This window comes from Euwallacea fornicatus, chromosome 8 (genome assembly GCF_040115645.1).
Source record: "Euwallacea fornicatus isolate EFF26 chromosome 8, ASM4011564v1, whole genome shotgun sequence".
Lineage (NCBI taxonomy): Eukaryota > Metazoa > Arthropoda > Insecta > Coleoptera > Curculionidae > Euwallacea > Euwallacea fornicatus.
The window spans coordinates 4,225,003-4,362,627 of NC_089548.1; the positions used below are offsets into that span (position 1 = coordinate 4,225,003).

At 35.8% G+C, this 137,625-nt stretch overlaps 11 protein-coding genes and 2 long non-coding RNA genes across 19 annotated transcripts; 5 read left to right on the forward strand and 8 right to left on the reverse strand.

The window, feature by feature from the left end:
* Positions 1-5,951: 5,951 nt before the first annotated feature.
* Positions 5,952-8,396, reverse strand: LOC136340926 (uncharacterized). Its single transcript, XR_010732402.1, has 4 exons — positions 7,325-8,396; positions 6,401-6,648; positions 6,129-6,340; positions 5,952-6,076 (listed from the first exon to the last, which is right to left on the reverse strand). It is a non-coding gene; the product is annotated as an uncharacterized lncRNA (long non-coding RNA).
* A 151-nt stretch (positions 8,397-8,547) lies between these two features.
* Positions 8,548-9,797, forward strand: dbe (KRR1 small subunit processome component homolog dbe). The gene is made up of 2 exons (XM_066285380.1): positions 8,548-9,439; positions 9,502-9,797. Exons 1-2 carry the CDS (start codon positions 8,669-8,671, stop codon positions 9,766-9,768), a joined length of 1,038 nt encoding a protein of 345 aa, XP_066141477.1. The 5' UTR covers positions 8,548-8,668; the 3' UTR covers positions 9,769-9,797.
* Positions 9,798-9,857: 60 nt separating this feature from the next.
* fy (fuzzy planar cell polarity protein-like protein) lies at positions 9,858-13,340 on the forward strand. Its single transcript, XM_066285379.1, has 7 exons — positions 9,858-10,065; positions 10,129-10,250; positions 10,869-11,016; positions 11,080-11,205; positions 11,259-11,456; positions 11,509-11,708; positions 11,769-13,340. Exons 1-7 carry the CDS (start codon positions 9,988-9,990, stop codon positions 12,160-12,162), a joined length of 1,266 nt encoding a protein of 421 aa, XP_066141476.1. The 5' UTR covers positions 9,858-9,987; the 3' UTR covers positions 12,163-13,340.
* LOC136340924 (uncharacterized) lies at positions 11,318-14,489 on the reverse strand. Its single transcript, XR_010732401.1, has 3 exons — positions 14,176-14,489; positions 13,819-13,843; positions 11,318-11,397 (listed from the first exon to the last, which is right to left on the reverse strand). It is a non-coding gene; the product is annotated as an uncharacterized lncRNA (long non-coding RNA).
* A 2,860-nt stretch (positions 14,490-17,349) lies between these two features.
* Positions 17,350-35,143, forward strand: Pgant2 (polypeptide N-acetylgalactosaminyltransferase 2). The gene is made up of 11 exons (XM_066285378.1): positions 17,350-17,649; positions 27,762-27,913; positions 28,158-28,307; positions 28,562-28,660; positions 29,104-29,171; positions 29,448-29,635; positions 29,988-30,155; positions 30,275-30,445; positions 30,500-30,660; positions 30,718-30,917; positions 31,661-35,143. Exons 1-11 carry the CDS (start codon positions 17,554-17,556, stop codon positions 31,936-31,938), a joined length of 1,731 nt encoding a protein of 576 aa, XP_066141475.1. The 5' UTR covers positions 17,350-17,553; the 3' UTR covers positions 31,939-35,143.
* Positions 35,144-35,490: 347 nt separating this feature from the next.
* On the reverse strand, positions 35,491-37,055 carry LOC136340647 (male-enhanced antigen 1). Of its 2 annotated transcripts, none has more exons than XM_066284871.1 (3): positions 36,775-37,055; positions 36,029-36,159; positions 35,491-35,891 (listed from the first exon to the last, which is right to left on the reverse strand). In XM_066284871.1, the coding sequence occupies exons 1-3, from the start codon at positions 36,962-36,964 to the stop codon at positions 35,694-35,696; spliced, it is 519 nt and encodes a 172-aa protein (XP_066140968.1). In that variant the 5' UTR covers positions 36,965-37,055; the 3' UTR covers positions 35,491-35,693. The 2 variants fall into 2 exon arrangements, with proteins under 2 accessions (XP_066140968.1, XP_066140967.1); XM_066284870.1 differs by having other exon boundaries at positions 36,029-36,162.
* Positions 37,056-38,954: 1,899 nt separating this feature from the next.
* Positions 38,955-44,162, reverse strand: LOC136340901 (fatty acid hydroxylase domain-containing protein 2). 3 transcript variants are annotated; one of them, XM_066285349.1, is made up of 5 exons: positions 44,000-44,162; positions 42,270-42,497; positions 40,281-40,712; positions 39,957-40,229; positions 38,955-39,557 (listed from the first exon to the last, which is right to left on the reverse strand). In XM_066285349.1, exons 2-5 carry the CDS (start codon positions 42,488-42,490, stop codon positions 39,365-39,367), a joined length of 1,119 nt encoding a protein of 372 aa, XP_066141446.1. In that variant the 5' UTR covers positions 42,491-42,497; positions 44,000-44,162; the 3' UTR covers positions 38,955-39,364. The 3 variants fall into 3 exon arrangements, with proteins under 3 accessions (XP_066141446.1, XP_066141447.1, XP_066141448.1); XM_066285350.1 differs by lacking the exons at positions 42,270-42,497; positions 44,000-44,162 and adding an exon at positions 41,691-42,224; XM_066285351.1 differs by lacking the exons at positions 42,270-42,497; positions 44,000-44,162 and adding an exon at positions 41,599-41,619.
* Positions 44,163-44,337: 175 nt separating this feature from the next.
* mRpL21 (mitochondrial ribosomal protein L21) lies at positions 44,338-45,794 on the forward strand. Its single transcript, XM_066285354.1, has 4 exons — positions 44,338-44,572; positions 45,135-45,298; positions 45,438-45,594; positions 45,648-45,794. The coding sequence occupies exons 1-4, from the start codon at positions 44,377-44,379 to the stop codon at positions 45,749-45,751; spliced, it is 621 nt and encodes a 206-aa protein (XP_066141451.1). The 5' UTR covers positions 44,338-44,376; the 3' UTR covers positions 45,752-45,794.
* Positions 45,784-48,721, reverse strand: LOC136340903 (uncharacterized). Its single transcript, XM_066285353.1, has 3 exons — positions 48,492-48,721; positions 48,201-48,420; positions 45,784-46,869 (listed from the first exon to the last, which is right to left on the reverse strand). Exons 1-3 carry the CDS (start codon positions 48,492-48,494, stop codon positions 46,163-46,165), a joined length of 930 nt encoding a protein of 309 aa, XP_066141450.1. The 5' UTR covers positions 48,495-48,721; the 3' UTR covers positions 45,784-46,162.
* Positions 48,722-49,313: 592 nt separating this feature from the next.
* Btk29A (tyrosine-protein kinase Btk29A) lies at positions 49,314-62,414 on the forward strand. Of its 3 annotated transcripts, XM_066285338.1 has the most exons (10): positions 49,314-49,748; positions 53,687-53,891; positions 54,651-54,839; positions 58,310-58,529; positions 58,985-59,050; positions 59,109-59,237; positions 59,289-59,654; positions 59,886-60,173; positions 60,445-60,697; positions 60,757-62,414. In XM_066285338.1, exons 1-10 carry the CDS (start codon positions 49,596-49,598, stop codon positions 60,856-60,858), a joined length of 1,971 nt encoding a protein of 656 aa, XP_066141435.1. In that variant the 5' UTR covers positions 49,314-49,595; the 3' UTR covers positions 60,859-62,414. The 3 variants fall into 3 exon arrangements, with proteins under 3 accessions (XP_066141435.1, XP_066141437.1, XP_066141436.1); XM_066285340.1 differs by lacking the exons at positions 49,314-49,748; positions 53,687-53,891; positions 54,651-54,839 and adding an exon at positions 55,064-55,428; XM_066285339.1 differs by lacking the exons at positions 49,314-49,748; positions 53,687-53,891; positions 54,651-54,839 and adding an exon at positions 57,733-58,094.
* A 522-nt stretch (positions 62,415-62,936) lies between these two features.
* Positions 62,937-70,228, reverse strand: LOC136340899 (gastric triacylglycerol lipase-like). 2 transcript variants are annotated; one of them, XM_066285347.1, is made up of 8 exons: positions 69,682-70,228; positions 65,299-65,503; positions 65,097-65,214; positions 63,997-64,243; positions 63,775-63,933; positions 63,633-63,717; positions 63,432-63,577; positions 62,937-63,099 (listed from the first exon to the last, which is right to left on the reverse strand). In XM_066285347.1, the coding sequence occupies exons 1-8, from the start codon at positions 69,850-69,852 to the stop codon at positions 62,947-62,949; spliced, it is 1,284 nt and encodes a 427-aa protein (XP_066141444.1). In that variant the 5' UTR covers positions 69,853-70,228; the 3' UTR covers positions 62,937-62,946. The 2 variants fall into 2 exon arrangements, with proteins under 2 accessions (XP_066141444.1, XP_066141443.1); XM_066285346.1 differs by having other exon boundaries at positions 63,426-63,577.
* Positions 70,229-70,784: 556 nt separating this feature from the next.
* Positions 70,785-78,158, reverse strand: fs(1)N (female sterile (1) Nasrat). Its single transcript, XM_066284784.1, has 22 exons — positions 77,944-78,158; positions 77,567-77,755; positions 77,368-77,489; positions 76,641-77,316; positions 76,434-76,591; positions 76,041-76,372; positions 75,730-75,983; positions 75,436-75,677; positions 75,113-75,376; positions 74,870-75,061; positions 74,213-74,816; positions 74,042-74,160; positions 73,637-73,988; positions 73,438-73,586; positions 72,927-73,382; positions 72,680-72,866; positions 72,399-72,625; positions 71,969-72,346; positions 71,761-71,914; positions 71,409-71,695; positions 71,214-71,361; positions 70,785-71,129 (listed from the first exon to the last, which is right to left on the reverse strand). Exons 1-22 carry the CDS (start codon positions 78,062-78,064, stop codon positions 70,939-70,941), a joined length of 5,802 nt encoding a protein of 1,933 aa, XP_066140881.1. The 5' UTR covers positions 78,065-78,158; the 3' UTR covers positions 70,785-70,938.
* Positions 78,159-80,013: 1,855 nt separating this feature from the next.
* DAAM (disheveled-associated activator of morphogenesis-like protein) lies at positions 80,014-113,490 on the reverse strand. Its single transcript, XM_066285326.1, has 15 exons — positions 113,281-113,490; positions 102,248-102,370; positions 93,931-94,050; positions 85,212-85,370; positions 84,921-85,154; positions 83,752-84,433; positions 83,490-83,700; positions 83,088-83,218; positions 82,816-83,030; positions 82,578-82,766; positions 82,229-82,527; positions 81,869-82,172; positions 81,568-81,816; positions 81,130-81,343; positions 80,014-81,068 (listed from the first exon to the last, which is right to left on the reverse strand). The coding sequence occupies exons 1-15, from the start codon at positions 113,326-113,328 to the stop codon at positions 80,818-80,820; spliced, it is 3,429 nt and encodes a 1,142-aa protein (XP_066141423.1). The 5' UTR covers positions 113,329-113,490; the 3' UTR covers positions 80,014-80,817.
* Positions 113,491-137,625: the final 24,135 nt, after the last annotated feature.

Consider the following 137,625-nt stretch of genomic DNA (forward strand, 5'->3'; position numbering starts at 1 on the left):
TTTCCGTGTGAATGGGAAGGAGGTTTATTTTTAATGTTGCAGAGTCGGTCTACTTTTGCTTTGCAATGTTCGTCATTCCGTTTGGCTTTAATTTGTCGAAAAAAGTTTAAGAGAAATGATAAAAGCTACGTAAATGGTGTCCAGAGAGTAAAAACTTTAAATGAACATTAGCGGAAAATTTTTCTCCTATCGATAAAAAATCATTTCTGATATTTTGAGTACCCAACATGGTCCTGCATGAGACGACCGTGCTCCTTTAGTGTTCGACAAATTGAAGTTCGGCAGAATCACTCCTTTCAATATATACCAAAGTTTTACGACCTTTTTCACTCGTTCCTTCGTGCATTTCAAATGAAATCTTGGAATTTTGCTCGGCCAGAAATAATGCCTTTACTGACTATGAACTTGCTCTCCAGACTTCGCCATTACTGATTCAGTAAGTAACCCACTTCCCACTCTTCAAAAAGGCCCATTAGGCTCAAAGCTCCCGACATACCTTCAGACACATTCACCTTCCGACATTTTCGGGGGTGAACATCAACAATTTTCCGAAGCCCAGGGCTCTTTCCTGTCTTCAACTTTCGCTAGAAAGATGAGCTCAATAACTGATAGTTCTTTGGTTTCCTCGGACTGAAGCTCCTGTGTAGTCGAGCGGAGCACTAAAATGATACAGGAATCTTCAAAAATATTTTCTATGTCTTCGAGGCGAATTGTTAACTTTTTCTATTTTGTCTGCACTCGACGTGTGTCACACAAATAGGGATTGCTGGAGCTGAGGAATTGGAAGCTATCACCCCTTATCGAGACCTCGGAAGAAATCTCTTGATGCCGTCTTGGTGGCGTATCCGTACCCTTCAAAATCTAGAAAACAGTTATAGCAAAAACGTGAAGTGACAGTTAATTGGAATGTATGGAAGGGAATACGTAAAAGACTTGGGAAATTTGTGAAAAAAATTCTCAGAAAAAATTGGTAATTCATTTTTGAAATTTTCGAGGATAAATTCTGTACAGAGCACATCTCGACTGCGAACCTGAATTAGCGTTCTTGCGGTGATATTTGCAATAAATATCCATGAAATATCAATTAATTTGAAAAAGCTTGTGATACAATTGAGAGTTTCTATAGGAAAGTTAGTCAGTTTTCCTTGATTAACTTCAATTTTGCTCTCTCTTATTCTTAATTAATTTCTTTTCCATCACCCTTTCACTTTGATGAATTCAGCCTTATCTTGTCCTAAATTAATGACAATTAAAACGATGACCAAAGTATTGGAATGAAAATGAAGAGCCCCAAGTTATGGCGGTGAAATTAACATAAGAAATTTTAGGGGGTAAATTTCAAGGACAAAACCACAGACGTGGGATGCCCGAAAGGATTAATTATTGAACTCTAAAGTGTTGATAAGTAGTCTGTCTGTGTGATATCTCGGGGAATATCGCATTAAGCAATCGGACTACCATTTAGATAGTGTCGGATAAAGCGCGAATTATTAATAAATCAGCGCTTTTCTTGAGGTGAGAAAATAATTTGTTTCGCGGTAGACATATTAAGTGGCAGCTTTATACTTAAAAGTAATAAGAAAACGAAAAATGTCGGTTGAAGTTCAACCTGATGGCACTGAAATTTCACAGAATAATGCACATTTTATTCCGAGATTAGGCATATTATACGTAAAGACTGAAATTAATTTAGGTATATTGTATCAATGAAGTGTTACGTGGGTGGTCAACGCAAATTAATCGTGTGAACCGGCCATTACACGTATGGGAGCAGTAAGTGCAACCGTGTTTTATCGGCAAAAATATCTTTTACAAGACCACCGGTAATGGCGTATGAGATAGTAAATGGCCTTAGTCATTTCTTCGGATTAAAGTAGGAGTTTCCTTTTATATTTTGGCAACTCACATTCTTGAGAGATAAATTAAGAAAGAAAGCTTTCAGATATGGCTGCACATAAATCTACAGAGAATATACAAAAACTCAATTTTCGATTCATTAGAACGAAACGGATTTAAAGTCGTTAAAACGGCCACGTGCCATAATTAGTCCAGACCAATGGCCATTGCCTCGGGTCCGTCGTACGTTGGAGATCAAGATTTAAGGGTGGCCATCGTAAAAGGGGGCCACTTGCACCTTTGATATATGTAAGATTATGTCGGTTCGGGGTACAGGTGCATCTTGCCCGTACAGGTGCATTTCAAGGACGCACCCCTCGAATACGTAATCAAGTTTTAGTGTGTAGAAGAAATCACCGGTCTTAGAACCAAGCAGTCAGTATCTGAATGTATTCACTTAAGTCCAAATTTTTTATGGGTTGGTAAGTTTAATCACAGAATCATTTCCTTGAAAGTTAAGAAATTGACGCTGCCTGCCCTTCTTTAACTCAAGCTCACAGACATTTTATAATTTATTTAAACCACTTCTTTCTGGCTGTTTTGGCATACAAAGGCGGTTTATTTATTAATATTTACGTAAGAGTCACACTTAATGAACATTTTGCTTCGGCTTTTGACATCTGGCGTAGGACTGAACTTAAAATGTTGTTAAAACAAGAAGCGACAAGATAATTAACTGGTCAACAACGTTGTGCAATACGACGGCACTGTTATCGTTGTTTTTATCTGCATTGACGACTCATATGTGGTAATAAATTATGTGATCGAAAATTGAAGAAAATCTACCGGTTTTCAGTAGATCTTCGCCATTGTGAAATTTGAAAAAATACCTGTCATACACCAAGTAATAAAAGGCGCTGTGAAATGTTGCAGAGGAAGTTATCTTTATTCGTCATACCGAGAGTTCTTCCTTAGTGGGCTTTAGCGCTGTCCCAACTAAAACACCCAAAACCATGTTGTTTCTATTTTTGATTGTTTCTAACAAAAAGTCCTATAACTTGACAACGTTACGCAGAACTACGAAATAGTCGCAGAAGTGCCCGACCTCACATACAGATGGCGTTTTGTTGTTAAAAAGTTGTCTATATTACATAAACCTAACCTTAAAAAGCTCATCTCCAAATGAGCTTCATTAACAACTGCAAAATATTGGGTGGCAGTTCAAACGCGGTCGTACGAAGTACTAAAACGGACACAGCTGTGGTCGAGCCAATGACAGTCCAGCTTTGACCACTCCAGATATTGTGATGCAAACCCAGAAAACTGTACTAGAATGTTGTCGACTAACATGGAGCATGTTAGCAGGCACGATAGCTATTTTTTAAAAATACTGGACATTGCATTTTGACCGAACAATTGGACATGAGAAAGCTGTGCAAAAGATGAACAAACACAGCTCCGTGAGGATGTTTCGAGGGAGTGTTTGGCAAAGTTTCGCGGCAGTAAAGCTAAGTTTCTGCATCGACTCGTGCCCATAGATGAAACATAGATCCGTCATTTCACACTCGATGCGAAAAAGCAGTCAAAACAATGGACTCAAGGGAGAGAATCGACTCCAACGAAGACCAAAACCGTTTCATCTGCAGATAAGACGATGGCAACGGTTTTTTGGGACGCACGTGTGTGATAATTTTTATTGACTATCTTGCTAAATGAAAAACAATAAACGGAGAATATTATACAAATTTATTGCAGCGTTTTGAGTGAAGAAATTAAGATAAAGCGACCGCATTTGGCTAAAAAGAAAGTCTGGTTTCATCAAGCCAGTGCACCAGTCCACACTTCCGTCATCGCGACGGCCAAAATCAATCAACTTGACTTCGAATTTTTTCTCGACCGCCCTATTCGCCAGATTTAACCCCCTCGGATTATTTTCTATTGCCAACCTTGGACAAATAACCCGGTAGAAAGAGATTTCGCAAGTTCGAGGCTCATGCCGATTTTGACGCATTCGACGCTTCTTACTATAAATGAAGCGTAGAAGTCTTAGAACATCGCTGAGAAAAATGTTATGTTTTTCAAGTTTTTTTTTCTTTATAAGTGTTAAATCGAGTAATTCTGGGATTATCCCCGTAAAATGCATTCACGGCCGAAGCAATGTTGTTACTGGGGCCGAAAAATGAACTAATCAGAGAAATAGATCATCTGAGGTAGTTCTTTTTCCTTTAATACATGGGCTGCTACAACCCTTAATGTTGGAATTTTCCGATTTTTATTATCTTGAAATTTGCAAACTGCGGTAGCTAAACGTTCCTTTGTGTAGATTTGCTAGACTGGTTTTGTCGCGGTTACGTGCGCTTTGATATGGATTCGAATTCGTATGACCGTCTGGGACGCGACCAAAGAGATTCAATAGGGGGAATCCTTTCGTCCTCTGCCAATTATACAGCGATGTTATGGGCAACGTTAAGAAATATTGGTGGAAAAAATATGTTCTACACGTTCAAAGCGGACTGTTCACTCTTTCTTTTGCATTTTTTGCGAATAATATGCCTAACACATAAATAGTTTTCATTCTCAGTTAAAAACAATTCAGAATGAGAGTTAACCCTTCACTAAGGGCTCAAATAAAAACTCTTAACAAAAATCAATTAAAATAAAAATTCAGTTTTCCTGCAATGAACTCCTGGTACACAAACTCAGAATCGAAGAAAATGATCGATTGAATAACGATTTCTTAAAAACCTTGCACCTCCCTAAAAATGAAAATCGGCAAGATAAACAGCAAATGCGGGATTAAAAGTGAAAAAAAAACTAAACAATTGGTAAAATTTAATTTCATTTGATAACTTGTGATGCCTCACAACAGTTTAAGAAATGTACTCATATCTTAGATACTGTTCTCACATATATCACCAAACCCACCAAAACCTCCGGTCAAATAGAGTTAGAGGTTCTAATCATTGTTGATATATTAATAGTAGGTAGATGCTTTCTAGGTGGTATCGTTGGAAAGTAGCATATTATAGTCAAGGAGAACTTCAAAATCTCCGGTCAAATACCCACAGCCCCATATATCACTCGGTATTTAAAACCCGCCAAAGGCGAAATTTAATCATAAGTTTTGAAATTTAAGAAAAAGAAAAGGACCGCACATACAATTAATCAAAGGCACTGTATCTTTAAGCTATGGAATCGAAAAGAGCGTTAAATAGCTATTTTGTAGGGCATAAAGGGGTTATAAATTAGGATCTAATTATTAGTCTGCCTGAAGGTGACACCACGATAGAAAGATGGTTTAATCATAGGATGGTACCTCTTGACGGTACCCTTGCTTCATAATGGCTCCATGCACTTTCCAAAACTAATCAGAACGTGATGACAAGAACCTGATCGATATTATTATTAATGGAAATTATAAGTCACGTTAAAGTTGGTGCGACCTCCTCAAGGATTAATGATGTCGGACATCAGAACAAACATTACATTGCAGTTTATCAGCTATTAACTAGCGACGGTACTGATTGAATATTCTTATAAGGTGCCAACTCGATTAAGCCAAGAACAAATTAAGTTATGGCATTAATGTCGAAAACGATTACTTAAGCAGTAAAAGAAATTAATTTTAATATTGGTTAGTGCAGGTTAGCTGGGGTTAGGGTGGGAAGCGATGCACATATCTATTTTTGATTGACTGCATTGTCGAAGCATTACAAGGTATCAAAACTGGGACTGACGGATGATGGTCCAAACCTGTCAATTAAGATTTTTAAATAAAAACGCAGCGGTATTCTTTGGTTTTCGCTTTTCTCCAATAAGATAACGAGCGCTGGAAGTAATGTCAATACTGCCTATAATGGGATATAGATTGAAGGCGAACGCTCGAATTAAGTGAAATTTACCGAGTTTTATAAACGAACTAATTAGCAAATAAAGTTTTTTACTCATTTTCACATTCCACCCAGAACGATTTTTGACTGACTTTTCTACCTAATTAAGAAATTTATAAGTAAGTGTTTTAATTGGTCATTTAACTTGGAGAGTCGTTTAGCTGAAGGATGTTGTAATTCATAACGTGTCTTCAAGGACCGAACACATATTTATTATAAAAAATTCGCTTGTCTAAACGCACGAATACATCGTTGATAACTCGGCTGCCCATATTTCTTGCTCCACGCATCCATTAGAATTGTTAATACGCCTCTCTGCGAATACCATCGATTCAACGTTCTACCTCCAACTAAATTTTTTATGATCAATATATGTTCGTTACTTCTAGTGCATATACTCACACCCACGATTATTAGCTGCTTATCAAACGATTCTATAAGAAAATGCTGAAGGTGCAGTAGTTCAAGTCCGGTGCACATACAGACCACTTCAGGCGATTTCATCTTCCATTCTACTGTCAGGAAGGTGTTTTTTCCATTGACGCATCTTTGCCTCTATAATTAACTAAACAGCGTTTCGTCACACTCTGTTTGTTCTTGCAGTTTTCTTCTCACTTTAATAAACACGTTTAAAACTGCACAAATTAACTAATAATAAAAAAATATTAACCTACGGTGAATCATGATTTTCAAGTGATTCTCTCACACACAGTGAAACATTGTTAACTAGTCAAACCGGCATCTTCGCACATCCCGAAGAAAATAGAGATCCGATTGGTCACCAATGATTCGGGAGTATCAAACTCCGCAATCTGCCCTTGCTGCAGCCCGAATACGAGGTAGAAATTCATAATAGTGTCTAATTTATGCCCTTTGGTGATTATAGTGCAATCGGCAAACACACCCTGCTTAGATCGTCACCCTGCGAAGTTGAATGATAGCAGAAATTTAATTTAAACAAAAAAATTCAATAAATAAATGAAAATCATTAAACTTAGTAAACTTCAGAATATGTGCGTGTGTTCAGGAAAAAATAGTCACAATTCGTTCACTTTTGACTTTTGAGCACAGTTTTTTGAAATTTCCCTTCAAATTTCGACACCAAATGCCTGGCTTCACGGTTGTACTCCAATTTCACAAATCTTTTGAAGTGAATTGCCTCTTAAATCCTCTATCCCGCACCGTGTCGTAATAAGTATAAAATATAATTCCAGAATAAGAAGTATCAGGAATGGGACTTGGTTCCTGCTTTAGTGATTACAGTTCGGAATTAGAAAACCGCGAAAAGGATGCAAAGGAACCAAAGCAGATACTGATGTCACGATGCTCACAATCTATATTTCTCATTGTAATACAATTACTTCTGTACATAACTGTAGAAAATAATTTTTAATTCATATAAAATAATATATTTATATAAACTTTTTGGGAGCGTGTGTATCCTTATTTTTATTTGTCGAAATGAAACGTGACAAACAGTTTTTTACTAAATCGAGAAAATATTTAATCTTCTATGAGATTTAAATCAAAAACTAGACAGGGATGGAGTTGTTTCAATCTTGCGCCTACTATTGAATCCTAGTACATACAGTACTTACAAATGAGCCAAGTTTAACCAGAGGCATGAAAATATCCTCTTTAACTACAGAAATATCTTCTGGAAGGTTCGGCAAAAAATCACAAGCGCATAATACGTAGATCGATAAGATTATTAAAAACCTTAACAGATTCTTCCATGCCCCTGGCACATCCTTGCTGATGCTCTTTCTGGGCCAATGGTATTTTAGTTGCAAGAACAGCCGAAAGTACACCACTGGAACTAATATAAATATATATGATACATAATACGTTTTTTCAAAGCGTATCATAAAATTTGGATTATCAATGTACCAAGTCAATGATAAATCTTATAGAAAAATTTTTAGATACAATGGTAAATGCAATTGGAAACATATCTTATCCAAAATTCCATTCAATCCATTTTTAATCCTGCCTAATTCCTACAAAACAATTCTGTTGTAAATTCCACTATTCAGGAATGCCGAATTCCAATTGCAACTCCAAACGAAGACAAGGTTGCTTTTAATCAACGAATTATCTGTCTGTTAAATTTTATAATATATAGAAATGAATAAAAATGTTGGTTATTGAATGCAATTGTGGCCTCAGGTCAATGGAGATACAAAATTATTCAAAGTTTTCTTATAACGTCTGCTTATTCTTATATTTTTCATTATGTTGTCGTAACCGATAGAACTGTACTCTTTGGTATAGGAATTGTAAATTCAATAAGTTCTACAGTGCCAATTACGATCCCAAATTAAATTTTGGAAAAAAAGACACTGATTGCGTGCCCGAAACAGAAACTCGAGGTGCTTCATCTTTGGCGCAGGACCCGCGGTCTTAGAAAAAAATGAGTCGAGGCGTAAAATGTGTTTTACGCTCGGATGCACAAAAACTACTTCCTTTCATGTTGCAACTTATTTATCATAATACAACAATAAATCCCTTAAAAGTTAAAATAAATTGAAAAAAATCCCCAACACAAAAAGTCCCCAAACACCAAGCCAGGTGTTGTTTGATTTTACTCTCGACAAAAAAACGACTTGCGGTCTTATAAATTTTTTGTTAGACATGTTTTTTTTTATCTGCATTTAAAATATTGCGACTACCACGTAAACACTCTATATATACAAATATAAGAACATTTTAATGTAAGTTAGATGTATCACGTGACAAAAAGAAAAAACACTAAAATTGTTAAAGTTAATGTTCAATACATGAACTGGCAACATGGTGCACCACGAACTGAGACTAGTGTTATATCACTAACACGACACGGTGATTTAGTGAGGTTAAAAACTACCGACTAATCTAGAAAACGAATATTATAAACAAAATAAGAGAAAATTTCAGTCAATTTACAAATTATTTCAAAGACAATGGCCGAATCTGGAGATGAAGACCAACCAAAAGGACCCATAGAAAATGCATGGGCAATGAAAATTCCGAGCTTCAAAGCAGAAGACAATCCACATGGGCTCTTGGAAGAAAGCTCCTTTGCCACGCTATTTCCTCAGTACAGAGAACAATATCTCAAACAGATATGGCCCCTTGTACAAAAGGTTTTAAAGGACTATGACATCAGAGCTGAGCTTGACTTAATTGAGGGTAGCATGACTGTACGAACAACTAGGAAAACATGGGATCCCTATATAATCATTAAGGCTCGTGACATGATTAAACTTATGTCAAGAAGTGTCCCATTTGAACAAGCAAAACGAGTGTTGGAAGATGATGTTGGCTGTGATATAATCAAGATTGGTAAAATCACCCGCAATAAGGAGAAATTTGTTAAAAGAAGACAAAGGTTAATTGGGCCTAACGGATGCACTCTCAAATCTATAGAGCTACTTACAAGTTGTTATATATTAGTACAAGGAAATACAGTGTCTGCCTTGGGGCCATATAAAGGCCTTCAACAAGTTCGGAAGATTGTTGAGGATACTATGAAAAATATTCACCCCATTTACAATATCAAGGCGCTGATGATTAAGAGGGAGTTGATGAAGGATTCCAAGTTAAAAAATGAAAATTGGGAAAGGTTTTTGCCAAAATTCGTGAACAAAAATGTTAGTAAAAGGAAGCAGCCTAAAAAGAAAAAAGAGAAAAAACCTTACACACCCTTCCCACCACCACAACAAGAAAGCAAGGTGAGTATTGTTATCGATTCTTTTTGAGAAACTAAAACTGATTTCTCTGACTACTATTTTAGATTGATAAACAACTTGAAACTGGTGAGTATTTCTTGAAGAAAGAACAGAGAAAAGCAAAAAAGAATAAGGAGCAAGAAGAGAAGCATCTTGAAGCAGCTAAAAGACGAGAAGCTAGAAGAAACCAAGCATTTGTTCCTCCCGAAGAACCACAACCATCAAGTTCAAAACAGGGAAGTTCAAGTAACACTAAAGTGGATATTGCGGCTTTGAAACAGAAGATTCTGAATGCCAAGAAAAAGCCTAATAAAAATACTTTTAAGTTGTGAATTTATGGAAATTAAATTGAATTATTTTATTTAGTTTTAATTTACTTATGAAAGTATTTTGTACGAATCTAACGTGGCAACATTGTAGAATCGCCATAATCTAACCAAAGATTTTTAGTTTGTGTACGTAAACAAAGCTAATATTTTCTTTTCTGCACTATTCAAAAAAGTGAATTAGTATCGAATACATATACAAAATATTTCCCAACAAACGCAGAAATGTCTGCTTATATCATAGGAATAACTTCAGCTGGAGGACTCCCAGTGTTTTCAAGAAAAAAGGGAAATTGTGAAGCTGTATGTGCACATTGCTTGTGTTTCTTAAAATTACAGAATAATTAATAAACAAAAACCTTCTAGCTATCATTCTCTAAGTTGGGTTCTCTTAATGGTGTACACATGTTTGGAAAACCTCTAAACATCGAACTACTGAATACATTTACTGATGATTACACGGTTGCTTGGAGGGAATTTAATGAGAGGTAAGTGTAGCTATAATTTGTAATCTTCTATAGCTTGATGAATAAACATTAAACGTTCTATGTTATAATAAATAATTAGATTGTTCTCACTATTCAAAGTACTGGTATAGTTTGCTAATAGCTACAATTTTAGTAAACATGTTTGTTTTAAAACTAAAATTTAATTCACCAACATTGAAATATTTTATAGAATCAATTTTTTTCTAAGATTCAACAAATTAAAAAAACTAACGAAAATTTGTAAATAAAATTTGACATTTTGAATAGTTAGAAATGGGAGGTAGCCTGCGGGCAGTCTGTCAAAATATTGCGAGATTGCCAATTCTACGTAATGCGATGGCGTGTAAGAAATAATCAAATTGGGTAGATAACGTAAACAATACGTTACAATTCATTCTCGATAGTATGGTCTTTAGTTTTGAATGAAATCCTAATACAGACTTCTCATACATAAACGACAAAAAATTCATAGAAAAAGAAATATAACCATCAAATACTGAGATACACACAGACTTGCACATGTGATTTTCAACGCGGCATATTCACTTGCAGCTCGCAAACACTACATCCCGCTCTGATTATTGAAATTAAATTTAATAAAAAGATTTTTTTTTCCAGCCTAGTCATCATTGGAATATCCAGTGGATGTTCAGTAGATGTTCTAAACCGCCTTCTTAAAGTAGTTTATGATGCAGTAGTGCTTATTGTGGGAATTGATGAGGCTAAGGCTGCACGAAACGTTGAAAGACTTAAAAGGGAACTCAGAGTAAGTTAAAATACAAAGAGTATTCTTAGTGGTATTAAGATAATAAATTTTTCTACTTAAAAGGTGTGCTATCCAGTGCTGGATAGACTATTAGATTCCCTAGATTGTGGTGACTCCAGCAACAAACATTCATCTGATATTGTTGGATATGTAGAAACTATCTTGTCTCCAGAGAATCATCTTATTCAAGTAATGCTAGTATTTATTACTGTCTTCACGTAATAACTGTTATCAAACTCCAGATCGTCCTGGATTCTTTCAGTGAATGTGTGGATTCCATGTTCAGCTGTATTCTAGTTAACGGCAAAGTAGCCGCTGCAACTGAAAGCTGGTGGTCTCTGCACCCACACGAAATCCGGTTACTGCTTTTCTTGGCTGTTTCTGAAAACAAAAACATTTCAAAAGATATTCCAGTGTTTCTGCCTTACAAAAGCCCTACTGTAAGCTCAACAAATTCACATATATTCTCTATTTCATAGTGCGTTTCATCAGGTGGCCTTCCGTTTCATAGCTTGCAGCCTTAGTCCTGATGTGCAGGTGTGCTGTTTATGTGGCTCAAGTCCCTCGCTTATGGAAATTGAACAAGCAGCCACCCAGTGCTTTAAAAACTCCACTGATATTTTGAAGGCTGCCTCTCAGTGCATTCCGAGGAATTTTCCTCAAAGTGTTACAGTAGATGGCGGAATTTTAGGGTAAAATACTGTTGTTCCGAGTTGTATTTATTTTAATGAGTATTTTTAACTTGTTTTCAGTCTACTCCTAATTAACATCAAATTGAAGAAATACATGATGTCAAAGAGCCCTCAACAAACTACTTCCAGAAAAACATTGAGCAGTTCTCACAGGCTAGATATTTTGAGGACATTTTTCTACCAAGCCGTGATGAACACTTTGATACCCAATACGCGGATGTGGCAAGAAAATAACATTTATGAAGATCAAAAGACTGACAAACTAGCTTTGGATGAACAGAATGACGGAATTGAAACTTACTGGTGTTCTGAGTACCATAAATGCCATGCAGTCAAGATTAACAATAATATTTTGTGCGTTTTATACAACTCTGCTACTCCCACTCAAGCCATGAGACTGATTACTAAGAATACCTTAAATTTGCTTATAGGGGATAAGCAGGTCTGTTGGTAATTTTGTTAGTTGGTAGAGTTTTAATTAGCGTCGAAATCTAATTTATTTGGTTACGCTTAGACCAATTGCTGGATCTCATTTGCCTACTGTTTTTATAGAAACTCATAACTGAACACAAATTTAGTGAAGAAACGAATAGATAATACTGCTTGGACAACAAAATCTCAAACTTAAAATCACCATATGTAAAAAACTGCTCTAGCTGATTTGAGTTTAGAGAATAAAAATCAAAGTCATATGCCCAAATTAATAAAAAAGATTCTTATATGCACCCAAAACTTTCTATCTTAAGTAAATAATCAAACATCTGAAAAACTTTTTAGCAGCTACAAGGAATAAAGTAAAAAGATTAAGTTTTAAAACCCTGCATCTTAATAACGAAGCGTTATTGAAGGTGTATCGAGATTTTATTCATATAAACATTTTGTTAATCATATTTTGTACAAAAGAATTGGAACTGGTATTAAAATATTGTCACCATTTTTTGGACTCCCTGTATGAGGAAATGTTAATGCAAATTCAAATCTACAGAAATTTCAGTAGCTAATGTTAAAAAGACCTTTCAGCCACTAGCTTGCCGTGAAAAGATCCCTTAATATTAATTAATTATGTTCGGAAAGCCTTTACACATTAAACTTCTAAATAAGTACATATATGTATACCGCTAAACACGGTTGCTTGGAACAAATTTCATGAGAAATAAGATAAACTAAAATCTGTGATCTATATGTTGAAAAATAAATATTAATCGTTCTATATGAATACTAAATAATAATTAGATTGTACTCACTTTTCATAATTTGCCTTGTTTACTCACACATAATTACAGTTTCAGTCAATAATTATGGGTTTTCAAACTTATTGTATGAAGATTAAAATATTCTACGGCACTAAATTTGCTGTTATTAAGTCACAACAGATAAGAAAAGAAACAGAAATTATTGAAATTTTTGAAGAAAACATAACATTCAGAGTTCTTAAAGTAGAAGCTAAAGTGGCGACTATCAAAATATTTTGGATTCGCCAGATTTACGACGACTCTTAAGACATAATAAAATCTCGTAGACAATGGAAACAACAACGTATATTCAGCGTAAAACATTTATTCTCAGAGTTTTGGTAAGTATAAATAAAAAGGAAATTGATAGAAAATAAAGAACTAACCATGGGATACTAGATGTTACGAGTTTTTTTCTGCTTTCCTTTCCTACAAATTTTTCTGAACTATATTTAATGCAAATTTGTAAGGTAATTAGTCATGATATTAATTAATGGTATACAAAATATATACAGTGTTTCCTGAAAGCGGACCTCAACTTCAGGACGCAATTTCTTATGGTATTTAAAGAAAAAAATGTTCCTATAAAGATGTGGTCGGACTCCGCGATACAATTTGTTAAAATAAACAAATATATATCATTTACAATCAATAAGGTTTTTAAAATTTTGCAGTCATTGTAAGTTGATAAAGAGTTGGATTTTTGGTATCAAGTCAATTTTTATCTGCCGCCAGTTACGCAGTTAGGCGTGAGTCAGTCGATGTTTTCGTCGAGAAATGTAGACCGCCAATGGGTGTGTTAACATTTTTAATATTTTCAGACTCTCTTAACATTTTACAACAAGAAAAGCCTCTCAATTTTTTTGCCTGATACTCACCTATTCTTTAAACAATGGCCGACATCTGCAAATAATTATCAAAGAAATAACCAGTTTCCACAAAACATCAAAGTATATCAAAACTCACAATAAAATTATTCAATCGGTTCGTAACTGGTTTAAATTTAAAAATTCGTACTTTCGAAAATTTTATATGATTTTTCAATATTAAGCTGATAAGAAGGATTTTTTAAGACAAGATTACCGATAATTCGATATATTGATGGGCAGTTTCGAAGCGTTTTTCTCATCAATAATATCATTAATTCAAGACTAATTTAATACATAAAAAATAACTTAATTAACTTAAAGTTTATGCTGATTTCTGTATATCTGGCTTACTTATTTGTTTCTTACCTGGGTTGCGATGGATCAATTGTATGCACTCATTTTGAGAAAGAGAATAGAATTTTTGCTCATAGTACACATGAGATCGAAATGGTGAAAAAAGTCGATCTTTTGAAGAAAAAAGTATTGAATCAGGTAAAATATCAAAAACCGGCCAAAAGGGTCCCGAGTTATGATACTCTCTTGTATAGTATAGTTAAATGTGAAAATGTTTTTGAGAGAGTTGATATCGGAGAAATTTCAACAAAGAAGCATGTTTTTTTACACACCCTGTAGTTGTCTTCTTGTGTAATATTACGTAATATTGTTTTACGTCATGCTTCTCCATGAATGATATTAGTATCACTAATTCCATTTTGGTTAAGCCTCAATCTCAATGGTGAGGATGTATCCATCATAATATGAAATCAATTGAAATGTTATGAAATATTTGTGGAAGCCAATATCAATGTGCTATAGTCCGAGCGGAAGTGATCAACTAAATCTGCTTCCAGAACTTAAGCTCATGGAGAACTCGTCCTTATAACACATAGAGATTCTTTTTTTCTATAAATTATGTTTTGTGAGTTAAAACCGATTGAAGAATGTAAACTTTTAAAATTCCATTACACTGAAAATGAAAAAATCATTTGAGCACTTACTAATTTTGATCGACCTGATCAGTATCAGTCATGAATAAAACTCGTTGAAAACTCAACTTTATACTCAGTTGCGCGTTATTTCTTAAACCAATTAGATCTATTCGAAGCTTCAAGGTTGTTTTAAAAATGCATTCTCACCATCGCGGTTTTACCGGACATCATTGTCATCCAGGCCATTTTTCGTCAATATTTCCTGGACATTTCCCTCCCATGTTTCGTGAACACAGATTCCCAGGGCATCACCATCACCATAGAGGATGGTACGGACATGGGGGATGTGAAGGAAAGTTCGATACCCATCAGCACCCATTCAGTTCTTTTGGACAATCCATGTCGATGCGCAGGGATTGGGGAAGACGTCGTTGCAGCGAAAACGAAGTCCCTCAAACCTCAGAGGAGGAGATGCTTCAAACCGTGAGGGAATTTTTCAAAGAAGGACGGTGTCGTCATGGAAGAAGAGTTCGATCCGATATCATCGAGTTGAGCGAAGACGATGAAGGTAAGATCAGCAAGGGGACGACAACTGGAAGTGATGAGCAGAGACATCGAGGGAAACGTCACGGAAGAAGAGGAAGATTCGGCTGCACCGGCTGGACTTATGGAAAGTGCAATGCACAACAAGGTAGGATCGACGAAAGCGGTGAAGTCCAATATGGATGGCACTACAATCCTGCAGCATGTCAATATGCGAAAAATCAACAAGAAGGTAGGTCCGACGATGAAGAACCACATGTCAGTAAGGATGTGGGCAAGAGGAGACGTCGTCGAGGGATGTCGATGTCTTGCCGAAAGTTAGGCAATTGCAGAAAATTCCAATGTTCTGGCAATGAGGAGGTAAGTTGCAAAACTACAGAAGCCATGGAAATCGACGAGAGAACGATACCGACACTGCAGGGGCAACAAGAAAACAACACTGCGTCCGAAATTGAATTAGAAGACATCACTGATGATTTAAAGAAGTCTAATTTGGACTAAATGCTTGGGTAAATCTACAGTAACATTTGTAAAATGCCAAGGTAGTACATGCATTGTAATGCATTACACCTTTATACATTTAAAGCTTAATATTTACACACTTATTATTTTTCCTTCGAGCGTATACGTGTTGAAATTATTGTCTTCTATAAGTTCAATTAAATATTAAAAACGGTTTACCTACCGACACTCGTGTGGTAAAAAGTACCTAAAAATAGTTTTGACAATAGCACCTGCCGCTTTCATTTCCACGCGATAAACTTTTTAAGACACACGCATGATAAAACGCTACATTTAGCTCGCAAATGCGTGCATTAAAGTTATCTTGCCATATTGTAAAAAGCAATTACTGCACATGTGCGGTTAGGTGCTACTTTCAGTTTTATGGTCGTGGAAGAACACAATATAACGTTTTATTTATATTCTAAATAAATGGGATTCTGTAGATTTAATTGGACGAACCTTCACATTTCTCCACCATTTATAATCATCATTTACAATAATTAAATAAATAAAAATTAAAATGTTTGATGAGTTAATCAAATAAATATGCAAACAATAGTATATGCTACAGTTGTGCTTTTTTATGGTAAATCACTAGATTATTACTTCGTTTTGGTTACCTTCAAAATTACGTATTTAACGATATAATGTTTGCATGTAATTAACAATAAATTTATAATAAACAAAATAAACGTGGCTTTATTTAGGTGATTTGAGTAGAATAGTTGCACCTCTTGCGAGACTCATATAGATTAAACGTTATATGAGGTGGGATAGACAGGTCCTTGCTAAGCTTTGGCTAACTGCCACTTCGACATTAACTTCTGAGCGTGCTCTATTCAGAATTCCACCTGTTTCTGAGATATTGAGATTTCTGACATGATACCCCTTGCACGTTCGAATACTGTAGCTTACAAAAGATTGGTCAGAGATTTTAAATATGTATTCAACATTTGATAATACAATTTTTACAGTATGAGTCATATGGAAAAATTTGACATGTGTCCAACATACATTGAGCAACGTACCTCACACAAAAATGTCAAAATATGCATTGTAGTATATTTAAATAAATAAAGTTGTCCTCTACTTCCAGTCTCGCAGTCGTCTTAATAATATTTTAGTTTTATGGCTTCCTGCATCTCTAACGTGCCATTAAACTTCTATATGTCCCTCTGTTACAGTTTTCTCCTAACGGATTGTTGTTTTCCCTGGATTTTCATTAACTTGCAATTTCGTGTTACTTATTAATAACTTAACGACGGTTCCAGCTGACCCACCTTCGTAATCAGCAACTGCCTGAAGATGAACGCGAATAATCTGAAACAGTTCGTTTCAGTTTATTCGTTAGTTGAGAATTTATTCCAAGTGCTCGGCACGGGAGTTGTTCCGTGAAGCAGGCGCACGGCGTTAACAATAACCGCGACGTCACTCGACGTCGGTCAATAATACGACGCCCATATAGTTTGAAGCGTCTCTCTGTGCTCTCTCTCTGTCGCTCTCACGTTCGACTGCGGTAAAACAAAGAGGACACCAGACCATAACAATCGACGGTGTCCCACCAACACCCCGTCATCAAACGACGGCTGAAAACTACTACGATCGTCATGGTGGCTACTTAGTTGCGCGAATTGGACTATCACGGTACAGTCGCAATGAGAGTTCTGAGATAAATCTTGATCCGAGTACGAAATCGCATCAAAATCCGTGATGTTAAAATAGTTTCGGTTTTTTTCTTTTATACGGAGACGGTGAGGAAATTGCGACGATGAGACGGAACGTGAAGATCATGCTCGCCTTCACGGTGGTGTGGATATTTGTAATCATTTATTATCTTCCAAGAGTATCCGACGATGGAGACAAGGTATTGATTGAGTCATAAATTGAAGCAGGTTGAAACATTTTTATTACTTTAATATAACATTTTTGGGACATGTTTAGGTTTTGCGTCTCGACAATAAAGCGAAAGTTAGTAATTCGCAGGTGATCGGTCTGGACAGTACCCCATTAAAGCTACCTTTTCCAAAATGCAGGAAGAGCTTCAGTAGTTGTTCCACGAAGTTTGTTGTTCTCGTCACTACATATTATTTTTCGTCTCTCAATAACCTCAATAGTCGAAAATTAAGCAACAGGGGCATTCTAATAGCTAGCTCACCAATACTATCACCTCCTACAGTCGGTTAGATCCGAAGGGAATCTTAAACTGCATAGTCCAATTAAAGAATTGAAGGACTCAAAAATTCATAAAGATCTTTTGATTTATAAATGTTTATTTTCATTAATTTATGAAATTTCTCAAATGATTCGGCATAGGCGAAAACTCCCACATAGGACAAAATCTGTTCATTTTGCAAAAATATTCGATCATCGTCAGATCTCTAGAAAACTTACGCAGGGAAGGCACATTTTCCCTTAATTTTTCACCCTTACAACGCTACTTAGGCCTGTATCTATATTGAACAATCAGAGTAATGAAGCTGTCTCTAAGTTACATCAATCTACTTGTAAGGATAGAATCATCTAGTTGATAACTTAAATCGCTTCTTTCAGGGTCCAGCATCATCATTTCTGTTTTTGCTAATATTTCCGAAACTCAAAGAGATAGAAGAAGATAATTATAGATTTGTTAAAATTTTTATGAAAAAAAACCTCTGCATGCTAATCTAAAAATATCATCTCGGCAATGCTTAAAATCTCGTTTCCGCGATAACCCAAAGTGACTTAAGTCAAAAAACTTTGTGAATATTAAAAGAGGAAAACATGTTTCTTGAAAATTAGTTTTTAGCTAAAATATCTCGACGCATCTTTTAGGCAAAATTCATGTAGAGGTGAAATTCTGCAACGCGTTAACATGAAGCACCCTGTACTTACGCCTACAACTTTTTTTTGAAGAAACACCTAAACCCAATTGCATCTTTTAAGTCTGAATAAAAAGTAACGTGGCTAAACATACAAAATTCTATTGAAGAAATAAAATAGTTAAAAAAAAAAAAATATATATATATATATATATATATATATCTATTTTCTGGTTCTAATATTCAGTGCTAAGCTGAAGTGCCTTATGAACTACCTGAATCCTGTACTATCTCAGCAAATAATGAATCCTGTTATACCTTTATCTCTTGATACATCAAACTGCGCTAAGGACGTCCATTTTTTCACTGAAGTAGAACAAAAATAAAGAACCGATAACCATCTTCAGCATCGCAAGAGGCTCTTCATTTGAAATAATAAATTTAATTAAGAGAACTAACGGTTTGCCATGTTCTTTGTGTGTACAAGTAATATAGCAATTGCAAAAGAGATGAGAACTAAAATTAGCCTAGATTTTAGTCAGTTGTGAAGCACTAAAATTCACACCGCTTTGTCACTTGGATTCCCACTGAGGTTGTTATGACCGAAGATTACAAGTAAATATTGTTAATTAAGCCTAACGGACGCATTTTTTGGAAATCGAAAATCAAATTTCTCAAAAATCATTTCGATTGAAATCTTCCGGAAAATGAGGAGGAGGTTGGTAAATGTAATTGAACGTAAAGATGAATATAAAAAAATTCATCAAAATGTTTATTTTCTCACAAAAACTCCTACGTAATTTTTCCTGCGTAGGTATGTTGCATTTCCTATGTTCATATGAAGTATTATATGCGTTCACTCTCGTTTCCTTTCTATTGTTAGTAAGGTAATCAACTTACAACACTTGACGGTTTGTGCTTATCTTCATAATTATTTAAATTATGCAACGTGTGTAGTTACAAGTATTTTGTTGCTATATTTGACTTATCTGAGCATCACAAACATTTTCCCATAATGATCAGGTGATGTCCATTTATTTGAAGAATTTTACATTGAACCTTAATAATCACTTGACCTATAAGATAAGTATTTTAGAAATGACATCTCTAATATCTGCAGTTTTTTTTAAATTCATAATTATACTTACATTCCAAATGGCCATTGGCTACTTATGATTGCCCAGTAAGTGACATTGTTACTTTCATTTTTACCGTTTGTCCATCCTAGCGATACAAATAATATAATGTGAAGGTCGACCGTGTTGTGACATTAATAAACTCTATACTATGGGGGTTTTGATGAACAATCTAAAAATTGTCTAAAATGATTAAGTGGACAATTCTTCTTTTCGGCAAAGAGAAAAATTCGTAGAGAAATATTTAGTGAGAGCAGAGTTATCGACAAGGGAATTTGTCTTTCTCGACAGAGATCAAACCGAGAGAACGAATGGTCAATTCAAGAAGATGGTTCAATCATCGGTCAAATCCAGAAGGAAATCTCAGAGACAAAAATTAAGGGAGAATCGAAGAATTTAGGGAGACAAAATTTCGCAGAGAGATACGAGGACCGTGCTAAAAGTACCTGCCCCGATATATAGATTTTTTTTGTTAAAAATTTACCAACATTACAAAGACCTAATCGTAAAAAGCTTGGTTTTTTATTTTTGTTTATTTTGGACTCGTTTTTAGTGAACCCTTTTAGAGGTGTGATTCAATATTTTCATTTGAAAGGTCTTAGTCCATCTAACATTAAAGCGTTGTTAGATTCTACTGTGGAAAATCTGATCCTTCGTTAATAACTGTAAATTATTGTGTGGCAGAGTTTAATCGCGGTCCTATCAACTACCAAGCCGAACTCTGCCGTGGTCGACCCAATGACACTCCGGATCCGACCACCCGAGAAATTTTGGTGAAAATTCTCAAAATTGTACTGGAAAATGGGCATACCAAAAGTGCTGGACATTTTACCCAAACACTGGATATGAAAAAGCTCTGCACTGACGGACAAAAACAGCGCTGTAAGGATATCTTAAGAGAGTGTTTGGCAAAGTTTCGCAGCAATAATGGCGAGTTTTTGTGTCGATTCACAACCACGGATGAGACATAGGTCCAATTATTTTACACTTGAGGCGAAAGGACCGTCAAAACAATGGACGCAAAAGGGGAGAATCCGGACCAAAGGAGTCAAAAACCGTTCCATCTGCAGGAAAGATGATGACGTCAGTTTCTTTTTTTTTTTAATAAACGTTGGATTATTTTTATTGGCCATCTCTCTAAAGGAAAAACAATGAATGTAAAGTATTATACGAATTTATTGCAGCGTTTGAGCGAAGAAATGCGGAAAATCGACCGCATTTGGCGAAAAAGAAAGTCTTCTTCCATGAACACAACGCACCAGTCCGCAGTTCCGTCATCGCGATGGTCAAAATCAATCATTCGGTTTCGAACTTTTCCCTCGCCAATCGTCCTCGCCAGATTTAGCCCCCTCAGATTATTTTCTATTTCCAAACTTGAAAAAATGGCTCGATGGAAAGAGACTTGCGAATAATGAAGAGGCGAAGTCCGAGGTTGATGTCTATTTTGAAACATTCGAAGTTTCTTACTATAAATAAGGTATAGAAGCTATAGAATATCTCTAGGAAAAGTGTGTCAATCTCAAAGGAAATTATGTTGACAAATAATGTAATAGTTTCCATATATTTTTTTCTCTAAGTGTTAAGGTCTTGTACTTCTAGGATTGTTTTTATATTCAGTAAGAGAGAAAATTGCGGTAACAAAGATTCAGCTAAACAAGGAGATCGACTTAGAGAAAGCAAAACAAAACCGTGTGAGATACCAGGTGGTTGTTATTAAAATATATAGAGTGACAGTTTTACAGATATAAATTCTGTTGCGATGAAAAACCATCGTGAAAAATTTAAAGAGGTGGGTTGACTCCGGAAGATAGAAATTGAGAAAGAGAAGAATTTGTATTATTTTCGACAGTTGAATATTGATAGCGAAAGTTTCAAAGTGAAACATATCAGAAGAGAAAAGATTTCACTGAAGGAAAAAAAAAACAGCTCAGGTTTAATAATTGGTCCATGGTGGCATTATTCCTTTTCAAGTAGACTTTTGGAGTTCACGATTTATCATCGACTGCAAACGTTTTCAATTTGAAGTCCATCTAACTAAATTCGCTCACAGCTTCATACTCTCTCGAAGTTAGAAGACATAAGAAGCAAATTTAAATTTAGTGCACCGTACAACTTATACAATAAAACTACCACCACACCTTAAAACTACAGAAAAATACTATAATAGTTCGGTAATCAATTTTGCAACAGCTTCACCTATACAGAGTAAATTGCATCTTTCACCATCCACTCGCGACCTATAGATTGCCAGTCTACACGATATTCTTTTAATGAAGAACTAAAGTAAGACCGATCGACACTCAAACAGTCACTATTTAGATTGTTCGGCCTATCGGTCTTTGGATATCGCGTAAACGGCAAGAGACAAAATTCTCAATGATTAAGCCTTTAAAGAGCTGTTTGATTTAGGTAAAAAGGAAACGGTCGTTTTGGGCAATGCGTCGCTATTGCATATCTCAAAAATGGTTTGTTTCGGTTAGGAAATTTCAAATGCCATAACTATAGTTCAAGGAATTAAATAAAGAACAGCGCAATCAAATCAATCAGTTTATTGTTACCGCTACAATAGGTTTACAATGGGTTTTTTTGTTAAGCAAATCACATTTTCATAAAATCTTCACGAATTCATACGGATTAGGAAAGTTGGGGATGATTTTCTTTTCTAAAATTCAATCACTAACAGGAAAATAAATTGTTGCATTTGCGCAAATGAGGTTCCCTATTAGTTTCTGCAGCCTCTGCAGATTCTTTCTCAAATTTGGAAGAAGTAAATCACGCCTTCTTTCTGCCGAGGAAGCTAATGGAGTATAGAAAGGCGCTTAAAAAACGAACAACAAACTAATTGGAAACAAATAAAACTCAGAGGAACTCGTCACAAGACTACACTACTGTTGGAGGTTAGTTCAGTAGGTATCTACGAGGAGAAACATAGCAATAAAACCAATCATCCTGAAAATTACAGTTTTTCTGCCTTGTAGGTCTGAATTAGGTTACCGAGGTCTTTTGAAGCGTTTTTTAAGGTTTCGTTTAAAAAAAATTGGAAACTTTTTAGAGGAAACTGGGCACTGTGTCACGCGAACAAATGTCATGAAGGAGCGAAGAGTTCATCTTTAACGGTGCAGTTGGTCTTGGAACTCTGCATCCTCAACAAGGTTGCCGAATCTTCCTGAAGAATACCTTTAAACACGTTGCAGTAAAAAGACAAGAGAAACCCTCCGAATCCTTACAGTATTTCATCGGATAATCCAGGGGGCAGTTTTCTTCAAATCTGGATTAACATGCACCCCATTGCTATGGACTTTTTTCAGGAGACGAAAATTGGCTTCAATTCCTTGTTATGCGGTCTCCTCTCTCTGTTTCACAATACCAAGTCGTACAGCGACTTGTTTTAATGGGGAACTACAAAAACGATCGAAAACAATTCGCCATGACCAAACTCGTCAAATTCTCAAGGACTTTTTACTGAAGACATCCTGAAATTATATTAAATGCTTGAACACACCTTTCATATGCTTGAATGCTTTTAGAACACGTACCTTTAAATTTTGCAAAGAAATGTAGGCATGTACCATTTTTCTGCCTTGTTGAGTTTCAATTATAGACGATTGATAATTTTATATCAAGTCTGACCATAAAAATGTATCAACGCAGTTACCGAAATTTCGATTTTGGTTTATAGATACTGAACTCGTCATTAAGAACCAGGAAGTAGGTACTTAAGACCATTTTCTCATCGTAAGAAAATTGTTTCTTATTACCCACTCTCAAACACTTCCAAGGGAAATTACAGATAATTATAGTTTAGGTACTGATTATGTAAAGGCGCAGGTCTTTTTTTTTTAATTCGTATTCATCAGTTACAAATTTCGCAGCTCTAAAAGAGAGTGCTGCCATGAAGCGGGACAATTCTGCTTTGGTGCTAATGGTTCAAGTTAATGCAAACTAGGAAATAGGTGGACAAATGAGTCGATGTAGTGGTCAAAGCGGTCTCTTACTTATAAGTGTTTATTCGTGTGATTACCAACCGTAGACCCGTAAACTTTCTAGTGCACAGAAGGCGAAAGCTGATCTGATAAACATTTTACTTGATAATAATAATTAACTTAAGTTTAGCGCTTTTTGCCAGTGAAATTATTAAGCTTTAAAATTATAAGGAACTGCTCGTTTTTTCGACGATTGGTGTCTCGTTTCCTACACCGGATTTCGACTAAATCTAATTTGCCCGATTAACATTATCATAGACGACTTAACACGTTCCTGTATTAGAAAAACAATGATGTTTCATGGTAAAACAATCAGAGCGCGTCTAATAAATATTTATGCAAAGCCGTTCTGCTGTATAAAAAAAAACAGTACGCATTTTTCAAGTTCGGCTATTAACAGTAACTACGACAAATGATGGTTATTGAACCGCATTATCGTAAATCACCTTATCACATACCCCAATTTCAATTCCGATTTCTCTTGAACCTGACTTGTATGCAGATCACTTAAAAATGGTAACCAGATACGCCACTGAATCGTTTATTGAGCCAATAAATTCGGAATTACCATCTGAATACAAGCGCCATCAAACCAGACATTCTTTTTATTAATCTTTACAAATGCGAAGCCCAATTTGGTAAAAGTGTCACCATTAATCAGAGTGTTATTTGCGGTGTCTTTAGCAGGTGGCAATAAGAGTCCTTTCGGTTGATACCATTTTAAGCATTATTTAATAGTATTTAATTTTGAAGGCGTCAAATCATTATTAAGTAATGTTAAATATTACTTAAGTCATTTTTTGGTGCATTAAGTAGCTTGCGACTAAATTTACGGTTCGCAACAATTAAAAAAAAATCATCCTGTATGTAGGCACGTATACGATGATATTCAGTGGGATGTTCTTCCAGAGAATCTGCCGATGTGCATTCTCGACCTTCCCCTACTTTAGGAGAAAGCGGCAGTATGAGTGGAAAGCTCTAGAGCTTAAGGAGGAGAATTTTGGATAAAGAAAAGGGACTTTTTGAGCGGATAAATGAGTTACTGAGAGCTGAGTTGAGTAAAATGGCTGACTTTGAAATACTCTCTTATCATTATTTTATAAAACTGCGATAACGATGTCTAAAATTTTTAAGGAATACGCACACCAATTTGGAAATTTTACAGCATAAAATTATTCATATATTCACCTTGCGGTAATTTGATCATCTCATTAACTGTCTTCCTTGCAAGAATGAATCATTAGTTAGGTATATCCCGAGCTTGAAACTAAATCGTTCACAAAACCTTGACCATGACAGACCTGTTAGTGAAACAATTTTATCGCCTCATTATTAGACCATAATTAAACTTTCTTCTGGTACCGACTACTTAAAGCGGTAGTACAGAGCGGACCACTTTCATACGTAAAATCCGTCAAAGTTTAATATAGAAATTAATGAAGTAAGTAAAAGGAGATCATCCTTTTACTTACATTCCATCCTCCACGTCTGCCATTAACATTTTAAGCATTTATGATGCAACCTGAATAATAAAGAAATGCCTGTGTTGGTTGGCCTGGTAGCTTGAAGGTCGCGAAGTAGGTTTTTAATGCTGAAATGATATTGAGGAGAATGTCGGTCACCCAGAACGGCACTTCGGAGATTGCGATATTTGCGCTCAATGGGGGAAGGTACATGCGAAGTGTCCGGAAAGGACATTAATGTATTTTGGACGAGGATTCCAGAGATTAAAATAATAAAAAAATTCTTATAAACGTATCCCAAAAATTGTTTATTAAAAGAGCTAGAATTCCTTGAAGGGGGAACTTTGGAGATGTTTTTTTAGCAGTATTTTCGAAATTTGCCCTAAAGTTATGAAGGGCAGCATATACTGTAGTGAGTTGCAATGGGGAAAACTTTGTTGTATTTTTAAATTTGCAGAATTTAGTCAGTAGCGTCACGCATGGGAGTTCTGTTACAGAAATGTTGCCGTAACTATTTTGTTTGTAACATCTTAATTTTTAAAATCAAATTACTGAATCGCAAATAGTTTAAAGTAAAAAAGGTGGTTTTAATTGGTCTCCTCGGGACAGTCCGTCTTCCAGAAAAATGAGTCTTTGTGAACCGATGTATGGATATGGAAATCTATGAAAAAAAAATTATGAGGTCATTGAGATGAACGCAGACCAGTTTCAAAATTTTTTTGTATATAACTGATAAAGCCTTAATAATACTAGTATCGCTATTGCCGACTAATAAAAAATATCTCTATTACAAGGATGTCTACTGTGTTTATTAAGATGCATTTAGATGTCGATGTGATCGTGCATCGGTTTATAAACAACTCCTTTTTGTCAAAAACAATTTATCTCAACGTCACGAAATAATAGGATCTTTTTTAGTTAATACGAAATTGATTTCAAAAAATTAAAAATGTCACGAATAGAGAAGTTAAGGCAACATTTGCTTAGGAGACCTCCTATACGTGACGCTCCTGACTAAAGTATGGAAATTTATTTAGAAAAACAAAATTTTCCTATTTCAACGTATTACAGTATACCGAATTTCATGAATTTTGACGTAAACCGTTTCGAAAATATACAAAAGAAAAATCTCCACAGTTCTCCCTTCAAAGGATTGTCGCTTCATTAAGAAGCAATTTTTTGAATATGTTTATAAGAATTTTTTTTATTATTCTAATATCTGGAATCGCCACCCAAAATATTTCAATGATATTTCTGCCCACCCTGTAGGCTGGGTGACATGCTGAAAGGCGATTACCAAAAACGCTTCGAAAGTTTTCTTCATAAAAAATATCTCCGAATTGCGCCCTTGAAGATTTTCCACAAAACGCTAATGAAATATGCGCAAAATTAGTAATTAACTGTATACTATGGAGATACAAAAAGTTTTTCTTTAAAAAAAATTATCTGACGCAATTATTCTCATTATTTATCATTTCGCCATTAATATTTTTAGAAAAAAATTATATAACTGTATGCAAGTGATAATGTCGAATTGAGCAATTGCCCACATTACCGTTTTAAAATTACACATCCTTAATATCATCTTACTGCAGTCGGCGCATATCCTGAAATATGCGAATCGTTATCGTGAAAGTACAAAATTATTTCGCCGTTTTATCGTTATTTAATATTGCACACAATTAAAACGGCCATGTTTTACTTTTGGCCTTAATTTACTGTAACTTCCCGATTTTAATTAAATTTTCTATGAATTAGTAATTACACCATTAATGCAAATGCATATTACCAAGAAAGTATCCGCTTAGAACAATCATCTTAAGACAGATTTGCCGATATGAAAGGTTACTAAAAATTATGCAACAAGGCCTATTATTGCGAATTACCCCTTCGGTATCAAAGCATCTAATGGATACTCGCGTCACGATTCTTTCTCAACGCATTATACTATCCAGGACGTCGATAAATAACTTTCGCCATTCCGAAATGTAATGGTACCACTCAGATGGTGCATTCCTTTCACTATATATATGCGCAACCACCCTGATGCTCTTCGGACGTATAGTCTTTGTATTGGTTTTTTATAACAATAAACTGTCATAAGTTACGTAAAAACCTTCCATCATTAGGAGTAAGTACGAGTAAGCGAAAATGGATTTGCGGAAATGAAAGTAAAAACCATTTCAATCAGATCATCATAAATAGAGCTTATGTAGGGTGATATTACGTGATTGAATCAATGTAATGCTCGAAAAGCGAAATCATTCTTATGAGGTAATTTCAAGCCAAAATGTGGCGATCATAACACAGTCACAGCATGGCATTGTCGACAAAAATGAAATCGGTCCTTAACAGTAGATCGAAAAATATTTCGTTTTGGCCTTTTTGAAATCTCTTTCGATTTTGAGATGTCAGCTTTGGCTTCGAAATTATGAGGGTGAGATTGGACTTCAGACGCGTAGAATACGTTCGCTACTGCGCATCGAGGAACATAACTGCACTTACCTTGGTAAACTTACTTTCGTTTTCAGACGAGATTTCGAAAATGATAAGATTTTTTTTGCATATTCCATTCTTAAAAACGCTCAATTTTCAGACTGAAAATCGAGCTCTGAGACTGAAAGATGAATTCCTTCCCATAGAAAACTTAAGCCCCTCTTTTCCGGCATTCAATAACAATCATGATGAACTTCCACCTGACTCAGGGTTCCCTCTGGCTCTACAGAATATTGAAACTACCGATGGAAGGTACGTACCTCAGTTTTTCGCTTTTACATGATGTAAAATAATGTGGGGAAATTTTCTTGCTCGTAAATTATGCGGTGCCAATAGAGACAATAATTTGCTTTTCTATTATTAGTGGGATAGTACTAATTAGCGAGTAAATACCTATTGAAAAAATTAATTTTTTTAACAGTTTATGTGCAGAGAGGATAGAATGGCGCCATCTTAGCAATATTATTAGTTTTGGCAATTTCCTTTTTCTCTCCAGGATATCGTGGAAATACTTCGACGAAACTAATTACATTTCACGAGGAGGGCTACGAGAAGGAGAAGATCCCTATACTAGAAACAGATTTAATCAACAGGCTAGTGATACTTTACCGAGCAATAGAGATATTCCTGACACTAGAGATCCTGCGTAAGTATCAACATTGGAAAATAACCCTCCCTTTTACATTTGATCATAAAAATCTGATAATATCTCAACGGATCCCATCACAAGACTCTCATCAACAACTTTAGCTTTCGTTAACCAGTTCTTGTTCTTTGCATTGACCATAGACAAACATTACAATGTTAAGAATGCCTCTTGATCCGGGTTAAGTAGAGCTTTCTTTCGATTTTCGTCTGTACGAAACATGAATATTCATTAAAAGATTCTTCTCTTAACAGTTGCAAAAAAAGAGAGTGGAAGACACAAGTGCCGGCCACCAGCGTGATTATCACATTCCACAATGAAGCCCGATCTACATTACTCCGAACTGTTGTAAGGTACCATCAGCTCTTTTTTGTTTGTCCAAGATATGGGCGATACCAACATAACATCGCAGGTGACAATAAAAATTTCTTTTCCTCGAGGTGTCTGAAGCAACTCCTGCAAGGCCAGCTATGAAAATTTGACCTTATTATAAGTGCTTTTGCATAATTGTTAGAAATTGAACACAAAAATAATAATTACAGTCTGCTGAAATTTAAAATATACGATTTTGTAACGTCGGGTTCCCACGGTATGTGTAAGCAGAGACGCGGTAGATATTTAGCCCGTTTTAGCAAAGGCCGTCGGAACCCGTCTTTGTGACATCGGTCTGAGCTAATTACTGATTCATTACGCATCTGTTCTCCTATAAAGAAGAATTAGTCAAGAAGTTACATAATTAATCTAAGATAAAAGACATGTAAATATATGTCTGTTAATATGAGTTAACTGCTTTCAGTGTCCTCAACAGAAGCCCAGAACACCTGATTCACGAAATTATATTGGTAGACGATTTTAGCGACAACCGTAAGTATATGTTCAGAGCCGTGTTAGTACGATTTCTATACTTTTTACCGTTTCAGTCTTAAATCTCTATATAGAATATATGTAATGTACAGAACGTTCCAACTACATCCGGCTGAACACCCCTTTACTTGAGTCAACTTTAAAAATGTTGCCAAAAACATTATTCGATATAAAACAGAAGAGCTAAGGCATAAAATTTATATTTTTTGATGGAACACTCTGTATATTATTATTTTATTAGATACATTTCTTAACCCAATTAATGATAAATGACAGCGGCGGACGGTGAAGAACTCGCCAAAATCCAAAAAGTAAAAGTTATCCGAAACGACAAAAGAGAAGGTCTTATGCGGTCTAGAGTCAAAGGGGCAGACGCAGCTAGAGCTACCGTGCTCACCTTTTTGGACAGCCATTGCGAATGTAACGAGAAATGGCTCGAACCTTTACTGGAACGAGTTGCAGAGGTGAGACAATTAAGAAATAATGTTAATAAATAATTTATATATCTGCCGGTTGTTAAACAATCCTTGCAAATTCCCACTTTCAATGACAAAACACCAATGCTGAAACTTGTTGCCAACAATTGCGTTGTGCGGAATAATAAGTCCATAAAATATCAAATTAATGGAACTACATAAGCGTCACTTATAAGTTATTTACAGAATAATATACCTCAGATCCAATTAATTAGCAGGCAAGTGCCAGTAGGTCTCTAATGAATAATTTTCTAATTGAAGCCTCGGAGTATTATATATAACTTGAAAATATTAGTTATAGGGGAAAATAAAGATATTACCTAAGTGCTTCATTTGCTAGGATCCAACGAGGGTGGTCAGTCCAGTTATCGATGTAATTAGCATGGATAATTTCCAATATATCGGAGCGTCAGCTGATTTGAGGGGCGGTTTTGATTGGACGATGGTATTTAAGTGGGAATTTCTGAGCTTTTCCCAAAGAGAAGCTAGACGACATGATCCCACAAAAGTAGGTTTTAGAACAATGTAATAAGGTAGAATATCAGATAAATAAGGCAAAATTACATTTTACATAAAGTTATTAAACTCCCGAAAACCCTTCTTATACTTAAGAGACAACGTTTTAAGGAAATCAAAACCCCAATGATCGCGGGAGGACTCTTCGTAATAGACAAGGCTTATTTCGATAAACTAGGCAAGTACGACATGCAAATGGATATTTGGGGTGCTGAAAACTTCGAGATCTCCTTCAGAGTGTGGCAATGTGGGGGTAGTTTGGAGATTATCCCTTGCAGCCGGGTACAACTTGCTGTTATAAAAGGAAAACTAAGTTTTAATCTCATTTTTGAATAGGTGGGACACGTGTTCAGGAAAAAGCACCCCTACACTTTCCCTGGTGGGAGTGGAATTGTATTCGCAAAGAACACTAGAAGAACTGCTGAAGTGTGGATGGATGAATACAAGAATTTCTATTATTCTGCTGTGCCACTGGCCAGAAATGTGCCATTCGGAGAGTAAGTTTGATGTAGCTTTAGATTGATTAAATCTCAAATATATAATTTCTTATACAGCATAAGCGAGCGCGCAAATCTGCGGAAAAAACTGGAATGCAAATCATTTAAATGGTATCTGGATAACATTTATCCAGAACTGACCATACCGCCCACCATCCCGAGACCTGGAGAAATAAGACAGGGGACATTTTGCCTGGACACTTTAGGTCATGTCCTCGATGGTACAGTGGGTATTTATCAGTGCCATCATACTGCAGGTAACTTAACATAAATCATAAAGTAATCATTGCATATCAGAACGTCCTATTATTGATAGAACCATAGATTCCTTATGTAAACATTTTAAGGTTTAACCTAATGAAGCTATACCCAAAAGTTGAGCTTTAACTTAAAAATTTTTACTTGACAACCCTAATTTATAGAGACTTTCACTCGTAAGTACTTTTATCACATGACACAATCATTTAAAATTCGGTTTAAAATTCTCCAATATAATTAACATAAAAAATCTATGTAGAAACTTCGGAATTTACTAAGAATGTACTATATTAATTGAAAAAAGAAGGGTGAAGATTCGTTCATTAACTCGTCTATTCAATTAATGAAGTATTTAAACTTAAGGAATCTTATTCCTTTAAAGGTAAGCTAATCTTTTTGATAAATTAATTAAAATTGATTACACAATATATCTTCAGCGAAAAAGAAAATATTTGTAATGTAAATGTTATATATGTTATTATTGACCCAAAAACCAATCACATGATATGAAAAGCTCTTCGGCAAAATATTAGCAAAACTCTGAAACTTTCTTGACAATGGTGAATAAAAATTTTTTGCTAAGCAAAAGCGACAATCGGTACTAGAGCACCATCCGCCGGAAAACGCTCAGAACTAAATTCATTTGGATATTAGGAAATTAGGTTTAATCTGAATTTTAAAGGAATCTGTGGTGCTGTTATCGACTATTAACGATGGAACACTCCGTATATATTCCAACCAGGTAATCAAGACTGGACCCTCACCAACGACGGCCTTCTGAAGCACCAAGACCTCTGCCTCACTTTAGGGAGTACTACTAAAGGTTCTCAGCCGCTGATGCGGATTTGCGAAGGACTGCAAGCTCAAACTTGGCAAATAATTAACCCTGGTGGCTTGATCAGGCATATTAGATATCCACTTTGTTTAGACACTCGGTATAATGATGTGCGCGGCGTTACGGTGGAGAAATGTAATAGTGCATTTGAGAGTCAGAAATGGAGGTTGGGTACGATTTCTTAGGCTGAAGAAAAAATACACAAACAGGGTGTAGATATTTTTCAATGAATGAGTAAAGGAATAAATACGACGATTTCAATGAGCCACTTACCACAAATGCGAATAACAATGTAAGCAACTACGTATACAGGGTATTAATGTTATTGAAGAAGAATAGTCAATAAATCTACTAGGAGCAATAATTGAAAATTGTCTGAGAAAAATAATAAAGTATACAACTTTTGCTTAAGAAATAAAATTAAAGTAATGACGAATCAATTGAGTGGCTCATGGAAATAAAACAGTAAGTACAGATTAATTTATTTATGGAAACGTTACCATAGTAAGTTAAGTGAGATTTTGAATTTTAAATTAAGGCTGCTATTATTGCTGTCTGTGATTATTTATATTTCCTATTTTCTTCCTTTTCCCATGTCTTCGCAGTTTGTGAAGCCCTATTGCTAGTAGTTAAAAAAAAACCTTGGTAGGCAATACTATCGTAGCTTGACGTTTAGGCCTAATTCATAAATTACTCATTCCTTCATATTTTAATTTCTGTCGAATTCTTCCTGCGCCTTGAATATAGATATAATTTCTACGTCGCCAAAGAGGCAACGCATTTCTTTAAGGTTTTGAAAGCCTTCGGATAAGTTCTCAGTTTCTTTCTTTTTAAGACGGCATAAAAATTTTCGTTGTGTCATCATTTTGCCCTATATAAAGAATGTAGGTATTTTACAGGTTGTTCCAATTAAATACCATGTGACTCTAGTAAAGTAAATTGGAAAACAGTTACAATGTTTTAGCGCTTTGGTGTCACATTTACAGGTTGGTCAATATTTTTGGGATATTAACGAACACGTCTTATGCCAAATAAGAAAGAATTCTAAAATACCTTTATTTAATGTTTCTTAGCTTTTAAACCAAAAATGTAGACGTTCTATACGAATTTGAATCTTTAGATTTTGTTCCTCGAAATATAAAAAAAAGCAATGATATAGTGCTTCTAAGTCTCAGTACCTATTCCAAGACTGTATTTAAAAACAGCAAGTTGATGGCGGCGCCCCTGTTGTTATGCAGGAACGCCTTTCCATACAAAGATCATAAATTCGACTCAATGCACAGCCCTTATTGTTTCGGAAATAGTAATATAGCGCCACATGGAATTTGGGACACTCTGCGTGTATAACCATAGAGATATATAATAATTGTTGAATAATGCTTTAATGATACTCTCAATTTGTATACATGCATTATCCAAAACTATTAGCATTCAGGTTAATCTAATAGATTAGATTTTATTTCAGTAGAGCCAGGGTAGAAGCAATTACTCATGTATGATGGGGTTTTGTTGAAGTGTTCCAAAAAAATAGGTCAATTCGCTTCTCACTGCATCACTGTTGATTTACATATATTCGATGATCCCCACGACAGCCAGAAGTTACTGGCTACGTATCGAAATTTGTCATTTCCGGGCTTAATTTTTGTCCATCTTGTGGTACAGGGACAGAAAAATATTTTTTGAAAACACACCGAACTTAAAGCTAAAAAAGATAATCTTGGTCGATGATGAACGAATGAAGCACTTGTTCTCGAGAAAATCGCATTTTTTCTCATGGTTTTATGTAATAGATATTAATAATTACGTATAAAGACTGGATGAAGCATAATTTTTTAACAGTTTTAAGCCCCTTTTCTTGGAAGTGGAGCATTAATTCATGGCAGCTAAAATCGAAAAAGTGAAGTATAAGGCATATCTGACAACAAAATGCCGTTGCAGAGATGCTAATATATGGCAGCCTTCTGATACAAAAAATTGCCTCACTTTCCGTAGAATGCGACTAATATATTCTATATCCAAATCTTATAAACAACCATTCAGTTTCTTAATAGTATTTTATATCATTTTGTTGGTTTAAACTAATAGAACTAAATATTTAATAACTATATATTCCCCGTTTGTGGTCTGCCAATGTTGGATATTATAAATATGACATAAAAACCACGTTGTCATTGATCAAGAATGACTATCTTTTTTAACATAAAGTATAGTGTGTCATACACAAAAATATGTTTGTGCATTTATCGCGTTTTAAGAAAGTTTGTAAGATGAAAAAGTATAGAAACTTATCAAGTTATTTTAGTGTATTCTATATAAGCCAGTGAGATTGCCCTCATATTCTGGGACACCCTGTATAGTCCTATGTAAAAAATTTGTATACATAACAGGTATCTCCAAAAGGGGTTCAGTCCTATTAACTTTTTCATTTTTGGATGGAGTGAAATGATTTTTTGAAACTATACATGTGTCATACGACTGCATTAAGTAAATTACTCAACGGTATTGTAGAATTTCTGCTTTCAAGAGGAAATGCTATCAATACTTCAATCAGATAAAAATTACAAAATATAATAGGGGTGAATCGCTTCTCAGAGGCACCTAATATATCAAAATATAACACATCTCAATTTTATCATTTATAGTTCGCATTAAATTTGTACAAGAAAGCAATGGAGAATATGCGGGTAGGTAATAATATATGACGAAATAGGACGTTTCATGAAAATAGGTACTTGCATTTTATAGTTTTCCTTACAGGAATATTACCTACAGATCATAAATACTTACCCTAAAATACTCAAAATCTCTTCACCTTGTATATACAAATACCCAAAAACTGCTAAACCCATGTTTATATCAAAGCCTATAATGGGACATAGGCTAATTTGCCTAATTGAAGCTGAAGAAAATTATATAGGAGCAGATAGAGGCCAGTCTAGTTATTAAATTATTTCTAAATAGGTACAACTATAATCATCTTTGAGTTAAAAACTTTCAAACGTGCAAAAAATAATGTATAAAACAGTAATAAATTGTTCAATATTAGCTGTAGTTACTACTTGCTACAGATATGTATTGACTCTCTTATTGGGGTTCCACATATTGTGATAGCTCCATCCTTATTTTGTATTGTACATAATCTTGTAGATATTAAATGACAGAGAGGTTATATATATATAGAAATTACACAGGGTAGGGATACTACCTAAAATACCCAAGTATGTATAACTCTAGAGCACAAAAAATACACGTGTTCACACGATATTTGACAAATATTGCGCAATATGTGTTACTTGTTGAATACTTTAAGTTGTGAGTTTGTAATAAAATTTTTATTTAAAAAACTCATTTCTATTCCCACCTTTATCTGTAAGCATTGTTTCAATTACACAGGGTAATCCGATAAAAAAAAGGCAAATCCACTAATCAAAGATTCTTTCGGCATAAAAAAAAATCTAGGGGTCACAAATTTGATTACTACTTCTCAAACCTTTAAGAGATATAGGTTCTTACAGTGCAGGTTCAAATCTGAAGAATTTGCATCTGATTGGAATCTATATATATATATATACATATGTACTTAGATAGATCAGTTATTTTCCTTAATCCGCACGGCAATACTTTTTCTGGGATGAGTCAATATATCATTGACCGTACGGTTACCGAAGTTTGGTTTCTTATATTTTTTTTAGGGTTTAACCATTTTCAAGCTATTTGTGAAATAACAAACAAAACACTCCAGTAAATCTGTTTATTCATTTGAAAAACATAGGCCACTCGCTGACGCTCGCGGCGCTAATTGTTCTTTTCGCGAATACAATGGTTTAATTCACATGATGTGTAAATAACAATTATAACTTACATACATCAGATAAAATATGGAATAAAGGCATTCTAATTACTAATAATAATTGCTTAATTACTTATAATTATCTTAAATTTATTTATTTGATGCATGTTTCACATTCAGTAGTTTCTGCAATAGATAATTTTTCCATTCTTCCTCTGGAATATTTCTTGCCCAGTCTGGAAATGTGTCAGAGGGCAACTGAATAGTTGACATAACTTGTTTCACCAAGTCAACTTTCTTGTCACCCATTTCAATATCTACTTCCTTTGGTCCTGGTTTTGACCACACCTAAAATTTTCATCCTGTAGAAGGTAGATGCAAAGAACAATATTAATTTATGATCATATCAATATGTCCTTACAAAAAAAAATACATTTAAGATATTTAACAATGTATGTTACAAGACAATGTAAGTATATTATTACCTCATCTACTAAAGTTGACATAATAAATGGTTGAACAGTAGAAATTGGTAAACTCTCATCATGTGAGCCATTGGTATCAGATGGTGTCACCATTTGAAATTCTTCAAAATTGAAATTTTCCTCTTCAGAGTCTTCTAAAAGTAACTAATAGGTTTTTTGCATTTTAACTAGAACTTAAGTTTTTCAATTTAAGCAGACTTAAAGCTTAGGTCTACAAACCATAAGTCTTTTGTACTCTCCTGAAGTGTCTCCATTATGTAATATGCTAAATATTGTAATATAGAAATATGAAAAGATTTTTTCAGAAAATTGATATTTAATGTTGTTTAAAATATTGTACATATGTGCAGTGTTATCTATAATGCAGCTGTTAATTATTTATGATTAAGGAGTGCATTACACATGGGAAGTGTCATAACAGTAATGAACAATTTTGGTTAGGAAGTGAATTAAATGTTGGTATTTACTTTAAGAACTTTAAAGAGAACAAGAGTTGGTTGATTAATTGCATAGTTTTATACTGTATGCTATGAGAAGCTTTCAATTCTTTTCATGGCCCAATTATTGTCAGTTCTAAGGAACTGCACAGATTAATTCAACTACTAAAGACAGTTGGTTCGCTTTGAATTCTTGGGAATTCTCAAATGTTTAAAGATGTTTAAGGAAACATTCAAACATTAAAATTTTACAATTTTATTGAAACAATATAGAAAATAAGAAATTATCTGTGTTTAATCTATACTTACCATTGTTTTGTTCATACAATGGTTCACCATCATTGGTATTTTGAGAAAGGGGCATATAATTAGCCCCTGAATCCCATTCTTCCATGTCGGAATCGGAATCATCTGCTCTCGGATCCTCTAAATCTCTATTAGGGGAAATTTCAGGTTCATTGGGTTGATTTTCTGATCGTCCAGTATCATGCCAACCCATTTTAAGTGAATTTTCTCTATCTTTTTAAACGAATACGAATAGAATATTATTTTGTCAATGTTTATTTACATTTTGCATTTCAATATAAGATTTTTTGTTCTCCAGCGTTGCCATCATCATTATATGTTACGGGAAAACCATTACTTTAATTTCAAAAAGTACCGAATTTAAATTTTAGCTATCTACGGAAAGTAGATTTCTAATGTGTGAAAACTTGTAACGATATAACTTTATTATTTTTATTTATATTGTATTTGGTAAGCTAATCACAGAACTACATTAATTAAAATGTTTAATCGTAATTCAATTAAAACTCTACGCTGTACTGCTCTGGCAACACCACTTAATCGCATTTTGATTATCAGCTGATATTGGAAAGGTATTGGATTAGGTAGAATTCAGGCGAGTAGCTAACTATCTTTCTTATATTCAGTGAGAAAAACAAGAACAGCAACAACGAGAGCAGAGAAATTCATTAACAACCGTCCTATTCCCATTCCTACGTCAATTATTTTAAACTCAGAAAGGGATGTGAAGGTTATGTAAACAAATTTGGATCATTTTTCAAGAAATTGGCCAGATGGCTCTTTATATTTATAATCTATTTTTAAAGTAATGCCAACGTTCCTTTAGTATGCATTTAACTGTAAAAACATAAACTGTTTCAATATGTGCAATATTCTGGGTAGACGACGCTTCTTGTTTTTTTTGGCGTATTCTCTACTCTACTCTATTTGTTACTTCTCCCAAGCACAAGCCAATTCAGTGACTTCATCATTACCCACAAATAAGAAGATTTTAGTAAGTTTCATACCAATTAAAAAGGATGCCTCGTCCACCGCAAAAGCGCAGGTGCTTTCATCTGTACAAAGGCATATTAGTCGAAAACGAGTAGCTGACTCTAAGCCAAACAAAACTACTTTAGAAGTCATTACTAAGCCAGTTCAAGAAGAGCTTCCACAAGTTGACAAAGAAAAACCTATTGTGCCAAAAAAAGGAGTGAGTCCTCCTCCTGAGGCCATCTCTCATGTTAATATCAGTCCAGTTAACAAAACTGTTCATTTGAAACCTTTTATAACAGAATCAGACAGAGACTATTTTGAACATAATAGTAGTAAAGATACAAACACTTTGACAGTAGATCAAATTGATCCAAGGGTCATTGGATTAAAAGATAGTACTAGATCCAGATATATCATTCCAATTGTTGCCGTGATTTTCTCTGTTCCTCTTGTTTCCATTTTGCTTTCACTATTGTATAAACAAGGCAAAGATTGGTGGCAGCATCGTAAGTACAAGAAAATGGACTTTTTAGTTGATGGAATGTATGACAATTGAATTTTTGAGAGTGCATTTTTGTGCACAATAATTGTTACAATTTATTATACAGATGTTATTGCTTTTTTTTTATTAGGAACTGTTTCTTCCTATAAATAGGTTATATTGTTTACACTATTGTTTATGAAAAATGTTAAATTTCAACATTCAAACAATTTTAAAACTTTATTTAACAATATTTTACATAAAATAATAGTGGTTGTTAATCCATTCAACAGCCTTCATAAGCCATGAAGTGCCTTAACGCAATCAACTGTTGTGATACATTTTATTCATATTTTTATATATTGCTTGATATTGATTAATGTAGTCAATATAGACACTTTATAATAAAACATTGTGCTTCCATGACTTATTTATTTCACTTAGTTTATCATAAATGATAGAGGTTAAGAGGAAAAAACTTTTTGTGATACCTGTACTTTAATGGTCATTTTTAAATAAATTAGTATTTTCAACTCGTTTGTGGCTGCCACAAAAACAAATTTTTTAATTAAAATAACCTTTTCTTTAATTAATTAGGTCAGAAAAATAAAAACCACACTAGAAAAAACTAAACCCAAAATTTGCGTTGACAGATTTAACTAATAAATATAAGTATGCTGAGTAGCATTTTTCATGCAAATGTTTTTACTTAAAGAAAAAGAAAAACTATGGCATCAAGACAGAATTTATTCATAAACAAATCATACATTCAATAATAATCTTCTTAATGCAAAGTGTACAGTTTTGAGTGCATATCCCTATGAGTATTTTAAAATCAACCTTCATGCTCACTTATGATATTACAACACCCCATATATCAGAAATGCAGAAGAAATTGATAGAAAACAAGACACTCCAAACTGACCCTTGAACTCGTCTCAATAACCAACAATTAAGGCACAAATGAACCTTATAAATTATTGTTCTCAGGTTTCATGCCTCTATATTATTTATCACCCACACAAATCACAGCCCTCCATTATTCTTTGCTTCGATTCCCGCAATTTCCTAACTAATTTAGTTTGGAATGTCTTGGATAAGAAACGATTTAGTCCTTCAATCGTCCAGTTATTAAACCTACTGTTGCTTTAAATCATGTTGCATTTTCCAATACTGCATCTTGGTTAACTGAGTATCTGGTATTGCCACTCGAGGCGGAATGAAGCTCAACATCATTATGTGCCTCAAGTAGGCACGAGTCTGCCTAAAAGCTGCATCTGTACCATGAATTCGATCCAGTACTCCTAATACTCCAAAACAGTTGTTAAATCTAGGAAATTGAGAATCGTTGAAAATGTATAAATTTGCACCTTATAGAGCGTTCATCTAAGAGTTATGGTGCTATTAAATGGATTAGTCAGATTTTAAAGTATATACGTATATGCATTGTATACATATTCAGTGACAAAAATGTTCTTTTTAAGTTAATAACGAATTTCACTGTTTGCTAATATTGCTTCTATGCTTCTAGGTCAAATAAAAAAATATTTATTATTGCTATATTAAAACCTAAATATTATTTTAGTTAGAATTGCATATTTTCTGAAATTGAGATTATCTGTGCTTTGTTTATACATATCTAAACTTAGTTTTATTCCGAATTATTTTGGACCACCATGCATGAAATTTCTGGTGTAATTTATACATAAACTCTAAGTCAACAACTTACTTCAAGTGATGAAAGTCATGAGCTTCTGGGCTAGGGAAGAAGGGCATATGATAGCCAGAATGGGCATTTAAAGTGCTAAGTATGGCTATGGTAAACCACAACCAAGCAGTGGCTACGTGTGAGCCCATAATTAGCACCCCCAAAAATGGAGGTACCAAATTTGAGAATATATGCTCAACTGGGTGACAATAAATGGCGGTTACTGCAATCGGTGCTGTCCATTCGTGGTGCTGCTTGTGAATATATTTATAAATGTGCTTGCTGTGAAGAAATCTGTAAAATAATTCATGTCTTTCTTTTATCAGTTAAAAGTAATTTAAGGACCTGTGTGAATAATAGAAAGCGGCCTCTTCGACTAGAATATGAATAGCTAACTCGTATAAAACCCAATGAAAGGTAGGTAGTTCCCGAATTCCTGGAAAGCCCCGCAATGTCATCACATAATACATAACATAGGATGAAGGAATGCCCACGGCAATTTGATTCATTAGCACGCTCCATATAACCTTTATAAGTTTCTTGTTATCCACTGGCTCATTGGTTCCCGGTTGTATTTTATAACGTCGAAGTACTTTAGGTTTATTGGTTAAATCCATAACAGTATAAATCCCACCAATCAGCCAATAAACCCCACAGGTAATGGCAGTGGATCCAAAGACCCATAGAAATAGAGGATCCTCTCCTGCTACGTTTAGGAATTTGTCCCATTGTGCTTGCCAGAAGTCTCCCGAAGCACCCCAAAATTTTTGAGCGTGCCTAGAAAAGCATTGTTAATTTTCGTTCAGTTTCCCTAAAAATTGAGGAAAACGCAAATCGACGACAAAAAATTTTCCAAATGAATCGGAAACTAACGGTTCTTCAAATCACAAAGTTTAAAACAGAACTTCGTACATATTAAGTTGAATTTAATTGTTCTAAATTGTGTTGTATTGAAACTTAATATAGCTTCAATTATTGTGGGTTCTCTGTATCTCGTAAACGAAGCGTTTGCGCATCTATGTTAATGATTTTATTTATTTTAAAAGTTGCATCAAAAGTTAAAGCTACGTTAATAAACAGAAACACACTATATACTGTAGTTTATTAATAAATATCTTAGAATATGCTTAATATAATCCAAATATTATGAACAAAGTTTTAAAACAATGATCTGAACGAGCTGACCTTCCGTAACGTCCATATTAAATTCTCAGAGTTATTTTATAGTTAATTAAATAACTTTCTATCTAATGAACTTTGCTTTGGCTACACCTAAATTGAAATATAATAGTGTAAGTACGCAACTGTTCCGCAAGCTTGTTTTTACGTTTCAGAAATGATTAAACCAATTGGGAAACAATAAAACAAAGAGAATATTACGTTTTCTCGTCAACATCGCATAATGAGTGTTATATCGTCCACAGGTACTAAAGACACAAAATAGTTAATGACGCTGATACCTTATTTTACGTCTGTTACTGCTTAAGATAATACTTAAAGTTTGACCCTTTCGTGGGTATTACCTTATATGGCAGCAGGAACTTTGCAATTTTATTATAAAATACGCCGTTTTCAAAATTGTTTAAGTTAGAACAGTTGTCTCCACCTAGACCAAATAGAAATACCTACTCGTAAACCTTTTATGTTCAACATAAATACTTACCTCATGAAAATAAATTACTATAAATTAACGGCATAAGCGTATTTACGTATGGTATTTTACTAGGTGTTTGATTTGAACAATTGTTCTCCTACCTAATTATTGGATGATAAACAATAATTTCCTCCATTTAAATTGTGAACAACGTAGAGATATTGCACGTCGCGAACAGCGAACACAACTAACAGGTTAAACCAATTTTTCAATAATAATACTAATGACACCAATCGCCATAATCACTACATGTATTTGTGGTTACGAAAGTTTGAATCCGAATAAGGACCAAATGAAATGATTCGCTGTAAAAATATACTTATTTGTTGAACGTATTTACTTATTAGTTATAACAACAAATTTATCATCTGCGTATAGTATAAAAAAAAAACCTTTTACTTGACGCAATTGTTGGGTAATTGCAGGCATTTACATTTGATATGCCGATATATACTTAATTAAAATTCATTTTGTTAATGAAATGACCCACAAAATTTTAAAAATAACCTCCTGTATTAAAAATACTATCGACTCTCCAATCATGATGCAGATACTAAAAGGTAATTAACACCCTATGTTTACGATTCATCGACTACTACAAGGTGTTTTTTTAATAACCCCCTGTTGTTTACCTTATTATTTAATTATATTATTACCAAATGATAATAGTAAAGCTTTACCAAGTTATAGTATTCCTTGCAGCAGCAAAGATAACCAAGGCTGTGCCAATAACGACCAAAACACTTCCAAGAGATGATAAAATCGAACTGGGTTGGTCTTTATAGAAAGGATTTTCATAATTTTCATGTCCTAAGACCGACGGTTCTACTAGTAGATTAGGTTTAGGCCTCTTCAAGTCATTGTTGTGGGTTGTAGATGAGGAATTTGGCTCTTTTGACATTTTCAACCTATAAATTGGAGTGATACTCCTGAGTGAAAATTTCCTTCTTATAAATTTTTTTAGGTTGCAAATTTATTTACCATTTAATTGGTTATGAAAATAAAATCAAAATAATTCATTGAAAACCATGAAAGATTAAATAGGAATTTAACAACCATTAGAGTTTTCTTACACTAATATAACATTCAACTGATCATTCAACTTATTATAGTGTTATATATCTATATAATATATAAAATTTAAAACAACATTAAATACACATTGGTACCTGTGACTTAAGTCATATTGATCCGATTTAAAAAACATCTTTTTGTGCGATTCATAACCGCCCCAGAGTAATTAATGAGAAATCATTTATAGAATTTCTTATGAATTCCCACTAATTTTATATACATTTAACCATTAAATAATGAGTAGTATACAAAATAGGGGGTCATCAGATGTTTCAAATTATTATTAAACTAAAATGTGAGGGTATAGTATTCACAGTGAGCATCTCAAAAACTTAAGAAATTACAAAATAAAATATCTAAAATCCTGAACCTTTCTGAAACATTGTTTTTTGACAAAGAATGATTGGCAACTTCAAGTTTAAATGAACAATAATATTCTCTGATTCTATTTTTCTGAATATTTTATATTTTTGTGATCTGCTGTCAATTATGGGTCTGCCTACTCCTAAATAACTGTTTCCTTTGCTTTAACTTTGTTTTGTAAGGACAAAATAAAGACAGTGGTGTTGATTTCTAGACTATTATTATTTTTATAGTATCTAATAAATTTAATATAAGCAGATACATTATTTTTGATTATTAAATACAATGTTATCTGAATGTTGGATCAACAAAAGTGTTTTTTTTTTACCTAATAAATATCCATTTACTTATACTTACTAGGTTAAAATAAACAAAAAAAAAATGCAATTTTCAAATATCTTTTAATAGATTAAATATTTAAACACAACCTATTTACATGTATTATTTTATTAAAAAGAAAATTGGGATTATGTTAATGTGAGTACAGTTCATATTAACTTTTTCAATAATTGGGAGTACTAGACTAATTTCAACCAAGGTACCAAGGGTACTCAGATGAGTAACCCATTGATTACAACAAAGCAAAAATTAAATTGTCTGATGTTTTGCTGGGGTTTATCAAATTGTGATAATTACCTAAATCTTAACTTCTGGATTACAGGCAATAACTATAACCCAATTGACGTATTTTAAAATTTTATAATAAACTCCTAATCCAGTAAAATATATTATCAATCAATTTAATCTAGTTTTAAGTACCCTGTATTTTTACACAAAAATTAAGAACAGATGTGTTTGCAATTTATTGATTAATAATTTAGCTAGAATTCACCATAACCGGCTCGCACTTAAATTGTGTTTACATTCAACAAAAATAGCCGAGAAAGAAGTAAATCAATACCAAAATAAACACGTAGGTACTAGCTTTATGTCCTGTTCCTTTAAATTGATTTAAATACAGTGTTTTTGTTACCTGTTTGTCTCCTGTGGGAGTTTATTATGTTTACGACATGAGAATTACATGATATTCAGTAATACTTATTTCTTTTTTCCTATTAATTTAGAAAACAAATCTGGAACCTAAGCACCATTCAACGTACAACGTATTTCTGTTTCTGAATTCACTGAAAAGAACACTCAAAACAAAGTGAGAGAAGTGTCAAATGTCAAAAAGAAACTCTTGGAAGTATCACTTGGAGAAACTGGGAAAGGAAATAGAAATGCAAGATCCGACACTGTACAGCATAGAAAAAGATAAATTCTGATCGACATTTGTCGTGAATGATTGGGAAGTTTATGTATCTCGATTTGTCACACCATATAAAAATCTTAACCTCACAAAAGTCGAAAATGGCGAATGTTTTACCCGGAATTTTAAGAAATTTCAGGAAGCTGTCTTTGAAAAGCTTACAAAATGTTTTTCATCAACCTACTCAACCATTTTATGTTAACTCAACAGTAAGTTCAATAGTGCGGAATAATTTTTCAAATCAACCAACACCCTATGAAGTTGTTGATACTGAAGATGATTACTCAATTGTGAAGGGTAGGTTCCTTGATTAAAGCAGTTAGGGTTTAATCATGCTACTACTTTACATTCATACATGTACAGGTATATTCATAGTACAACTTTTGCCCCCACATTTCGGAGTAAAAAACATAATAAAAAAAGCATAGAAATAATCAGAGTTGTTTGTCTCTTAACACCTTAGTACCCACTTCTCGAGGCCACACTGGCCCCAAGTGCAATGGAGTAAAGTTGGACCAATTGATTGAAGAATTTGCCATGGAAAATGAGGGTGTTCAAGTTTAATAATTCGTAATATCCTCTATAAATAATGAAGTTTTTGCTTATCAAGTCTATTATTTGTCTTTAGAAATGATTAAAATTAATTCCTCTGTGTTCAGAAAATAGACTATAAAATTTCGCAACAATCTCAAGATGTTCATATGTGTGAGCTAAACATGATAGATTTTTTTTATGTGTGATGTTTACAAACAATTTAGAAGTTAAGTGTTCCACAAATATATTTTTAGACAAATTATTATTATTACCACAGTAGGTGTAACATTTTCAATAAAAGTTCAACTTTAAAAATAATTTATAGCCACCTTGACTAAAATCAATACCCAAGTTGCACAATCTAAAGAAGGAAGACTTTTTGCAATTGTTCACGTAAGTGGTAAGCAACAGAAAATCACTGAAGGGGATGTGCTAATTGTTGAGGGATATTGGCCCCCAGAGTGTGGAGACAAAATATCATTAAATAAGGTGAGTGCGTTTGCACGGCACGGGAATTGAATAAAAGCAACCATTAATTTCTATACTTACCGACCTCCTTAACAGCTGATTGTAAATGTCCTTCCTTTTCACAAATTTTTTATGAATCTGTGAAAATATTTTCATCAAGGTGTTGGTTGCTGGAGCCGCTGATTTCACTCTAATAGGACGGCCGTTGGTTCAAAAAGGTTTGGTTGATGTTCAAGCCACGGTAATAGAGAAAACCTTATCGCATACCAAGACGCATTTTAGGAAAAAAAGAAGGAAGCAATACGTAAGGACTAAATGTATGTTTTCTTTTAGTAGAATTATTTCCTTGGATAATTTGTTTGTGTTTTAGTTTATAGAATCCCACAAACTTACCTCCGAATTAATTCCATAAGGATATGCGGGGAAGTAGGAAATCCACCCGAAGTTCAAGGATTGGAAAAAGTCATTTTTTAAAATAAATTTAAGTTTGTAAATAAAGATGCAGCTTTCTTATGAATTACGCATTTCTTTAATACCTTTTATAATGTGTCATCATCATTCTTTACAAACTGCGATTGAAATCTTTCAGCGAAAAGGACAGAATGTCCTGTAAACGCCTCAATAATTAGTAGTAATATTGGAAATCAATCGGTCAAAGAGATATAGGCAGAACTGCTTAGACACGTGAAATTCATTTGCAGAAATAACTTCAGAACTGCTTATATTTCTTTATTAAAATGAGAAAGCAAAAACAATATGTAATAAAAGTTGGGAACCACTTGGAATTACAACATAGGTTAAAATTCTATAATAAATTTCTAATAGATGGTTGTTATTTTTTACATTCGAATGTTTTTTTTTTTAATTCTATTCGGACAGTATCCCCTAATTTTTATAGCACACCATCGGGTTTTTAGCACTAATAGTGTGGATAATGTTCAACAAAATTTCAATATCTTCGACACAAATCACCTCATTAGGAGCCCCCAACAGGATAGCCGGCCGATTCTCGATCATAACCTCATAATACTCACTTTTAGCATTGAAACTCACAGTTCGTTCCAAGACGCACTTGTTTGTGAAGATAATTGAAGCGATTTTATTGCTCTTCACTACCACTTTAATTTTCCACGTTGGCGAAGGCAATTTCATATTCTTGATATCTTTTACCAAGGTATCAAAAGGATATTTCAGCTTTCCATCATCAGTATGGCGTTGAGGAGTCATTTTCAAAAAGAATGTGGGTTCATTGGGCACATACTTAAATATGAATTTGCATTGCGGTTTCTTGGAAAGAGCTCCTGGATATTGTCTAACAGGAGATATGGATGATGCCATTTTCTTCTGGGGCGCCAAAGTGTTACCTTTAGTCTTTTTAAGAGGAACAATAGACTTTTGGAAAATACCAATTGGTTTCTTTACTTTGGGTTTTAAGGAATTTTTACTAGCAGCTTGTGATGTGAGACTCAAAATGTTTAACTCCTTTTTCTTCAATTTGCGTCCAAACCGGGACACTATAACATTGTTTCTCTTCCTCTTTTTCTCAGCTTTCTGGGTTCTGAATTTTAACGCAACTTGTTTTGGAGTTAAAACTGAAACAAGATTTAAAAATTGACTCTTTCTTAGAATAGTGTATTAAAATAGCTGTGGTACGAGTTTTTCTTTTTTACTTCATAATCAAAAGGAGAGCTTAACCTTTTTTGACTTCAAAATGGTATTGATTTGAAGCTTCTTTCATGTTGGCAGTACAAACTGCTAGAAAAACAGTATATGTTTCCACCTTAAAAGCCACAGAAATGAACAATATTGAAGTACTTTAACATCGTAATTTTATAACATTCTTTTAATTGCGTCTGCTAGCGTTTGTTAGGTTTGGATTAATTTTTCAAACTTCTAGAGGTAAATTCTGTGAAATTCTAACTAAATATTTTAATCCGTTATTTACTGGCCAAATCAATCCATCATACAGTAAGTTTTTGTTTATATTAGGCCACCCACAAACATTTCTGCAAACCCAATGATAGTGTGGCTTCATAGTAAAATTAATATTTAGCAAAAAAGTGTATGAGTGAAGATGATTTAAGTTGACTTTATTAATTGCCTATTAATTCACAAGTTGGTTATAAGTCTCTATCACCATCCTCCTTATAAGACACAACCAACATTTCAATTTATTGAAAAGTTCATTTTGTGTAACTGGGTCATAAGTAAGCCGTACATACATATATAAGTTGTAACGTAAATGAGATACAAACATAAAATAATAAAAAAATTAATAATAAAATAATATATCAAAATATTGAGTAAATTAAGTAATTAAGAAATTTGAAATAATTTTACAGCTAGTTTTTTAAAGTTTTGCCACAACCTCAGCAGAGTTAGTTGAACCTGAAGCTCGTCAAAGGAGTTTAAATTGCTCACTTTTAATTCCCTAAATACATTTATGAAAAGTACTTAATTTATTCTGTTGTTTGCACTCTTTTTAGGAAGTTAGTCAGAAAATATATCATTATGAGGAAGCATAAATCATTCATAAACAATAGAAAATTTGCACCTCATAAAGAAATTGCTCGAGAAAATCATTGGTGGATTTAAATCTATAATTTTGCATTTTGTAAAATTTGCGTATTTTTTCTTTGTGGACATAATTAATAAGGATCTTGTTTTAATAATTAGATTTAATATAAAATGTTAAGTTCAAGGAATAGATCGAAATATCAGCCCACAAAAAATTACTGCATTAATTTAGTTAGTTAGCAAATGATTTACCTTATATAAGCTCTGTTCCAATTGAAGAGTAAACCGATTTTGTAGTTTAAAAAAATGGACAAGATCTACCTCTAAACCAGTTAGCCGAACATATTTCTATTGGTCCAGAATTGGTTTACTGCTGTTTCCTTAGAGAACATGTCAATAGACTTACCTCCTATATCAACCTTTGGTAAAGGTATACGAAGAATCTGCTTATTCAAGCTCCACTCTTCTAATTTAATATTACAAGCAGAGTGACTTCCAAATTGCTTAACGACCTTGGTGGTGGTGTTTCTAGGGCCTTCAACAGTGAGAACTTCTTGCTTAATGCTATGATGAGAACAGTTCAAAAACTTTAAAAACTCCTCTTTAGTTAAGCTGGTTACATCCTCCTGGAAGTGTTCATTAAAAAGGTGGCGTGGTTGAAGAAATTTTAATACTGTCAACATTCACTTGGGCCTACCATAGCAGTCACGGAAATTTATCCATAGCAACAACCTCTCACATCCATACAAAACTTGATGCAATTATTTTAAGTTTATGCTAAGAAAATAATTATAACACCGCAAGTGTAAGTAGAATATAATAAATAAAATAAACAGGAAAAGCCTAGCTAAGTTTTAAAAGTAGGAGACGTTACTGTGTGTGATAAACATACGCGTTACAATATCAAGGCAACGTCGCAGTTAGGTACCGATCTGCTCAATGAGGGTGTCCCGACGTCATCGTTTTTAATGACAATCGGCTAATTTCGATTGGCTCTATCATTCATACGATTAATTTGAGACCAAGAGCCTTTTCATTTCGCATGTAAATTACCACGTTGCGAATTCAAGCTCAGCACCAGATCGGTAATATGGCCGGGGAAAACTATCTGAGTCTGTTTAATACGTTATTCAGCGTCATAATTGTACAAAAACAGGCTAAAACCATACGAAAATCAACGTTTTTGGTCAGAAAAATTTTTTTAGCAATCAACGTCGCCAAGAATTTCACTTTTTAGTTTCGCGCTGTGGGTAATAGGTATCAAAGCACGCGCCTTATTAAACTGCTTTTCTAAAACTGATTTATTCGGATTCCAAACATAAAAAATCATTACCAAATTCAGTAGTACTTATCCACAAGTGATTATTTATCAACATGTTCCTAATCGGGCGACAATAAATACGTTTTCTAGTTGGATTTTGTTAATGCGCATGCTTGACAGTTCCATTTGTAAAAATTACTGTTACGGGGAAATACGTAATAAAATAACTGTTTCTGTTACCAGTATTCATTTACCAATGTCGTTATATGTTCCTGGTTCTGAACCCTAACCTCACATATTCAAAAAGATGTTACAGAAGATGTTTTCAAAACAAAACATAAACAGTGGAAAAAAAACAGTATCGTATACGCATCGTATCGTATTTATGTTTTACGTAGTGTGTGGTGTGTGGTCTCGTGTGCGCGTACCGCCTCTTATCTATGTGCAATTGTTTCAATGTTAATTTCATTAAAACTGTTATTAACACCTTCTAGAAACGAGGTGCCTTGCTTTAACAATGTGAACTAAAAAGAAAAAAAAATGTCTTTGCTCCGTTCGGACGTTATAATAAAGCAGGGATACATGGTAAAGCGTTCCCAGAACAAAAAGGTTTATACTATTGTGAATTTTAAACGACGGTGGTTTGTTTTGACCAAGAGACACCTAATTTACTATGATGAAGAAAATGAAGCTGTAAGTTTATCTAATTTCTGTAACTCTAAAGATTAATGAGACCAATAACAATGAGGTTCCCTAACGTCTTAAAGATGCCGTTCTCCATTCATGAGTCATACTGAATAATAAGTATAGAATCTTTAAAAGGAAACGGAATCGTCCTTTAAGTAAACAAGTGATGTCCTTTGTCTTCCTTTGTTTAGTGATGATGAAGGTGGGGATTTTGGTTTGGCATTTGTTTATCCAGAACATTTACCTTTATTCAATTATTCAGCTCCCGAAGATGGTCCTTCCCTTAAAAATAACAGAATAGCTGTCAATTAATCGCAAATAGGTAGTTTTATTGGTCTTTTCAAATTACTAAAATAGCTTTCTTGCCTTAACTGTCAGAGTTTGACAGTCAAATGGGCGTTTTCTGCCTTATGTCTGTCCAAGCACCTGTCATTATTACACTTGTGATTCAACATGTGTTTTCATGACTTGTGAGTTTTATATGTATAACATAACTCCATTGCTGGAAAATATCAGTTAGATGGATGGTATTCCTTTAATGAATGGGATGCTTTGCTTTCACATGAAACAATTTTTTGTTTCATATTAGTCTGATAGCTGGCAGTGGTTATGAAATAACTGTGTGCTAGACTCCTATGAGTGTTAAATTGATAGGCAGAATATAATTCCATTTGTTGAATAATGTCTGTTTGACAGTTATAACATTTTCTAAATCAATGGAATGGCTCCCTTTCAATTACCATGATATTTATACTGTTTGTTTTATGCTTCACATGCTTTCATTCATCTTTAACCTCTATACTCACTGTAAGGCTGCTATCCCATACAGCAGAAAATACCTAAAAGTGGAATGGAATGTAACCTGAAACTCCATTTTAAAACATGAAACTAGCATTACATAGTTTGATTACTACAATTCTTTAGCAATCAACTCTTATTTTGTATCTAGTTCTCAACCTAAGTCTGACATCTAATAGATGTTACGACTCCGTTTTTGTAGTTTTATTATCAATCTCACAGAAAACCACTAACTGAATATGTATAACTTATTTTTATGAATATTTAATAATAAATTAGCATGCTAATCGATTTTTACCAGTAAATTCCTTTGCCTTGTAATTTTAACTGTGACTGTTATTGGGTTGATTAGTTTGAGGGGAGCAAATATTTCAGCTATAATTGGAGTACCTTATCTTTTGTGCAGGAATCTTGCTCGCTATTAATCTGTGGGACTGATACTGAAAAATTCTGTGATTCACCGTTTCATTGTAATTCCGAAATTTTATTGATTATTCTTAGCTTCATGTCAATAACGTATGTATGTATGTAAGACGATTTCAATGACTGGAATTTGCGCAAAATAGGGATTTTAAGATTGAACCTCAATTATGTACGGGCAAATCAGAATGTTTCAGATTAGTCATTTTGGTTCAGCTTGTAGAATCCTATTGAGATCGTGAACACCATACGATACGTCATTAACAGCTTCTCCCTTGACTAGTGTCCTGGTCAAGGTAAGCTTGACCAGGGGTTTTATGTAACATCTTCTATAATGGTATGCCACAAGTAGGTCTGTCAGTATTCAGATTTAGAAGATTTTTGCAAACAAGAAAGAAAACGGTGCAAGTTTTAAATTTTTTTAATTTAATTCCTTGCATAATTTAATAAATACTGATATTTATATAAAATTAATTAAGTTATAGTAAAATATTAACGTTAAATATACTGTTTAACATGAGTCTCATGTTCTTTTACATATGAATGTACCCTCCGCCGGAAGTTAATGTCTTCTTTATTCAATAATTCAGTGTCATTTTTTATAATGGTACATTTGATATTGACGTGGTTCCATAAATCGTTCTCTGTTCTAACGAGCGTCGAGTATACAAATTGCTTTAAAGTCGCCCAGAGAAAAATTCCTTTTCGAAAGGATGTCAGGTAGATGAATTTTTTAAGATTATCGAAAGCCTGATCTTTTGCGATCAAAGTGTTAAATAATGGCGCAATAGAATGCTTCACTGAGAAGTTACCTAAAACTGTTTTATACAGTTTTGATTATTAGACGCGCGAGACAAGTTCGTGCTGATAACAATAGTAAAAAAATATATTAATTTAATTTACTCACAAATGGATCGAAACTATTAGTTTTCATGGCGAAAACAATCAGTTTACGATCAGTGGATATTTTTTCATTTTTATGGTCGGCTCTCGAGGCAACATGCCCGAAAATAAAAATAACGTTGTTAATTTATTAATCGCTTTTAATTAAATAATTGGGTATAGTATCATTGTACTTGCATGTAGGAGATTAAAAAAATATTATTTCTACGTAAACTTTGTACGTACCACAGGTTGAAAGGACCCCGTCATTAATCGACTTCTTTTATCCTTCTACACGTAAATAACTATTACCCGGTTTTAGTAAATTTGATGAGTGAGAGAAGCAAATTACATATACATTGCCAAAATAATAAAATAAAAAATAGTAATTTTTTCTAATTTTTGTACTCACCACGGGAACGACGAATCAACAGGTTAAATGGCATTAACACAATTTTCGGCAATTATTCCACATGCATGGTAAGTACAGTTAACACTTTATTAGTCACTTGGGATCAGAACTATCAAAGTGCACTTTTACGTAGCACGCAGATTAGTTTTAACTTGCGGTTATTTCACGTCGCAGTTTATTATATAGAAAAAATAAAAATTTTATTATTTATTCTTTGTCGATGTTTTATTTTCAGCCAAGCGCAAAAACTGTCCTCTCCAAATTTGGAGTAAATAAAGATTTTTTAAGTCACTTATTTCAACACCCTTTAATTTAATTTTGACATTTATTTTAATGATTTAACACTTCTCTAATATCCTAAAACCTAGAAAATCTCCCATAAAGATAATCAAAATAAAAACGATTCCATCAAAGGCAAAATTTTACATTGGATTGTAGTACGAACTAGGGAGTTTAGGAGGTTAAGAAACCAAAAAGGCCACGCTTGTAGCTTTCTCAAAAATACATTTATAAAAAATAGTGTTATCCATATATTTTTAAATAAAAAATTAAGAAATGGTTACAGTTATTGCAAAAAAATATAAATGATCAAAAGTTTTGAAGTTTAACAAGGAATTTAATTTTTATAAAACAAACGAATCAGTGGCATATTACAGGTAAGTTGGTGATGATTCAACGATGCGTGATCCTAGAAATATCATAGCACTACAGGGGGTCCCTATAATTTGAAAGGATTAACGATGTAAATTGTAAAGCTACTTATTCCCTGTAAACGACGTTCCAAATTGCAAACTAAAGCAAGAAAATACCTAAAAAATTGATAATTTATCACAAACGACAGTTAGAAAGAAGTTAATATAACTATTTTTTTAATTTTTATGTGTTCTATCGTTTATTATTAAGTGTTAAGGTTGGTTCGGATTACATCAAGAATTTAACACAGATTTTAACACGATATTGAATAAGTAGCCAAATAATAAAACTGTTAGGCGTTCCTCAAATTGCAAAGTACCCAAAACATATATAGGACAAAACAACTCAGTAAAACATATTTTATTACTTGAAGTGACTAACAACTGGACATCCCACTCCCTACACTTGTCATTCCCTATTTATAAGTTTCTGTCGCAAAGGGGGAGCTGTGACGTCGCGCACGCCCTTCGGTTTAAGATTTCACCCCACATGTCAATATAAACACCTCAGCGCGCATGAACTGGGTGGGACTCTCTTCTAATCAGTCGATTTTTCTCTTCAATATACATTTTCCAAAGGGCACATTAAGTCTTTTCTACGGCTTGAATTTAAATAATTTTTGGGATCTTTTTGATTGTTCTATGCAGAGTGCTAACATGTAAGTTTTTATTGCGTCTGGGGGCTAATTGGTTTCAGGGTTTGTTCAATTTATATGAGTTTGTTTTTGGCATATTCTCAGAAAAGGAAAGAAAAGGGTCGAATCGAACTCGAGCGGGTGCACACGGTTGAAGCTGCCCAGACCTTCTTTTCCAAGGAGGAAGTGGGCTTTGAGGGCGAATTTTATCCCTTTTTAGTCGGATACCACCAGGACGAGGACTATACTTTGTTTCTATTGGCTTTACGAGACGTTGATAGAGTTTACTGGATTTTGGCGATCAAGAAAGGTAAGTACATAGTATTTACATACATATATGGATTCGTTTTTGTCAAGTTTGTTTTTTAACAGTTTCAATCGAGGTTTCTATTTTAATATTATTATTTATAAAGGGCGACTTCTAATGACTGCTAAAATTTTAATCACGAAAAATAATTAGTTTGCCATATATGCATAGCAATAGTAGGCACACCTTGATAAACTATATTTGAACAATCCTTTGACGAAATACGGAGCGTTCAAGTTTTATTGAAACAACACTGGGTTTTTTCTAATTAAAAAATGACTATTTTAGAACTATTTGTTTAGTTTGGTAGAAAAAAACTCAAGAGTTTTTTTCGTAGTGTCTCATCATTTTCTAGTATATTCGAAGTATTATTACTTGGATTGTGTCATAGATTAATGGTTTTTTCAAATGAAATTTGCCATTTTTGCGAATTTTCTAACCACACGCATTTGTCAGCTTTGACCCTTGCCATTGTCCCTTATTTATACAAAAAAAATCTCCATTTCCCGACGACTCAAGATATTTAATAAGTGGGAATAGCATATATTTTACGGTATTTTAGAGATACTGAGATTCCTTTTTATGTCAACGGGGCGTTTCGTTAAGAAATATTATGTTACTTTACCACTATTTAACCTCCGCAGTATCTCTCTTAGGGTACCTTTGATCTCGGAGGAACTAGAATTTAGATCGCTCTGTACAGGATGCCTTGATTATAATCTTATATTGCCGGCTACTGTAACGTCACATTTTTTTTTCTAGTATGTGCCTATAATAATAACATTCGAAGTTATTTTCATCCGGCCCCCTGGAACGGGCGCAGGTGGTACTGCTGTAAGAAAACTGCAAAATTAAGTGAGGGTTGTCGTGAGTGCGATAATTGGATCTCGGGCCGTTCCAGTAGTCCCTCGTCGGATAGCGAGAATTTGAGCAACAAGGAGAATTTCAACAGTGAGTAAATCAATTGATACATATGCTTACGTTTATGTGAAAAATATATACAGGAAGTGGTATAATAATAGAGCCAATAGCCACGGGTGTGCCGGTTATAATCGACCAACAGGATGTTATCAGTTTCGTTTGTATTATACTCAACTAATCCCATTGTTGTCTGCGCTGGCACAAAAAGGGACGAACACTCGGTCGAAGTTTAACGCGAAGACGCGACGTTTTTTGAATTTAAAAAATCATATTTTTTAATGGACACCTGGAGGTTGTTATGGTCAATAAAAAGAAGGTGAATGAACCATTGTTTTTGTTCGCACGTAATGAAATAAGTTCATCTATTCGCCACATTGCGATTATTCATTAGTTCGGTTTTAATCGATATAGTTGACGTCATTCATTTTTCTGATTGTTTTTCTCAAAACAATACCAACAGTAACTTTAAAATGACGTTGTTTTGACTCATAAAATTGTGCTGCTATTTGATAAACCACGGTGCAAATGCAGTCGCGCTATCGCTAGCAGCAAATGAGGTTTATGTGTGGCTCATTGTTTTGGAGATTGAAAAGAGTTTCGGGAACATCGACAGGGAAATGTAAGTTGTGCCTTTGATGTTCGCTTTATCAGGCATTTTGTTATCAGTAATATTGTTTAACCGACTTTTTTATTTAATTTATCACAAGCGACTTTATGTGGGCTATAAATTAAAGCGAAGAGCGATAGCCTTTGGTCTGTCTCTTTCTAGGGACCAAATGCTGCAGCTAGGAAGTTCAAGTTTGTTTTTTCAGCATTTGCTTTTATTAGTTGAAATTCGTTTTAAAAAATTAAATTAATACATCAAAAAAAACTCCACGGCCCCCAACGACGAAGTGGGGCACTGGAGAGTCTACTCGAAAGTCGTCGTTTGTGAACTATGAAAGTGTGGATGTTTTGCCAAGTTCTGTCATCTCAGGAAGTGCGCGAGTTGCCCATTTAAGAAACTCAAATCCAATGGCAGTGACAGAACCATGACATTAAGTAGAATCGCGGATGACAAAAACTTAATGTTTTAGAGGCGTCCCTGTGCGTGTTGAGCCAACGTCAAGTAAAACCGTGTTGGTTTTATTAACACTTGTGTAGCTGCGAATAATAAAATCGAGCATTAAAGCCGAACAATTGAAGAATCGATGATCGATTTTGTATACATTAAATAAGCATTAATTAATCAGTCGAAAGGAAAAATCATTAAATTTTCGTTATAATATTTTTTTGCACGGTGACTTTCCCCTGAATTAACGTAACTAAGCCGAACTATCTTTCACAATTCACGTCCTGTCTAAGTGGAGTTACCGTTCATTTGGCCTCCAGAGTTGAGACTTGCCAAGTTCGTTTTATTACTTACTTTTTTTTTAAATTTGTATAAAAAAAGAAAATTAAAATTAAATTAACAGTTTAATGTACACCTGTCATTGCCGAAAAGTTAAAATTCCGAACAAAGTTTTCTTCGTGACGAGTACAGAAAAAATAATCATCCGCCGTCAATCAGTAACAAACTATTCAAGTGGTTACATTGAAGATAAACACATTAATTAATAAATGCTACGACTATAATTTTTAAACTTAAATCAAATATAAACCACAATTTATAGTTGTTTACTTGAATAGGAACAACAATTGTATTGAGTTTCACTTATTTACCATTTTTTATATCTAAGTATTGCTTTTGAGTTTTATACAGATCCAAGCATTGAGATTTAGTTGTATGAAGGCTGGGTCAGCTGAATCAAAATTAATATTAGAACGAACCCATAAAACTAATCAAAATTAGATTCCTTATCGGGTGATTTTGATTCGTCCGTAATGATATCGGAAATCAGGTTCCACCTATTCCTCCTTGAATTTTTATTTTTATATTTTGGATAATTCCAGTCGTAAATTGTGCCAAACATCTGATTTGAACCCTTTCGACAAAATAGAACATATGCTCAGGTTATTGGGTTTTTAAGTTTAGGAGCCTAAGTCAAAAGATTAAAAATGAAATTATTAGTACTGTTAAATCTAATTAATCCAAATTTTTAAAAGTAAAGCAAGTTAATGACGTAAAAAGGTTGGGATTGTAAAGAAAATGCTTATCCCTAGATAGGCTACATTCTAGGTACACATATTAGCCCTCCGAATAGTTGTTTTTAAGTTTTTATTCTACGACGGCGACGCCTTACATGATTCCTAGAGCTTCGGTCCTAGGTTGTCTGATGAGTGCCAAACAAATACAAAACCTGTAACTGCCTAGCCTGACATTCCATATTCACTGATGCTTTGTGGAACATTTCTTCACACGGAAGTGTAATCTTCTGTGCTAATTTCTGGGATCATTAGAATTTCTTAGATTTCGACTTTCTTAGAACACCCTGTCAGTTTTTACCGTGTATTTTTTAACCGAGTATACCGTGTGTCCAGTTGAACATAACGTATGTAGGATGCGGGTGTTCTAACTATTGATGGTTTGGATGTGGGTCAAATTAGATAAAAGTTGCGTTTTTGACATGCTCAGTAAAAATCAAAGATCATGCTATTTTATATATTTTCGTTACATAAAGATCGGGTGTAATAATAAATATATCCAGATTTTCTTACATTGAGCACTTTTCGTTTTCACCCTGTATTTACGTTTGTAAAGTTCAACAAGAGCCCTAGATACGTCATAGACTGGACCCAACAATATGTACAAAATTTTAACTACCATCTAAACAACTGAACGAGCCTTACAAAAGAAATTGTGATAATTTAAACATCCTGTAGTTCTCTAAGGAAGCGTTTGCCGCATTATTGTTGTAAATTATTATGTTTTATTCAAAGTATTCGCTGTTAAAACGGGCTGGTCTCTTTTTTTTAACACCCCAATCCCTTTTTTTGCTTTCAATTAGGGACCTAACGAGTTCCTTCAAATGTTGCTTTTGTAGTAGTTTTCACGGAATATCATCATTAGAAAATAGACTTCTTTTGTGCTCACCTTGTATATCAGCGGCCACCTACCTGCCGATCACCTTCCATCTCTAGAACCTGTCGTAACGGTGAAACGAGTCGGTTCTCCTTGAGTTTTCAGTCTTCGGCCATGTTTGATGGCGGCCGCCGGTGGTCGACGAGATTCGGACACCAGCAGCACTATTGCTGACGTATACGACGGCGATTTTCAGCTGCTTTCGGTGGTGAGCAGGTTGGGAAAATCGGTGAAAATGCAGTTCGAGACCCTAATGAACGTTTTCAGGAGCGCCACTGGCACTGGTAGGTGTGGAAAATTTGCGACCCCAAAGTAAATGGCGTTTGCGTTGTAAAAGAAGGTCATCCTAGATTCGAAAGAGATGTATTTATTGACGTCAATGACGAAAGAAGTGTGGTTGTGTGGTTCTTCTCCAACTTGCTTTGTCTTAATTATTTGTTACCAGTTAAATTTTTGATAAAAATGACGTTCACATCAATAAAAGAGCAATTTACGTTAGGTGCCCAATCGAGCCCCATCATGCCGGGTGGCGGTGTAGCTCCAGGTACCCCCTCAGTAAAGCAAAAAGAGGATCAATCAACCCCAAGGACAAAAACCGTGGTAGCCCTGTACAATTACAAAGCAATTGAATCGGGGGACTTAAGTTTAGAGAAGAATCTGGAGTACGAGATTATTGACGACAGCCAAAAGCATTGGTGGAAAGTTCGAGATTCTAAAGGGTAAGTTGCTGGATTTTCATAATAGAATTCTGCAATATGTAAAAAAGTGGTGTCTCGTTAATAATGTATGCGCTGACCTTTTAAATGGAATGTGCCAGCCTTTTTACTACTGTCACATTATTAGATTAGCAATTAATATTTCCATTGTGGACTGTTGTGTGAGTGTGTGTGGTGGACGGCACCGTTAGGTTGCAACAATGTGTGATACCTAGTAATTGGATATTATTGCTGTTATTATTTGGTCCTATCATGGGTTAAACAATGACCTCTCCAATAAATATGATGAAGAATAGCGAAACTATTTTTATAACTTGCCGTAAAAAAACACGCAATTGATGAGGCAATATTGGTATCAGAAAGCAAAATAAAAAAAAATGGTCGAAATAGATTTTCTAAATAAGCAAAATCATTAATTTTGTCATCATGATGTTCATTAGTTATGTTATTTATTGCAGAAATGTTGGCTTTATACCTAGTAATTATGTCAAAGAGAAAGAGCTTTTGGGTCTTCAGCAATTCGAGTAAGAATTCGAAAATGAACGCCTTGGGTTTAAAAGAAATAACCAATGTGTTTTGCAGTTGGTACGTTAATGACATGTCCAGACAACGGTCTGAATCGCTACTCAAACACGAGGATAAGGAGGGATGTTTTGTCGTGCGAAATTCGTCAACTAAAGGCCTTTATACCTTGTCGCTTTACACTAAAATGTAAGTCGATTCTATGAAAACTTGAAGTCCCCACCTCAACTTTAATTTTAGTCCTCACCCTCACGTAAAACACTACCACATTAAAAAGAACGCAAAAGGGGAGTTTTTCCTATCGGAAAAACATTGCTGTAACTCCATCCCTGAACTGATAAATTACCACAAACACAATAGCGGCGGGTTGGCCTCTAGGCTGAAAACCAGCCCGTGTGACAGGCCTGCGCCAGCCACTGCCGGTCTCAGTCATGATAAATGGGAAATTGACCATAGCGAACTCATGCTTCTGGATGAACTGGGTTCTGGTCAGTTCGGAGTTGTACGTCGAGGCAAGTGGCGAGGCACCACCGACGTAGCCGTGAAAATGATGAAGGAGGGCACAATGTCTGAAGACGATTTCATTGAGGAAGCCAAAGTTATGACGTAAGTTTTACTGCAAAGGTTGTCCAAACCTGACCTGCTTTAATACATAATAATTTAAAACTTTAAACACTTTAATAGTTTCGTTATGATTTCACACTTTTCGTTTGCATACATTTAATGAAGTCAGAACATTTAAGTGTTCTGTTTGCTTTTTATTTTAATTAAAATAGAAGTTAAAATTTATACTCTCTTACTTCCACATTTAGTATTACTAGTTTCTCTTCATTTTAGCAAATTGCAACACCCCAATCTAGTCCAGCTCTATGGGGTGTGCAGTAAGAACAGACCAATCTTCATTGTAACTGAATACATGAGGCACGGATCATTATTGAACTATCTTAGAAGGCACGAACAGTCACTATCAACAAATCAGGGCCTATTGCTTGATATGTGCATACAAGTATGTAAAGGAATGGCATATTTGGAGAGGCACAACTACATTCATCGGGACTTGGCAGCAAGAAATTGCCTCGTTGGTCATGAGAATATAGTTAAAGTAGCGGATTTTGGACTAGCAAGGTAAGTTTTGGGTTTAAAAGAAAAATTAGATTGACCCAAAATCCATTCCCGATGTATTCAGGTTGAGCTATGCAAAGAAATTTTCTAGTAATATGTTTGGTAAAAAATAGTAGTTTTTAATTTTTCCTTGAAAAACGTTTTGTCACTAACCTGTACACCGCCATGGTTAAAATCAAAACTTATTTATTGCAGAATGAGTTTCTTTCAAGGAGATCAATACTTATCAAATTTCATCTCCTACCCTAATTTAAAACTATTTTTATCATTCCAGGTATGTCTTGGATGATCAATACACGTCGTCCGGCGGCTCTAAATTTCCCATCAAGTGGGCCCCGCCCGAGGTGCTCAATTATACGAGGTTTTCTTCAAAATCTGATGTTTGGGCTTATGGGGTTCTCATGTGGGAAGTTTTTACCTGTGGAAAAATGCCGTATGGCAGAATGAAGAACTCGGAAGTAGTGGAACGAGTGCAGAAGGGGATCATCCTTGACAAACCAAAAGCGTGTTTTAAGGAAGTTTATGATGTAATTGGCGCCGAAATCCGACTTGCTAATTTACCTTACACCTTATTTTTTATTTTTAGGTGATGAAAAAATGTTGGTCCCCCCAACCAGAAAACAGGCCGTCATTTAGAGCATTAAAAGATACTCTAATGAACGTGTCCCAGGGGATTTTGGTCGATTGACTGGCCCGACTCGTTTGCGACACAGTCACTCGGGGAGTTTCGCCTTCTTCAGGCGAAGCATCTTGCAGTTGGCGTCATGACGGCTACGAAGAAGCGTGGCTGGGAGTCTGCAGAACTCTGTGTCGGGAAGTGCGCAAGACCAAGAAAAAGACCACTGCCAACTACGAGGTTCCGTAGAAAAGGAATCTCCCTGCCCCTTCTAAGAATTCTGGAAGCTCTCCTAGCGTGGTATAATTTCGGTTATATTTTTGCGGCAGAAATCCGACAATAATCGTTTAGTTACTCGAGCTTAGCGCGGACATTGAAATTTTAGGATTTACAACAAAAGATTTAATAATCCGCGAGCATACTGAGTGTGTTCCAAGCGCATCCTTTGAGTAATGTATCGAACGTTCTGACGGCAGTCACAATGGCAAATCTTGTGATATCTTATTTTCTGATTTGTCCCTTTTTATACATCCAACTACGCACGTTTGTTAGTGCCAAAAGTGTCGTAACATCATCAATAATTTAGTATTCACTTCACGGTGTAAATATAAGGACAGGACGTATTTAATTTCGACAAATTGGTGTGATATAATTAGTATCTCGTACAAAATGGGCGTTTTAGCGGGGATTGACAAATTTTCTGACCGAAGTAAATGCGGTTTTATATTACGAATCTTTATTTTTTGATTTTGACAAGAATATGAGTCAGAGAGTAAGACACAAGGCGGAACTATTTTTATCCAATGTTATGTAAAATCTAATGTCTTTTAGGACCTGGATATATCAATGAACAACCTTATTAAAGGCTGCCGACGTTTTGCAAATTTATTATTGCATCCTCACGGCAGTTCCTTTATTAGTCTCCGTATAATTTGAACATTATGGCGTAAATTTGAATCCAGGGTTCTGATTCTTTCAGTTCCTATAAGGAGAAAAATAATTTTTTTTCCTATTGGTGGGAAAACGGCCTATAAGTGATTCGAACCGATTGCTGCTGACCTGTAGGTTAAATAAGTACATACAGCTAAACAAATTGAATGGATTCAAGTGTAGTTTGTTCGTTCTTCGCTTAAGTACGACCTTTAATGCTTAAAGTGGGGAACGAACTAGGTAAATAATCCTGGTATTCTAATTGGGTTTCGTAATTATTCTTAGCTTTACTTTCTTTTTTTTAGATTTTATGTATGTGTTATTATAACGGCAGTAAAAATCTTGTTTAATTAATATTTTAATGTTACTTCAGAATAAATTGGGCCATCGCATTGGTTTTAAAATAATTAAGGGGATATGAATATGATTTCCAAGAAATTCATAAAATTTGAGCTTTGTTATTCGGCTCACTACAAAGATGATTAATTGTAGCAAGTGATGACTTCATCAATGAGTTTAATCGCTTTTGCCAGACAGAAAATTTAAATCTAACCCATTTGCGACATATTCGAAATGACTACGGCTAAGCAGATGTACCGGAGAACGCGTGTTCAGACATCCAGGGTATATGGAAGACTGAAATTATTCTTATTTAATAAAATGTGCCAAAATCTAGCACATTTAAAACTCCCTTCAAACCCTCTGCTAAGATACAAAATCAAAAAATAAAAATTATTAAGCAATCTTAATGGAACAAAATCGGACTAACATCCATTTCATTTAATTTGTTTTCTGTTTCTTAAAAGAGGTTCCTTAAAACGCCCTCCCTGTACGCAATGTGTATAGTGTGATATATGATATTCATAGTTTCGACCGATATCATTAGAGGCTCAGGCTCTGCATTTATTTGAATGGCATTTACCCAATGAAACATGTTACCAATCTTAAATTATATAGGTGCGTAACTATGATATGACATTCGCGGCCAAAGTAGCGAATCCTTTTTTACCGTTTTTATAAAATGACTCAGTTTTTTACATAGTAGTGTATATGATTTTTATAGTGTTTAAATAAATCCTATAGTATTTCACCTTGTGCCATTCCTTCCAGGTTCCTTCCAAAAGCCCCATAGTCACTGATTTTTTGGGGGTCTTTGAAATTCTAGTTCAGAAGGTGTATTACCGTATATTACCTATCTTGTTGGGGTAAATAAAAAGCCGTTTTACACTGTTACCTATATTTGTTCATTAATAATATAAGTTCCTTATAGACTAAATCTTTGGCGTCGGATCCAACCATGAAATCCATGTGGTTAAAATGTTTATAGGGCACCCGGAATTTTCCGATGACATTGGGAAGTTTACTTTCAGTAAATACCAAGTCCTAAAAACAAATGGTCTAACTAAAAATATAGTTCCGAATACGGAAGTTCATGATTTAGATTGGAACATGAGGTTTCGATTTCTTCAGATAATACCTGGTGAGATGATCAACTGATGTTATAAAGGCGTGGTGAAAACAAGACATGATTTAAACATGGAAATAATGAGAAATCGATGTCGTTGATAACCATCAATCTCTAATTTGATAGGTCAAGTATAAACTTAAAATTAAACATATTTGCTATTCCATATTAAACTCAGGTATACATCTTTATACTTTTGATATTATACCTTCGTCAAAATAATGCATGCAACATTTTGAAATACCTCTACCTCTTCTGTAACTAAAGTGTCCCCATCTCCAAAATGCAGTGCTACAGGATGATCCACCAAACTTAAATTGTAAGTAGGCAAAGTCAAACTTCTATATTTCTGCAGATTTAAAAACGGATTATGATAGTCTAGTGGCCTGAAATCTCCTGAAATTGACTATTCCAATCAACCTTCAGTTGGTTCTGGTATAAAATTCATTACCTTCAGCATATATTTGTGTAGTGTGTGAGGTTAAATAGACTGAACTTCCTGCAGGAAAGTACGATAGGAATTCTGGAATGTAGCTCTGCAATGAAAACTATTAAAATGTGTTACAGCGATGTATTTGAGAACAGAAGCGTACGCTGTTGAATTGTTGTCCATCGATTCCAACTAAAGAGTACATAAAAATTAGACATAGAAATTGGGAGGGCGCTCCATTGGCACAAAACGCGCCCAGAAACTTAGAGAAATAGTCTCTCCTAGGGAAAACATTTAGAATGTTTTTGGACATCACTGATCTCTAAAGCGAAAAGGAAACAGTAAATTTTGAAAGCACGTTGTAATTCTTTCATAAATATCCTACCGTAAGTGATAATGAGGAACCTAAAAATATCTTATGGGGAAATGACATCTCGTGTAGTACATATACTAAGGGAGCTAAAGCCAAGTGTAGGCGTATTTTGGCGTTATACTGCGGTCTCAAGGTTCCCAAAATGAAGGCGGCTGTAGATCCTACAGAGTGTCCCAGAAAGTACAGTGAATGCTGTTTGGTTATATTCAAGATGTAGTCGATCATTGCCGGTAGATCATAGAGCGCTACCTCATGTAATCTGTGGAGAATAAAATTGAGACATTTAATTTTGTAATTTGTAGAATTACGTATTAGTTTTAAAGGACACGACATTGAAATTATGACTTTAGAATGACGATTCTAAGTCACAAACCAATGATGTCACTTTGTGGTTTAATTCTCATGTTTCAGTTAATTTGATGGATCAGTAGACCTGAAAGAAAAAATTCTTGAACCTTTTGATGGTTGGAAAATAAGATGCATTGCAATGGAAAGTTGTGCAGTGAAGAGAGACAGTAAGAGGCTTCTGAAGGTTTGTAAGTACATAGAAAGGAAAGGCGACACTTTCCTCTTTAGTCCGCTGAGACTCTCCCCACTGGGGTAGGTTGTAAGGAGGGCGATTGTGAAAGCAGATTATTTATTTTTTCAATTTAATTTAGCATTGTTTTGACCGCTCTGAGATATATGTTAGGGTAAAGTGTAGTAACGTTTAATAAAGGCTGTTTTCTGCAATATGAAAAATCATGATCCTCAAAATGTTAAGTGAAGAAGGGGTGAGTTATAATGGGGATTATTTTTTTAAATCAAGTGTTTAAAGTGATTTTCCGGATCTTTTAAATCGCCGATTTGGATGTCGAGTTACGAAGCGACAAGGGTTAGTTAATAACTAATTGAGGCGTTTCTCCAACTGCAGTTAAGCTTCACCAAAAGTTAAAGTAAGAACAGCTATATGAAACATCTTCGTTATTGACAGAGATACATTATTAGTTATGTTTGACTGCGAGTTACTTCACGTGTAGTTTATCAGGACATTCAATACCTGACAGTTAGTCGTTTTTCTCCTCTTTAATTTGCAGAAGGTATATCTGACTTACTGAAAAATCACCACTTACGAAAATTTCCAATATTCAGGGTCTTTCTCGGAATTGAATACTTGATGCCTATTGGAGTAGATGTTTCCCCTCATGTTTGCCAGCCATACATCGTAACCGGCATCTGCTAACAGATATGCTAAAATATTAGAAAATCATTTATAGCTAAGATATAATCTAGGAAGTGCGAACTGGATATTTAGTTTCTCTAGATACAACTTACGCAAATCATGTTCAGGTCCTCGAAACAAAAACACATCCGAAGAGGCCAGTAGTCCATGCTGAAACAACGCTACCGGACGTTGATTCTTATATGATTTGGTTTCCAGCTTACTTCTGGGTATTCTATGCAAAGTGACGATGTACCCATCTTCTGACAATACTTCATGTTCTTCAAAGGGATAACCATACGAGCTTACCAATTGTTGCTGTAAAAAGATAAAGAAAACCCTATTAGCTGTGATCTCTTCATTAATATGAGCGTGCACCTACTATTCACACTGGGTAAAGATGTGACCTGAATTTCTACCTCGCTTGGTAACTGTTTATTATTGCCTACTCAAAATAGCACAAAATCTCAAAAACTGTATATGACAGTACGACGGTTAATTGCATAATGAGTAATAATTAGTATCAATTTATAATGAAAGTAAAAGCCGCTTTTTACGTGCTCGGCGAAATCCGGATGATTGCTTAGTAAATGAGGAAAATCTCATTAGATTAGATTTCTACTTATACTATTTAATGAGCCATTATTAATAGTTTTATTTCATATCAATTTTCAGTTCACGTTTTCAATAACAACAAGAATAGTTTTGAAATTTTTGGCATAAATAGGACTTGGTGTTTGGTCACAGGAAATCCGATATTAAATTGGCCATATATATGAAAATTGCGTGTGTGCATAGAAATCTGTGTTACCAAGTATTTGAAGCACAAAATCCTATATTTGCCAACTCCGGAAATACTGACTCAATATGCAAATTTACTTGAATTATTGTAACCTCTAACAAAATATTAATGTTATACAGCCCGTTCTAAGAAGTGCTTGTATGAGAAACATCTATCGTTGGCACCCAACATCTGCACACATTTTTACATTTATAAGTAATAAATTGATTTCTAATTGCTATAGCAATTTTCAGCATTAGCTGAAACAGGCAGGTTTTGATTTTTCAGATTTAATGTTGGTAATCCGCTTTAAGTAAACCTTATGGCTAATGGTACCCGCAGTATAATTAGTACATGTTTTCAGGTCATCAGTGAATTATTTTTACGATTTTATTTCCTAGTTTTACATACCATAACTGACAAATAGATCTTAACTCTATAGAGGAGAGCAAATAATCGTTTTGGAGTTGTGTGTAGGTAGAGAAGTTAGTACCGACATCTCAGAGTTTCGATGCCAAAGTTCTAGGCACAATAGCTAGAAATCTTTAGCCATATTTCCATATGTACTATTATTGCACACATTTTTTCCATATGTTTTAAATATGACAATTTACTCGTTAAGTAATGTGTGATAGATTACACTCTTGAACATTAAGGATCAGCGTTTTGCTAGGCAAATAGAGTTTGCAAGTGCAGGTAACGGGTGGTGAAAAAATTCTTTCGATTGTAATTTCGACTTGGGCACTTAAGATTTTCGGAAATAAAAATCTAGATCGGACTGATTTTCATCAGCTGACTTTAGCCAATCGGATTAGGAGGTATTTTCACAGATCAATCTGATGATTGGAAGCCAGCAACCCTTTGCCCAGTTTGGCGAAAAATAACGGGCGTTATTTTTACTTTATGACTATGAGAGACGAAAAAATATAATAAAAATATAACAACTCCCTCTGACTGCAAACTCATTGAATCCGCCAGGGAAGCTAAAATGTAAACAACGAGTTTCGATCCACTCGCGCAGACATAATTTTACCAACGACTAGCCTGAACTTAAACTGCTATTTTTTAACTCTTTTTTAGAATTTCGCGGTTTAATAGTGCCGGTATGACCTGAAAATGTTTTCGGGTATAAGTTACATTCAAATATACGTGGGCCGAATATTTGAATACGAGATATTATGGTGTCGTTAACATGTTGTCACCTTCAGTGTTTTTTAGGGTCACGGACATGAATCCTTGATCCTAGGTTTGAGGTTTACCAAAGTGGTCATTAGTTAAGAAAAAAAAACCTTCAAAAATATCAATAATTCATGAGGATTTGGAACTTTCAAATGCGTGAAACTCGATTGTGATTCTTAACCAATTAAAACCCCAATAACTACATCTGAGTTGAAAATATAAGTTTTTTTAAGACAAGCCAGTATATAGAACGTAGTGTTTTAGGGTCCATAAGGTCTTGCACAGGTCCTGTGTTATTCCTACGCTAGTCCTCTGCCCTTATTGCACGGTTTTCCAGGTTAGTTTGCCGCCAATGACTCCCGAGAACACTTAGTCTCTGGCTCAAGTAGCAGAAGCTTCCGGTGCAGTGTGCATTGCCTTCCCCGGTATCGTTACTACCTCGTCGTTAGTCACAATAGCTCCAGACACCGCCAATTAGGAACCACTAATGTAAGTAATTTATACAAATAAGTCTAACTACGCAATTTCTACCAGCAAAAATTAATTACTTAACTCCCCTTAAATTTTGCTTAATTATGGTGTTTGCGAGACATTAAAATTATAAATATCTGAAAAACGAGTTATGTGTTACTTGTCATTTCTTTTATGTAGCAGGAACGGGGTTCAACCTGAACTAATACTTCCATCAAATTAATTATATAAATTGGGGTACAAAAGAGCTGTGAGCTTTTAAATAGGTTTAGGAAAAGGGTCGCCGATAGCGTTTCGCACTCCTAACACGAAATTCAGATCAATTTTAAGTTTTCTACGCAAAGAATATACTGAACTCTAAGTTTGATCCCACGCTAAACCTCCCCCCCCCCTTTTTTTCACTGTAATATTTCGCTTATCCTTAACGTTTGAATATTGGTGGGTAAATTAAATTGAATTTTAACATTCAATTATCTACTGTGGGTTGCTTCCTTTCTCCTCCAATTCGGCAATCAAAAGAATTTTATATTTTGGGATAAATATGTTCGGATGCGACTTGTCAAAATTAAGGAGAAGAGTCTAGAGTCTATCTAGTTTCCCATACATTTAGTTCAGACTTGGAGTGGAGGAATCAATGTAAAAGCTTCAACTACCAAGCACGGAGTGATTTCCCAGAACTATCACTTCGATCTTCCTCGAATCAACCACCTGTTGTTATGTTTATCTAAGCATTTTGCTCATTTTACACGCACATCTAACTTATACAGTTAACTTTGTACATGGCTATATACGAGTTTGTACCCTGTAGACTTAAATTTGTATGAAAAATTGAAAAATGTTTGTAAATCGACGTTGCCAATTTTTGCTGCCGACATTTTCCAGGAAATTTCGGGATTTTCTGAGGATCTCGCAATTTTATTGTAGAGACAGCCTCGGAGCAAAATTAACCCTAATAAATCTGTGACTAAGAGTGGCAGCGTCTCACAGTTCTAAAGGCTACTATGCAAAGCTACGGTTTTCTCATTGCTTTTGTTTAGCGTAACTTCGAAAAAACTGAGAAAATTTCTCTAAATTACGCTCCCACTAACCTGAATCAACGCGGATTCTCTAGAGGCACATTTTCTCGGGAAACTTAACAGCTCAGTGAAGACGTACGTGCTTTGATCATTGGGTCACTGACAAACTGGCACCGGCAAAAAATAATTCGATACGATAATCAAAATTTCTTTTTTATTTCTTCTTCTACAAAATAGCATCTGCTGTCTCTGCTGGGAGCGATAAACTCCTCTACAATGCAGTAATTGAAAAGTGTAATGGCGACGGGATTCCAAGGATTTCTCGTGCTGATGACAAAAAGCAAAAGTGGGCAGCTCGAAAATATTTCACACCAACAATAAAAAACGTACTAATAACCACTTTCAATGGTCATTATCTCTATAGAGATGTGTACCTACTCACATGTAGAAGACAAGGAACAAGATAAAAATCACGGTACCTCTTCGGCACTTTCTTTCGCATGACACGAGTCATGGATGGAATAATATAAAGCTAATTAAAATTCCAAGACCACATCCGTAGGTCAAGGCGATTCTTGTTTTGTTACCTAATTTAGATTAGAATGTGAATGAATTCCGCGTGTATAATAATTGTCACGGCAGAAGGTCAATGCTGTTTTACTGCACGTTTTGAGGACTTCGAAACTACTTGCAAAACCCTCACGCACGAACATGTTCATTGCGGCCAGTTTGATTGACCCTACGTGGCATAAAATAGAAGATGAGGAGAAGTTTTAGCCTGAAACGAGCATAGACGTGATCTATGGAGGTCGTTAATTTCATGTAAGTCGGTGAAGATGTGTCTACGCGCACAACGGTACATGATAACCCACAATCAAAACTGACGAATCAGATTCTGGTATGCTGCATGGGCTCACTGATGGCTTTTCGCGATCACTAAAAGACATCTTCGTAAGTCATTTGTGAACGAAAATGTGACTTATTTAATGTTACAAAAACGTGATTTCCTGACAATAAAATGGGGCGAAGAAAATCTTAAAAGTACTTACAGCAACAGAAACACGAATGCTCTTCGGTGCCACTGTAATGCTACGGCCGATACGAGGGCCCACGATGAACTCGGTAACGCTAAATCCATGACAGCAAATCGGAACCACCGCGAGGAACCACGACACTCCGTATGAACGCAGAACCATGTCGCGATTATAGAAAAATCCCATCAAGTAGCGGTTGCGTTCCTTATATTCGGGTCATTATTTTAAATAAGTATGCAGATATGTGCGTGTGTCGTTGAGAACTTTACTGATGCTACATCTCCGAAGAAACGTGGTACCAGTTTTGGTACTGTTGATTTGTTTCGGCGATATGGTGGTAGTGGTCCCGCCATGGTCTTGATCAGTTCGCGAAATATTTTTTAAGCGTCATTGGAACCGGATGTCGAAAGTTTGCTTTGATTCATGGTGGCGCCTGGTCCTTGTTAACGCTGAGTTGATTAGTTAGTCGGGACCAGTTGGTTTAAACGAAATCAGAACGCGGTTTTTGAAAAGCTTAAGATGTAACGTTCTTGAAACCCTGCTCTGGTTTCGTCCACCGACAAGGACCGAAACGCAAACGTGTTTGGTACCCTCAGTACCCGTGCATGACGGCTTGATTCACCACACCGGTAGAAATCAGGTTTACGGCACTTTTGCGAATTAAATTTGCATTTTTAATCTTGATTTTGACTGTCCTCCGAACTGGCAAATTTATTTTATAATTTTTGTTTGTTGAAGCTCGAAATCTGTTTTTAAGGCTTTATCGTTGATTTTAAAATGTAGTAACCGTATTATTTAGAAGCTTCCACAGTAAACTTTCCTACAAAAATACGATTAGTTATGAACAAATTTCGAAAATTTCCACAAAAATTCATCAAAATCGTACATTCACATCGCAGCGTTAACACGTTTCTTCGGCTCATTCTGTGGGTACAATAACTCGAATCTGAAGATATCTCATTCTAGAATATGAAATCCTTTTTTTGAGGACTTGAAAAAGATAAAATCTGAAAGTGGACCAAATTGTTAATCTTTCCTGAAGACATTAACCTTCATTTATATAGACGGTTGTGGGAAAATGCTACTTTTCTTGGTCTCTTGTAATCGTGATGCGAGAATAACTACTTAAAACTCATAATATATTTTTACACTGACAGTTTAAAAGCACAAAACTCAATGAAAAATTAACAAGAAAATCAAAAATCGCACAATACAATTACCTTAAAAATACTTAAACTTGACGATAAAAACCTCTACAGTATTCAGAGACATTTACGGCGAGCACCTGAGCCCTTCTGGTACCTTATTCCCAAACATTATTGCCTGTAATAGTGTTAGCTCGTTATTGTGAATCAGGCCTATGACTTTACGTTTGTCTGTTGGGCCTCCAATGGGCAAATCCATGGTAAACATTGAGGTTGCTGGGATTTTTATGGAGAAGCGATATCTGAAGCCTTCAATTCCTATGAAGAACATAAACGAATAAAGACATGGTCGATCTAGATAGGATGAGGGATCCAAAAAAGTTTAAACACAATGGCTCTCACCTTTATATTCGTATATGTGAAGAACTTTTTGATCTTCCATGAAAGCCAATATAGTCTCTCCATTTCCGAATGTAATTGGCGTTAGTGATGATGGTCTATATACCATAATCCTTTTGAAAATTTCTCCATTGAGAGGATTGGAGTAAATCTGTAAGCGAATTTTGGTAATGCAACTCTACCATGAACAATTTTTACCTCGATGAATTTGTTCTCATCTCCCCAAGATTCCTTCTGAGACACAACTGCAAGTAGGTTCGTGTTGCCACCTTGCACTCCAACGTTGACCACAGCTAGATCTCCTCCATTTTTGCCTGGAATAAAGTAGTTTGGTGTTCTGGTAACATTGCCTATGATCAGAGAGTCAGTGTGTAAATTCTTATTATCTCGATCAGCGGGAACTTCGTATTTGTTGAGAGTAATTAGTTCGAGCCCAGTTCGCATGGCTAGGCCTGTTTTGAGACCGGGAGGTACGAACAAAGCATCTGCAAAGTAAAGAGGGAACGTTTTTAATGAACATTTGTTTTGTTAAATTTGAAATCAAGCACACCTTCGTCAACGTTCCACTTCATATATTCCTGTACACGCACTTCTTGCAATGGGTTGAGCCGAAATTCCGTCACCACATCTTTCTCCAAACCATAGAAAACAAATGGTTCTTCTGAGTTTTGGAGAAGATCTTGGGGTGTAATAGTTGCTATAATCTAGCAACATGCTTGTAATATAAATTATCAGCATTCTGTTAAAATTCAACTTACCTCAATATCAACTCCTAGAAATTTCCAAATAGCCGTTCCCTCATCTTTACACTTACCGTTACTCATTTCCCTTATTGCAACCAGAAATATTTCATCAGTTCTGCTTTCCACTTTAGCAATTTGTGAGATGATTCCGGTACTCACTTGACTAACATTGACAAATTTGCCTGCATCGAACTTCATCAAGTCCGAGAAGCAGCTGCCTTCTTCGTTGATTAGAAGGTAGTGTCGGTTTTGATGCTCAAAATAATAGCTAAAATTTATATGGTTTTTAAAGGAAAGCTTTTGAAGTTCTACTAAGTAGTTGAATTTCAGGTCTTGTTCCGAAGTGCGGTTATAGATGAAGGTGAGGTCTTGGCAGATATTGTCGAAGTCATCCTTAGAAAAAATGTTTGACCTGTTAATTATTTCATACCAAACGAAAACTTACCATAATTTTCCTTTGAGTGTCAGAAAAATCGCTCTCTTTAGTCTGAATTTGCTGGATAAGATGATTCACTTGCAGACCATTAACAGTAATTTCCTCATACATTGGACCTGTTAAGTTTAGTGAATTCAGCTTCAAGGAATTGAGCATTGCTTGAGGATGCTCCGATTGAAGTTTCAAGGAGTCTGTATTCCAGGTGGTGAAGTTCACTCCACTGATTAGTCCAGAGACTATAGAAAAACTCAGCTTATTGACAAATATTTGAGACTTTTTGAAAAACTCACCACTGAAGTTTCCGTTTACAAAGGTTTTCGATGCGAATGTGTATGAAGCAGTTAAGTTTTGGTCAGTATCCGTGGTTACTATTTTGTCCATTGGAATGTTATTGATGGAGTTGGTTGTAAGTAGATCATGGACCACCACATTGTTTTTGAATATGATTTCGCTTGGAATGTATTGATCTACATTTCCCTGGGAAATTACTTTATCGTAACGAAAAATGTTGCTCTAAATCTCTGAGAAAGCACTCACCAACACAGTTCTACCCCTTTCTACAGTTAAATTCACACCATTCACTTCATTTCCAACGGACATATTACGGGTCACAGTCATCTCAGCAATGTCGATTTCACCCAAATCCTGAGAAGTCGTTAACGGTATCACACTGCTCATATTTAAATCATTAACAAGCTTGGAATCCAAATTTCCTTTAACGATCATCTTTTCAAAGCTGTATCTACCAGGGAGCAACCCCCGGTCGATGAATATTCCTTGATTGATGTAGTTAGTAAAATTTTGGCCATAAAGCAGACCTGTTGATACTGCATCTTCAACTTCAATTGATTTTAGGCATTCAGAAGAATGAGTGAACTCTACATTCCCATTAATGTGGGTGTCTTGTGTTACCAAGACAATTCTAGACCCTAAATTTGAAAAATTCATCCCGTTGATGCCTTCGAAGGTCGCTAAGTTCCTGTCAATTTTGACCTAAATATTTATTATTAGGTTTTCTATTGAAGGTTTGATCTATGGTAAAATGTACCTCATGCCTGAATTCAACGTTATTATCCAATTCAACATCGTCATCAACAAACACAAATTCCTTTTGCAACTGTTCGAAATGTCTATCGTTTATTCGCCCGTGGATGGTCAGATTTCGGATATATGGCAGGCGTTGAAACGTAATTTCACCTACAAATTTTTCAGTTCAATACCATATATCACGCAGCCACAACCACTACCTTTAACCCTTAGAGCCTCTTCTCCAATATCAAAATTGTTTAGCATATAGGTCACTTCGACATTGTTGATCATTTCCTTGACAGTAACATCATCTTCAATGCTAACATCCCCTAGAACACGAATCGGACCCTTTATAACTTGTTTTCCACCTGTCCTTAAAATATCCTTCAGGAGCACATGATTCAGGGTCGAGGTTTCTATCAAATTCTCTACATCAATTCCATTCTCGAATGTCAGAGAATTGGAGAATATTACGTTTGTTTCGTTTTTGAATATTATGGTGTTGATGTAATCTTCAAAGGAGACATTGGCCAGATTTCGGACATGGACATTTTCAAAGTGGACGTCTCCCTTTTGACGGGGTTGTTAGTATCCTAATCAGCTACGATAACTAACGTACTTACATCAATAACTAAGCGACTTGAGTTGCGATATAATTTAATCCAGGGGTGATCATTGAGTAGTCTCTGTATATCAACTCCATTAACTTCCCCAAGAACTAAGAAGTCTTCTATACTGATAACTGGAATTATATATTTTCCTAAAGGAGAATTTGCCTTAAATTTCTAAATTACCTTCCACATTGGCATTTCGGTACATCAAAATATCAGTGATGTTCTCTCTAAATTTTCCGTAAGAAAACACGTTTGTTACATTCATGTCATTGATACTTTGGCTACTTATGTCCTCGCATTTGAGCTCTTTAATGTAGAAGGGTTGCCGAATAGACTGTTTGTCAGTATACGTGAGGTAACCATCCATATCAATCCCTTTTACTTTCCCTTCAACATCTCCTTCAACTTCAACTCTTTCTGCGGTAACATTTTCCAACTTTCCTTCATTAATTACATGACGATGTTCTTTAGTAACATTCAAGAAATCCACCGCAATTTCTTCCTCAAAAATCAGCTCACTGGTGATGGGTTGATCTCCAGAGAAGTTTACAAAAGAGCCCAAAAGTTGTGTGATATTTTGACCATCGTATAATCCATTGACCGTTAATGAGCCGAAGGTTATATTTGCAGGGATACTGGACAAATTCAAATTTTGTGGGGTGTTTTTGGTAATAAATGAGTTGAGTGAAATGTTGTTGATCATTTGCGACCTGATGTTCATGTTGTGTACGGTAATGCCTTGAGATAAGTGCTTTTGGCCGCTGATTGTGATGGGAGTTTCGTCCTAACGCAAAAATTATTCATGAATTATTATGATGTTATGAGACGTGAACATACCTTCAAAACAACGTTTTCCAGATATTCACCAAAATCAATGGCATTGACTGTGTTCTTAATGACTACCTCTCCCGTAACTTCCAACTGAAGGAACTCTGCATTAGCATCAATTTGTGTCATTCTGGCTGAATCCTTTAGGCCAATGTTTGGCAAAAATTTCTCTGCTTGGCCTTTAATTTTACCGGGATCAATCTATAATGACCAATATCTTCAACTTAAATTTTTTTTCTTTAATAAACTTACCTCGATGTTTTCAACAACTTCTAACTTTTCGAAAGTTAAATTTCCAGTAATACTTTGCTCACTCTGTAGATTGAAAATTTTTCTGAGATCTACGTTATTTAGTAACGTATCTCGAGTGTCCACATAGGAAGCATTGAGGTTTTTGAAACGTTTCTTTGCAGTTATATTAAGAGTTTCATCTAATGTCAAATCCACATACTCTTCAGGAAATATCATCTGATTTAGTTGCCCGTTGAGGTCAGCATTACGGTCAACATTCATGGCCTGCAATGAAGAATCTCACAATTATTTATCCCTGTTATCGACCCCATATGAAGATTTACTCCTGATATTGTTAAATCAGGAATGAGGCAAGGAACATTGGTTAAACAAAGGTTATTGAGAAATTGGTGAAAGTTTTTCGTATTAATTGAGTGAACAGTGACGTTCCCAGGAAGTCTTAAATTGGCATCTTCATCTGTGATGGAATCGTTGAAAATCATAGCTGAACCGTTGATGGGTTGGTTGTTTAAGATCTGAGTTTCGAAACTTCCTCTTGAGACGATATTTTCAAATTGGAGAGTGTCTGAAACAGTTTGAGAGATAGAACTAACTCCATAACGTTTCTTAAAATTTACCGCCCATGGAGCTATCAATGGTAATCCAGTCATCGATGATAGAGTCGTTCAGTAAATTGTCAGTTATCATGATGTTTTGCGTGGTAACCAAATTATCAAAACCGACATTGCCATCAATTACCACATTTTTTTCATTATCAATAAACACTAGATCTTCTTTGGCCACTCCGTTGACCTCCTGGAAGAACAGCTGTCGAACCGTCAAATCTTCAAACACCTTACGGCCAGAAATAGATTTATTTAAATTATCCTTCCTGAAAACTTACTACAGTGATTCATTGTTGAAATTTATTGAATTTATGTGATTTTACCTGACAATATCATTGATAATAGAATTTAATTCTTCATCTTCACTATGGACTTCATCAGCTAGCGCAGACCCCAAAACCTCAGTTGGACCATTGAAAATTATGGTATTAATACTATCTCCCGCAATCGCAGCCTTCAGTTCTTTGTATTTAGCATTCAATCTCGCAACTTCACTCTCAATTTCTTGCAGTTTATCATGTGTAGTATCGGACATAGTTCTCATCTCTGGAGAACTAAGAAGATTTGCATGCTTAAGCGATGGAGATTCGTTTGATCCATACTCTTTTGGATTTTTCAATTCAGCGAGCTGCCTATTTTGCTGGTCAATCATAGTCTAAAATGTGTAGAATTATTAGATTAGAATTATTTATTATTAAGATAGTAAAAATTGCAACCTGTAAAGCTTGCTTTAGGTCCATGTAGAAGTCTAAGTTTTTCTTGACGGGATGCTCCACTTTCCGAAAACCAACTTTCATATTGAATATGACAGAGCCGGTCTGATGATTCGGTACCACTAGCGCTATTTGGTCTTTAATGGCAATATAGGAACTGCCTACAGGAAAATTATATTTATTTTAAGATAATTGAAATTGTACTATCACCTAATATTCCTATGGTTGGATTGAATTCCGTGAAACATTCCAGGCTGCTATGCATTTCTCCGAAAAATTGACAAGATATATCCATATGTTCTTCAAATTTCTTTCCATTATACGTCACAATTTCCACGTCATTAGATTTATGCGAGTCATGATCTAACTTCCTCTGGAACATTAGCACAGTTTCATCTCTATAGGTGCTCACAGACATCGGCAACCACATCTGCAAACTCTCCAAGTTGGAATCGACAATCTCTCTCTTCACTAAACCATCCTCAGTGAACTCAAATATTCCGGCACCAAGACCACTCACAGCAACAAATGACTTTAGAACATCCTCGAAACATATCACCTGATCGATTTGAGGGCTCTTAAGCGTTGTGAATTGCACGAAATGATTGTTGGTGAGTTTGTAGATTTCCAAGATGTTTGAAGGAGAGTGAACGAAAGATAAAAAGAAATCTGAGCCTGCGGTGGAGAAACAAGAAGAACACGACGGTTGGGGCAAGTAGAGAGATTGGTAGAGCCATTGCTCTCGGGAGGCGATTTCGAACCCGTATATGACTGCAGAGTATGTTTGGTTTTTTTGCAGGTTCGCCAGCAGGAATTGATCCTGCTTCATTTTGAATGTGTGGAAGTGTGTTATAGTGTGTTCAAAGGGCCAAACCCATCCTTTATCCTGAAAATGGACGATGTGAAGCGGCAAAAGCACACTTGAGAGGTAGATTACCAGCGAGTTCTCAGATAGAGAGTACCAAACTAGACCCCGGTTTTGCGCCAGCGCAATCACCCAGACTTGATTATTGTCGTATTCGTGGAAAAACTCGATGCTGCGTATTGTTTCATTTAGGTCTGAAACATGGAATTTTAATTTTGTGCTTGGATAAATTCAGCTATGTCTGTTTAAAAAAGGCTTAAACCGCTCTTACCAAAAAACCTAAGCTCGTGACTTATTTGGTCGCTTCTAGGCTTGATAGTTGAGAATAAAACTGCTAACCTAGTGCCATTTAAGATACCACCAGTATACGAGGTATAACCAGTGTTCAGAGTCTTCCATTCTTTGACTGTAAGGTTCGATGGTAACACTGAGCTGGTGGTTACATTGGAAATGAAAATTTCTGAAATAAATGTGTTTACATTCTGTGGAACTATAGGTTTAAACTTATTTTTAGTTTTTCTTCATTCATCCTTTCTACACATCTATATTTTCTACGAGAAAAACGAAAGATTTTGATTATAGGGTTGTAGGTAAGGTAGATACGCACCTCCTCTTGAATTATGAGGTATTAAAAATTTTATAACGTACCTTCTCTGTTATAATTAACAAATTTGCTTTCGTAGAAATTCCACTCATCTTCGGATGAATTAATTATAAGGAATAACCGCCAGCAAATTAAAACGGACAACACGTTCTTTGTAGCAGACATCTTTCCCTTGAACTCTTAGCTGTTAAAGTACCCACTCATCAAAAACCGAGTATAATCAGATTTGTAGGTACACTAGTGAAAGCAAAAAAAGAGTGTTTAAAATGGTCTTTTTGTTGAGTTTTGTTCATTTTCTACATTTGTGTGGAAATGAGGAGCAAAGCGAAGGTTTAGATTCGATCAACCATACAAAATGCTGAATAGGCATGACAAATTACTTCAAAATGTATTTATTAAATCTAAACAATAACTTCAATTTCGAAGATTCTCTCTAGATTTGTATATTTTTATTCGATAGTTTAGAGATAGAAAAGGTTCCATTGTGATTCCGTATCATGTAACGGTTTCAGAACACGTCGGCTGCGAGTCCTCCACCACTTCAGGACATTTCAGATTATTAAGAAGTCACAAAACTCATTTAGTAGAATTCGCTTTACTCACAAGTCGGAAAAATATTCAATCGAGCAGGTAACTTCGGAAAGAATTCAAGATATTTTTGGGCCATTTGACCTTTTTACAAAATTTAAATCTCTTGGGGTGCTCCAAGTGAGCGAAGATCCAAAAATTCACCCTTACGTGAGTTGAATGGTTGTTGTCAATATTTGACAGCAAAATTTACGTTTATCGGTTCGTTCGAAAAAGGCATTGGAAGTAGATGGTCACTTTAATGGCTGTCCGACACAACAAATTGCTCATTAAGTTGCTTTAAGATGAAAAAAGTTGTTTTCTGCAAACACAAGTTTTCTATATCTTTACACTGTCTCATTTTCTTGAGCGATGCTGCGGAGACAAAATAAATTGTGTAATTGAGACCTAAGTTTGCCTCGGCATGGGTTGAAGTTCAGTGGGGTTCCCCAGTTCAGCATATTGCCGTTGCAGAAGTATCTCGTAATTTTTGTTTACAGATATATAAGGAAAAGGTGCATCACAGAAAGAAAATGAATTTTGTACGCTGCAGTTATTTCAACAATTTGCATCTTGTTTATTCTTATATTTGTGTTTAAATCAACTCTGACGAATCTCCAAAAGTCTGAGAGGTGGTCTCGCTTATCGTCAAATCTCCAAGTGTAACACCATAAAAAATTACTAATAACAAATTTCTACAAACTATTTAAGGAGCTCGATATTAGTAATAACGTGATAAGGGGCTGCAAGAAGTAGGAGATGTTTCAAGTCTTGCCATGCTTAGAGAATTCATATTAGTTTGGTTTCTGTGTAGAAATAGACCAAACAAGTGGTTTAATGAAAAAGGTCCAACATGATATGTTGTTAGTTTATGAAGAACACGTTAAATTTGACACATTTTCTTGCGGACTAGTTTCAAACATATTGGCTCGGTCATAAATTTTTAAATACGGATCTGGATTTTCTGTTTTGTTATTAAAGTACCGTTCATTTCCAATTCAATGCTCTATCACACGATTGCACGCTTCGATGTATCCTTGGAAAAGAGCCATCAAGCTTGTTCGTACGTTATGCTATCAAAAAACGTAATACCCCAAGCATAAATTTTGTTTAAGTTAGCCATAAATTATCCACAAGAATGCCTGATGATGCCCTTGTTTACAAAAAAAAACGTCAAAACTTACAGTTATATAAGAGATGTTTGAAATGGACATAAAGAGTACTTTTAAAATTCGACAAAAATCCAGGACCGTATTTAAAAATTAAATTTAATGCTACTATCCCAGAAACGTGAGTGTATGTTTACGTCACAACAAGTTAATGACTTTCGACATATGTAATTTTTCCCCAATAATTTGTAAATCAAATGAAATCGGGCAACGCCATTTCCCAATCTTAGTTCCCATTAAATGTTATAACTTTCTTCTTAGTCGAGAGACTTTCTAACTCCAACGGTTTAGAAGGATCGCAATGGAAAGCAATGGGAATTGGTTTATCCTATATGTATATAGACCAGGATAAGATGCGTTGATAATAAAGCAACAACATACTATTAAAAAATTCGTATAATTCCTTCTAGCACAAATGCTACCATCATAGCCTATGGTCCTCATTATTATTACGCAATGTAAAAAATTGTAAACATCCAAATCTAAGACACCATGTTACTTACTGAGACTCATTTGCCTTCATTATTTGTAATTGTATATGTTGAAGGTACAGAGTGAAGCAATTAAGGATGATAACCCTATTTGTGACATTCCGTTATTAGGCTGTTAATCACCTAGTAATTGAGCTTTAATTAGCCTCACCCTGTATATATTTATTGCGGTGCTATATTATAAATTACTACCAATTAACAAAATAGTTATATTTATGAAGCAATTGAATATAAATAAAAATATACTGTTGGTGGTCAAAAGTTGTATAAATAATAATTCTAAAAACGAAACCTGTACACAGAAGTTGAACTAAAAATCCTAAAAATCACACGTAAAAATACAGAAATTTTACAAAATTATACAAAAATACAAATATAAACATACGCTAACATAAGATTTGGGAAGGTCTATGTGGGGAACTCGAATCATTTCGTAGAGAACTGAACAATTTCATAGATTCCATCCAATCACAAGTGGCTTACGAATAATACTTGGATTTTCAGTACTAGTTCTCCGCAATTTACCGATAGTTTATCTCATTTCCAAACGGGAGCTTATAACTTAAAGTTATGGATAAAAATTTTTGCCAAACGACAAACAATTTTTTTATTTCGTCTCATTGAAAATGTAACAAAACCTAAAACAAGCCCCCATCATCTAGTTCCCAACAATATCTATTCAGTCACACCCTTATTGAATTCTTCCAGTGCTCACGTTAATAACAACTCTTTCTCTACTGTCTTCCCGATTAACACTATTCCTCCTAGGAGGAGAGTTTCCGGGATGAATTCGACTCTTCTTACTCCTCTTAAATTTGGCGACGTCTTCTCCGAACACGTCTCCCGTACGAAGAGCTGAAATCAGATCGTCGAACTCTCCTGCTTTCGAGGAATCTCCGTTCTTAAGGGTGATGTTCTTGTTTATGGCTGATAGAATTCCTTCTGCAAGGAAATTTTGTATGTATATTTAAACATTCGACTTACAATTTTAGAAATATTTTACCTCGACTATGTTTTCGTTCTAAAGTAAGCTTTTTCAGTTGCTCTTCTTGTTTAGCCCTTTTCTCCTCTTCCTCTTGTCTCTTTTTCATGTTTTCATTGTCCTGCTTTGCCTCCATGAAGGCGGTCAAGAAAGTATCAAACACTCCGAAAAATTCATCGGGCTGCGCGTTTGAGGCTTCTTCACCGAATAGACGAACCGCCCTTTCAAACCGTGTCTGTAAGGAATGGATTCAAGTTAGTGTCTTGAGTTAATCTCATTGTTCAAGCAACTGCAGTAGAGAAAAAATAGAGATTGGGATGTATGTAAAAGATGGTTAAATTACTCGCACAGAAGATGTCTATTTCTAGATTAAATTGACGAAGTGTGCATATAAATAGATATTTGGGCTCAAATTTTATATTGACATAAACAGAAAGTTGCAGAAACGGTCAACCTCACCTTCATGTCTTGGTACTGATCTTCGACCTCTGCAAGTCTACAAGTGGCCGTAGCCTGGAACTCCCTCATTACAGGAACGAATTTATCATTGGCTAACGGGCTTTGACTTCTATGGAACTCTATTTCCCTGGTAACATCCTTGAGTCCTGCCCTGAGTTGAGCCATATCCTTGCTCAGTTCTCCCAACGACACTTTGGCCGCAATCCTCACGTGAGGAACATCCTCATCTAGCCGCAAAATGTCCTTAAACTATGTACCAAGCTTAGTTATTGCCTCATACATTGTAAGTTCGCTAGTTTACCTTCTTTTGTAAGATTTGCACCAAGTAATGGAGCAAAGTAGTCCCTTTGGCAGAACTGCTCTTAGTGTCAGCTAGCCGGTTCAGGGAAGCCAGTCTAAATCCGGAAGCATTGCCTCTAGCCCCCCGATTCATGTAATTTCCCAAAGCCAAGACGATTTCCAAAAGCCGTCTAAGTCTTCTAGATCTGGATACTTCTCTTGAAGCTTCCATAACACTAGTTATCCTTGGAAGAATCTCATTTAGAGTGACTTGGAAGCGCTTTTTGTAGTGCAAACTACGCAGCCTTTGCTCATAGTGAGGAACTCTACAAATACAGTTTATGAGTTCTCTGGAAGGAATTGATTTTTGATTAAGTATTACTTGGAAATTTCGTACAAAAATCTATCAGCTCGAGCTAGAGAGTCAATTTCGTCGCTATGCTCTTCCAGTAAACCGCACTCCTCAGGGGTTGGAGTAAATTTCAACAGCTGCTCTACCATATCGATGGGTAGGTTCTCCTTACTGTCCATACTGAGAATGGTCTTGATGATGTCTTCGTCCGACATCTTCAGCTTGGAAAGTAGGATTGTGCAGTTTTGTGCTCGTCGACTATCGATCACCGAAAGGATTTTAGTCTTGTTTTTGCCAAGTTGACGGAGATCTTCTATTGAACCGTCATTCTGGAATTTGTTCACATTTACGTGGATTCATATTCATCATTGGTACCTACCGCTACTCCATTTTTCTGGTAAGCGCAGAATAGTCTGTCAATACAGTCCAACTCCATGGTGTTGTACAATTTGGTGTCGTCTAGTTCACTCCAAATCGTCCCGGTGAGTTTGATGTCGGGGATTTTCGACCAATTGAAGGATTTCAAGGGGTTTGAGGGTTGTGGAACGTTCTTCTTTACCACCTCCACCTACAATACAACAAATCTATTAAAAGAAACGAGTTAGGATTGAAATTACCTTTAAGGGTTCAGCAGGAGCCAAGCCCGTAAGTGGGAGAGGAGGTGCCAACTGGCCTGGAGGTGGAGGAGGCGGTGCCAGAGGCGGTGGAGGTGGCGGTACCACTACTGGTGATTCTTTTTTGAGGTCGCCTGAAGGATTAATGTCTACGATGGTCTTGTTTAAACCTATGGCTTTGGTATCGTCTGGAATGCTTCCGGAATTAACTAAGCGTTCTGAAATACATTTCGAAATTTTTAAAATTTGGAAAGGGTTGCAGATATCGTACTTGCCTAATCTGAACCTTTCTCCTCGTTCGCAGTTCACTTGCCGATCTAATTCTGCAGCCTTATATTCCATTTCGTTGAGCTTTTGCCTTGTTTCTATGTGAAGTGCTGTTTCTTTCTCTAATCTCTCTTTTACCCTGAAAAATGTTTATAAGTTGCATTCGTTTCCAAACAGCAAAATTTCAAATCAAATTCTTAATTAAATATCTTCCATGGCCCTATATCAATTTCGATTGAGCAGCATTTCCGCTTTTAATCGGTTTTTTCTCTCAAAAGAAAAGCCTGTTTAATTAACATTTTCTAGAATCGCAGCATTGGTTCGTAAGATATTTGATTTTGAATTTGACCTATATTTTTCGTCATTTTTAAATCGATCAACTATGGTGAACTGCAAGAGTAAAAACTTACCTAGACAAACTCGACTCAATGTCCTCTTTCTCCTGAGTTCTTTGGTCTAACTCTTGCTCCTTCTTAGCAAGCCTGACAGACATATCAGAATTCTCCTTCTCCAATTCTTCCGCCTTTTTTCGGGCAGCCACCAGCTCCTCTTCTTTCGCTAACAAGTGTACCAAGTCCTTGACGTTGATATTCAAAGGTGACACGTCTGGGTCTTTCTGGCCTAAAATTTCGCAAATAATTACACTGAACCGTCGAAGTTACCGTAACCAACCGTTCTCATCGCTATGCTGCAAAATGATCTGCTGCACTATACGATCAAATAGCAGCCAATGCTGCGGATGCGATCCATAGTCCAGAGGTAAAAGCAAGCAATGCTCAAGCATTGACAGTAAATGAGGGTAAGCAGCAGTATGGCTCAACTTCCTCCTGATCAAATCGAACATGGCAGTGGCACTTTTGGTGTCGACGTGCTCCTGCTCAAACTTCCTCGAAAGTTCCTTCTCGTCCTCATTTCGAACCATCTCGAAAAAATCCAGATGTCGATCCAAGGTCTCGTTTTCGTGCAATCGTAACTTATCAATGACCGGCTGAATTCCCAGCAACAGGAATTCATATCTTAAATGTAGTCTAAACTCAAGATTTTCTTGGCCGAGGCCATAATTGAGAACAGCGTTGACAAAGGACATTATGGCGGTCTTCAAGTTAACTTCATCTCTGTAGATACCGGTAGACCTGTCTAGGTCATTGATGATGCCCTGGAATCGCGCCCTCTCGAATGCAAATTTTTGGTAGTGGTGCATGGCGTCCAGAACCTTCTTGTGTCCGCCTGGAACGAGGCATACCGCACCCAAAATCTCAAGAACCGCAATTTTGGTTTTGATGTTTTCGGTGCTCAGAGATTGGGCGATTGTGTTGATGCTCGTTGGGTGGGCAAGCACGTGTGCTCTACCCGTCTGCGGTGTTCAAAATTCGAGAAATTTTAGAATTTTTTAAATGCAGCAAATTTACGGTGTTAAGCTCGTTAATCATATGATATTCCTAATTGGAAATTAATGTTATAAAATAAAATAGTGATAAAAATGTGATGAGCCCTCCCAGTACGCCTCAGGATTCGATGAAGCTTTGATCGTAAATTTTAAAATTGATCTTTATAATTTTCGTCATAAAATTGTGTTCGATACTTCATTGAGTTGAATCCAATAACGTTATATGCGACATTTATGGTGGAAAATCAGTAGCGTAGAGTAAAGAGTATTCGGAAAATTTGATTTTTTAAAAGAATTTATAGCAGTGGCAGAACATGAATGGCGAAGCACAATGGATTTTATCGTCGGAAATTTTCAGAACGAGCGAAAATTTTGAAAATTAAAAAAAGAGGTTTGAATTCGAAGAATGTGCCCCATTACTGGAAGGGTCAGTCGACGTCTCCTAGATACGTACCGAGTTGTTCATTAGAGCTTTGACACAGCCGATAATACTAGTATGGATGGAACTTTGGGCTGTAGAGTAGTCCATCGCCGACAGGTAGTCCAAAAGAACTTGTAAGCCTTCCAGTTCGATAAACTTAATGACGAAACTGTGCGTCGATGTTCTAAGGGCGGTTTTCAGTGCGTCTATTTGCTTCGTTTTTAGTCGGATTTCTTCCTCTTCAATATATGGCTCTAGGTATTTTTCCTAACAGCGAAATCGTCATTACGTCATTATCAATGGAAAACGTGAAATCATCCTTACAGTGGTTAGGGATTTCAGTCTTTCAATGTAGTCTTCAGGGGCTGTCGTGTGGTCTGTCGTATCCTCTCCACCCTTCTGAGAGCAATAGATCTGCCACTTTTTTTGAGAAGGGAGGCTCAACATGGCGGCTTTGTTCGGGGCGGTTAGATCTAGTTCGTCCTAAAATGAGGAATTTAAAGCTATTTTCTCGGACTTGAATATCAAATAGAAATTTCTTCTTTAATTTCTAGGAATAAAGTGTCACCTCTTCTTCAAATGCATAAACGTACAGTAGGTATTTGCAGTATGTACAGGGCTAATGTTCATAATTTGACAAGTTATTGAGATTTTATTGATGAACATAAGAGAGTTTCTTATGTAAAAGTTTTATGTTTCGACGAATATTCTCATGGTATGATGGTACAAAACCAAAGAAGATCGGAACCCGAAAAAATCAATCACAGTTAAGTTTCTTTTAACGGGACCCCGTATATATTGACGCAAATTTGGTTTTCGTCAAATTTTTTGTTCCAAAATATATTAAAAAAATATATAATATGTCAAGGTTAGCCCCAGCAGTTTTCGATATATTCGAATAGAGAAGACGGGATGCGCCTCCACGGCTCTATGACAAACGGATCCGAAGCAGCCATAAACGACATAGGTTAAAATGCTTTTAACCCTTAAAATGGAATAAAAACTTGTCAGCATTAACGCCATATTGACTTATGGTGAAAGTTAAACGTTCAAAATATTCACGTTAACAAAATAAGAAGAAAAATAAATAATGTTTAATGCGACCGCCATTATTGTCCATATACCGCATCCATATATCCGCGTTAAGTTTCAAAATCCTATTTGTTATAAAATTGTAATTTAGTTAATTTAAATTTTCTACGCGCTCTTCAATTTCATCTCTAATTTCATTTAGTCTGCGTCAGCATCGTTGTCAATTCGAGTTTTCAAGTATCCCCACGAACGCTGTCGATCGGAGTAAGATCTGGCCTGTTTGGAGGCCAATGGTTCCTGCTTTGCCTATCCGCACTTCACATCTATTGTTTAAATAATTTCTTACTTCTGCTATATCGCGCAATGGCGCCTCGCAACTTTGATTAATCTGTTGAGGTGCTGATGTTCATTCGTTTTTCCTAAGATCGTATCATGAAACTATTCCATAAATAAAATTTTCGTACAAACAACTTTTTCGAACAAGTGGAGTAATAGAATAGGAATAGTAAGTGGAGGGAAAACAGAGGACTTGAGTCATAGAAGAGAATAGACACGTATCTCCGAAGGAGAATATCTCATTTCCTTCCTCGTTACGTAAAAAATTCAGTGTATTTATTTCACTCTACATAAATGACTTGGATGATGTATCGATGTACCAAACGCTATTCACATAAACAATGAAAGCCTTGATAAGGAAAGTAACTGAAGAAAGTATACTTCATGGCCAGGCCCAAATTTTTGATTATTACAACTGACGTGGCACCATAAGGAGATTTTTCTCGCATGTTTTGTAATCCGATCAGCATCGGCAAACCAAATGAATGACGAATTCTTCACGGTTGGACTTCGACTTTCACACCGCGTGTTGAGATTTTCGATCATCGTTTTGAATGTAATGAATCAAATATTTGACACGAGTGTTAAATCATCTAAGATGCGTAAACAAGATTTGTATTGGCATTCTTAACGTACCCCACTTTCGACCAAAATACGTACGGCTCGTAAACGAATATCTTCGAGATATTCGCAATTCTTAGAAGTTTTTATTTTCGTTCAGATCAAGCTCAAAGTTCCAGGTTATACAGGGTGTCCGGAAATAACGTTGAAATATTGCAGGGGGTGATTCTAGAGGTTAAAATAATAATAAAAAAGTTCTTATAAACATATCCCAAAAAATGCTTCTTAACGGAGCTAGAACCCTTTAAAGGAGGACCTCTGAAGATGTTTTTTCGCAATATTTTCGAAACGGTTCGCATTAAAATTATGAAATTCGGTATACGGACAACGTTCTTTGTTTTAATAATTGCAAACTTTAGTCAAGAGCGTCCCATACAGGAGGCCTAGTACGTAAATCTTGCCTTAACTTTTTTGTTAGTGACAATTGTTTATTTTTCAATTTTAATTACTGGTTCGCAAGTATTTGTCAGTAAAAATGCTTCTCTTATTTCGTCTCGTTAGGATGAACCGTTTTCCAGAAAAATTGATTTAAATAGATCCATACGCAATTACAGGGATGTAGAAATGTATATGCATATGTATAGTGTCTTTCAGTTTTTTGGAGCTGCAATAAATTATCGAGATTTTTATTATGCATAAATGCAGTTTTCTTGATAAACTTGTTTAGTTCCTCATTTTTTAAAACTATGTTATATCAGGTACTAGCGGCATCTACCTACTATGTGCATTAAGATACTTTTCTATGTCCATGTAATCGCGCATCGATTTATGAAAATTCATTTTTCTGGGACACGGTCAATAAAGACACGACGGAGAGTCGGGTTTGTATTTGGTGTATGTGGCACCTACTAACGTCTCGATTTTGAATTCGAAAAGCAATCATTCTGATTTCGCCGCCAGGATTATTCTACGGACAAATTAAATGGAATTAAAAATGTCTTCTCGAACGAAAGAAAAAAAAGAGAAGGGAAAAAAATGATAAAGAAGCAAATTAAGGAAAAAGAGAAAAGAAAAAAAAGAGAAGGGAAAAAAATGATAAAGAAACAAATTAAGAAAAAAGAGAAAAGAAAAAAAAGAGAAGGGAAAAAATGATAAAGAAGCAAATTAAGAAAAAAGAGAAAAGAAAAAAAAGAGAAGGGAAAAAAATGATAAAGAAGCAAATTAAGAAAAAAGAGAAAAGAAAAAAAAGAGAAGGGAAAAAAATGATAAAGAAACAAATTAAGAAAAAAGAGAAAAGAAAAAAAAGAGAAGGGAAAAAAATGATAAAGAAACAAATGAAGAAAAAAGAGAAAAGAAAAAAAAGAGAAGGGAAAAAAATGATAAAGAAACAAATTAAGAAAAAAGAGAAAAGAAAAAAAAGAGAAGGGAAAAAATGATAAAGAAGCAAATTAAGAAAAAAGAGAAAAGAAAAAAAGAGAAGGGAAAAAAATGATAAAGAAGCAAATTAAGAAAAAAGAGAAAAGAAAAAAAGAGAAGGGAAAAAAATGATAAAGAAACAAATGAAGAAAAAAGAGAAAAGAAAAAAAAGAGAAGGGAAAAAAATGATAAAGAAGCAAATTAAGAAAAAAGAGAAAAGAAAAAAAAGAGAAGGGAAAAAAATGATAAAGAAACAAATGAAGAAAAAAGAGAAAAGAAAAAAAGAGAAGGGAAAAAAATGATAAAGAAACAAATGAAGAAAAAAGAGAAAAGAAAAAAAAGAGAAGGGAAAAAAATGATAAAGAAACAAATGAAGAAAAAAGAGAAAAGAAAAAAAGAGAAGGGAAAAAAATGATAAAGAAACAAATGAAGAAAAAAGAGAAAAGAAAAAAAAGAGAAGGGAAAAAAATGATAAAGAAGCAAATGAAGAAAATAGAGAAAAGAAAAAAAAGAGAAGGGAAAAAAATGATAAAGAAATAAATTAAGAAAAAAGAGAAAAGAAAAAAAAGAGAAGGGAAAAAAATGATAAAGAAACAAATGAAGAAAAAAGAGAAAAGAAAAAAAAGAGAAGGGAAAAAAATGATAAAGAAACAAATGAAGAAAAAAGAGAAAAGAAAAAAAGAGAAGGGAAAAAAATGATAAAGAAACAAATGAAGAAAAAAGAGAAAAGAAAAAAAAGAGAAGGGAAAAAAATGATAAAGAAACAAATGAAGAAAAAAGAGAAAAGAAAAAAAGAGAAGGGAAAAAAATGATAAAGAAACAAATGAAGAAAAAAGAGAAAAGAAAAAAAAGAGAAGGGAAAAAAATGATAAAGAAGCAAATGAAGAAAAAAGAGAAAAGAAAAAAAAGAGAAGGGAAAAAAATGATAAAGAAGCAAATGAAGAAAAAAGAGAAAAGAAAAAAAAGAGAAGGGAAAAAAATGATAAAGAAGCAAATGAAGAAAAGAAAGAAAGAAAAAAAGAAACAAATGGAGGAAAAAAAAGAAAAGAAAAAGAAAGAAACAAATGAAGGAAAAAAAGGAAAAAAGAAGGAAAAAGGGAAAACAAAGAAACAAATAAAGAAAAAAAGAAAGAAGAAAAAAAGGAAAGAAAGGAAAAGAAACAAAAAATGAAGAAAAAATTAACATTAAAAAAGTAAAGTCACGTTCCGGGTATAAACAATTATAACTCGAAACATCTAACCAAAGTGAAAAAATTATTATTTCACGACTTCTTTATTTTTGCTTCTTTTTTCCTTCTTTTGCGTCTCTTTTTTATTTTCTTTTTTTTCTTTATATGTTTCTTTATTTTACTGAAAAATACTTGCAAATCAGTAATTTGATTTCAAAAATAAAGGATTGTCACACACAAAAAAGTTAAGACAAGATTTACGTAAGAGACCCCCTGTATGGGACGGTTTTGACTAAAATTTGCAATTATTAAAACAAAGAAAGTTGTCCGTATACCTAATTTCATAATTTTAATGCGAACCGTTTCGAAAATATTGCGAAAAAAACATCTCCGGAGGTCCTCCTTTAAAGGGTTCTAGTTCCGTTAAGAAGTATTTTTTGGGATATATTTATAAGAACTTTTTTAAATCATTTCAATTCTAGAATCACCTCCTAAAATATTTCAACGTTATTTCTGGACAAACTGTATAAGAAATGTTTCAAAAAATACCATTTTATATACTATAGTAGGAGAAAATATGGACGTAAAAGTGCCATAAGAGGTTAGGAGGGCAAGAGGTCGATTTAACTTAACATACTTGAAAATGGTTTAATTTCGCGCTAGAAAGGTATTAATTCTATAGGGATCCCGGGGGACTTTCGCAGATTTCGATATTATGGAACTTTTTTAGACTCTACAACTTCACCTTCATTTTTAAAGTATCCCCCAAGTGGATTTTTGCTGAGATTTTCTTGAAATTTCCTAAAAGAGATTTTCGCATAATTTTGGCAATTTATGAACTTTGCAATGTTGATTTTTGCAGGTTTTTGTTTTGGGATATTTCAATCAAATCAACTAGTTCAAACACAACAAGCAATCATAAGGATTTACCGAGTCTTAGAAATTGCCTTTGGATTTTCTAGGAGAGATCTAAACATTTTCAGGGTTTCCAAGATTTCATCCCCTTTGCAGAGATTTTCTACTCCATTTCATGGCAATTTGGGGCGATTTGGTTTTCGCATGTTTGTTTGGGGAAATTTTCAGTTGATTGTCAGTCATTGATAGAGTTTAAGTGATCTATTGGTACATTTGGGGATTGTCGATGATCTTGCGTAAGCTTCATATGGTTTTTACGTGCGCGTAGCAACTTGCGCGAGTCCAACAGCTATTTCCACTTATTCCTTTATGTTTTTTTAAAGGATTTTTTGAAGCTTATCCGATTATGATGGAAGTTCTATGAACTTCATTGCGTCATTTATTTCAGTTGACGCGAAAACAAAAGGCAGAAGAAGATGCTACAAGTAAGGAAATTCTAAACGAGGCAGCTGCCTTTCCACCATCTGTACGATCAAGTTTCTTCGACTTTTCGCGAGAGTTTCTAAAACACACAGGTAACATTAATTAAGTTATATCCCTCTGAGTGCTTTTACCTCGTAAATTCTATGGCCCATGGAACAGCTCGTTCTCTCCATCTCAAATAAATACTTTGAGATGATTATCTATCGTATTTCCTGCAGCAATTGTCGAACACCAATTTTCATTCCCATGAATCACATGAGAGCTAATCGGGATTTAAAAGCATGCGATCAATAATCGAAAGGCGCTATTATCGAAAACTATTCCTAACTGCCGGTAAATCAATATAAACGATGCTCGCAACGATCTAGATAGTTGAAGAATCTCTTTGTTCTTGGACGGGAAGAAATGAGGAAAGATTATCTAATGTTTTTCTTGGCCAATGAACGTCAAGCACCTGCTACCACCAATAATAATTATTATTACAATTAAATTGCATAATGCACAGGCCGAGGTAACGGATTAGATGATCTGTTGTTACGTTGCTAGTTCCAGTATTGATTTAGATCTTGAAAGTCGTTAACCTTGTTGGGTAAGAAGACGTATCAATTTTGGAACAGTTCCTCGTTTTAATTAGCCATTCACATATTTTTGTTAATAATAGCGCTTTTACCGACCTTGGACAATGTGGAAGACGCGACTGATAACGATGAGTTTTCCCACTTCCAAGGAACTACACTTGGTGCACAAATTAACGCAGGATTACAACTTCGTTCGATTTTAAAACCGGATTTCTTGCTAGTCAATCACCCGATTTGAATACATCTAAGTTTCCATTTAACTGTAGGTTAGGAGGAAAGATTTTTAAATGTGGCGATCTACAAGCGTCCACTAAAAATGTTTTCAAGACGGCAGCGTTTTCAGTTTTACCAGGCGTCGACCTGCTTGGTTTAGACGAAACACCCCCTACATTGCCGAGTCTTTTGAATTGTCCTTAAAATCTCAGAACATTCTGCGATATCGATTGCCGCTGATTTTGCCCCTTCGAGGGCTGCAACGGGACACATGAAGGTTCAGAAAGTCGAGGGATTCTGCGTAATGGCTGTCAGACATAGAAAATGCCTTCGGTAGTGTGGAACAATCTTCAATTCATCCTTGTTATTATTCGTTTTCGAAGAGAATAACAATGGGTGAAAAAGAGAAGTCAAAATCTCGAAGAAACTTACGTCCGTGAATTGAGGGTGTTGGATTCTGTTTTCTTCGAGAAGATGGAACCAGTCACTCCGCAAGATTGAGCACGTACAGTTTACGAGATAATTTTCCAAATTATCGTCTCAACGAACATAATTGCTCAGCTAGCGAGACTGAAGTATGTTTCGATTTCGCATTACTTTCCATGGAGATATATTTAAAAAATAAATTGTTTAACAAATAGATTTAAATATGTAAATGTGCATATACATATATATATATATATATATATATATATATATATATATATATATATATATATATATATGTATATATGTATATACAGTGCGCGGCAATTAAGTGGAACAAATTCAATCAGAAATCGGGGGTTTGTTTTTTGGAAAAACATTCGGACCCGTCGATTTTTATCTTTTCTTGCGATTTTTTTAATGGTAAATTTATGTCTACAGGGTGACCCAAAAAAAGTTGCGACCACTACTTCGTTTTTTTAAATGGAAACGCCCATTTTTTGTTTTATTTTTGAATTCCCCTTCAAATTTTACGCATGTTCCGTTTTAAAACGTATTTATACAGGGTAACTGAGAAAATGCTACGATAAAGAACTTCATTTCTTCAAATGGAATTACGAGCTTTCTATTGGGGATATATATGGGACGTTTTTAATGAAAAAAAACGTACGCCACTGACTTTTTAATGGGAACAATTTTTTTTGTTATTCCATCGATCTTTGATGAAAAAGCCTCCTGGTGTTTTGTCTCTCAAGTGGCCGTTGCAAGGTAAAAGAAAGATGTTCTCGTTCTTGCGCCCACCAAAAACCCGGTATAGGTTTCCAAGTGCGATTTTTTCAATCGTTCTTTGGGAGAAATTAACTTGATTTTCTTCTGGTGGAGGTGGAGGACATGAAGGTAAACATTGTTTCGTCGGACACGATTTTGACTAGAACTAAGGCTCGTACGATGGTAAAATGTGCTATACTCTGGTGATTTACGTAAATGCACATACACCCAAATAAAATAAATAGAAAACAAACTATAAATATCTGACGAGAATTTTCCAACATTTCGGCCATTTTCCCCAATACGTACTTGTTCCAAACCGTTTTCGAAAAATTCAAAAAAATTAGAAAAACAACGCCCTAGTACCTTGGAAACGACGCGATTTCGGACCTAACTTTGTCCGATCTAAATGTTTGTCTTCGTGAGCTCCACACCCCCGGAAAGGTCGTCAGTATGTTCATACAACGCCCTGCATGTAATAACTTTAGCTTGGATGTACATAAGTAATATATGAACAACGATAAACTGAACGAAGACGAACGCAGGGAACGATGAAGAGGTGAACGGCAATCCGTGGTTACCCGGAGGGTGCCGGCAAGGTTGAAAAACCGAAAATCTATCCTTTATTAGCCCGGAAGTTCGACACCAGCAAAGTGTATGCCTGTCGTTCTTTTTCGTCCTTAATGGAGCAACCCGAGGTATAAGCGCTTAAATATCAAATTCCAGAATAACAACCTCAAAAAGGATTAAAAAATCGTTGCTTCTACGTAGAGGAAACTACCATCATAACCATGGCAATATATCCAAATGCCACATTAAAAAATAATTTATAACCTATTAGATAGTTCTCATGAGCATTAAATCACGCAAAAAGTAATAATGACTGAGGCACAAAAACCGATCGCCTCAAACATCTGTCGTCGCCATATTTACGCTACTCACCTCTGGGTACTGCAATACGCGGAAATTATTTAGTACGCGACTATGCAAGAATCTTTCTAATTTGCCATTAACATATCGCCATATGGCGTTTATGCTTCACACGGATTCTTTTGTCCACTTTGAAGGCATTTCTAAAATTTTCTTCATTTTTCCATTATTATTATTATTATTATTATTATTATTATTATTATTTCAATTTCCACGTGGGCACTCGCGGTGCGGCAATTCGAATCGCGATCATTAATTCTGTTCGTTAATACTCACCACAAGTTCGGCGAACTTGACGTCAAGCTCCTCCTGGCAAGGCATCGGTTGGGTGGGGGTGATCGCCTGGAGTTTTCCGGTGTTTTCCACGATGTAGGTGATTTCTGGTGGCTCATCGTCCTGCAAGCGAATCAAGATCAAGTTCCTTCGGACGGACAATCGCAAATTGATATGGATTGAAATTCTCCGTTATTTTGCTTTTGACCAACGCCGCACGTTAAAGTCCGTTATAGATGGGCGATGAGTGTGGAAATTGGTAGCCGTCTCGTCACAGTTCATAAATATTTCTCAAATTAATTTAAATAAAAAGCAAATACTAGATATCCATTAGATCTAATAATAACCGCAATAAAAAAATTTCTCCGCTGATTAAGCCGGCAGGAATGCTATTTGAATACTAATAGCCAATAGCACCTTTTGTTTATTGTTCGTTTTTTAATTAAAAAAGGTTCGGCTGAAATGATATGGGCGTTCTTTCTCACCTCATTGTATCCGACATTCTTTCCCCAATAACCTTCGTCTTACTTCATCTCCCTCCAAGGTCGGAACACGCAACTTCTCATCCAAATTTGATTATTTTTCCAATTCCAAACACACGACGCCTCACACGACCACACAATCATCTCAGGACTAATCTACGTCCGCGTGCGTGTTTCCAAGACCAAGATGGACCATCGTAAATTAAATATTAAATTAATTATTTCACATATTATTATAACTGTAAACGTTAAGCCAATTTTTAATGCTTATTTGGATAATAGAATTTCGACAAATTGTTCAAATGTACCTTACGGGGCCCCGCTAATGAGGTAAAAGTGAAACTATCGCGGTTGCTGGTCTCAGAAGAGCTGGAGGTGTCAATTGGCTATACAGGGTGTCTGTTAAACGCTGGCATCGACTTTAAGGGATGATTTGTTGTCCGTTTCGCGGAGGAACCGTCCTAACAAACGCGTGTCCTGTCCAGCTTCGTTTTCGCGATGCAAGGGTGTCAAAGTCCTATCTTTTTTCTTTCAGTTTTTCGTAAACATTTTTGAACCCACGAGCAGTGTCTCGACGAAATTCGGGCGTTCTCCGAGACGAGAAATCGAAATGTGACATCGGTTTTATCGCATTATGTAGGGGGCGCCATCTGCAGTAACGTTTTTGAGTTAAATTTGCCCTAACGTTTTCAAGACCCTGTATTTGAACTTCTAATAGATTACGTCTTGATCTCGCGCCAATTTTAAACAAAACAGGGTACTTGTTCCGAAGCTTTTAGAGCAACGGTTTTCGAGATATCGACGATTAAAATTTTCTTTGCACGGCACTTCACCAAAACACTAATTGATCAATAAAGATTGAATACTGCCCCCCCGCAATTTGCGGCAAAACCGATATCGTACATGAATTTCTCATCTCAGAAAACCGCTGAAAACTGAATTTCACTGAAATGTTGCCCTTAAGTCCGCAAATACTTATGAAAAACCGAAAAACGAATTTCGACGCCCTGTATCACGAAAACGAGGCGGGATAGGACATACGTTTATTATGACTTTTTTTCATAAAATGCGACAAGGAATTACCCCTTGAAATTAATGCCATCATTTAGTAGACACCCTGTATATTACTCAAGCGGCGATTTTCACGTTTCGATTGCACTCAGCAAATATTTTATACATAATAGTATGCAAAGCCTTTGACCTACATTTTGTGGTGAAATAAGTTAATTTCCTATTAATTTACAATCATGGAAAGGCTTATCGTGCGCAAACACCTCGAGCTTTACTCGTAGCAGTATCATTCCCAACGGGCCTCAACGAAAACATTAACGTAACTGCTCGAGGTGGTGTCCATTTTGGAACTTGAAAAAAGAAACGATTAAAGGCGTCCATAGATGTTTAGTGCATCCGCACAGGGTTTCCATAGCGAAATTTTGAATCCATTTCTAAATCTTTAGCGCAGATTTAAGCTCGAGCAGCTTTTTGGACGGTTTAACGCCATCTATGGTAGAGTGCACTAAATTTGATCACTTTTCCGAGCTTTAAATGAATCTTATTGAAGATGAGTTTCAAGCAGTCCTCGCAATCCCGAGCTGAGGGTGGCCGTTTCCAGTGCTTCGGCACCTCGCTTTGAGATCTTTCCCAGGAGCTTTTAAATTGATCTTCCGAGTCGATCACACTTTTAAGTCTTTCTCGTGCGATTCCATCACTGAGCAACTGTCACTGTAATTTTTTCGCTAATTGCATCGCTTAAACGGAGAGTTTATTAACACAAGGGGGAAATATTCGTTAATATTTGCCCGCTGAAGATCTTCTAAGGAAAGTGATCACTTTGATTTCCCCAAGTGTCTCGAGGATCATTGAACATTTATTTCCAACTCATCACGGGACTTTTAAAAGATTTTTTTAAGTATTGACTCGGTTAGGTATTTTAATCGCAGATTTGAGATCAAATTAAAGGAGTGAACTGAGCACATAACCCTCGGAAGAAGTTTCTGGGCGACCAGTACTAAAGAAACGTCGCAATAGATTATTCTCAAAGGTTTTTAATAACAACTCAATTTAATGCTTGAGAACCCGTCAGAAAAGTAACTTTCGGACGAATTGAGTTACTTTGAGATGACTAACGCCAATCTGGATGAGTGAGTTCGGCCCTCGCTGGGGAGTAAGAGAGAGTGGACGACTCGGTCTCTAAACCATATTCGTTCTTTCCCTGAATTCCTTCGTTATAAAGTGATTTAAAGATTATGAATTTGACGAGTTTCGTTGTCGTCAAGTTTTAAAGTTCAAATCCTGAAAATCATCTACTGAGAAACTTTTTCCAACAGTGGATTTTTAAAGATCGGAGGACCGGCACACTACAAGGAGGAACCGTGGAAGTTTCGAGGACATCTGACGATCAAAAAAACCTTTTTTTAGCTGAAGCTTCGGCTAGAGGGCGCACTAGAGGAGGAAGAACACAAGAAATCTGCAGATTGACCTCCGGAGAAAAAGTTCTGTCGTCTCGTCTGACGTCAACGTCCCAATGGAAACGGACGTTTTTACACGTGCACTCACGGAGTCAACAACGCGACAAGAAATTGACATTTTCACGGACTGCATCAACACGTTGAATAGAAGATTTTTATCAATGTGTTGCGCACAGTTTGCGGCAATAACTAGGTAAATGTGTCCATGGAGATTGATGAACTTAAAAGGAAATTGCGAGCATTCGAAAAAAATGATTAGAAATCCTTAGTAAAGTTCAAGTTTATGTACGCGTGAGCAAATAAGCTTTTAAGGTTTATGTGCTATGCAAATCACCTGTCTAAATGCGTGTATGTATATGTAGCAAAAGGTAAAAGTGCCTACTGACAAGCGAACCATGGAGAAAGTAATAGTAAATATAGCGGTTAACCACGTCCGAGATAATCATCATGGATGGAAAAATGCGATTTTCCACCCACATGCCCGATTATCCTTTGATCTTAACCTGAAATTTTGTTGTAATAGACCGTTTCTCTTCATCATCGAAGTGGCATTTTTCCATTTAGCCATAAGCGAATAATGAAGGATTGTTAGTCGATCGGTAACCTTCAGCACGGCAGGAAAATAAACAATTCACATAGATTGGTGATTGATTTCTGAAATTGGTCATAGGAATTGAGAAGCACATTAACATCCACCTGATATCTGCGGGACTAAGAGGAGTAAAGAGTTCGATCCTCCATAACAAAGACAGACATGAAATATGTGTAAAGAGTGTCGGCTTTTTGACCTTCAGCATGGACCTCTCGGTCATTCCAAGCGATACGAGGTCGGTTGAAGTGGGGCAAAGTTGAGCAACTTAATGCTCATTTAAGACGCGCTTTAAGACCGGAAAATGTTCGAGTTCTTTCGGAGGTGCCCACAAAAACCCAAATTCTTGAAAACTTTTTTTTTAAATAAACTTTCTTAATAGTTATCGTTAACACTGCCAGAGCTTCACATGTCCGCGATGAGTTGTTTTTACGTTGGCTAAGAATTTTCCTTTCGGTTTTTCGCGGATATCTCTGGATTTTTTCCAAACACGACGCAGGTCCCAAGCGAGCAACAAACTGCGCAGGTTTGTCTTAATTCTACTGGCTCCACGATTGGGCTCGAACGACACACCTTTGACCTACTTTTTCGATAGATGTGCAGTCTTCGGTTTACTGTCAATGACGTTTCGCCCAACGCCACTTTTTACGGATGAACTGCTTCTGAAGTAGTTATTCAGCTCACACGACCGGAAAGCGAGTCATTGTAATGCGAGTTTTTACGAACGCGCCGACCTCAGTAGCTAAGTCTGGAAAAAATGGCAACGAGCACCACAACGACGCTGGTGCTTTCCATCCCGGATCAGAACTATGTTGTTCTCTTGTATCACACATTGATTGATCTCGGCTGTGGGTTTGACGAGCTGATTTACCATATGTGTGGTGGATTGTTTGAATGAGAGTGCATCAAAACCCGAACGCGAATTTCCAGATTAGTGGTCCGACAGCAACTTTCCTCACGCGTAAATTCGCGTAATTTTTCCCATTTGTTTAACAAACATTTATTTAAACATCGAAATAAATCCGACCTGTTGGCAGTTCTTGCCGATACCCCACACAAAAACGTTCACGTCGATTAATCACCAATTAGTGATTTTTTTGCGAATCTAAATCCGAGATATCTTCATTCGTATTGTGGGTATGATAAATCGGTCTGTAGCGGCGTCGAACACGCTCACATCGGCCACATTTGCATATTGAAATAGTCCATTCCGATAACAGGAAATTACTTGATAATGGGCTCATAAGCATAAGAGCAATAGAAGCGCATTAACTTGTCTTAGGATCAAACGAGAAGCTTTGAAATTCTACTTCATCTGGGTCAGGCAGAAGCCGTTACTGAATGACGCTGCTTTAAGTCAAATATAGATCGTGACGGCCTTCGTGGACATCAAACGGGTTATTTAGCACCCCTTAGCGTGACGCTACTGGAAAATTTTCACCGAGGGGAAGGGAGGGTAATTCTCCGTGATCTCCTCCGGACCTTTTACTATTTGCATTCACGTAGTCAATTTATTTTCCAATATTACTGGATTTTTACTGCCCGCCATCGCGGCAATGGAAGTTATTGCCGGCGAGGTTCGGGGAATGTACGGGGCGTTTCGTAGACATGCCGGCAAACTTTCAGGAATCGTAGAGCTCGTAAAAGCAAAAACTACGCGTTTAGATCGACTAAGGTTAGGTCCGATTTCTCAAAAGGTGTCTTACGTAACTCCCAATTTTGTTACGGTTTGCGCTTCGAAAAATTTGCTCTTTAGAATTTTGAATAAAAAAAGCGCCTGATCGACAGCTCATCAATATGGCCGATTTTCAACTAAAAAAAAAAATCGCTTTCTAGAAGGGGTGAATCGACGCGCCCGAGCATTTTTTCCAAAACTCGTTAGTTTTAATGTTAACGAATTGGTTCGATACTTCGCGAAAGCACCGCACTGGGTCGTACATAGAGGTAGGTCGCCTCTCGACCACCATGCCATTTTTTCCACCAGCGGCCACTCACTGACCGTTAGGGCAGTATTACATCATTTGACGTCATTATTCAATTTAGGAAGGTTTTCGTGTAACTGGACTCACGAGGAGTGCCATTTTTTGATTCGCGCCCATCTTCAAGTTACGGCGAGTCGCCTATGTGTGAGTACTTTACATATTACGCATATGTATTTCATTCTTCGGGTAAACATCTTTAATTACGACTTTTTCTGTCATACGTAAGGAAGAGAAAAGCTCCTCACGTTGACAAGTCCTATGTCATTGTGCTCATAAAACAGCCCGAACTGTTGGGAAACTAATGAGTAATTAATTACCAAGGAATGCGGTTCCGAATTCGGTTGGTACTTAACATACACGCGAAGTTGATATAAAAATAATAGGCGACATTAAAAATGAAAGTTACCGAACGGCCATATCCGCATAGGCCTATTACTTCTTTTTAAACGAGTCGGCCGCTGAAAAAAGCTTATTATTTTCGGCATTACGACGGGCCATTATTAATAGTTTTTGATACAGAATCTGATATTTTCGTGTGTGTGTTGGGTTATTATATGTGTGCATGATTAATGGTTTTCTGCGTTTTCTGATTAAGGCAGTATGTAGCTACAATCGATCCGATTGCTTGGTCATTGGAAAGTTGTTTATATAAGGAGAGTAGCCTTATGTTACAAAATTGATCTAATCTCATAAAGGAAGTTTTTTCTTCGGAGGTACCTTCTCACGTGTCGTAATTAATCGCCGCCTTTCTATTGGACAATAAAAAAAAATAGCTTTTTTTTTTTTTTTGACGAAAATTTCTTGTCAAAAAGAGGAAAAAATTAAGTGCGCAAACGCTTCAGGTTTCTCGCAAGGATACCTAATGGTCGTGACAATCTTGCAACCACCCATTTATAAACAAATTCAAAGGGAAACAATGCACATTCGTGAACCAAATACCTCACGAACCGAACAAGGTTGTACTTCTTTCGGCTATTGCCAATTACTTCCTGCCAGTTATTACCACTTTTTTGCATCGTCCTAATTATTACGTTATAATAGCTAACTAAACACGTAAACCAAATATTCAGCCTGCATTAGAATAACTGATATTATGCAATACTCACTGGCGTGTCAAATATTTTGTAAAATTGTCGTTGGAGAAATTGTTAAAGTTGTCATGTCGAAATTACTTGAGAGTGAGCAAATGAATTATCGAAAATATTTGCGTATTGATGTGAATGAATGTGAGCTTCAAAAGCTCGGCATCCTTAATCCTCTGTAGCTTGCGAAAAACGTAGTAAATCTCAATTGCATATGATGGTTTTGCCGTAAAAGCAACGAAGGTGCGGTGGCAGGTCGCCACTTCCCTTGAGAAAGCGGATTTTGCCCCAACGAAACACCACTTTTATTGAGATTTTGGGCGCTGGGTGCACTAACGCACGGTAAAACGAGTAGGAAGAATTTTTCTTTTAAATGACATGTGGTGATAGTGTACAGGACGGTCCGAGTTCGAGGAGCAACACTGGGATCTCGGAAACTATGAGAGATTCTACGTCGCTTAAACTGGGGCAAAGTTACATATTGTAATTTCCACGGAAACGCCACTTTTAACTCAGTAAAAATCCGAGTACTTCCGGAGTTATTGAGAAAAAAGCAAAATTTAACTTTTTTGTAGAGACATTTCAAAACAAATATCACTTCACATTTTTCATCCCTACAGGATGGTGCTCTGAAATTTGAAATCCAACGTTTCGTCTTTGAGCCACCGTCATCAGCTTAATTTTTCAGATACGGATCTGAATTTTTCATCTTATCTTTTATTATCGATTATCGTTTTAGGAACAATGACGTACAACAACCGCCAGAAAAAAGTCGTAGATATGATAAAACTGCTGGTTTGAAAAGCTCACATACTATCGCCATTATCGAAGTGCTTATCTATCAGTATCGCACGTGAAGTTTCTAGCGTAGGTTCGTCTTCGTTGCAATTTCTTCCGCTCGCGTAATGGACGTTTTCAATCACCGTTTATACATGAAATAAATAGCATTAATAATTTTTTATAAAGTAAAGAGTAGTATAGAAGAGATGGGACTTATCGGTAGTAAAAAAAGTTCATATTTGGAGAAGCAAGTGGCTAGTATTGAATCGGTTCTTCTCCTTTTTAACAGAACTAAACAATCATCAACTTGTCGTTCTACCAAATCCATTCCGAAGATTGTAAAGTTGACATTCATTATTATTAAAGTAAAATAAAACGTTTTCGTCACTTGGAAAGCGTGACATGATGAAAATCTTTTAGACCTATAACGGAAATGCCCTATTATTGCCTTCCGAGCGCTACTTGCAAAAAAAATTTCAAAGTGGTAATAAAAATGATTTAAATTGTGGATTTGATTAAATTGTTTAAAAATGGAACGATAATGATCTAAAAACTTAATATTTTTTTGTAAACAAATGTAAATTAACATGCCAATGGGGCCTAAAAAATTGCAATACCGAAGTGCCAATTGTTTTGGAATGCGTCTTTAAACAAAGTCAGGAAAAAATTGAAATGATATAGCGAAATTTCGGTTTTTCTGGATATATCCGGAATTTTTCCGGGTGCGAGGGCACTTAATTGTGCGACTGCCGTCCCAATTTGAGCGACCTCGTATCCTCTCATTGTAAGTCCCAAGCTACCAATGATACACCTCGAATTTGAACCACCTCGCACATGTTCAATTTCGCGGATCTTCTGCGAGTAAATAATGCATTTGTGCAACAAAATCTCGCAGAGAAAAGTTTCTTTCTGACTAGTAAACCTAATGAAGACTAACCTGTAAACAGCCGCACCAGCCGCGCTTGGTCCGCACGGCCGGCATGGCTGGAATGTGTAACCGAGGCAGGGCGCCGGTTATGTTTTCCCAAACTGGAAGCTTTATGGAACACTTGGGAAGACCCTGGAAAGAAGAAATATTACATTAAAACTTCAATATTCTTAATGATAATGGCAATTTATCCTAAAGAAGAAAAAGTGGGACGCTAGTCGACTTCAGTTCGCCGTGAAGTCCTGCAGTTGGATAATTCGTAATCACTCTAAGTTTCTGATGTGAGCAATTGCGCATGGCCGCGTTATTTCAGGTAGATAGGTGATGTGGTAGAATGAAAGTCTCCAGGAGAGCCGAGAAATTGTAGCAAAGCATTTTGCACTTAATTACACGTTTTCAGCACAATGAAAACATTCCCGCTTTCTTGGTACGACCGTTGAAAATTTACCACATACTTGAAGATGGGAAAGACTAATTTTTGATTAAATATCAGATACGACGATCATATTTGATATCAATGAATAGTCGATCCACTGGGAGGGCCGAGAAACTCGAAGAACGCACTTCTTGATCTCAAGGTCCACAATTCCAATCTGTTCTCTTAATAAATCGTGCTGTATTCAAGATATTTTAGTGCCGTTGACTAAATGCCATCAAATCGCGATGCATTTCATTAACTTTAGCCGGAGGCTTTGATTAGTATACAAACCTACTGAAAAACCTACTTACTAGCCTATACAACCTGCTCTTACTGGCATTGATATTAGCAAGAATAATTTTGTCTTCTACGAAATGTAGGGTACGCGAGATGGGTGTGTTTTAATAAATATTTATTTATCAATTGCTGGTCGAAACAATCGGTGAGGAAATCTAAAGCTTACCGTGAGACGGTCAATCGGGGCTGCAGTGAATTTTCAGAGCGTAGAGGTAATTGCAGACCTTTAAAGTCCTCCAGCCAATCGAACGCCATTGCCGTGAAGGTATCATCAAGATTGCCTTAAGACATGTTACTTTAACAAGTTAATAACCACCAAGTCACTGTGGTTAACACTGCTGCCACGTGACTGTCTCAACTTGGTAATTATACAAGAATGCCTATTATCATTCAAGTCAAAATGCCTCACTTTGACTTAACTATTTAACACCGAGCCGAGCTGATAAAAATGTCTTTGAGCCGATCGAGACCGGACTTAAATAGGCGATTAAGGCATTTCACACTCTCGTGCCACTGGACACTTTCCCTATATACTCGTGAAGTGTTTTTTCGTGTTATCGTCTTTATATATTGGGAAACTCATTGTGGTGCGTATGCGACATCGAATTTCTACCACTATGCAGGTACTTGTTGAATTATTACTGGTACATGATATGGCTTTTAGGATAGATTAGTGATTATTTTCGTTTGTTTTGCTAAGTGCTTAGCCGACGATGAACGAGTTCCTTTTCTTTTTTCTTTTTTTTTTTTTTTTTGTTCAGTTTTTCTCGAGGTGGCAGCCCCCACCATGGGAACCGTCGAAATCAATCGGCGGTACCGGCGTCGCTAATTTTATAATCAGCGTGTATACTTTCTACGAAACTGTATTTTGCAAGGCCAAAAACCTTTTATACGACCATTTCGCCACCATTACCATAAACACGTGTCCATATCTATTCCTTTTACGCATAATTTTGTTTAGGTAGGTAGCAGCTACACGATAACATCGCGGCCTTATTTATTTAAATGAATGTTTTGATTTGGAGTCGGTAATTTTCTCCCTTCCTTCATCAATAACATGGCTTGATCTACGGGAATGGCTTTATAGCTCTTAATAACCACGTGAGCGTTTAAAAAATGCGTTAATTAAAACCGAGGTGCACCGTTATCACGTGTCCGCTGCAACCATTTTCATTTGATTCCCTCCGAGCAAGGAAAACTACTTGAATGAATGACGAAGTTAGGCGAAGGATTAGCGTAAATGCAGAGTGAGAGTGTAAGAGGAAGGAACCACTGAAAAATGTGAAAATGAATCTGCGTCTTCTGACCTTGTTGTTATACTTGATTATTCTTCTTTTACAGTTGGGCAACAGTGAAAGAGAAACCTACGAAAGATGTAAGTATCCTTTTCATCAAATAATTCGCTGTGTCGGGATGTACCTCCGATATTTTCTTCGTCCAAGCTCATCATCAGATTACGGGCAAACCTCCATCAATTGCTCCATATCCAAGAAAGAAGTAGGCGCTACCTGTTGTAGATTTAAATCTACGACGCTCTCCTTAAATCTCACGTGACCCTGCAACCACGAATTGTGCTCCTTCTCTACGCCATTGTTCTATGCTCAGTTAAATCACAAACTTCCCCATTTATGCCGAATGCCTGAAGGAATTTTCATTGTGAAGTTCATTGGCGTGGATGGCTTCATTGGGTCATTGTGACTTTTCAGATTTTACTTTTGTCTAATTTGCGGACTCCGTTGGTTACAGAAAATCTCCATAAGTCCGATTGTTGCTCTTCCGCGCCCTTCACAGTCATAGGTGTTAAAAATGTGTAATTTGCAGGAACGGTGGCACGTGGCTGTAATCTTTGCCCTTCAACTGCTGAAATACCAGGAGAGGAATCTAATGAATCCTTAGCGTTATTATTAAAATGCATATTCAAAATTTGCTTTATATAGACAATGTCATTTTGAAAATGCACGGTTGCCGCCACTGTGGACATATAAGGAAGTTCATTTACTTCTGTACTCTTGGTACCTATTTCCTTTCACAATCACTTCACGAGCACTAAAACTTTCCATATAAAGCTTATAATTACCTACCGGCAAAAACTTCGGCGAGAATTCAGTGATATCCCTAAACGTGCCCTCATATTCGGCTCTCACCCCTATTGTATTAGTGGCTGTAAGCTCACTCGGCATTAAGCTATAAGCCGGAATTTATGAGCCTCGCTGAGTAAGATACATTTATGAACTAAATCCTGCTAGAAGGAAAGCGATTACAAGCGAAGACGAACAACTTACCTTAATTTTCATTGAAACTAATCTGTTGGTTACACATTAAAATTTAGATAAGTTCCTCATCTTACACATTGCCCTTATGGAACACAGAGAATTCGTTACGGGTGAAAACATCCAAAAACCAAATATATCTTTAAAGTCGCCATGAAGAAGTCGACGTAAGAACGCACGAATAATATACAGGATGTTCCGTTACAAAATTCGAAATTACACATCGTAGCTCGTATTGTTTCATGATGAATGATTTTTTTAGCGATATGTTGTTGTTTTCTTATGTATAATCGCTATACAAAATGGATATATAAGCATTTTTATTTATTAAATACAGGGACGCACAAAAGGTTGAGGTGTTCCGTTCCCACTGAATGTCTCTGCAGTAAGGCCTGTGAATACATCATTCAGTAACGTGCATATGTACATTTGTCCGTTCCGTTTACATGCCGCCAGTCCTATCAGTTGTGTACTAACAAATTGTATGTAATGTGTATGGAATGTATAGTGAAAATCGACTTTTATCCGTGTCGATTACATACCGCCAGAGTTATGACCTGTGTACTTCAAATTGTGCGTAATATGTACGATCTCTTTCAGCTGTCAAACTAGATATTTCAACAACGCAATGCCGATTTCTCATTGGTGATCGCTGGGGAATTACAGCGGTAATTTACACCGGCGCAATTATCGCGAAAATTCCCCTGGTCGCTCTGTCAACGTTGCGCCTCAAATATTGCGTCTTTGAGCAGTATCTGAATATGTGATTCATAAGATATTCTTCCTGAAAGCAGTTCGTTCAACGAATATGAATCTGTGGTTTTCGACAACTTCACTGATGCCATTAAAAATTCACTAGTGCCCGTCGTAGATACACGAAACATTAAAAATTGCTCTTCAACCAATAATGTTAATGTTCGTACGTACGACTCATTATTTGTATGAAAGAAACAACAAAAATGACCCGTTTCGTATCACTGTCGTAAATGTAGACTTTGGAGATGCTTTTAGAGATAACTTACCTTAAAGTTGGTTTACTTTTTAGGGCCTGCGCACCTGTAGATACGCCAAAAATGATCGTGAAAACCTACAGGGTGGCAATATTTACAGGGCTGTGAGAATAATTTTTTTTTAACCACGATTTGCCACGTCCTTGCATTGCGAGATACTTTTGAAATGGGTCCCAGCCGGAGGCTGACTCGAAAAAATCTAAGAGACAAGAATAATTGGCCGATCTTACATCATTTGGCGCATCTATTAGGCAAGGTCCAAAGGGCGAAGTATATATCTAGCTTCAAGTAAATGTGTCTTAAAGTCTGGGAGCTGTTTTTTTTTTACAAAATTTGGAAAAGTCACACGCTGCATCTTAGAGAGAAAAAACAAAGAGATCTTTCTTATTTGATCAAAAAATGCGATCACGAGCCTTTTACCATTAATTCGGAAACACCTTGTACTTATAAGAGGAAGTGTGATACACTTTTTTCCGAAATTTCGAAGCGTGTTTCCGATAAAAACAACATTGGAGCCGCAGATCTTTGCGGTCGCAGCTCTTGAAGCACATTTTCGAGAATTTTCTGGAGGGTTGAAAGGTTATTTGGAATCTAAGGTAGAGTTCCTCTTTGATCGATACACTGGTCAAATGTGATAATGCCGCAACAAGTCATGGTCATTTTTGGCGCCTCAAGTGTTGCTGATTTCCGAAAAATTTCCAAACATTTTTTAATTGTTATATTTGGTTTATGTTGCCAAGCGGATTCGTAGGAATTTTCCTGTGAGTTTGAGTGCAACTTGCAGGATTCCGGAAGTTACATTTGCAAAACTAAAAATTTCGAGAAGGTTTCAAGTTTACGTCACGAAAATTTATTGGTATCAAATTTAGGATTCAGTCTTCGGCTTTGTGGCTAGTTCAAATGAATACTCACAGTATAAAATTCCCGGCGCATTTTCGGCGATATCGATACAACCAAAAATAACCCAAATTCACTGTCCAAAATAGCGAACTGTGTTGCACCAGTGACCGAATGATGTGTACCAAATCGCTCGCTTCAATAACGTCCTTTGTGCGCTATTTCATCTAATGAGTTCCCAGCACGAATACCTACTTACTGAGGTATTCATAGTTAAATTCGCAGACAAAAGAAATTGATAGCATTTCCATAGTTATTATTATGAACAATACATCTAACTTATCCAGGACTTAGCATGCCTGCGCGGCTTTCAATTTTCATATTCCCATGAAAAATGAGCGAAAACGTGCCGTCACACAAGACATTGCCGAAGACACATGTGACTCCCCCGACATTTACGTCAAATATTTAATGCAACACCCGACTTCCAGTTCTTTAACAAATTGAGGAAGTCCCCGCTGCGTCACCTTAAATGTGTAATGTTACTTACTAGTGGTTATTACTTATTTATATAAATTCCGCAATATTAGCCGTAACTTACACAACATTATAACAGAAGTGGCCAGCTCTGCATAGAGAAAATGGCAAAAATAAAACTAGAAATTGCCGGTAGAAGAGTCCGCACGAAATGCTAACTGTATATGATGCGAGATTCATAGCTCAAGGTGAATTTAGCGTTTATTAATTACTTTTCCTGTTGCATTTTATTATCCCGGGCATTAATCCTAGCTTAACGAAATGCCGAGTTTAAGTGCGGCTTAGGATGCCATTAGTTCGGCCCCTGAAAGCCGGCAAATTACAAGAAAGAAGATCACATTAGGCTCTGATGAACTTATGTGCTTTCACCAAACGCGATAGTCTCCGAAAATCGATCGCTATGATGTAGTAATCCCGGGGGCCCATAAACCAGTAATGGCTGTTTATATGCCGGCTTATCAATCATTAATTCACTAATGACAGGCCAAATTAACACATTTTGCAAAACTGCGGGCATTAGTTACGTCGCCATTTAATTAGACGATGGCACTGACTTCAGGAAGATTCTTCCAGATCTGGCAGGAATTTAACTACGACATCGAGTTATGGATAAAATTTCGGGCTGTAATGTTGCATAATATCCCGGATTGTTTAAGGAAATGCCTCGATCTTAACCGGAGATCTTAGGAGCGAAAAATCAGAACTGCAAATATCCCTAAGGCTGCGTTTATGCTTCAACAACTTCCGAGGTACTGGGTACGAGAAAAATCGCCCACATAGCTTGGATAGGGCATAATAATTTAAATAGTTATCAGCAGAAAAATGCTATTTTACGATTTTGTCAATTTTAAGTGCGGTGGTAGGCGATTTAATGGCCCGAAGGGTCTTTCGATTGGATCTGCTGGTGGGCAGACCCTGCGAGTTAATCCAATCTGTACCTGCGAGATTTCTTTCAGAGTGAAATTAACTTACCCAACCGCAGAGTTTCATTTGATCAACAGCACTTTTCACTAGTAATAGCCAACTCGCAATGGTGCGTGATTTACATGATCGGTCTTGGGGTAAAGGGAAATTTAATACTCGCACGACCCCTGCTAAGGCTTCGCTTTTCAGCAGTACTGTTCAGGTAAAAGGTTTAAAGCCCGTCGATAATCGCTGTAATTAATCATAAAAATAATGCTGTTTTCATATAGTAAGTAGGCACGTAGCTAACAATAAAGTGAGGGGCATGACTAGAGACAACCGATAAGGAATTTTGAACCGCTCGCAAACATTAAATTTTAACAAACAAAAAAATTATCAGACTTCGGTATCTAAAATGAAAATTATTGCTGCCTTTAACCTTGAATTGACTGCCTTAATATCAGACTTTAATGCACAGCGATGGTTTAAGTGCAAAACTTGGCAAAGTAATTTTTTTTCATTTTCAAGAAATCATTACGACACGCAGTATACCAAAAACATTGAATACATTCTGCCATTTGGAGCTAAATACAATGAAAACCTTGCGTGTCAAAGCAAATTTAGATAAAGTACAAAAACTACTTAAACATGTTGAGTTGCGAGTTTTTACAGCACAATGATATTAGATAAAGTAGAGTTTTGAGCGATATTTTGCAATTTTTTTTTTAATATACAGGGTGGGTGAGTTTAGGATGCCAAGGCTTCAGCTTTCAAAATTAACTTTCAAACTTCAAAATTTGAGTGTGTGAATATGCTGAATTTTTACATTTGACACAGTTTGGGGTGAACATTTACGACTTTACGCGTCTATGATTTACACAAATCTACGAAAAACTCATAAAAAAAAAAAAACGTATCGTTCGGCCTTTATGCTCCCGGGTGGTACAAAAGTTATTCTGTTAAAGCCAGCCCGCCCCTGGCGAACAAGCACAGCTGAAGGGCCTCGTTTCGCAATCTATCATACTAAAAAAATTGTTCATGAAAAAACAATTCCGATCTGTAGAAAAAATTTGATACATAGCCTTGTGATGCTATTCTAAGATGTTCCCTACAAATCCGGAAAATCGCCCGCGTATTCCGAAACACCCTGTATATGCTTTCGATTCAAGTCGCGTGCTTCTAGTTTGAGCCGAATGACAATGACCAACATAGCAGTTTTTTAATGACACTCAGAGCCACATTGCAGAATAAAGTATAAACAGGTTTTGGTATTCTTTTTGCTTGGACTTTGGTCCGACAAAAAATTTTCTCAAATCTCCTTCTTCTTCAGTATAAATCTAGAAAGTATTTGGATTCAAAGAAGTTGCGGTTACGATCGATTTTTTACTTTTTATTTCGACAAAGTCTGATTATAGACGAAAGTTCTTAATTTGGGTAATTCATCAGGATCATCAAAAGTAATTTTATTCACTAATATTGGCCATTCACCCGCAAACACCCCCGTAGTCGTTGGGGATACCCCACAATAAATCGACCTCATAGTTTTCCGTTCCTCCTCCCCGCAGTTCTAAAATGGCGGTCACTAATTGAATTTTGGCGGGCGGCCGTTCTCGCCCGACTTCAATTTCCATTACTTCCGAGAAGCTTTCCATCGCAATGTTTTTTGCAAAAATACAATATGACGAACATAAATATAATATAAATCAATAGAAATAATAAAGAAAAAGGGAAATTGTAGCAAGACAAAAAATTACACATGCCAAAAAAACACTTTGTTGCGCTCTAAAATACGCATCTATCTCTTATGGTTACCCAGATCCCCATGCTGTTCATTCTTATGCGGCACACCCTGTAAACGTTGCGTTGGGTTTGAGGGACCGCAATAACGTGCAAAGGGAAAGTTAGTTCGGGTTAGTTCAAAGTCTCTAAAGTGTGTGTTTATAGCCGAAACTCCTGGTGCTTATCAAAAATTATCATTAACTTTTTATTATTATTTTTAGCTTGTATGTTCTTCAGGTGTCTGATCATATGAATAATGGGACAACGCCACATTTGAAACTTTTGATGATTCCCCCCTGACATCACAACAAAAAGCTCGTTAAGGAATAGATGCCATTTCTATTGGTAAATTCTTTACAGATTAGAAATGACATAATCTAGTGGAAAAAAATCATTCAGTTGCACTATTCAAGTTTCAGTTGCTTTCATTCTTTAAATTCAATCTTGAAATCAATTTTATATTGAACAAAAGAATCTTTGGTGTTTCTCTTCTATAACTGTCACTACCATCAGTCACTCTATCTTTGTTCCTAGTTACTAAGAAACATAGAATGATTGATGTGTGAATCAATTCTTTGTTCAACACAAAATAAATTTATTGTTTGTTCAACTGATGTGCCAACGGCTTTTTGAATGCTCGATTATTCCTCGTCTAAGTTTTAGGTACTTATTTCTTTCATGTAACATTGCCGGACCTCGACTGGGGTTTCTAATTCCCCTATAGGACCCACGTCAGTGAGTTAGAGAAAAGAAAGTTCATAATACCCCTGTTTTCTGCGTCTCAAAAGCACCTCTATTTTAGGTAAAAAATGAAATTAGTACGGTGGTAATTTAAAACATTGATAAACCTTTCCCATGTCTTTGTTCGACTGGAATTTAGCCGGCCGCCCTTCAACCGCCCCATTAATGGCCTCGTAAGAGCTTTCGCTATTTCCTTTCTACCAATACAGCGGAGACTCGAAAATAGGTTTAGGTATTTAAAATTTCCAAAAAGCGGATGAACTCCTGCTATGAAGCTAAAAGACATTGCGGTAATAAGTCTCTGGGAAATCGCGCAGCAATCTTTCTCGAGACGTAAGGCCTCTTTAAGATAAAAGGATCGCCGCTAAAGATATTCGTCAAGGAACTGAATAATAATGTACATCTTGAAATTTGAGAGAAACTGAAGACATTTAAAAAAATAATTATAAAAGATGGGATATCTGTGAAAAAACGTCGAGGAAGTGGTGAGGGATTAGAAACGTGCCGTTTTCTGGAAAACCTGGGTATTATGAATCAATGCACGATTACACGGACAGCGAAGTGCACCTTAACACACACACAGTAGGCACCCTTGCAACAGAAATATTTTTTTACTACTCGGTAACAACAAGACCAACATTATTACGGATTTATTACTTATTCGCAACCAACGTTGAAGGTGGGCTTCGTTCACCTCGATTCTTTTCTTCATAGATTTGGGCGTTCACGTAATCGAGAATCGGTTTACAGACTCGCTGTTTTTTGGGAAACGGCCCATTCTAACGAGATGAAATAATCATTTTTTACTCAGCAACATTGGCGATTTAGCAGTTCGATTTCAGAAATTGAGAAATGTCAAAAATTAGGGCAACACTTACGTAGGAGGCCCCCTGAGTGTGATGTCCCCGACTAAAATCCGCGATTATTGACACAAAGAAAGTTAGCCGGTCCCAACTTGCGACTGTGCACTGAATTACGTAATTTTAGCGCAAACCGGGTCGGAAATATTGCAAAAGAACCACCTTCGGAGCCACCCCTTTGAGGGTTTCTACCCGCTTTAAGAAGCGCTGTTTGTGGTGGGGTTATTAGAACTTTTTAAAATTATTTTAATCTCTAGAATCACCCCCCAAAGCATTTCAACGCTATTTCCGGATACTCTGTATATTGTTATGTACGTCAGTACATTAGTATTTCCTAAGTGCGTTACATCTGAATGCTTTAGTGGCTTCAATGTTATCAGTTTCATTACTCATTGCTTTACGTGTACTGTCTATTTACTTAGATACAATTTTAACTGATAATTTCAGACCTAACGCCGACGTTACCGTACCACCTTCTTCAGTATTAATTTTTGCCTAATTTACTCCCCTATCTATCTGATGTTACGATCGGTATCCTTACGCTAATTGCGATTTATTTAAGAGTTCTGCATCATGCCTCGTTTAGATTGGTGAAGGGGTCTAATTGTTCTAATTCAATGACTGGATACTTGCTAATCAAACCAAAACAGTAGCGATTCGAAAAAATCTAAGTTCCACCAAGCAAGTAGTCGTGTTGAAGAGTTGTTTGCTCCCAGAGCAATCATCAACTCGCTCACTGCCCATGTCGATATCTATCGGTTAGTGCGAAATTCTACAAAAAAATTTGCAAAGAAATGTATATCTCCATGCGAATCGTAGTTGTCGCGTCTACAGCTAGATTTAAATATCTCAGAATTCAAGTGCCCAGGACGTCCTAACCTCCAGTATATGCTTAGCTTCAGTTATGCTTGCAAACTTAAGATTTTGCTTTGCTTCACTTGGAAAAGGGGCTTTAAGCGCGCTCATAGAGTTTACGAAGCAAATGCATGTTAGGAATTTTTCCCATACTCGATCAATCAAGTTCAAATAAACTATCCCATTTGCTTCGACTAATTAGAATGCGGTTTCGATGGCTTAGTCACTTGAAAAATTAACACTCTAATCTTTCAAGGTCAATTTTACGTTAATCAAACGTGGTCACTTTCATCGTGACCAATATAATATACAGAGAGAAATTACAATAAACAAAAATAAATGAAACGCTCAAATTGAATGGCGATTTCATCTCAAATCGATTGCCCTTTTTTGTGCATAAAATATAAATAATTAAAGCCAATCCTCTCTAGCCGCTTTCTGTTCAATTTTCTGTCAATTTTTTTAACGAAATCCCTGTAACAGCTTCGCCCGACTGACTAAATAATTTAAAATTCAAAGTGGCCTTTTTACGTACCGAGTGTATCTTATCCATAAGATCCCCAAATTGCTCTTTACTGCACATGGTGACAGTCGCACTACGTCAACATCCAACGAGAAAACTCAACAAAAACCACAAAAAATCATTGCTCACGTTCGAATATCGCGCCAAAGTTTGAATCTATGGTGCTCCGTCGCTTCGCGCCAGTACCGGCAGTACCCAGTCAACAACTGTCGGCAGGTGACGCTGATTTGTTCTTCAACCACGAGCCATGGAACCTTCTCTCTTTCTCTCTTTTGTTACAGTATTTCAACCTGTCTTTGGCCGCGTGCATGCGACAGGTGGAAGAAGCATGCGGAAAAGTGCAATGGGGTGGAAAATCGGTTAGATATGGAATAGAAGGCTAAATGTGATCTGCATCAATGTAAGAAAGAGTTCTTTCAGAAAAAACTTAGACATTGTACGCGTCTTGTGAGCTGTTTTGGATCGAAGAGTCTGTCGCAATTTGTGGGACAAATGTGTGGTCCCATTTTAGTGCAAATTTACAGTCCTAGGGAATTCAGATTGCTTCACGTTTCCCTAACTTTGAACCTACACGAAAGGGATTGGTATTCGTCAAATATGTAGACTCAAAAATTCACGTAGGCTTCACAGCTCACACCTCAAGACCCGTTTTCTAACTAAAACTAACACTTCGTAACCAAAAGCAGAACTTTGGGTTGAAGTGCCAATCGCGCTCAACCAAAAACGCCACCTTTACGGGTACTTGGCCAAAGGGCACGTCTAGCGTCGCCCCTTCTCCTCTTTGCCTATTGAATTTCTTCGTACGTGTGTGTCGTCAAGAAATTTACAGGCTTCATCTACGGGAATCGCTACCATATCTTCAGAGAATAAAATCGATTTTACTTCATGAAATCAAAACAGGAAGCGAGTTGCGTCACATATTGGCATAAGGTCGCATGGCACGGTACAAGACCTTAGAAACCACGTTTCCCGTTAATTTGATTGCAGGAAATTAATTTCACCTTCTATGAGTATCATCGATGCGCTTAGATGAAACCTTTAAATTTCGTGATGATACGAACCGCTGTTCGAGAGCTATGGAGGCCGCGATCCAATGGTCTTGCCTTCAAGTGCCCAATATTCTAGAGTGAATAGCAGTAGGCCACAAGTCAACAAACACAGATGTTCTTCCAACAGCGAAGATCCTTGCACCAAAAATTTCATCATTAGCCTGATGTTATCTGTGATCTTAAAGCAAGCAAATGTGCCCTTCAGTGGATGAAAACGGGTCTTCCTCTCAAATTGATTCTACACACTTGGCCTACACATTTCAAAATCATTCACCTTTTAATTTGATGCATTACTTGAGCATTGTTGCAACGATATGAAATGTTTGTCGAAAAAGCTTTGTTCATTTGGCATTTGTGAAATTAATTTCATATTTAATGAATGTTCTCGTTTCATTCGAGTCATTATTTTTATCAGTGTAGATTCGAGAGTCTTTCCAAATGTGTTAAATTAACTTCCACCCACCTACCGAATGTTTTACAGCTAAATTATCCACCTTCCGAAGCAAACCATAATCCGCGCCATAACTTGAACAAAGTACTTTTAAATTTATGGCCGCCAATGGCGTTCGGTACGACTCTTGCTTTTTCAGAATGCAGTGAAAACAGTAATACCAAATTTACAACTAACCATCAACTTCAGCCGGTTCTATGTATAATTATGTTGTAGCCAATGAATTCTTCTAAAATGAGATAGTTATAATGTACTTCACTAGCGAAATGACCTTTTTAACTGATAGCTAAAGTGTATCCACCGGTTAATAAAATGGCCCTCAAGTTAAATGGGTTTAATACAGCTGGTATGATCGCATGTTATGTCACGGTCTTTTCAGAAGGTGAATTGCAACCTTAGATTCAATTAACACGGATGAGATTAAAAATATAATTTCAATTAAGAGCTTTTAGATTTTTTTCAGGTTCAATGTGCAACAATATTTTCAATTACGCGGTGAATTTGCTTTCACATTTGTCAGGTGATAAAACAAAGCCTGTATTTACGATATACTTTTAATTCTTAAGAAATTTTAATAAATAGAGATAAGACATAGTTATTGAATCCATTAAATTCAAGGTCTGTGAGTCAAAGGCACTTACCATGGCACAATGCGTTTAGTTTTTTTTTTAATTAAACTGTGCAAATGAAAACTTTCTTTCCATTACTAAACTTTAAGTAACGTTTGCTATGAAACGTATTACGAGAAAAACTTTTTAATTATTGAATAATTGAGGCAGGTTTTCAATATTGCGGAAAAAACCGATGAGTTTTTATGGAAATAAGCTGTATGAATGAGGAAATCAATGCTCAACTTTCCCTGTATACTTGCAAAACAACCCGCTACCTTCACCGTTTGCGAGAGCGAGAAATATACAGCAAGTCCCCGAACAGCGGTGGCAGGAGCGGAAAGAAGTTCCAAAAGGTCCGACTCGGTTGTCACCGTTTCAATTTTCCTTTTCGTTACGGAAAAATGTTTAAAAAATTGCTTCATTTAGTTAAAAAACGTCCAAAGTCCCTAAAACTGATTTTCGTTTTCCTGGCAACCGTAAGCGAGACTTAAATCAAATGACAATGTTGTCGAAAGGGCACTGAGTTTATCTGATACAGTGTTATGAAAATGCTGATAAAGGAACTCGTGGGGATGTCGAGAAAGTTTTCATAAATTTTCATCTCAAAATGTAGGACAGATAAATTCATCATGAAATTCATACCCACTGGATGCGGCTATCCACAAATCGCCTAGTTTGAAGTCAGTACTTGAAGCCGATCAACATCTATATGTCTCGGTCTCTTCCATTGCGGCGAGAGCATAATTTACTGATGTGCAGTAAGCTGCTGGCGTTACTAAACACTAGAGGTTAATTGTTTAAAAATATCATATGTGAGCATTTACTCGTTGCTCTTGAAGGCATACTTACGTCTCACCCTTATATGTATAAAACGATCTTGGAATAGCCGACATAAAGACCTTCATTACCTACACAATTAATCATTGTAGTTATCAAGATAGATACGATTAATAGCTCGTTAACACGAGAGATGAATTCTTTACAAATGGTGTACATACTGAAACTCAAGGTTTGGTACTGCGGAATGTTAATTTTTTATAGGAAATTATACATGTAACTGGGCATGTCCTATACTTTTATGTTGGAATCCGATGCGGAAATAAATGATGGGTTTATGCTTCGAAAGCATTCATGCTGGAAACCTAAATTTTGATTCGAAAACACCTTATAACAGAAATGTGCTTCAAATGTCTCTTCTTCGTTGCATTTACTTGATGTGATATTTTCGTTATAGGTGCAGCCTGTAGGAGTCGAAACAAGGGTAAATGTTAAGCATTCTTGTGCAACTTGGAACAATAACTGAAAATGTCAACCAACGACACGATCATCCGATTGTTATTGCGCCGATTTTCGATTGATTTCAAAGATTATTACTCAAGTGGCGAAGTACTTACGAACTTCAATGAAAGCAAAAGCGCACGAAATCTACCGAGGGGCTCGCCAGCAACTCCTGGTCAGTGAAAGTCCAATAAATAATCGCATTTTTGTGAATATCTCCGGCGGTACAAGTACATGACAAAGATTGAAGAGTTTTTGTGAGGCTGTAAACATTGCACTGGCTTACAACAACACATGGGAATTTGCAAAGCTAGGCTAAGCACTGATAAACATCGAATTGCTCATTAAAGTGATGGTGTTTTTGATGATGAATGAACAAAGCTTGAGCAAAAAAAAACCCTGTCACGGTTTTTCGTGATTCGGATCTGTGGTTAATTTGTCTTAAATGTGTTTTTCTATACAGAGCAAGTCGCTTTACAAGGCCACTATGCTAAAATGAAAGGTTAAGGGTTCAATGGTGCGGGAACCAAAGTTCCTTTTGCGTTTTTTAAATGGAAGCATCCAAGATTCACAATGGCTCGGGCAGAATCCTTTGATTGAAAAATATCCATCCAATGTAATATGGTTTCAATTAGAACCGGAAAATTGGCAGGATTCTACAGGCCTACGTCGGAAAGTTGATACACAGTACTGCGAAAGGAAATTAGTGCAATTTGATCCAAATTGAGCGAGTAATTGCTTTCTGTGATCCTTTTCGATGCGACCAGTATGTACTGGTGTAGACTAATACGGTTATTTTATAGTTACTTTATTATAATTAAAAATTAACAGAGCTGTGTTCTAATTAAATTTGGACAATACAGTATCAGGGATGGACGTTAGGCGGAATGTGCCCCATTTCAACAAGAAATGTTAGTTTCGCGGCTCGCATAAAATTCATTCTGGTCAGTTTGGAAATTCGCAACATCAAAATTAACCTTATAATGACCTGGCAACTTTATCTTCCGGTCAATTAAATTGTCCAGAAGCCCAAAACTTTACCAGATATCCTGATATCAGTTTATCCGTAAATAATTCAATAACTAAAAACTACATTCTTCTACATCTTGTTTCTTCAAATTTCTCTAAAAATTACACATATCCCGGATTTCTGTATCAAACTACTTTTTCGATAAAGTCTAAGATTATCCTCAAATCAAGCGCAAATTACCTTTAATTTCTCAATAACATATCAAGTTCCCATCTCGATTATTAAATTTTTCATGGCTTTTTAAAGCCATGCAAAGGTTTTTCGATTACCCGATATGAGCTCCATGGTAAAGCAGACCTTCTCTTAAATTTGCATGTGATGAGCTGTACTTACGATAAATTTACCTTCTCGTCAGGTCGTGAATTTTATCAGCAGATCAGTTGCCCATCGGTTATATTTTGAGATTAGCTGGTGTTACCCATAAAATATCTGCTTGTATCTTTGATTTTAATTCAAGATTTTCGTTTCTTCCTCAGTTATTTAGAAATAGATCCTTTTCATCAGCTCGCTACATCACCGGAACTTACATCTGTGGTTTAGATCACGTAATTTTATGCGCGTCACAAGGTTCATATCAGCTGTGATGTCACATCTTTTCAAAATTAATATGTAGCAGGAACGCTACAGGCTCTTTACACAGACTGTTTAAGACCTTGCCAGCAATGATAGTAACAATACCGATAGGAAGTAACCAAAAGCACCATTTTACTTTTCAAAACAACATATTTTTACCGCCAAAGTTGGATAACAAAAAACACAACAGATTAAAACACCAAACTAAACTAAAATGGCCACAAATTAAGCGGCAACCGCGCAAAAAAGTAGTTCTATTTGACATTTAAATGTATTTTTATCCTTTTTTAGCATATTAAATTTGTGTGACTTGTCATTTTACGCAAGGCAACTCTCAATTGTTACATTTTGTGACGTGAATGAAAAGTTACCTCGTTTAAACCATATTGGTCTAATATTTTCTCCCGTTTAAGTTCTGCATTCAAATATTTCCGTACCGAATTTTAAGAAAGTGTTATAGTGAAACCAATCATCTAATTCGTTGCGAGTGTGAATAGAATATCGTTCCTATGAGAAAACTAATGGACATACCAATTAGAACAATATTGTTACAGTTTCCTTTTCGGCAGTACGCTCATTGTAAACCTAAATTAACTCTCAGCCTACAATCGCGTGCGCAGGCCGGAACTACTTCTTCAATCTCACTTTTACGGCCATAAGGAAATCTTAAGTTTCTGAACATTATCAGTGGAAAATCGATCGTGAATCTGACTATCATGGATTAACACAGTGTCTAGTGAACAGTATTCCGGCCTTGACTCATGTTTTAGGACGCTCAGTTCAAAATTGGGGGCGGCGGATCTAATCAAGGATTTTTTTGGGTTAATCCAAAGGTGCTGCAGTCAGTGCAAAAGTCGTACAGAGAAACGCATTACTCGACTTGAATACGAATTTAATAATAGTCCGAAGAAATGGGCAGGCAAGTGCTACTTGACCCATGTCCGAAGACCGACCTGCAAGGAAAAGTGCGGTCATTATTTTAATGGGCGCCGGGTATATCGAAATGTTTATTGTGTTTAGGAGGTTAATTGTGTGTGAAAACATGGCTTTATAAATCAAGTAGTTTGGTCTTGGTGCTATTTGGTTTTGTACCCTACCATGGGACGTGGTTGGCTAGGTATTTAAGGAGGCTGAAAATGATATTAATAAATTTACAAACAATTGAGTCAGTGGGGCTAGGTGGATGTAGTAATGTCGGTGGTTGACAAGTTTGAATTTAAATTGGAATAATCTTATTTGCTTCCTTTTCAAGCCTGCGTCGCTCCTTTGTAGCTAAAATGGCTGCCTGCTTAATACTAAAAACGATGACAAAAAACCAATACGATGCCACATTCTATTTGAATCAGCGTTTACGATCAACTAAAATTATTGAGTATGCGAGAATTCTGATTAGAGACGTGAATTCCGAAGAGAATAAGAGTGGGATTGTACTATAGAACAAAATAGCTTTTTTGCATAGGAATTCAAATAAAAAAACAATAACATCTTCCATTCGGGTCGCATTATACTGGACTATCTCTCATTTGACTAACCGCGTTAAAATAAAACTAATTTTTAATTCGTTTCAGAACTGTAGAGACGCATACATTCATGAATATATGATTCTTTGTCTTTTGTATTTTTTTTAAATCTTTAGATAAGTTGGAACAAGGCTGATAAAGCAAAATTGCAGGTTTGTGGTAACCAAACTGATAAGTTAAATTGGTACCTTTCAGACAATGAAAGAACCATTAAGTGTTTTTATAACAATTCGATTTGAAATTGAATAATGCTAAAAACATCTGAAAAGACATGTACGAGGATAGTCCCAGAAGTACTCAACCTGACATATAAATGGCGATTTTTTTAGTTAAAAATTTGCCTATATTACAAAGACTTAATTTTGAAAAGCTTATGTCTACAGTTTGAGAGTACTACGTTGATTTGTTTTTGTTTTAGAGCCGTTTTTAATTAACGCTTTTAGAGATTTTGTGAACATGGAAAAAATTGGGCAACGATACGCGATTAAATATTTTCATTTGAAGGGTTTTAGTACATCCAATATCAAAGCGGAACTAAATTCTAGTTTGGAGGAATCTGGTCATTTGTTAACAACTGTAAAATACTGGGTTTAAACCCACACTATTCGTTAGATTTAGCCCCCTCAGATTATTTTCAATTTCAAAATTTGAAAAAATGACTCGGGGAAAAGAGATTTGCCAGTAATGAAGAGGTAGAGTCCGAGGTTGATGCCCATTATGAAACATACGAAGCTTGTTAGTATAAACAGGATGTAGCAGCCATAGAACACTGCTGGAAAGTGTGTCAAACTCAAAAGAGACTGTGTTGAGAAATAATGTAATATTTTTCAAAATTTTTGTTCTTTAAGCGTTAAGTCGGATACTCCTGGGACTATCGCAAATGTGAGCATTCTAGTCAACACAATTTAGCGTTGTTTACAAGCTACAGACTGTGACCTCCAACGTCCTAGATCACGACCAGAAAAGACGTGATTAAACTCACATTTCTTTAATTTCTGGAACTGTTTACACTCTCCGAAATTCGAACTAATGTATGTTGAAGAATCGAAGACGTTTCAATCTTCCTTGCGGGCCCAAAAACAATATTTCACCAGTCTATTCCATCCGTTTAGGTCAAAGCATGAAAATGTATGAACCCCCTACATGCCTCACAGTAATAAATCAGGTGCAAATGAAATCGATTCTAAACCTGGTATGAGGTAACAAAATGCAGCATCGATGAATTTTAATGTGCGTTGCAGGCAATATGAAGTATCAGTTTTAATTAAGAAGTGGATGGCCTTAAACCAAATCAAATAGGTGGTTTTGGGCCTAGAAGTGTCTTAGAATTCGTTTTAGCGTCCCAAGTGGCAATTGACCTTTTTTGAGACTGGTTTCATGTCATTTAATACTGTTACAAAAAAAGAATTTCACAAAATTTTTACGATTTTATGGAATTTTTCGACACTCGACCTTTTTTTAGAAAAGAATTTAGTCGTACATTTATAAACAAACGTTGGCCGTATGCTCCTGCTTGTCCAACTCTTTACGGACGTATTAAGTTCTGATAAGAATATTCAGAGGTAATCAAAAAAACCAATAAAAATCCAATTAAGTTTTTACGTTCCTAGGAATCTTTGATACTTCACGAAGAAGAATTTTCCCCGGAAACTCTTACGTAAAGTCGAGGCCGGTGCTTCAGCTACTTCAACAATTGGAATGGTAATCGAAGTTCCAATAGAAACATGCTGAGATATACTACTTAAACCAGTAAGAATTCAGCGAAAATTTCGCAAATCTGGAGTAAATAGGAATTGCTGAAAACTCTTAAGAAGCAATTTTCCCGAGGAGCCGTTAAAGAAACCCCCACTGTATACGTTCGTTTTCAAATTTTCCAAGGTATACCTACATTCTGAGATTTCTCAAGCTCAATATTTCACTTTCTTTCTCCTCGGGGATACCTTGCTCGTTGCATACCCTACTTCTGCCACCTGCGTTCTTCGAATTTCTCTCAATCTATGCAGAAACAGACTGGAGTCCTTACATGAAATCTGTTTTAAATTTGATGTGAATCAGATGAACGGCAGCAATGATGGAGCTAGTTACATGAGAAATGTTATTTCCCACATCACCAAGTAGGAAACGAAAGGCGAGACGAATTAATCTACCATTGATCAGTTGTTCAGGGTATTCAGTAATATCATATCATAAAAAGAACTATCTCCTACATCAGTTACATGCAAAATTCACAGTTAAAGCCTAGATTCAGCATTCGATTTCGTGTGGGGTGTGTCCAAACTCGGACTCTCGGTTCACAAAAAGCAGTAACCTAATAATAAATTAATCCTGAAATTACAGTGTGCCATGTTGTTGCTTGTTCCCCAAGCAAAGAAAAACACGTCTGGTCAGTTAACAAGATCACGGTAAATAATTCAAACATACACATATCCAACAGGTAATTCATAGCGCTAACAGTACGACTACATTTTATTGAAACCGTGAAAGTTGTACCTTAAAATGCAAATTCCCTTGATTCCGTTATTGTTTATATTTAATTTATAATAAACCTCCAATTTGCCATTACTAACGCGCAGTTCAGGTGTTTTTCGAAAAAAGTCGAAACTGTTACCTGAATACTTAATGTCGCACACGCCTTTGAAAAATCCCTGCACGTGACGTTATTTTTGTATTGTTTCGGAGACAGCACGTTAAAATCGATTTAGAGCAATCTCTAAAATTTGATATCGACTATTGAATGTCAGGAATTTTTGCATTATATTAATTAGATGCGATAATGTGGGAATTATTGGCCAATTAAAAGTGTATCGCGATTTTATGTTGATTTAAGTGCACACTAGTTATTGTGAAATTTCCTTCATAGGACAAAGGCTTCTGCTTCGTACGTTTTTCAACTGTGGATCAAAAGTTGCAGAAGAGAATCTTCAATAAAAATTTCTCCGATCGTCCTGGATGCCCTACCTGGGTAATGGGCAGGTGCTATACAGGGCGTGTCTAGGAGGTTCGCGCGACATTCTAACGCAGGGTTCTCATGCGAAAACATGACGGTTTAACCCAGTTCACCTTAGTCCAGAAGTACAACATGTCAGAGTGAAGATTAAAAAAGGCTCAAATTGTTTGCTTGGTTTGTGGCGCTACCAGATGGCCAAGACGTCGTGTCGGGGGGTTTTCAATGGCGAGGAGTCAGACTTTGTTTACATTTTCGACGCACGTTGTAGAGGGCGCCGTCAGCGCTTGGCGGACTCTCCATAAAGGGGCACAATTTTTTGGTCAGCCGGTATAAAATTTGTTTACGACTGAGATTGCGTTTTCCTACATGTTTTATTGAAGAAAGGTGCGTCAGTGCAAGTTTCTAACGGCATTTCTTCCTGAATAGAAAGTTTAAACTCTGAAATTAGCCCTTAAAGGATGTCCCTTTATTTCATTTACACCCGGTATGCAGTTCTACTGGGCCTATAGAGAAAACGTTAAGTTCGCAAAAACATAAAGACAAAAGACATATTCGTGAATTTTCCTGGAACGGTGCGACTTCAGTATTATATGGTTCCCTAACCCCCAATGGCCTTTTGGCGCACTAAGTTGAATGAGACACGGAACAAAAGCTTCAAGATATTTGGCTTCACTGAATCAATAAAAATCCGTTATATGTATATAAAAATGTTTGAACGGTACAAAAATCATAAACAACGCTGCGTTCACGATATGGCAAATGCAGGCTCATTTACGATAAGTGGGCAACCCGAAGCTATTTCATGCTCTTAAGTATATTATGCTTTGACGTTGAAAAATGATGTAAACCAGCCGATAGGACTCAAAAGGACACGATGCATTACCGACAAATGAGCAGGGAAAATTGTTTATATTCGGTGTGCGCCTTTGCAAATAATGTGGAAAGTAAACCGTTTTGAATTATCATGGGTCTGACAACACCGACTTTGTTTTGTAGGTGGAGGTCCTCCATGATCTGGTTTCTTAATTCGCTCTACATGCCGTGTCAGACAAAGTGGCGGAGTAACCAAGAGCGGAATATCAAAGAAGGTCCGTGTGTTAATTAAGCGGCTATTTGTGCTGTACAACAGTTAAACAATTGTTTATTGGCACGTTTATGGAAACAATAAAAACGGTTCTTTTCTTGTAGGCACCGTGTTATATGTTCATCGTTCTGGAAGCTGTACTAAGTCAGCGCTTTAGCTAAAAAGATAACGATAAAAGATGAAACAGTTTTCCGGTGACGATCTCATTAAAAAAGCTGTGGAGGAAATTCCATAAGGAAACACTCCAACAGATGTTCGAACGCAACAAGCATTAACTAATGATTATCGAATTACCTGTGAAAGAACAAATATTTAGCTGACCAAGACGGAGCGAATACAAGACGTTGGGGACGATTTTCAATAATTTCAGATTTTTCCCGAATCCAGTGCCTATATTTAAATCCTCATTGGGTTATTGCCCGAATTTCGGGCCTTAATTACCCAAAATGGTATCAATATTAAAGTCTTTCTCCACCTTGGCATTAAGTAAAATATTAACTTTCTCTAAATCAAACGCCTCCGAACTAAAGACAAGATGGAACTACCTTTAATTTTTGGGAAATCTTTTAAAGCACAATTAATTATCACTGATTATAGGGCAATATATCGGAAAAGGGGCAACTTGTGGACTGCCCTCGAGATAGTGAGGAATGGCATTAAAAACGGACTCTTCCATGAAGTGTTTAATAAATTCAAAAAAATATCTGATAAAATAACCGTAACTCAACAGTGCCACAACCCTTTTGTGACCGGGTCAGTCTAGGCCATCGACTCTTTAATGCATAGAGCTATTTATGATATGCAATATAACATGTTATGCATATTTATTCAATATTCTCCAATAAGATACAAAAACTAATCTGTTGAATTTGTGGGTGAGCCTTCTGGGTATCCCAGGAAACAAATGACCTTTTTAAACTAATTTTTAATGTTTGAGTTTTCGACAGTCGCTAATATACCATAGGTGGCCCAATCTATGGAATATCAATTTAAATCACGAGGCATTTTCACTGATAAGGATACAAAACTTAATAACAATATTACCCATAAATCATCCCATGAGCGACCACTATTTAAAGTGCATGGACATACAATCAGGTCTCGTTCGCATCTGTGCCATGTAGGCCTCAGGTGATGAGTTTAATATAATTTAGTTTTAATTGGATGAAACTAGAATTTATAGTAAAGGAACATTCAGATACAGTTGGCAAAACGGAACATTAAACATTGTGCAAAAAAAAAAATAATGATGGAGAAGAGGTAAATAACTTTTCATACTGATCGCGAGAATGGCTTTATTTCAAATGCTAACTAGATTTTCAAATGAGGTTGGAAAAGCGAGGATTATCAGAATTGCATGGAAATTTTGTAAAACGGCTGAAACAACGATTTCCGGACTTGGTAGAAAAATTCGATAATCATTTTGGACGATTTCAAATGTCGCAGTATTCGTGCAGTCAGGTCTTGCTTCGTTTTACATGTCTTCACAGAAAGAAATCTGAAGGTCTTAAATCAGGTGACTGAAGGGTCCACGGTACTACTCCACTTCTACCGACGCAGTATTGTCAGGACTGACGCTCCGAATACTGAAGTTGAAATCCAAATACATTTTGAACAATTACTGCTGCGTTATTTTACGCAAAAAATTTATTATCGAACGTACTGCAGCTCAATAAAACACATTTTTGCACATGCATAACCGTCTTAAGGCATTTCGAGGCATCCTAGGGTCTAAGAGAGACATTTCCCGACACGGTTCATATACTCAAATATCTTCTACTCTTACACTGCACAATCCGTAGCTCTGAATCATCCTGTATGCGAGTCAATAAAAGACCTAGGTACACACTGCAACTTTTCCAATATGCAACTTTAGGAGTAAAAGGAGAAATACAAAATCCAGCCCTGCAGTCGCATGAAAAATTAAAGTTAATTTAAGCCATTTTGGAATGCTTAAACGTGATCAAACGTAAAAAATTGTCGAGCTCCTGCCGTAAATTTTACTTGCAGACTGGACTCGCATATTTGCATAAAACTCGCAGGATACAGGTTTAAATATTTATGGCCAGATAATGCAAAAACATTATTATAAACTAGACCATAGTGAAGGTTAGAAAACAGTCGGCGATTAGAATAAGTTAGTAAATTGATTAGGGGAGAGTCGGGCAAGTCGGCGCAGTGCGAGTGCGGATTCTGCAGATTTTTACTTGGGTGAAAAATTCTCACGTAACGGTAGTAAATTGATCTACAATGCTACGGGCCTTAAAAGGCACTTCATTTTGAAACCTACGCCCGGTTTGTGCACTCAAAACAAGCATCAGAACCTTCATCTATCATCATTTTCGCATTCAAAGGATGAAAAAAATTATCCTTTACGCCAACTTCTCCTGAATTAAAACGAAGGCGCGACAATGGAATAGTTCTGAAAAAAGAATATGAAAATGAAATCGTAGGCCTGGTAGCAAGCATGCTGATTATCACGCATCAGTATCAAAGGAATGGGAGAATTATGGCATATTGTGTGCAATTTTATGCAGTTTTTGTCTACAAGGGAAAGCTGAGAAAATGTCATCGATTAGTGGTAACAATACCTCTCATTTAAATATCTATAGAACAATCAGCACGTGATGACACTTACCCAAAACAGAAGGGAACAGAATTACATACTGCATAATTCATAGCACTGGCACATTAACAAATTTTCATTTCCGTAGGGCATTTGTGATTATATCGCTAGTCCCGTACCCGTTATTATATATCGCGATGTCCCAAAATTGTGGCAAGAGCCAAGAAGGCACTAACCGATAGATGGGATGTAAGAGCCCTATAGCCAGACGAAGGGTGGAGTGTGCTCGAGGGAACAGGCATGCGTCACCATGATAAGCTCGGATTTCGAATTATGCCCAAACGAACACTCGGTATAATGTAAAGAATAAAGCAATAAAAATATGGTTCGGACAAAAGCAGCTGAAGTGGCTTGGTTTCAATAGCCCCAAGAATCAATAAAAGGTCGTTAATATTCGCCTCACTTCCAGAAGCAAACGTTTGTTATTGCACAAAGCAAAGATAAAATCTGTATACATTGAAGACCAAAAGCCCCGCAGAAATTCGTTAACAATTGAAGGAAATATTTTTCGTCAAACTGCTGGAACACATCGAGTATTGTTTCAATTGCGCATTTTTCTATGTAAATGACACGTATACAGGGTTACCCACGTAATAGATAAATGTACTTTTTCATGTAACATATCTATAACTACATGCAACAGTTTTTGAAAAAAAAAACGCGAAAAATGGAAATAAAGATAGACCTACTAAAACGTCACAAAAATAACAACATAAACTACTGAAACGTATTAAATATTCGAACTGTGCCCCGTTGACTTCTTGACAGTGGGCAAGCCGCAAAGCAAATTTCTCAATAACTTTTCTTATTACTTGAAGAGGTGTTTGTTGAGCTCCTCGAGTAATTTCATTTTTTAACCCTTCTCTTTTTTGGGCTTATTTAAAAACGCCCCGCGTTTCAGCTAATTCCATGAAAAGAAGTCCGAGAGGGTCAGATCAGGCGATGTAGCGGGCCACTCCAATTGCAAATAATATTTGAGGTGTTTCAGCACTTCCATGGAACAAAAATTCCTTAAATTTTTGACGAATTTATGAGGGTCCTCTGTTTATATGACGTGGGCGGCTTAAAATGGGGCAATTATACCCCAAATACCGCACTTGGACCCTGACCACTGTCAATTTACTTACCAACACAGCGACATTTCCATGCAGTCAAACTATTATCAATAGTTTTTTTTCTTGTTAGATTGCGAGCCAATTTCTGATGTGAAGCAACCATCGGTCTCACCACAAATCATCTCTGCTTGTGTAGGTTTTATTAAATTAGGTGGAACTATTAAGTAAATTAAGATTGTCGCTGTCGCATCTCGTAATAGAGGAAGCAAAAACATTACTGCATGATAAGGCCTGACTCCCGTTATAGCATTCGTGTTCTCTGGGGTAAAGTTAATGCCGAGTGATGATGGCAGCTGCTGCATAAGGAGCATTATCAGCACCAATTAGTTTTGCTTGAAAATGCAGATACATCATAGAATAATTATCTTTGAATGTGCTTAGTCTCCCTCCCTATATTAATATACAGGAAAATCCACTCTTGTTTCACTTATTTTTGTCTCTCGCTATTCAGTCTTCGTACTTCCTGTTTCTCCCTGCCCTTCGTATCAGTTGCTTCGCTCCCTCAATGGGGCTGAATCTTTTTACAGTTACATTTCCTCCTAAAAAAATATATTATCTATTTTTCAATCTATCTCTAATTTTTAAAGGGCTTTTATCTTCATATCTATTTTTGTGTTTCGTTCTCTTCTTTGTTCCTACCCAAACCCTTCCTTGTCACTGCGTCTCCTTTGCTTCACAATGTCCTAATGCCAGCGTTCAAGGTAAAACGTGCAAAATTTTCTCTGATAAAATTTTAATTGTATTTGCATGGGACATCAATTTAAATCTTCAGTAGCAGTTTCATTTGAGCCATTTTGGCAATTTGAATTTTTTCCGTGCCGAGAAAAGAAATTTAAGGGACATGGAAAATGCGCGATTCAGTACATTCCTACAGGAGATATTATTGTGGGCCTTGGTAATAACCCCAATTTTGGCTCGATTATTTGTAACTCCAACATCCTCAGGTACTTATCATCGAAAAATATTGGAAAGAAAGGATTGATCACGATGTTGATTTGAAACTAACTCTATTTTCTCGCAAACTGAACCAATATAACGTCTTATGCAAATAGACCATTACCAGCAAAAATTTACCAATGTTCGGACAATCGCAAGGGGTTATGGTGCAGACGACCAATGGTCCCAGACGGCACGCGTAAGGTTTGAAAATTCGAACTTCCAAAAGGGACACCCTTAAAAATTAGTCCGGGATAGGCCGGAAGGGCTGCTAATATTAATTTCAGTGTTTGCTGAAGGACGAATTTAAAAAGGGTCAGTGTTTTCTGGCGGATTGTTGACCTGGACATTGAAAAGCGAATTCGCTTTGTTTTTGCTTAACGAGCGATGTTTTTAAATTAATTACGAATTCGTACCTTAGCGCCTTCATTTCGTCTACTTCAATTTGGGCTATGGGACCGAATTCAAATGACGTAAATACCCGGTCTGAATTTAATCATAATCAATGGTATGTCTTTGGACCCTTCAAGCGTCACGAGGACTGTTAGAAAAAAGTTATCTATACCATTTCCGTGTGTTTTTGACATCACCATGATTGGATACGCCTTCGCAAACCCATAAGTAATAAGACAGGTTTTGAAATCTCGCATTAATGACTCTAATTACAACATCTTTTTCGACTAATCAGTTGATTAAAAGTGTGTTCTCCGTAATAAGCTGGAAAGAAGCACGTTTATACCATACTAATGCTTTAAATCTGGGTTACATATATGTATTTCTGGTTATGTCTTCAGTGCTTGATGGATCATTTTTATATAACACTGGTCAGCTCAGGAGCACACATGTTTTTCATACGGTTCTGTGTTATTTAATTGCGTACATGTACTTGAAGAAACAATTATATAAATCTAATTTGCAGGCATTTTTGAGTAGATATAACGTTTATTTTATGTATAATAGAGTTTCCAATGATTTCGAATTAATGGTTCACTTTGAAGTGGAAAAAACGCCGCGTTTCAAGTTATAAATTCATTCTTTTCTATTTGCTAATAAAACATTTTTTCTCCCGTTTCTAATTGAAAATTTGTTATTAATAAATTATGTTTGAGGAGGCCATTACACTACGAGTAAAAATCCAATATTCTCGTCTTTCTCGAGTGTACGCAGCCCGTTCCTTAAGGCGTGATCATACGAGAAACTTTTTTATTATCAATTTTACGGAAAAACAGTATTCTTCATAAAAAGTACTGCACGGTCTTAAATCTAGAATGAAATAGTCAGAATTAAAATTTTTCAAATCCTATATCAGGTTTTTCAAAAATATGATAACATGTTTTCATAAAAATTGCGCAATTTAAATATGTAATTAATACAAAACAATAATTTATTTTGCCCATAGGAAAAGACAAAAAATTCATAATTTGTGCAAATGAGTAGGATTATTTTAGTTCTAAGTCATTCCACTAAATATAATAATAGCCGCCATCTCTTTCAAAACATTTACTCGTTCTTTTGCCAAATTCACTTGATAAACTCATTATAACTTATTTCCTGACATTCTTCCGAAACGATCTTCTGCATATGATTAACGTTTAGAAACGACATGCGTGGATTGACTTTTTGTTTTAAGTTACCCCATAAGAAATAATCCTTAGGGGTTAAGTCAGGAGATCTCGCCGGCCAAAAAATATTCGAACGCTGTATATCCAATCTGGCCTCTTAAAAGCTTCAGAAAATGATTCTTCGAAGTGTATTAAATTAAAATGGAGTTTTAAAACGCTATAAGAGAACACAATAAATCAAGTCATTAAAACCGAACAAATGTTAGTTTTCTTTGACTGAAAGCTAGGTAATAAAGCATTGGGTGTTGACAAGAGTAGTGAAATCTAGCCAAGCAGATGTAGCTCATCTAATTTCGGAACAACACTGGAATGCTTCCTGTTTACGTAGATAAAATATTTATTTTTTTTTTAAATTGAGTTTTGAATAAATTCAGAATATCTTATTGTTAAAATTAACTAAGCTTTTATATGCGAAAACTTGTTGAATCAGGATTATTAGGTTTTTTCTATTATTCGCCTTGAGAATAATGCTTCACACACAAGTAACGGTTCTTGGAGCGGAGAAATTGAGTACTATGCTAAATTAAATGTAACTGAGAAGAGTGTGCAATTCCAATCAATAAGTTACATAATCATCTATTCTCAGTGTGGGAGCACTAACCTGAACAAACTATTCTCAATTTAAAAATAATTATGTAAGTAGTTATGTAGCCTGTGACAGACTCACACGTTACATAGCTACGCTACAATTAATCTCAGGCACATAGAACATATTTACAATCAACGTCTATTTGGACTAGACAAATGTCTTCTTCTACAGCTGGAGGTACTATGGGTACTTGTTTTGAATATAATTTCTTGGTTGTGAGATACTGAATTGAGTGCGTGTATTACAGCATCATGACGCCTGACAGGCTGTGCCTGTGCGTCTTCCTAATAGAATAAATATTTTGCATATCGATGTTGAATTACTGGAGGTTTTTCTTTTCTAAAGAATCTATGGCGCTCGAATTCTAGCATCTATGGATTCATCAAGTGAGATGTTTAGGAATTTTGATTTTGTTTTGAATAGTTTCGTATTTTTGTGTTGCTTGAATTTATAAATCCCTGCTGTAAATTCGAACTTTAAACTCAGACTGACATATTTTACCTGTAAAAAACCTCCAATATAACTGGCTTTGGTTTATGTTTACTCTTCTCTATTCAAACTCTATTCCTGTTTTACTCCCTTTGTTTACTTTTTTATTTTTCTCTTTATTTTTTACAGCTTTGACTATTTTCGCTCAAGGTGACAAACGGTATCCAACCAAAAATTGCCAGGAAACGATATTAAAGATCCAGTATCTTTTTTTATCTTTATTATCTTCTATTTTTCATTTTCGTGACTCCTTAATTTCCTCAGATTCTCCCATAAATTTTCCCAGATCTTGAGCCTTTGACAGGTGAATTTGTTCGCTACAAATATGCTCCTCTCTTTAGTTTCCTCTTTGCACTACCTTTCTGCATTATTTGTGTCTTCAGCATCTGCGTCGTCTCGTCCTTCATATTTCTGTATCATTATTCAATTCGGTTGTATACCTCAATAATCATTTTCTTCTTACTCAACCTTTAATCTTTTTAGGTCATTTCTTTGCTTGAGTCTCCCTCCCTTCCTCGTTTATTATATTACTGCTACTATATTCATAAAAAATGTCTTGTTTTACTCTCTTTGGTAAAAAAAATGATCAGTATTTGAAATTCATATTATAAATGCACATTTCAAATTTTTTAAAGAGAGTCATAAAATTATTGAATTTTTTTTATAAACAAAAACATTTCAAGTCCAAACTTCTTACTAAAGTTAAAGAAATATATTAATTTTCATTCATTAAATTAAAAGTGAATTAGACGTGCAATTAAATATATTTTTTTCTATTACCCCGATAAAAAAAATAATTAAAATAAAAAAATATATATTAAAATCTTACCTCTTCATTTCCACTTGTAGCTAATTGGAGCGTCCATTCAATCTTCCTGAAAAAACCGTAAACTCTGGATAACTGGCACCAATTACAAAATTTTTAATCACAAAAAACCGATCACAGTTCCACACCCGAACAGCCGTCCTTGTCGAATTTTGGTGAGTGCATTTGCCCTCAACTTCTACCGAAAATATTTTGATCCCGTGAGTAAGACCGGTGCACAACCCAACCACCAGGGGTTATAAAACAAATCCCTCATTTATGTCTCACAACCAAAATTAAATTGTACATCCTTCCAAAAAGATTCCATAAAGGCAACAATTTTGCTCAGTTAACAGGAGCCGAAAATTATTCGTTTAGAACTTACGGGGATATCGGTAGAAATGTGTGGTGCAAATAACTTTATCCTGGATTTAGCGCAAGTCTGCTGTTCCCTGATTTCCTGCGCAATACACCGATCGATTGTGGTTGCAGGAATAGCGAAGCCTGCGGGATGCAATGGGATAATCGGGAAGAAGGGGATATGGAAATATAAGTGACCTTTCCATGCATTGTATAATGAGGTAAAACTATTTTACAACAGAGGAATTCACAATTTTAAAATTTGCATTATCAAAACAATGAATGTGTAAAAATTCGTGAAACTTTTCACGAATTTATTTAATTTTTCTCTAGAAAACCAAAGGATTTTGAATTTGAGTTCTGATGAATTGACCTTACCTAAAGCTATTTTAGAAATTTCAATAATTTGGACATATTTTGGTAAGCATTTTCTGGATTGTTCGGATTATTCAGCTGACTTTTGGCCCTTTTCTGAAATTGTAAAAAAACGGGATTGACGACATTATATCCTGATATCCTTAAAAGTATTCAAGAAATTTCAACTATGGTCTAGAAATTTTTGAGATATTGCGGAGTATTTTTGAACGTTGCAAAGAGATTTCTTGAAAATTTCTGGAGATTCCAAAGTGTGAATTTATTTTAGACTTTTCTGAATTGACCTTCCTTAAACCGAATTTTGAAACATTCGGTTTTCCTGAAAATATTCGGGGAAATTATATTTTTTTCCAATTTTAAAGTATCCTCTAAATAAGCATTAATTTGTGTATCTTTCTATGAATGAAATGATTATGCTTGGTATATATGTGTATTTATGTATGAAATAGCATATTGTATAACATGGATAGTAATAAGCTTATTACTCACGAATGGAAATCGAAACACCGAGGGTATTTCTATATCACTTGTTGCTAGGCAGACATTTAATATCTTAACAATCGCAGAAAGAATATATTTTCATTATATCTAGAATATTATGACTGGTATTCTAAAAGAAGCCATTTTCCATACTACATTTCGTAAAACTTGGAAAGAAATGAAGAGGAATACAACGAAAAACTTTTATATTCGCCATTATGTTCAGAAACTTAAATGGCTCTCGAAATTAAATTGCATAAAACGGTAAGTATGTACAAACTTGTTCAAAGAGTATTTGTAATCGAACTTGACCCTATCTTCAATGAAGACCGTGCTTCTGAAAGATAAAATCGAAAGTTCATTTTGTTAGATATTAGATTAGATGATGAAGCCTTCTATGAGAAACGTTCATTTTCCCCATTGAAAGAAACTTATGAATTAAATTTGAACGTAATCACTTGATGGAGACTTCCTAACTATAAGATGTGTCACCATAGATTTGTATGAAAGAAACATTCGTTAATATGATGGAAATATTTACATTCGCCATTATGTTTAGAAATTCATTTCGTTTCTAAAATGGAGTTGCTAGAGACGATATGTGCAAACTTTTTGAAAGAGTATTTTTAATCGAACTTGACCCTATGCAGACTTGGTTTCTAAAGAATGAAATCGAAGGATTATTTAGTAAGATATTACGTTAGATGATGAAGTCTTCCATTCAAGCATGACTCTTGCCTGCGTTGAAATTGTGAAGAATTAAATAATTTCTCTGGAAATCGAATGGAAAATTAGAAACAAAATCGATGACAGATGCTCAAAAAAATAATTTAAAGAAAAAATATTTTCTTTGATAATAGAGCGTAGATTGCAATTTATTGAATTAAATGCATGAAAAACCGAAGAGTATCGCTATATAAGATATATACAAGAATGTCAGGCTGATAAAATTGATAAAAAGAGCAAAATTGATATTTCTTGCAAATATATATATTGTATTTAGGAAAAAAATGTTCACGATAAATTTTAATATTCCGTATTTACTCACTGCTTTCCTACAATTTTGCACAATTTCTTGATGTATTGGCGACTCTAAGATGTTCACTCTAAATCGTTGCTAATCTAAATCTATAGATTATATATAGTGTATTAGAATAGAACAGTCTTTCTGAGAATGAAATGGTTCATTTTGTTGTATCAACAGTGTATGTGTGTGAATACCTTAACAAAAGCTAACATTTTTTAACCTCTTCGAAAACATTTTGTCATATTCCCTGAGGACTCATGTAACATTCAAAGATTAAATTTAAATTTCAGGGTCAACCTTATAGAAAACGCACTCAGAGCAGAGTTCCTGGAAGTAATTTCACACTAAATCATATCTCGATTAAGAAGAATGAAGGCGAAATTCGGTTTCACAAGAAGCTTCTTCCTTTTTCTTGTCTATGCTCCTATAGCAACAAATTTCTGACCTCCACAACTCAAAAGGAAATCACTTGATACATTTTCCATGAAATACCATATTCATCACCTTTAGATGTTCCACTTGTACCAGACAAATTTGATTACAATCCGACTTATGAACACATAAACTGCAAGGTGACCTTTCACCAAACCGTCAAGAGAAGATGCATCTCATGATATTGAAACCACCGTTGATTTGACCTTTTTTTTTTTTTTTTTTATAGAGGAGGGAAACCTTCGAAAGGTACCCGGTCCGATGTTCGAGCGACCGGGTTATGTGGGATTCGTCCCTGAATGGGACGCCTACCCACTAAAACCCTCCTCTCTTCACCCTGGATCTCCCCGGAACCGCCGCTAGGCATTTACTTCGGGGAGGGAGGGTGGTGCTCTCCGGCCGGGAATCGAACCCGGGTCTCCCGAGTGACAGGCGACCGTTGATTTGACCTGTAAAGAACACATTGATCATTTTATTAAACCAAATTTTTCCAATAAAATTGTGTTTTGTTTTTAGTTGTGAGCTGTCCAGATATATGATGTTTTTTTTTTTTAAGGAGGGCGCAAACATGGAAATTCTGATTTCCAAAACTTGTCCATTTTTTTTTGGGAAATTCCACAGCAATATTCATTTCGCCTTTTAGCACTCATAATTTTACGTTCCGAAGTTCTCTGTACCTTTTTTAAATTGATAATTTTTACCACTGTCACTGGACGCATAGATAACGTTTTTAAGAACTTTTTACCTGAATCGGTCTTGTTTCGAATTTAGACAAATATCTCTCCAATACAAACCATAATTGGGGCATAAGCAATTGATCGACATCTTATTACGCATTTGCACTGTTTTATAATTACCGCAAACATAACAGATCTATAAAATGACTGACAACTTTATCCTTTACATAAATTATACATTCAAAATCCAAAGTATGCCGCACAAAATTGTTTTTCATCTAAAAGATTAATTATCTATTACATTTATATGCAATCAGCCAATTATTATAAACTGTATTTACAACGACAGTAACGATATTATTAAATATAGATCAAAAAACGCGGAAATCAAATGGTCGATAGTAAATCATTGTCTATTTACACTAAATTGCCCTGCGTGTTACGTGCCTTCCGACACAAACGCTTTATCCCAAGATAAAACTGGTAGCAGTGTAATATATGATAATTATGATTTATTTTGTTTAATTTCTTATTATGATGCCATATTTAGTTTCGCAATGTAAAGTATCGCGAAAGGAAGGTAGCACCACCCGGGAAATGTGGGCGAAAATATGCTTGAGTGTTACAAGAAAAATGCATGGAGTTGTTATTATGTAAATTATTAGCAAGGAGAAATAGGAGATTTATCCACTGTCCAGTAAATTATGTAGGTCATTTGTACATAAAAATATACTTATGATTCGAGTTTTTTTGCGGAGTGAAAAGGTTAAACATATTTAGAGTTACTATTCAGCTTGCTGTATCGAGATCCTTTACCAAGATTACTTTGAAATTAATCTCTGGGCAAATTCTGGAGACTTATAGGAAATTGCCTGAATTTACTAACGCTGCTAGCGACCGATTCTAACGAAACGCACTACAATGTTTCAAACAGAGGAGGAAACGTCTAGAATACAATATTCATGAAACAGAACTGGTTGATGTATTTTATTCATATAAGCATTTCTGGATAAATTCATGTGGTTGTACTAGTATTGGTAGTAAAATTTCTATTGATCCCGGCAAATATCCCTTTCAGAGAAATATTTGTAAAAAACATCCTAAGAATTGTTATTAATTTATTCTCACAAGCGGGTTTTGGAAATTCACATTGAGAATTACTTCCCCTTAAAACTACAAATTTTGTGGGATTCAACATATTTTATTCAAACATAAATTAACATTTCATAACATACGAATTACTTATACGATGCTTTGAACTATTTTTACATGTACATGTTAAGCCTATTTGGTACAGTGGCTTCACTAGAGGCACATTGACCTCATATACAGTGGGTTCATCTAAAAACTTAGAATCCTCATAAGTTATATATATCATAAGTATCTTAAAGGTTGTAACAGGGAACATTTTTAGCAGCTGCAGTGTTAATATTATGCACACCCCTTTCCCCCAGTGTCCGCAACTTCACTATCTTAAATAACACCTTACCTCGATAGGTACCTTATATCGAAACAAAATTATAATGCATTATTATATTAATTTTATAATTATTTACACCAAAATAATGCATTTTAAATGCCCTTTAATATGACATATATGTCGAGGTGGGGTGCCATTTAAGATTCTGAGGTTGCAGTGGCTGGGGGTAAAAGGGTATGCATAATATTAACACTGCTGCTGCCAAAAGTGCTCTCCCCTACAACTTCAGGGATCCCCACACACATCATTTCCGTATCACTTTCAGTTTTGAACTTGTTGGGATGGAAAGTTGCTAAATGGACACATTGAATATTCTGTGAATTTCGTCGTTGGGCAGATACTTCCTGAACGATTTTTTCTATTGGTTTGTTTCAGAATAATGGCTCGCACGAGTAGGAAATGCACGTCATTCTGAGCGTGCGATAATTCTCAGAGAAAAACATTCACCCTCCACTTGAAAATTCCTCGCCTCAATCGCTGAGAAATGAGAGTTTTGTTGACAATTTCAGACACTTTACTTGTGTCAATTTTTGTTTTTACAACATATTTCCACGTTTCTGATGATGCAATTCGGCACGTAAACAAGCGATTGCGTGCGAGTCTTTAGTAGAGTTGAATGTTGTTCTCAGTTAGTTTTAACCGAGAATAGTGTTGAATTCTCCAAAGTTCCAGCCCCAACTTGTGTGAGAAACCAGCAACAGGACGGTAAACGTTTCCCAATGCTACCAGTACTGGGAAAACGGGTTTCAACATTTAGTTCCTAAACAATGGGAAATTTTTTAAATCATTTTGGAACTTCTA

Bases quoted from the DNA above. Each gene is read 5' to 3' on its own strand.
- Pgant2 (XM_066285378.1), top strand. From the start codon at position 17,554: ATGAGACGGAACGTGAAGATCATGCTCGCCTTCACGGTGGTGTGGATA. The intron at 17,650-27,761 runs GTATTGATTGAG...CTCAATTTTCAG, and splicing joins TATCCGACGATGGAGACAAG to ACTGAAAATCGAGCTCTGAG. The intron at 30,156-30,274 runs GTAGGTTTTAGA...CAACGTTTTAAG, and splicing joins GACGACATGATCCCACAAAA to GAAATCAAAACCCCAATGAT.
- fy (XM_066285379.1), top strand. From the start codon at position 9,988: ATGTCTGCTTATATCATAGGAATAACTTCAGCTGGAGGACTCCCAGTG. The intron at 11,206-11,258 runs GTAATGCTAGTA...ATCAAACTCCAG, and splicing joins CAGAGAATCATCTTATTCAA to ATCGTCCTGGATTCTTTCAG. The intron at 11,457-11,508 runs GTAAGCTCAACA...GCGTTTCATCAG, and splicing joins TGCCTTACAAAAGCCCTACT to GTGGCCTTCCGTTTCATAGC.
- DAAM (XM_066285326.1), bottom strand. From the start codon at position 113,328: ATGTGCAGTAAAGAGCAATTTGGGGATCTTATGGATAAGATACACTCG. The intron at 83,701-83,751 runs GTTGGTTACGGT...GCGAAATTTTAG, and splicing joins GCAGCATAGCGATGAGAACG to GCCAGAAAGACCCAGACGTG. The intron at 81,069-81,129 runs GTAAAATATTTC...ATTTCCTTGCAG, and splicing joins AGAACGAAAACATAGTCGAG to AAGGAATTCTATCAGCCATA.
- dbe (XM_066285380.1), top strand. From the start codon at position 8,669: ATGGCCGAATCTGGAGATGAAGACCAACCAAAAGGACCCATAGAAAAT. The intron at 9,440-9,501 runs GTGAGTATTGTT...CTACTATTTTAG, and splicing joins CACCACAACAAGAAAGCAAG to ATTGATAAACAACTTGAAAC.
- LOC136340899 (XM_066285346.1), bottom strand. From the start codon at position 69,852: ATGGGATTTTTCTATAATCGCGACATGGTTCTGCGTTCATACGGAGTG. The intron at 65,504-69,681 runs GTAAGTACTTTT...ATCTTTTTACAG, and splicing joins GCATTCGTGTTTCTGTTGCT to CAACAATTGGTAAGCTCGTA. The intron at 63,718-63,774 runs GTACGCTTCTGT...TTTTCATTGCAG, and splicing joins ATGGACAACAATTCAACAGC to AGCTACATTCCAGAATTCCT.
- LOC136340901 (XM_066285349.1), bottom strand. From the start codon at position 42,490: ATGTCAAAAGAGCCAAATTCCTCATCTACAACCCACAACAATGACTTG. The intron at 40,713-42,269 runs GTAAAGCTTTAC...ATGCTTTTCTAG, and splicing joins GCAAGGAATACTATAACTTG to GCACGCTCAAAAATTTTGGG. The intron at 39,558-39,956 runs GTAAGTTGTTGA...TCAATTTCCTAG, and splicing joins CATGACTTTCATCACTTGAA to ATTTAACAACTGTTTTGGAG.
- Btk29A (XM_066285338.1), top strand. From the start codon at position 49,596: ATGTCTTTGCTCCGTTCGGACGTTATAATAAAGCAGGGATACATGGTA. The intron at 49,749-53,686 runs GTAAGTTTATCT...GCATATTCTCAG, and splicing joins ATGATGAAGAAAATGAAGCT to AAAAGGAAAGAAAAGGGTCG. The intron at 54,840-58,309 runs GTGAGTAAATCA...AATTTACGTTAG, and splicing joins CAACAAGGAGAATTTCAACA to GTGCCCAATCGAGCCCCATC.
- LOC136340647 (XM_066284870.1), bottom strand. From the start codon at position 36,964: ATGGGTTGGCATGATACTGGACGATCAGAAAATCAACCCAATGAACCT. The intron at 36,163-36,774 runs GTAAGTATAGAT...AGTTACTTTTAG, and splicing joins ATTGTATGAACAAAACAATG to AAGACTCTGAAGAGGAAAAT. The intron at 35,892-36,028 runs GTAATAATATAC...TGAAAATTTTAG, and splicing joins TGTCAACTTTAGTAGATGAG to GTGTGGTCAAAACCAGGACC.
- LOC136340903 (XM_066285353.1), bottom strand. The intron at 46,870-48,200 runs GTAAGTCTATTG...ATCTTGTTTCAG, and splicing joins ACCAAAGGTTGATATAGGAG to TTTTAACTCCAAAACAAGTT.
- mRpL21 (XM_066285354.1), top strand. From the start codon at position 44,377: ATGGCGAATGTTTTACCCGGAATTTTAAGAAATTTCAGGAAGCTGTCT. The intron at 44,573-45,134 runs GTAGGTTCCTTG...AATAATTTATAG, and splicing joins TGATTACTCAATTGTGAAGG to CCACCTTGACTAAAATCAAT. The intron at 45,299-45,437 runs GTGAGTGCGTTT...ATTTTCATCAAG, and splicing joins ACAAAATATCATTAAATAAG to GTGTTGGTTGCTGGAGCCGC.